This window comes from Nicotiana sylvestris, chromosome 10 (genome assembly GCF_000393655.2).
Source record: "Nicotiana sylvestris chromosome 10, ASM39365v2, whole genome shotgun sequence".
Lineage (NCBI taxonomy): Eukaryota > Viridiplantae > Streptophyta > Magnoliopsida > Solanales > Solanaceae > Nicotiana > Nicotiana sylvestris.
In genome coordinates, this window is record NC_091066.1 from 158,678,481 (window position 1) to 158,822,659 (window position 144,179).

A 144,179-nucleotide genomic window follows, 5' to 3' on the forward strand; every position below is an offset into this window, starting at 1 on the left:
AAAAAGTACTAATAAACTACAGAAAAGCTAAAGGTCCAATATCTTCCCAACAACACTCCTTAACTTCTCAACTTCAGCATTCAACAGATCAATGCGCACCAAAGGATCATAACTCAGGTTAGGCTGTCGATCCATATTCTGAGAAAAAAGGTCGTTTAGACTATTGCTCCGTATTCTGAGGATAAGGTCGTTTAGACTGTTGCACCATATTCTGAGGAAAAGGTGGAGATACAACGACAAAATCATCAGTGTGAAAGGCAGACTCCACATGCACCTCCCCTGATGCAACATCATCCACATTAACTTCAAAAAGCGTGTCGATATTCAGAGTTGACATCTCTTCACGAGTAGGGGAAATGTTCCTGTAGTTCAACTACAAGAAGAAAAACTGGATTACAATAGTAGAAAAAGGAAATTGTGACATATTAATAAATATACATACAGAAATACTGAAATCATATATAAAGAAGTATTATGGTACAAAATGTTTACCTTGTCGATACTACACATGATCACCCCGCCAGTCAAATCCGCATATGTTGGAGTTTCAGTCACTTTCCAATTAAGAATGTGTGGCACATTTGTGCCAATGCGAATAGCTAGATGCTTGTCAATCATAGAGCAACACTCAAAAAACCATATTTGTAATGCAAGTGGCAAACCTCCAAGCCTATACATTGTCAAATAGTCACACTATATGTCCCTCATTGTCTTTAAAATATCTTCAAATGACTTTTTTCCCCAAGCATACGTCTGATATTGACTACTTTCAATGATATCAAAATCATCTTTGTTGATACCATGATTATTGGCATCTGAGAATATGAAATGATGGACAAACACCATCAAGGCCATCTTGAACGCATCTTCGTCCGACTTCCAGTCCTTTTTCTGGAAGCGATCAAGAAGCTGCCCCCTCGTTATAGCCTTTTTTCCATCTTCTGGAAAGTACTCTTTTAGCAACCTATTAACATCTGGTTTGTCACAGAAAGTGTGGTGTCGTCTTCTACACACTTCAAACCAGTGATAACAACAAACTATCCAATGCCAAAACGCAGCAAACAACCACTAATTTTCACCCACAAATCCCTTTTCCCGTCCTGGGACGACTTCCCTAAATAATATACAATGAATAAGTTGATTTTGAATTTGAAATTGAGAGAGGTTCAAGAAGTACCCAAAACAACTAGCACAGAACATTTAAAGCTGCGCGCCAGTCAAACATTACTTCAAAATGCTCACAACATCAGTTTAAGTATGGGAACTAATCTTGTTGTGGAAATGATCAACTAGTTGTATATAGAAGTCCCCAACCTTGCATATGGAAAATAACAAGAAATAGATCATAAACAAAAACTATACTAAAACATTTTATAAAAATGTATAAATCAGTGTAGCAGTACTTGTATAAAGATGTATAAACAGCTGTATAACTTTGTATAAAATTGTATAAGCATGTATAAATTAATAGCAACACAGGGAATACCTTCAACGTAGCTTTTCTCTCATTCAATTTGCAGCGAATAACAAACCTTTGTTCTTTCGATATGCAATTAAGACCACTCTCACCATCGTCATTGATCTTTCTCCTTTTCGGTTTAACATTGGGGCCTACATCATCTTTATTAACCAAATCAACTTTCAGCTTTGTTTTGATTTTTCAGGTCTCCCACATTTCTTACTCATTATTCTAACAATATTAATCGAAGTAGGAGTATTACATGTTTGCGAACGAGTCATTCGACTGCTCTCTTGTTGCAACTTTTTTGTAGGAACAGGAGACTCAAAATCATCATTATCGGGAGCCTGGACATGCTTATTCACTTCAGAAGCAGGGGTTGAGGGCAAGTCCCTCGATGATTTAACTGGAGTGGGAGAATTCCTCGTCAGTGAACGCGTTATTCGACTGCTCTCTTGTTGTGAGTTTTTAGGAGGAGAAGGAGACTCAAAATCATCATCATCTGGCGCCTGGACATTTACATTAGCTTCGAATGAGGGCTTGAGGGCAAGTCCCTCTTTCGCATAATCGAACTTAACGCCTTTTCCAACAACCATCATTTTGCTTTTAGAAGTCGGTACTTTTGAACGCATTTTCTACAATAAACCAAACAAACAAAGCTTTAACAAAAGTGAAGACAACTGAAGAAAAACACAAAAATCAAACTGTAACAAAACTCAAATGTGAACCAAAAATAAAGGTCATGAACACAAAGTAAAGGCCAATTTTCCCAAATTGTAACAAAACTTAAAAAATAAAAAATTCTACCCTAAAAGGCAAAATAACAAAGCATGCAAACTGAAACATCAAGTTTAAGCCTAGAACGAAGATAGAAGGAACACAAAATCAAACGAAAAATACAACAACATTGTAAGAAAATAGGCATAATCAGAAAAAGCAAAATAAATAAATAAAACAAAATTCAAAACAAAAACTATGGTTAAAGCATAAAATGAAACGAAAATTACCTGAAAATAAGATTGAAAGCTCGAAAAAGTACTTGAACCCAACAATGGAGGTCGGTTATCGTCGTCTCTGAGAAAAGCGTGAGGAAGATAGAGAAATTGAAATTTAAAATATTAAAACCGTTGGTTTAAGTTGTGGGCTACCGGGTGAAAAGTAAATTTCATAACATATACAACATGGGCTAAGCTAGGTAAAAGCTTTAAATATGGGCTATTTTCGAATGGGTTGTATGGCCCAAGTGATATATGATGTAATTTTTTCAATATTTAACCATACGATACAATTAATTTTAAAATAAATAGTCAACACAAACATTGGTCGAATCAGCACACACGTAGAATAAGAAAGAAAGGAAGCTAGCAAATATGAGCTCTACGGGTAGAACGCGTTATTAGTAGAAATTCTACACTTCTCACCTCAACTTTTCTACTTATGTAAATTGTTTAGCAGAACCATGAAGCTTCAAATGTAGATGACAAATTTTCCTCTTGTTATATAAATAAGATTAATTAGTAATTTATCTAACGTCAAATTACAGTACTCCAACTCTTGAGCAGAACTGTTAGATCTAAGTTTCAATATATGCTTCGTCAGTTGACTGATCCTAATCATTTCACTTCAAATAATATTACCATGAATTACCCATCAACTCCAGAGATTGCTACTACAGTTGGAGAGCTATGCATTAGAATATATGAAGATGCATCCAATATTACTTTTCCAGCCAATAATATAGTGATTGTTTACTCACCAAGAGATTCCATATCAGAAAAACTGATGGAGATAACTCTCGGAATAACCGGTCAGGCAGCCATTTCCCTCTTGGCTTATGCTTCGACAAGCTCATCTTCTCGTCGAGGGCTGCACTTTGTGGTGGCGGCTAATGCTGTTGGATTTATTGGCACTTTTGCCGCTATGTGGTTTAAAAGTAAGAAACGGGTGGCTGCTGCATCTGTTGTGGGAAAAATAGGTGCCATTGCAGCAGCTTGTTCAATGATTATCGCTATGGGAATGTTCCTTCCTGCTAATATTGCTATCTGGATTGTTGGATTTGCTTGCCTTTTCCCTGGTCTTGCTGTGGCTTTTTCTTAGGCTATCCCTTTGATCTGTACTTTATGTATATCTACAAATAACCCGCCTATTTATTGAACTCAATCCTAATCCAACACATTTCAACTCAGTTAAATTTGGACTGGTTTTTAGCTCAAAATGATCCATGAATAACTTTGTCAAATATCATAGAAATAATTCTTTTTTGTTTGATATGTTATATATGACCATAATTAAAGAATAAAAGTCTTACATAGTAATTATGCAATTTATAAGAAAATAATACATATTAATTAAAGGGCAAAAGGTCAAATTTGTCCCTCCACTTTAATAAATTAGTCACGTTTATCCTTAGTTCTATTTTCGGTCCAAATGCATCCCTACCATTAAGATAATACATAAAGTTATCCCTAACTCTGACAGAAGTCCACCGGGACCCTTCCCTTAAACTGCCAACTAGGCAAATATCAACTCAAATTTTAAAGACCCGTGCTCATTTCCCTGTCTCAACTATCCAACCACCTTATGAGTTCTAGAAAAGTATATTTCCTTCACCGCAAATATTATGTCCAATAATTCCTTTATGCCATCACATATCTTAGAACGAATCTCAACACCAACTAAAATTAAAATTCATACAAATTCCATGAATTCTTATGAAATGTCTTTGGCATATCTGGATAAATGGATAAAATACTTTCGTTTTTCAATCAAGCTCTAACAAAATGGTACAAATGATTATTTGTTTCTGATCAAGTGCTGGTCTCTCCATCTTGAAATGATCATCTTGGATTTATAAAGGGATGCTATGAACCAAAGGTCCTAATAAATCTAAAACCACTAGTGAATCCGAATTTTCGACCAAATTATGATGAGTTTCCTCACTGACGGCAAGACAGCGAAAGGAAAAGATGCCGAAGCTTTTTCCGACCTAAATCCAATGAGTTTCTTCATTAATATTTCTTGATTATGATTGAACATCTTTTGCTTAAAGGGTTGAACAGGAAACCAAATTGGAGGAAATGAGTATAAGAACAAAGAATAATTAAGTTACATCAGATTGGAGTACACCAGAAGCTTTTGAGATTTGAGAATAATAAAAGAGAGAAGAAAAGAAAATATAAGGATGTCAAATTTGGCCCAAGCCCAAATAATTCACCTAAATTTTACATTCCTATGTCATATAGTAAATTATATTACCCTCCATGCTTAACTTTTAATATAATCACCTTCTATAAACCTAATTACTATTTATGTACTATTTTAGGATTTAAATGGTATTAATTAGTCTCCTAATTTTACTCAATCATATATTCACACTCCCCAAGTTTCTCTCTCCAAATCCCCACGATTTCCTCTTCAATCACTCACGATTTCCTCTTCTAAAACCAGCGAAAATCTGTAACCCTTCCACCATTGACAACCATTAAAAAGCTTTGAAGCTTTGAATTCGAATTTGGGTTGTCAAAAGACATTGTTTGTTTGGATTGAATGTTGTTGCAAAGAATTGAGAATTCTCTCTACGTCTCTCTCAATCTCTCAATCCCAAATTTCAGTAATATAAGATGAAAGGAAAATAGAGAAGCAATTCCACCATTGACAGCCATTAAAAAACTTTGAAGCTTTGAATTCGAATTTGGATTTTCAAAAATTATTATTTGTTTGGATTAGGTGTTGTTGCAAATAATTGGGAATATGATTTGGAGTTCATATCTCAATTTTGAGGGGTTTTTTGTGAAGATTAGACTTGGTTTTGGCTGAATTTCATATTGAAACTCGAAGAAGAAGAAGAAGAAGAAGAAGAAGAAGAAGAAGAAAACGACATGACATACATTATATTGCAGAAATTGTAGAAAAATTGTAGAAAAAATGTATTCTGTTGTTTATTTATTTTTGAGCTTTATGCTTTTGTATTAAAAGTTTTGATGGGAGCTTGTTATTCCACTTCGTCTGTTTTGGAGCTAACTTGTGCAGAGGAGAAGATGTTTTTTAAGTTATATTTTGCTATACCTTTAAATTCAAAAAAGTATGGTTGTATTGTATTTAATGAGGCGTGAATTTGTAGAATATGTTGAATGTGAGAAATGAGTCAAATAGACTCACAATGGCTTGTTTTCGGGGACACAGAATTGAGGAATTGAAATTAGGTTGTGCTTCATCTATTGATCAAGTTGCTATAGTCAAAAGCCAGACACATGACCATTTATTTAGTTGCTTGAGGATTGTAAAGTAAAGTGAGGCACATGACCAATTTTCTAGTTGCTTGTGGATTTGTAAAGTTACGTGAGTTGAGTGCGGATGAACAAAATGTCTTCTTGACTTTGGAGAACTGAGCATGAGGTACAGATGCACAATTTACTACCATAAAATTGTATTCTTTTATTCATATAACTATGGCGTATATCAGTATAGATTTTCACAATATCTATAAAAATTCTACATTTATTCTACAATAAAACTACATATCATTTGAAAAATTAATATGAAAATACAGAATTTCAATATTTCTACAAATTATCTACAAAATTTCGACAAACTGTTCATAACAGAATTTATCTCTATTTTCATGCATATTCGTCTGGAACACTAAAGTTACTTGATATGCCAACATCTCCCGTTATAGAGGAATACAACTTATCTACAATTTTTTACAACTTTCACACATTATTTTCACCCAGTTAAATACAACTAGAATAATATAAAACTTACATATAAATTTATACAATATGTATTTTGCATATTTTTATCTGATTTATACATAGTAAAAACAAATTTCATATAACTAGTTATATATTATACAACTTATCTACAATTTTCGTACATTATTTCTACTAAGTTGTATACAACTACAATATAATACCACTTAAATACAATTTCTATACAATGTTGTTCAACTTTCATACAATAGGTAAATAAATAAAAGAAAAAAAATAAACAACAGTTTACAATTTTTCTACAATTTCTGCAATATAATGTATGTCATGTCTTCTTCTTCTTTTTCTTCTTCTTCTTCTTCTTCTTCTTCTTCTTCTTCTTCTTCTTCTTCTTCTTCTTCTTCTTCTTCTTCGAGTTTCAATCTGAAATTCAGCCAAAACCAAGTCTAATCTTCACCAAAACCTCTCAAAATTGAGATATAAACTCCAAACCATATTCCTAATTATTTTCAACAACACCCAATCCAAACAAATAATGATTTTTGAAAACCCAAATTTGAATTCAAAGCTTCAAAGCTTTTTAATGGCTATCAATGGTGGAATTGCTGCTCTCTTTTTCCTTTGTTTTGTATTACTGAAATTTGGGATTGAGAGATAGAGAGAGACGTAGAGAGAATTCTCAATTCTTTGCAACAACATCCAATCCAAAAAAACAAATGTCTTTTAAAAATCCAAATTCGAATTCAAAGCTTCAAAGCTTTTTAAAGGTTGTCAATGGTGCAGATTTTCGCTAGTTTTAGAAGAGGAAATCGAGGATGTTTGAAGAGGAAATCGTGGGGTGCGGTTTGATACGTGAGTACGGTGGTTGTAAAATAGCTGGAAGAATATTTAATTCTCCAATATTAGTTCCCCTAAATAAGGAAGCATACAGCTACAATGATTCCTTATTTAATGAATTGTCTATATTTTGTAGAAATACTATTAGCATTGCTGGTAATATACAAACTATGAACATATTTGGTAATATAGTTTTCTATATGGTATAGGAATGAAAATTTCCCTTTATTGAACTCAGCCCCTTTTGACTCAACACATCTCAACTCATTTAAAGTTGGGCTGATTTTTAGTCCAAAATGATCCATCAATAACTTTGCCAAATATCTTAGAAATAATTCTTTTTTGTTTGATATGTTATATATGACCATAACAAACGAAAAAAGCCTTATTTAGTAATTATGCAATTCATAAGAAAATAATATATATTAATTAATGCTTACTAAGAGTTGAGCAAGTTGGGCTATGACCCAAATTTTAATCCATCTTGACCCAGCACATCTCAGCCCAATAATTTTAGACCGGCCCATTAATTGATTAAGTCAATTTAGGCCCGCTCAAAATTGGTCCAACCCTCCCATTTAAAACCTCTATATATATCCAACAATCAACCATCTTAAACAAATAGCTTGAGTCATGAAATCTCATAGCACAAGATGAATTTATTTTTCAAAATGGAGTAGGGCAAAAAATAACCTTAACTTTTGTGAATTGTCGTACATTATATGCCTCTCAAATTTCTCAAAGATTCTTTAATTTAGATGTAGGTATTTTTAGATAAACTTAACATTTTGAGAGGAATTACTCATAAAGCTAGAAATTGCTAGGAATTACTCATAAAGCTAGAAATTGCTGAAGAAGGTTGTATAAGGTAAGATATGCTATGCTAGATGGCCGCTTAAAAGAATGACACGTGGAATCGAGAGCAATTATTCTGTTTGGCATCATGGGTAATGAGACTCATAAAACGATAATAAATACTTCCGCCCGGTGACATTAATAAAGAATATTTCAAGGCATTAAGTGCACTGTCCATTATGAGGAATTTGTCATTTATGCTCACCATCACATCTTTATTAATGGCCCTCATAATTGATATTAAAGAAGAGCACGATCCTATGACCTAGTTCCCTAGACGTAGATACAAATAGTGAGCTCTGTTATTATTGTAAGGACACGAATTTTCTATAAACTAACACTGCAATCTATTCAAAGCTTCATATAATTTTGTCTTCTTATTTTCTGTTCTTATTACTGTTGCGTCGTGAGGCTTCACTGCCAGAATCTTTATTTTTGTCATTTAGTCTTCATATCAAGGGTAAATGTTATATACTTCTTCAATTATCTTATTATTTTAGGATAAAATTAATTCACTTGTCTAGAAACTACGTATAAATTCAACTGTATCGTTTTACGGGTAAACAGTTTGGCGCCCACCGTAGGGCGTAGATAGTCGTGTAATTTAGTTGATCCTTACCGTTTTCACTAGCGTGTTTTGATTATTTTGACTTAGAAAAAATCATAAGAAATGGAAGATAACGGTGTTAACAACACACACAATCCCGAGGTTCGAGGATAGTAGCCTCATTTTGAGGATTTAATCAGTGATACCCACAATAATGGGAACGATGCCACGCTAGTACACGACATGCGATATCCTCGACATGTTCGGTAGGTAACACTCGATGACGCTGAAGAGGGGAATGTTGTTGATGAGGTAAGGGTCCTATAAGAGCAACAAGCGATTATTCTGGGCCACCTCACGCGACAGGATAAGGTTATGATAGAGTTGAAGCATGCGTTATCTGGGGCTTCCAATAACACAAATAGGCGAGATACAGTTCTTCCTGATGCTCCCAAAAATCAAGCAATGCAGATAGTTGGATAACAACACCCTGAGGGGGGAGATCGGTTCTGATGGAGCTGGGTGAAGCAGATCCAGACCCAATAGCGGAAATGACTCCTTCAAAAATGAACTTTTACGGTTTATGAGAGGGATAAACACTCGCATGGACCAAATTTCGGGCGCACAACCAATGCTTAAAGGACCGAACTCAAAGAAATATACTCAGTTGCCATACAAATCGAGCGCTACACTAGAATTAATCTCGAAGCGGTTTAAAATGCTTGACGTACCAAAGTGTGATGGAACATCAGACCCTTAGGAACATATAACCACTATATGATGGCAGTAAAGGGAAATGATATAGCTGCTCATGAGATTGAATATATTTTGCTGGAGAAATTTGGAGAGACACTCACGGAGGAGTCTTGACGTGGTATTCAGTATTACTCGAGCATTCCATAGATTCATTTGATATGCTCGTAGATTTTTTTTATTAAGGCTCATGCTAGGGCCCGAAAGGTGTGGGCCCGAAAGGCTAGCATATTTAAAATTGCACGAGAAGAATCCGAGTTGCTATGAGAATTCGTTACCCGATTCATAAAGGAAAGGATGTTGCTACTGGTTGTTCCCAATGAATAGGCGACTGAATTATTCACCAAAGAACTGAATCCGAGAAGTTCAGATGCTTTCCTGAAACTGAAGCAAAGTTTGCTTGAGTTCCAAGCAACTACTTGGGTGGGCGTACACAACTGATATGTGTCAAAGATAAGGATCAAAGATTATCAGGTTGCTTTTCCATCATCGACGAAGGGATGGGAGAAGAATAATGAAAAATCAAAAGATGAGTTCGATGCGGATAGACAATCTTCGAGGGGCCGATTTTTTCCCTACGAATGGATAGACGTCCGCAATAGAGGTTTTCGATCAAGAGATATATTCACTATGGACAGAAGGTCTGATCGCGGTCGAAACAATAGATCGTTGCAAGACAAGTAAGCACCAAGTTAGCGGGATCCTTCCTACCCCAGGCTATTAGAATACAATTTCAATGTGAACGTAGTAGAATTGGTATTCGCTATGAGAAACATCAAAGAAGCACTATTTTCGAAGCCAATGAGATCCGATCCCGGCTAGAGGGATCCTAACCTGTAGTATGATTACCACGGGACGAATAGACACCAGACTAGGGACTGCTGACATCTCCGGGAAGAAGTGGCGACATTGTTAAAGAAGCGTCATCTTAGAGAATTCTTGAGTGACCGGGCTAAGAACAATTATAATCTTAAACGGGACAATGCGAAACCCTCGAAAGCATTGAAAAATCCCCCGTGTCTGACGGTCAACATGATCTTCGGGGGGAACAAGATCAACTCGGTCAACTTCTTGGTAGGAAAAAAGATGAAAGCATCAATAACCCATAGCAAGAGGCTCCAGGAAGTCACCGAAGACAATATCACTTTCACGGAGAAGGATACAGATGGATTGCTGCTGCCGTATAATGATGCACTGATAATTTCTTTAAATGTGCTAGATTTTAAAATTAAAACTGTTCTAGTGGATCGAGAAAGTTTGGCTAATATCATATAATGGAGAGTATTAGATCAAGCTAAACTCATCGGAAGCATTATTCTGGCCACAAAACTCCTCGCCGGATTCAACCTCACGAGCTTGACAATTGAGGAGAAATTTTGTTACCCATGAACGATGAAGGAGTGATGAAAATAACTCTTTTTGAAGTAGTAGATGGTGATATAGGACATAACATTATTCCTGAAAGACCCTGGTTGCACGAGATGAAAGTTTTACCATCATCAATTGTTGAAGTTTCCAACGACTAAAGGAGTTAAATAGATAAGAGTGAGCAATCGGTGGCAAGAGAAATGAATGCATTTTTGTTCTCTATCAGCAAAGGGAAGGAACATGCGGCAGAGCATCTACGGGAACCGGCGCCCTCTCCCGAATCGGATGAAGTTATCCAGGGGTAGAAGCATCATAATCTTATCAGGTGCCAAGGTATTTATCGGTTCCAGAAGAAACGGACACAACAAAATCCATAACGGAAGAGATCGAGCAAGTTGCATTGTTTGAAGAGTTCTTAGAAAGGAAATTCTACTTGGGAACATGACTACACCCCAAGCTTTGGTGTGGCTTTAATGAATTTCTTAAATCTAATAACAATTGTTTTGCATGGTCGCATGCGGATATGACAGGTATCCCGATAGAGGTGGCTGTACACAAGTTAAGTATGGATCCCAACATACCTCCAGTAAGACAAAGGAAATGCCGTATTGTTAAAGCCCGAAATAAATTCGTCAAAGAAGAGGTAACTCGCTTACTTAATATCGGTTCAATCTGAGAGGTAAAATATTCTGACTAGTTAGTTAATGTAGTCATAATTCCTAAGAAGAACAACAAATCTCGCATGTGTGTAGATTATAAGGATTTAAATAAGGCATGACCGAAAGACTCATTCCCACTGCCAAATATCAATGAAATTATCGATGCGATGGTCGTGCATGAGTTAATGAGCTTTCTCGATGCCTATTCCGAGTACAACCAAATTAAGATGAACCCAGATGATTATGAAAATACTTCATTCATAACAATTTTGGAACATATTGCTATAATGTATTCCCTTCAGATTGAAGAATGATCGCAGCGGACTCAAACTGAGGAAGAGTGGGCACTAATACTTTTACCCAATAGCGGTATCGGGGTCAATTTTCCACAGGGAACTTCAATTTGGAGTTGCGTGTTTGTATAGTCTAGGATTATGTTTTAGCTCCTAATTGATCTTCTAACATTTTTGGTTTTCTTTTGATTAATAGCTACAATTTATCAACTATAATTGTAAAACTAAGTTATGCTAAAATTATGACTCTAAGTTGTATGCAATATAGAGAAAGGCACTAGGGTCGTGGCATGTACCTAGGTGGTCAACTAACAGGTAGAGATTCCTAATGCAAGAATGATGACTATGGGACTTATGCTATAACCGTTGCATTTTTGCACTCACTCTCACACCTCTCGGTAGAGAGAGTGATTTTGCCCAATTGACTTTCTCGAGACCAATTGGGTAGGCCAATTTGCCTAAGAAACTTATGGTTCAAGTTGGGTAATTACTCTCTCGAGGTTTAACCCGTTAATTGGGACTACCATTCTCATGGGTCCATCCCAATTCCTTGTTGGAATTAATCTTGGGGTCATAGACTCTCTTTCTCAAGAAGAGTCAAGACTCACTAAGCTAGACTTAGTGTTTGCAACCACCAAATCTTAATGAAAACATAAGATTAATTCAAATAACAAATACCCAACATCATTCATGCACTAAACAATCACACCCATTAATTACCCACACTAGGGTTGAGCCACAACCCTAGCTAATGGGTTTAGCTAGCCATAATAGAAATAAAAATTGAAGAAATAATAGATGAAATTGACATAACAATTAACTACAATGTTAATCTACTCAAATCCATGTTAATACTAGAAGAAATTGCCCAAAATAGGCTAAAAATCATGAAATCCCGAGTTCAGCTACTCTATGCTCTCAAAACAGATCTGGAAAAACTACTGCTAAAAAGTAAAATGTTCTATTTATACTACACAGGAAAAACCGGATAAAAATACCCCTGAGGGTCTGGCGCTGATCCCGCACAAATGACGCGTGGCCGTATAGGGTTTTGGGCCTTCATATCTTGCTTCTAGCACTGGGGGGGGGGGGGGGGGACCGCACAAAAGTGACGTGTGGCTGCGTGAACTTCATCCACGCAGACTGCACTGATTAGGTGTGCTGTCGCGTGGGATTTTACCTTGAATGATTGAGTCTCTGATACTCTTAGGCGCGGACTCCGTAAAAAGGGGCGCGGACTGCGTGAAAATGGGTCGCAGACCGCGCGAAGATATCATGACCTCTGAACTTTCCTGCCCGGCCGCGTGGCAGAGCAGTGTGAACCGCGCAGGTTGAACTTGAAGATGTCCAGCTTCTAAACTCTCCTGTACGGCCGCGTGACAAAACAGTGCGGACCGCGCAGGTCCTTTTGATCCCCCCTTTCAGTTGTCTTTTGACACTTGGCAGATTTCACTCCTTTATGAGCCGATCTTTAGTATTTGTCATCTTGTCGCTCAAACCTGCAATCCGGCGCAACTTGTAAGCATTTTGGGACTAATTTCTGGCAGTTAATGCACAAAGCTTAGGTAAGAATGGGTATAAAACATGTAGGAATCACAGTTATCAACTCCCCCAAACTTAAACCTTTGTTTGTCCTCAAGAAAATAAAATGAGACCTACCCTTCAATGGACAACACTCGAGTAATTCCTGTTTATCCTAAAATAATCTCAACAAGCATCAACTGGGACTAACAATTGCCCTCAATGCGAATGCATCATTAACACATTAAACTTTGCAAACTTGTGGATCAAGTGCGACGCAAGAGCATCAAGAGTTGACACATTTTATCAAGGAACCTTTCTCAATTTCTTTGGTCATTGTGGAACTCAAACTCACACATCCTCGACTTTCCCTGAGTGAACCTCACCTTTTAGAGTATTTTCACACAAATCGAGGTGAATGGACTTCTCTCTCATCTCTCACAAAGAAAAGGCCCTAACTCCGTCTCTAAGTACCATATGCTTGCCCCTTATGTAAGTATCCACTAATGTAGGCTTCCCTCAACTCAAGATCATATATGGCTTTTGAGGAGTCATGAAGGCTTTGGGTAAAGGTAGGACGTGTTTTTGTTCAAATGGGTTCAATCTTCCCTCAAACACTTCTTTTGATTTATTTTGGCACACTTTCTTGACTCAATTTAGTAATTCACTTCTCTCAAGGGGTTAGAGGGACGCATTGTCACTCTTTCTTTTGCAATTCAAATCCTTTCTCCTTTTTATCCCTTTTCCACACCTTTTTCACCTTTTTGTTGTCCTTGGATTCCCTTTTCGGTTCTTATTCATTTTTGTCTTTCTTTTGTCTTTTTGTCTTTTTCATTGCCTTCCTTTTCTTTTGCTTTTGTGCCTTTTTACCACATTGATGCCTTTCTTGTCTCCCCCCCCCCAAACTTAGACATTTGCCATTTACTCAAGGGAAAATTTGGGTGCCAAGAGAGGGTTTAGTTAAGAACGGGTATATGCTTGTAGCTTGGTTCATGAACGAAAAAGGTTTAAGGCTCAAAAGGGTTGAACTAGGGATTATTTCATTGGTAGGTCATGGAAATTGTTCAAATTTTGCATTTTGGATCAAGGAGAGCCTATAATCACGTCTCAAGTCAAGTTCCACCTATGATTTCGCCTCAACAAACATTCAGGGCAAGTTCTAGACCATCGGCTCGGTACTTGGGCTCACGATTCAAATTCTCACTACACACACTCAAGGATTGCCTAAGACGGAATCGAGGTCCCACAATGACCTTAGATATGATTCAAGCGCACAATGGCCCAAAATGACCACATGATGATTGTTTGTCACACAAGAGTCTCAAGGCCAGAACTTTCACCATCCTAAACACAACATAATGTCTTTGACCATAGGATCAAAGGCAAATGTGCTAGGTCCAAGTGAGGCTTTGCCTGAGGTACCCTTTACTATAAAAACATGAAAATCAAAAAAAGAAAAATAAAAAACGGACTCAAACCCTTAAGAAGGTTGTCATGCCATCTATCATTGGGAAGAGCCACCCGGTTCGCACAACATCTACCCTTGGAAAGAACCGTGACATTAAGAAAACCAAGGGCTTATTGCAAACGCCAAAACAAGATAAAAAGGCTACGAGCCTCACTTTGCAACTAAGACGAAGAATTTTAACGAGAAATAGAAAAACATGCAACTAAAACGACATATTTTATCGAAAAATAGAAAAACCAAATGAAAACCGAATGAATATGTACAAAAGGGGAGTAGAATATACAACCAGAGGGGAATGAATATATACATAGAATCTGAAGAGCATCTGGAATGAACAGTTATATACTAACCATCTACCAATCACTAATGTCAACAAGCTAAATGTAAAGATAATATGTACAGTAATCTAGCAGTTAATCAAAATAGTAGGGCCACACCCCCACGAATAAAATCTAGCATTGTCCCCAATGCTAACTACCAAATAAAACATCAAAAATCAGCAAAGGATATAGAGTGGCCCCTCAAGCCTTATCAAACTGGTCCCCAGCCTGCTGCTGTTGTGCTGTTGGGACAGGTGTCTACTCCTGATCCGACTCATCAACTGGTAGAACTGAAGAGGGCTCAACATCTGCAGTACTAGAAGGGCCTACCTGAACTGGAGCCACCTTGATCACTATTCCCTCTGTGCTAGGGAGCTTTCTCTTCTTCCTTGGACTATCCTCCTCTGCCTGTGGCTGCATTGTTGCTGGCTCTCCAGCTGGATCTCCAAATTGTAAGTCAAGTGGCATCTGATCAGCTAGCAGCTTGTCCACATCCACTCTCAATTGTGCAACTGACTCCTTGGAAGCTTTCTGCTTCCTTAGCTTCTTGTGCTCCCGAGCCAACTTTTCCAATGCCTTTCCATGTGCCCCAACCGCCTTAGTCAAGGCATCCTGCGTCGCCATCATCTTTTCCTGGTTGGCCAGGATCTTCTTTAATGCATCCTCAATGGAGGAGGGAATCTCAACAGTAGCTGGTGCTCCCTGTGCCTGCACAACAGTGGTCAAAGTAGACAACTTGGATGTCGCAACTGACATCCAGTTGTTCAAACTAGCAAGGGAGTGAGTGAGCTGGTTGGCAGTGAACCGGTGAGTCTTTGATGAAGGAATCACCGGATCAACTGCGACAGATAGATCAGCTGTGGAGGAAGGGCCTGGGGGCAGTGCCTCATCAGTTGTAGGCTTAGGGGGCTGCTCAGTAGCAACTGGCTCTTCAGACTGGCCAGGTGCGGAGGAGGTAGAAGCTTGATTCTTTTTGCCTCTCTTTGGGTTCAGCGCGGACCGCATAAAAATGGCACGCGGACCGCGCTGAGAAGGTTCGTCATTGCACACAAGGGGCCACGCGGACCGTGCAAGAATGCTGCACGGCCGCGTAGGGCAAATATAACTGAGCCGGGATATTTTTCCATTAAGTCCCATTTTTGTTCACAATTTGAGTCCTAAGTGTCCCTACTCAATTAATTAACATGAATTTATTCCCCATGATTCAACCAAAACAATAAAAATCTAAACTAATAGTTAACTAAGAAGAAAAAGGACGAAAATAAGAAGTTATACTAGTAGGGAGTGATTAAAAGAAACAAAAATTAGGCTATGAATGAAATAAACAAGAGTTGTTACCAGGGATTAATGAGAAATCAACTAACTGAGCAACAGATGCGGATGTACAGTGAAATTTAAAGCTCCAGATGAAAATTTGCGAAAATGTTCAAATGAGGCCCAAGTCTTCTATTTATAGAAAAACCCTGGGGACTCACAACTTACCTACCAGCGCGGCCGCACGAAAATGGCCGCAGTCCGCGCTGGTTTTCATTCCTTAACATTTGACTGCTCAGCCCACGCGGACCACACTGTTTTGGTGCGCGGCCGCGTGGAAGTTATCAGAGACTTGGTGATTTCAGCTTTTCCCACGCGGACCGCACTGCTTTGGACCGCGGCCGCGTAGGAATTTTATCAAAGAGCATGCTATTTTAAGTTTTCACATGCGGACCGCACAGCAAAGGATGCGGACCGCGTTGAATCTTCTAAGAATAAACTCTCAGCTGCTCAAGCCCACACGGACCGCACTGCTTTGGTGCGCGGCCGCGTAGGCCATTATCAGGGACTGACCATTTTTTGCACTTTTGCCCTGAACTGGTTCAACATTATTCCCTGCAACACTTCAAAAATTATCAGCTCAAAAATCCTACTCTACAACAGAAAAACAAAGAAAAGGAAAAAAAAGGACATGGGTTGCCTCCCAAGAAGCGCTTGATTTAATGTCGCGGCACGACGCATGTTACCATCACAGTCATTTCAAATGAATGCGTGCCACCACGTGGCTGTCATCAATCTTTCCTAAACAGTGCTTGACACGATGCCCATTGACTCGAAAAACTTCACCATTTTTATTTTTAAGATCAATGGCACCAAAGGGAGTTACACCAACCACTTCAAAAGGGCAGCTCCACTTAGACTTCAGCTTGCCCGGAAATAACCTCAACCGGGAATTGAAAAGAAGAACCATGTCACCAACTTTGAATTCCTTCCCTCGGGCATACTTGTCATGAAGGTACTTCATCTTGTCCTTATACAAGGACGAGCTAGAGTAAGCATGAAACCTAAACTCATCAAGTTCATTCAATTGCTCAACCCGGAGATTTGCAGCTACATCCCATTCTAAGTTCAACTTTTTTAGAGCCCACATAGCCTTATGTTCCAATTCTACCGAAAGATGACAAGCCTTCCCAAACACAAAATGATACGGCGATATACCAATCGGAGTTTTGAAAGCTGCACGATAAGCCCAAAGAGCATCATCTAATTTCTTCGACCAGCCGGTCCTATTTGCATTGACAGTCTTGGACAAAATACTCTTGATCTCACGGTTGGACACCTCAACTTGGCCACTCTCTTGAGGATGATAAGGAGTGGTCACCTTGTGATTTACCCCATACTTGGCTAGCAAAGAGTCAAAAGCCCGGTTGCAAAAATGAGAACCCCCGTCATTGATGATAGCACGTGGAGTGCCAAACGTCGTGAAAATACTCTTTTTCAAGAATGCCACCACACTTCGAGCTTCATTATTTGGCAAAGTTGTGGCCTCAACCCATTTCGACACATAATCAACCGCTACCAAGATGTAAGTGTTGCCACAAGAACTTACGAATGGTCCCATAAAGTCTATCCCCCAAACATCAAAAATGTCAACCTCTAGAATCGTGTTAAGGGGCATCTCATCTTTCTTCGAAATCCCTCCGGCACATTGGCATTCATCACATCTTTTCACAAAGTCACCGGCATCCTTGAACAAAGAAGGCCAATAGAAACCACAACTCAACACTTTAGACGCCATCCTCGCCCCGCCATGATGGCCACCATAGGGCGAAGGGTGACAAGCTTCCACAATACTCAATTGCTCTTCTTCGGGAACACACCGGCGAATTACACCATCAGTGCAAATTTTGAAAAGATACAGCTCATCCCAATAGTAGTCCCAGCAATCCCGCTTGAGCTTCTTCCTTTGGTTAGAAGAGAGCTCATACAGAACAACACCGGTAACAAGATAATTGGCAATGTCGGCAAACCATGGCATGCTAGCATTGAAACCGAGAGGAGTTGTTCATCCAGAAAAGCATCATTTATCTCAAGGCTGTCCAAAGGCCTCCCTTGCTCCTCCAATCGAGACAAGTGGTCCGCCACTTGATTTTCACTACCCTTTCTATCAACAATCTCCAAATCAAATTCTTGAAGAAGAAGCACCCATCTCATTAACCTCGATTTAGAATCTTTCTTCATCATCAAATACCTAAGGACAGCGTGATCGGTATGAATAATCACTTTGGCCCCCATAAGGTATGGGCAAAACTTCTCCATGGCAAAAACAATGGAAATCAATTCCTTCTCGGTGACCGTGTAGTTCCTTTGAGCTTCATTCATTGTCTTACTTGCGTAGTACACCAGATAAAACATTTTGTTGATTCTTTGGCCCAAGACCGCCCCCACCGCAACATCACTAGCGTCGCACATGAGCTCAAAGGGCAAGCTCCAATTTGGTGCAGTAATGATGGGTGTAGTCGTCAACTTTTGCTTTAGAAGCTAGAAAGCCTCCATACATTTCTCATCAAACACATATTTGGCATCTTTCTCTAGCAATTTACACAACGGGTTAACTACCTTAGAGAAGTCTTTGATGAATCTTCGGTAGAAACCCGCGTGTCCAAGAAAACTCCTCACCCCTTTGACAGAAGTAGGGGGAGGGAGCCTTGAGATAACCTCAATTTTCGCCTTATCAACCTCAATCCCTCTTTTTGAAATTTTGTGACCCAACACAATTCCTTCTTCTACCATAAAATGGCATTTCTCCCAATTGAGAATCAAGTTTGTGTCTTCGCATCGGGCCAATACACGATCCATGTTTTGCAAGCAATCACCAAATGAGTCCCCAACCACACTAAAATCATCCATGAAGACCTCCAAAATGTCCTCCACCATGTCGGTGAATATTGCCATCATACATCGTTGGAAGGTCGTCGGTGCATTGCATAATCCAAATGGCATTCGAGAGAAGGAGAATGCGCCATAAGGACATGTGAAGGTTGTCTTTTCTTGGTCTTCCGGGGCAATGAGAATTTGGTTATAGCCTGAATACCCATCCAGAAAACAATAGAAAGCCCGGCCCACAGGACGATCAAGCATTTGGTACAAGAACGACAATGGGAAATGATCCTTTCTAGTCACCTTGTTCAACTTCTGGTAGTCTATGCATACCCTCAAACCCGTCACCGTACGAGTCGGACAAAGTTCATTGTTGTCATTGGTCACCACCGTCATTCCTCCCTTCTTTGGCACACATTGTACCAGAAAAGTCCATGAACTGTCAGAAATTGGATACACCACACCGGCGTCAAGTCACTTGATGACTTCCTTTTTAACCACCTCTTGCATGGCCTCATTGAGTCTCCTTTGATGTTCAAGAGACGGCCTAGCATCCTCCTCCAATATTTTCTTGTTCATGCAAAACGCGGGGCTAATACCCCGAATATCCGCCAAGGTCCATCCAATCGCCCGCTTGCACTTTTGAAGAACCGCCAAAATGGCATCAACCTGCAGCTAGTCAAGTAAGAAGAAAGAATAACCAGCAAAGTGAAATTAGGACCAAGAAATTCATACCTGAGGTGAGTAGGAAGTGGTTTTAACTCCAACACCGGTGGCTCCTCAATAGATGGCTTGGTGGGAGGAGTTTTGCGATTTTCAAGATCAAGAGATAACTTCCTCGGTTCATAAGAATACGAGCCCATTCCATGTAATGTGTTCACACACTCCACCCTTCTAGCATCATCATCAACATCCATGTTCAATAGCACGGCCTCAAGTAGGTCCTCAACATTTGCCATTGCGCTTGTGTCATCCACTATCACTGCCATGACAATGTCAACAAACGAGCACACCTCGGTGCTATTTGGTTGCCTCATTGATTTGCATACGTGGAACACCACCTTTTCATCACCAACACGGAAGGTCAATTCTCCCACTTCCACATCAACCAAGTCCTTCCCCGTAGCTATGAAGGGCCTCCCAAGAATAATAGGCACCTCGAAATCCACTTCGCAATCCAAAATTACAAAATCGGCCGGCAATATGAACTTATCAACATGAACAAAGACATCATCAATAATTCCCAAAGGCCTCTTCATTGACCGGTCCGTCATTTGATGCCTCATAGAAGTTGGACGGGGTTGTCCGATTCCCAAGGTCTTGAAGACTGAATATGGCATTATATTGATACTTGCCCCCAAGTCACAAAGGGCTTTTGCAAAGTCGGCACTTCCAATGGTACATGGGATAGTGAATGCACCGGGATCCTCAAGTTTTGGAGCCATAGAATGCACAATTGCGCTCACTTGGTGGGTCATATTGATTGTCTCACACTCCATATATCTCTTTTTTGTAACCAAATCTTTCATGAACTTTGCGTATCCCGGCATTTGCTCGAGTGCCTCCACCAAAGGCACGTTGATAGTCAAACTCTTCATCATTTCAATGAATTTCTTAAATTGGTTGTCACCCTTTTGCTTGGCCAACCGTTGAGGATAGGGCGGAGGAGGTCTAGGTAAGGGTGCCTTGGCTTTTGGCACCACCAGTTCAGGTATATCAATGACGTGTTCCCTAAACGGGTTCACGGCCTCTTGAGTCTCCTCCTCACCTTCATCAATTTCAATTCTCACATCATCATTTGCACTTGGTTCAACAACATCCTCAACTACCAACGGGATCTCATCATTTTGCAACTCATCTTCATCTATCGTAACTTGGTTTCCTCTTGAGGCATGCACATCACCGCCTCTTCCACTTCACGTTGTCACTGCCATCACATGATTTTTGTGCCCACCCTTAGGGTTTACTACCGTATCACTCGGTAGAGCACCCTTTGGGCGAGTATTTAAAGATTGAGAGATTTGGCCTAATTGCACTTCCAAGTTCCGGATAGATGTGTTATGAGAAGCTAATTGGGCCTCGGAATCTTGACTCTTTTTCATCATTTGCTCGAACATGCTCTCTATTCGACCCGTGTCATTGCCCGACGAACTCGACCCTTGAGATTGAAATGGAGGCGGGTTATTGGGTTGTTGATACATTTGGGGCCTTTGAAAGCCTTTCCCACTCTTACCTTGTCCACCATTGTTGTTCCAACCACCTTGACCACCATTGTTGTTGTTCCAATTGTTGTTCCCGTTCCAATTACCTTGATTCCCCGAATTATTGTTCCCCCAATTGCCTCCTTGATTGTTGTTGTAATTCCAATTGCCACCTTGTTGATTGCCCCAATTACCTTGGGGTCTCCATTATTGATTCCCTTGATTACCTATATTCCCTTGGTAGTTGTTGACATATTTGAATTTCTCACTTTGGTCATCAAAACCTTCATTCGAATATCCATTACCATCATTGTTGTTGTCATATTGTTCACAATTACCTTGAGGTTGTTGCCCCCTTTGCCTCCTTTTCAACATAGAAACACCTTCCATTGCGTTGACTTGGCGCGGGTTTTGGACTTGTTGCAATTGCGCCTTTGACAATTGATTCATAGTTGTTGTAAGTTCGGCTATAGCTTGGCCATGATCATTCAATTCCTTGTGCAAATGGATGATTGTGGGGTCACCTTGGGGCACGTTTGCTCGGCTTTGCCATGCTGAAGAGGTGTTAGCCATTTCATCAAGTACATCACATGCCTCTTGGTAAGAAAGTTTCATAAAATTCGCTCCGGCCAATTGGTTCACAATGCATTGATTTGTGGTATTGATGCGCCGATAAAAGGTTTGTTGAATCATAGCCTCGGTCATGTCGTTATTAGGGCACTCTTTCACCATTGTTCTATATCTTTCCCATATCTCATGCAAATGTTCCGTTGGCTCTTGCTTGAAAGCTAGAATTTCATCCCGAAGAGCTGCCATATGACTTGGAGAGAAGAACTTGGCAATAAATTTGTCCGCCAATTCATCCCATGTTGTAATAGAATGATTGGGGAGCCTTTCTAACCAATCCAATGCTTTACCCCGAAGAGAAAATGGGAAAAGCCTCAATCTCAACGCATCCTTGGACACGTTTGTCTGCTTGCTACCCCAACATGTATCCAGGAACCCCTTCAAGTGCTTGTAGGCGTTTTGATCGGAGGCACCCGTGAAATAACTTCTTTGCTCGAGCAAGGTCAGCATAACATTTGTGATTTGAAAGTTCCCCGCCTGGATTCGTGGAAAAACAATAGCACTGGCGTATCCTTGATTTGGTAGAACTCTGGGAGCCACTCTCGGCGGTTGCGAAGGAGGGTCTGGAATGTTGATGTTCTTATTTGCATTTATATTGACATTTCGGCCTCTCCGTGGAAGTTGAGGTAAGACCTCATCTTGTTCTAGATATTCTACCTCCTCCCCCGCTATCACATTGCCGAGAGGGTCATTTGCATTAAGAGCCATTGTACCTGATTGATCAACTCACACAAAGTTAGTAAATAAGGAGGAAAGAGAAGCAAAACACAATACTAGCTGCACAAATAGTCAACACCGTAAAGTTCCCCGGCAACGACGCCAAAAAAGTGATCGTAGCGGACTCAACCTGAGGAAGAGTGGGCGCTAATACTTTTACCCAATAGCGGTATCAGGGTCAATTTTCCACAGGGAACTTCAATTTGGAGTTGCGTGTTTGTATAGTCTAGGATTATGTTTTAGCTCCTAATTGATCTTCTAACATTTTTGGTTTTCTTTTGATTAATAGCTACAATTTATCAACTACAATTGTAAAACTAAGTTATGCTAAAATTATGATTCTAAGTTGTATGCAATATAGAGAAAGGCACTAGGGTCGTGGCATGTACCTAGGTGGTCAACTAACGGGTAGAGATTCCTAATGCAAGAATGATGACTATGGGACTTATGCTATAACCGTTGCACTTTTGCACTCACTCTCACACCTCTCGGTAAAGAGAGTGATTTTGCCCAATTGACTCTCTCGAGACCAATTGGGTAGGCCAATTTGCCCAAGAAACTTATGGTTCAAGTTGGGTAATTACTCTCTCGAGGTTTAACCCGTTAATTGGGACTACCATTCTCATGGGTCCATCCCAATTCCTTGTTGGAATTAATCTTGGGGTCATAGACTCTCTTTCTCAAGAAGAGTCAAGACTCACTAAGCTAGACTTAGTGTTTGCAACCACCAAATCTTAATGAAAACATAAGATTAATTCAAATAACAAATACCCAACATCATTCATGCACTAAACAATCACACCCATTAATTACCCACACTAGGGTTGAGCCACAACCCTAGCTAATGGGTTTAGCTAGCCATAATAGGAACAGAAATTGAAGAAATAATAGATGAAATTGACATAACAATTAACTACAATGTTAATCTACTCAAATCCACGTTAATACTAGAAGAAATTGCCCAAAATAGGCTAAAATCATGAAATCCCGAGTTCAGCTGCTCTATGCTCTCAAAACAGATCTGGAAAAACTACTGCTAAAAAGTAAAATGTTCTATTTATACTACACAGGAAAAACCGGACAAAAATACTCCTGAGGGTCTGGCGTGGACCGCGCACAAATGACGCGCGGCCGCGTAGGGCTTTGGGCCTTCATATCTTGCTTCTGGAACTGGGGGGCACGGACCGCACAAAAGTGATGTGCGGCCAAGTGAACTTCATCCATGCGGACCGCACTCATCGAGCTCAATCTCACATCACAATGGGTACCCGCACTCACTGGGGGTGTACAAGCTCCTGGAGGGGCCCCTTATGACCCAAACGCAATATCAAGCCACCTCGTGGCATCATTACTAGGCCGTCGGCCTCATATTAATCAAGCCACCTCATGACGTACATATCTTAGGCTCTCGGCCTCATAATCAGTATCCAATCCTCACAACATAGGCCCTCGGTCTTACTCAGTCAAAATCCTCACAAGCCACTCGGGAAATAGTAAAACATGTTTCTCAGCCCAAAATATCATTTAAAAGATCATGTAAATGCTAAAACAGAGTAAACATGGTTGAGTATGAAAACATTGAAATATAACATGACTGAGTTCAAGTAAAAAGTCAAAACATGAGGAAATATCAATAAAAAGCCCCGAAGGGTTCAAATAGTTGGCATTCAGCCCAAATAATGATGATAACAAATAGTTTTCAATCAAATACGCGGTAAAATCATCAACCGGGACGGACCTAGTCACAATCCCCATAAGTGAACGACCCCACGCTCATCATCAAACATGTGCCTCACCTCAATATAGCACTACTATGCGCAATTCGTGGTTTCAAACCCTCAAAACATCATTTACAATCATTACTCACCTCGAACTGGTCAAATCTCTAACTCGCGACGCCTTTGCCCCTCGAATCGGCCTACGCACATCGAATCTATCCAAAATTAGAATGAGGATGTCAAAATATGCTAAGGGAACGAAGCCGAAGTGAAAACAATCAAAATATGACACAAATCCTGAAATTACCAAAACCCAACATCCGGGCCCACATCTTGGAATTCAATAATTTTTACATCAATAGATTTCGTATCTCCCCACGAGTTCATACATATCAAAAATTCTGAAATCCGACATCAAATGGTCCTTCAAATCCCCCAAGCAAAGGTCTATGTTTCCAAGCCCTAGTTTTCCCAATTTTCACCCTTAATTTCCATGATTTCTAGCTCTAATCCATGAAGTAATAGCATAGGAACGAGTTTTAGGTCCAAATCCCTTACCTCAATGAAGTTCCCTTGAAATCCCTCTTTCAAATCGTCCAAAAAGCTCCAAAGCCGAAGTCAAAAATGGTGAAATAGCTCAAATTCGTGAAGGCCACAATTTATACCTTTTGCCCAGGACTTTTTGCACCTGTGACACAATACACGCTTCTGCAGTACTGTATATGCGGCCAAATTACCTCTTCTACGGTCAACTCTCCGCACATGCGCCTTCGCAGGTGCGGTCACACTACCGCATCTGCGTCTCCTGAGGATTCCTCCAAAATTTGCTTCTGCGGCTCCTCTTCTGCACGTGTGGCATCGCACCTATGGTCCCCAATCCGCAGGTGCGAAAATACCAGAAGCAGCTGAGATTCTGCAACTTTACAAGTCTCAAACCTTTCCGTCAACCATCCGAAATCACCCCGATGCCCTCGGGACCTCAACCAAAAGAACAAACATGTCCTAATACCTTGTTCAAACTTGTTCCAATCATCAAAACACCTCAAACAACATCAAATCACCCAAAACACATCGGATTCAAGCCAAACTTTCTAAAATCTTCCAAATTCCGCTTTTGATCAAAAGCCCAACCAAACCACGTCCGAATGACCTGAAATTTTGCACACAGATCCCAAATGATATTACGAAACTACTTTAACTCTCGGAATTCCATTTCGACCCCTATATCAAAATCTCGCCTACCAACCGGAAATCGCCAAAATATCAACTTCGCCAATTCAAGCCTAAATCTACTCCAAACCTCCAAAACTCATTCCGATCATGCTCCTAAGTCATAAATCACCTCCCGAAGCTAACCAAACCATCGAAACTCACATCCGATCCCTCTAATACATAAGTCAACATCCGGTTGACTTTTCCAACTTAAACTTCCTTAAAAGAGACTAAGTGTCTCAAATCTTACCAAAATTATTCTGGTTTCGATCCAACCAACCCGATACTACAAAACATAGATAACAAGGCATAAAGAAGCAGAAAAAGGGGAAACAGAGCAGTAACTCATGAGATGACTGGCCGGGTCATCACATCCTCCCCAACTCAAACAAATGTTCGTCTGCGAACGAATCAAGAAACATACCTAAAGCCTCAAATATGTGAGGATATCTGCTCTGCATCTCCCACTTGGTCTCCCAGGTAGCCTCCTCCACGGGCCGACCTCTCCACTGCACTTTCACTGAAGCTATATCCTTTGACCTCAACTTTCGAACCCAACGACCCAAAATAGCTACTGGCTCCACATCATAAGTCAAATCATCATCCAACTGAACCGTGCTGAAATCCAGAACATGAGATGGATCCCCAATATACTTCCGAAGCATAGAAATATGAAATACCGGATGCACACTCGACAAGCTGGGTGGCAAAGCAAGCTAATAAGCCACTTCCCCAATCCTCCGAAGCACCTCAAAAGGACCAATGAACCCGAACTCAATTTCCCTTTCTTTCCAAATCTCATAACAGCCTTCATGGGCGAAACCTTCAACAGAACCTTTTCACCAACCATGTAGGACACAACTCGAACCTTCCTATTAGCATAGCTCTTTTGTATTGACTGCGCTGTACAAAACCTCTCCTGAATCACCTTTACCTTTTTAAGGCATCCTGCACCAAGTCTGTCCCCAATAGCCTGGCCTCACCGAGCTCGAACCAACCAACTGGAGATCTACACCACCTCCCATACAAAGCCTCATATGGAGCCATCTGAATACTCGACTGGTAGCTATTGTTATAAGTAAACTCTGTGAGCAGTAGAAACTGATCCCATGACCCTTCGAAATCATTGACACAAGCACGCAAAATGTCCTCCAATATCTGAGTAGTGCGCTTGGACTGCCCGTCCGTCTGAGGGTGAAAAGTTGTGCTCAACTCAATCTGAGTACCCAACTCTCGCTGCACAGACCTCCAAAACTGCAATATAAACTGAGTGCCCCTATCTGAAATGATGGAAACTGGGACACCATGCAAAAGAACAATCTCCCAGATATAGATCTCTGTCAACCTCTCTGAAGAATAGGTAGTAAACACAGGAATGAAGTGCGCGGACTTGGTTAGTCGATCCACAATCACCCAAATAGCATCGAACTTTCTCAAGGTTCATGGAAGTCCAACAACAAAATCCATAGTGATCCTCTCCCACTTCCACTCTGAAATATCTATTTGCTGAAGCAAGCCACCCGGTCTCTGATGCTTATATTTCACCTGCTGACAATTGAGACACCGAGCTACAAATCCCACAATATCGTTTTTCATTTTTCTCCACCAATAGTGCTGCCTCAAATCCTGATACATCTTTGTGGCACCTGGATGAATGGAATACTGCGAGCTATGGGCCTCCTCCAGAATCAACTCCCGAAGCCCATCTATATTGGGCACACAAATCCGGCCATGCATCCACAACACCCCATCATCTCCAATGGTCACATCTCTAGCATCATCATGGTGAACTCTGTCCTTAAGGACAAGCAAGTGCGGATTATCATACTGGCGCTCTCTGATGCGATCATATAAGGAAGACCGAGAAACCACACAATCCAATACCCGACTGGGCTACCAAATATCTAACAATACAAACCGATTGGCCAAGGCCTGAACATCAACTGCAAGAGGTCTCTCCCCAACTGGAACATATGCCAAACTCCCCATACTCACTATGTTTCGGCTCAAAGCATCGGCCACCATATTGGCCTTTCTCGGATGGTACAATATAGTGATATCATAATCCTTAAGCAACTCCAACCACCTCCGCTGCCTCAAATTGAGATCCTTCTGTTTGAACAAGTGCTGGAGGCTGTGATGATTAGTAAACACCTCACAAGACACACCATACACGTAATGCCTCTAAATCTTCAACGTGTGAACTATGGCGGCCAACTTCAAATCATGAACGGGGTAGTTCTTCTCATGGGGCTTCAACTGACGAGAAGCATAAGCAATAACTCTACCCTTCTACATCAGTACACAACCAATGCCAACTCTCGAAGCATCACAATACAAGGTATATGAACCTGAAGCTGATGGCAAAAGCAACACTGGAGCTGTGGTCAAAGTTGTCTTGAGCTTCTGAAAGCTCTCCTCACACTCGTTCGACCATACAAATGAAACACCCTTCCGAGTCAACTTGGTCAAGGGCGATGCGATAGGTGAGAATACCTGAACAAACCGGTGATAATATCCTACCAAACCAAGAAAGTTGCGAATCTCTGTAGCTGAGGACGGCCTGGGCCAACTTTGAACCACATCTATCTTCTTCGGATCAACTTGAATACCCTTGCTGGACACCACGTGCCCCAAGAAAGCTACTGAACTGTGCCAAAACTCAGACTTGGAGAATTTTGCATAAAGCTTCTCCTCTCTCAATCTCTGCAACACAACTCTCAAATGCTCTGCGTGCTCTTCCTGACTACGTGAATACACCAAAATATCATCAATGAAGACTATGACAAACGAGTCAAGATAAGGCCGGAACACACTGTTCAGCAAATGCATGAACGTTACTGGGGCATTAGTCAGCCCAAAAGACATCACCAAGAACTCATAATGACCATATCGAGTCCTGAAAGCTGTCTTAAGAATATCTGAGTCCCTAATCTTCAACTGGTGATAACCTGAATGGAGATCAATTTTGGAGAACACTATCGCTCCTTGAAGCTGGTCGAATAAATCATCGATGCGAGGCAAAGGACACCTATTCTTAATTGTCACCTTGTTCAATTGCCTATAATCATTGCACAGTCTCATAGTGTTATCCTTCTTCTTCACAAATAAAACCTGCGCACCCCAAGATGACACACTAGGCCGAATGAACCCTTTATCAAGGAGTTCCTGAAGCTGCTCCTTTAATTCTTTCAACTCCGCTGATGCCATATGATACGGTGGAATAGAGATGGGTTGAGTACCTGGCACTAGGTCAATATCAAAATCAATATCCCTGTCTGGTGGCATGCCCGACAGGTCTGCTGGAAACACATCGGGAAAATTCCTCACAACTGGAACAGAATCAATACTGGGAGTCTCAACACCGACATCCCTCACGAAGGCTAGATACAAAAGACAACCCTTCCCAACCATACGCTGGGCTTTCAAGAATAAGATCACTCTACTAGGAACATAATAAGTCACACCTCGCCACTCGATCCATGGCACACCCGGTATAGCCAATGTGACTGTCTTAGCATGACAGTCTAGAATAGCATGATATGGAGATAGCCAATTCATGCCCGAAATGACATCAAAATACACCATACACAATAATAAAAGAACCACACAGGTCTCCACACTCCCAATAGTCACCACACACGATTGGTACACATGGTCTACAATAACAGTATCGCCCACTAGGGTAGATACATGAACAAGTAAAGAAAAAAACTCATGGGGCGTACCCAAATAGCGAGCAAAGTATGATGACACATAAGAAAAGGTGGAATCGGGATCAAATAATATAGAGGCATCTCTGTTGTAGACTAAAACAATACTTGTAATAACAGCATCTGAAGCAATAGCATTGGGTCTTCTTGGAAGTTCATAAAAAATGGATCTGACCACCACCTGATCGACCTCCCCCTCTAGGCGACCCCTAACATACTGACCTCCACCCCTAGCTGGCTGGGCAGGTAGAGGTGAAGTAACTGGCACTGAAGCTAATGACTGACCCCTCTGCTAAGATGAGCTCACAAGACGACAAGGGCACTGCCTCTACATATGACCCATCTCACCACACTCATAACAACTCCCAGGTGCTGGAGAATGGGACTGAAGGGAACCCCTCGCACTCGAGTGACTAGCAGATGCACTCGGCATAGAAGAGCCCTGGACTGATGGAGCACGAGACGAACTCTAAGCTAGAAGGGCACTAAGTGATGACTGGCCCTGATGAGAACCATGGCCCGATAACGCCCCATGATAACCTGGGCGAGCTGGCTGAGCATGCCTGAATGGACGACCTCTGCCATGCTAAAACTGACCCCTCGAAGGAGTACCACTGTAACTACCAAATCCTCGAGGCCTCTTGGCCTCCTTCTCCTCTCGCTCCTGGTGAAGAGCACACTTAATCTCGCGGGCAATATCCATAACCTCCTCGAACGTAGCACCAATCACCCTCTCCCTGGTCATGAGAATACGAAACTAATAAGTGAGGCCATCAACAAACCTCCTAATTCTCTCTCTATATGTCGGAACCATCCAAATAGCATGACGAGATAACTCGGACAACCTCATCTCGTACTGTGTCACAATCATCTCTCCCTAATGCAACCACTCAAACTCTCTACGCTGCTCTTCTCTGTAGGACTGCAGCACATACTTCTCCAGAAAGAGAACGGAAAACTGCTGCCAGGTAAGTGGTGCTGCACCAATAGGCCTATGCCTCTCAAAAGCCTCCCACCAAGTAAAGGCAGCTCCAGAAAACTGATAAGTAGTGAAGCGACCCCGCTGGTCTCCAGAATACCCGCTGTACGAAGCATCCTTTAATACTTATCTAAGAAACCCTGGGTATCCTCACCCTCTAAACCACTGAAGGTCGGAGGCTGCAATCTACCACACCTCTCCAACCTACGCTACTCATCCTTCGGCATAGCATGAACTACATAGTCCTGAGCAGCTGCAAACGGCTGGGCTAGATGTGCCCCCATCATTTGAAGTCCCTATACGACCTGCTTAGGTGTGCAAGCGGCGGGAGTCTGATTGCCTCCCCCCCTGAGAAGTAGTTGCGACTGTAGTAGTTGAAACCGCTTGAGCTAGGCTAGTGCAAACTAATAAGATCTGATACAAGGCCTCCTGAAGACCCAGAATCACAATGGGCATAGCTGGTGTATGAGCTAGTGCTGCAGGAGCGTCCATAACTTGGACCTGATCCTAACTGGGGCATCTGGTGGATCTGCAGGTGCTGATGTAGCTGCTCTGCCCCTACCACGACCACGACCGCATCATCGGCCTCTGGTATCCATGGCCGGTGGTACTGGTGGTCGTCCATCCTGACCGGTAGCGTGTGTCCTCACCATTTGTGAGAGAATAGAATAATAGAAGTTTAGAACTCGGATCAACAAGTTCGCACGACAAGAATTTCAAGAATATGAAACTTTTCCTAAAGGTTGTGCAGCTTCTCGAGGATAAATACGGACGTCTCTGTTCCAATCTGCGAGACTCTACTAAACTTGCTCTTGACTCGTGAGACCTATGTAACCTAGGATCTAATACCAATTTGTCAGGACCCTAAACCTAGACCCGATCGTGATGGCCCTCTTGTGAAGACAAGACCAACCAACTATCCCCAATTCAATGTTAAACAGTTAAACAACAGGAAAACAATCTAAAACATGATAAAATAATCCAACGTAGCAGATAATGTCATAAATACGCGGAAGAACGACCCAACATAGCCCGAAACTGGGGTGTCACTAGTCATAAGCATATATAAATCCTACTACAAATCCGATAAGTCTATAAACTATTGCAAATATCTGATAAGAGATAGAAAAGATAAAGAAGTAGAAACACGGGTCTGCGAACGTCAAGAAGCTACCTCGTGAACTTTGAATGTCCGCCAGGTGCTCTAAACTCGTACTGGCATGATCATCAATGCCTGAATCTGCACACAGGGGTGTAGGGAGTAAAGTGAGTACTCCAACTCAATTAGTAACAAATGTAAATAAGGACTGAAAGTAAGAAATCACGTAAGACACAAACCATTCCATAATGAAGCAGTAAAACCATTTAATATTAGTAAAATAGTGAAAGATAAGTAAAATCCTTTAACTCAAATGTAGTTACATAAAAATCTTTTTTCAATAATTAAGCAGGTAATTGACGGTCAACTATGAAAAAGTAAACATATAAAGTCTCGCCCTTCGGGCACTGTATCAATAAATCAGCCCCTCGGGCAACATCTCAGAATAGTACCAACCCTTCGGGCAATCACATAGAACAATACCAGCTCCTCGGGCTCAATCTCATATCACAATGGGTACCCGCGCTCACTGGGGTATAAAGACTCTGCGCTCCCCACGAGTCCATACATATCAAAAGTTCTGAAATCCGACCTCAAATGGTCCTTCAAATCCCCCAAGCAAAGGTCTAAGTTTCCAAGCCCTAGTTTCCCCAATTTTTACCCTTAATTTCCATGATTTCTAGCTCTAATCCATGAAGTAATAGAATAGGAACGAGTTTTAGGTCCAAATCCCTAACCTCAATGAAGTTCCCTTGAAATCCCTCTTTCAAATCGTCCAGAAAGCTCTAAAATAGCTCAAATTCGCGAATGCCACAATTTATACCTTTTGCCTAGGCCTTTTCACACCTGCGACACAATACCCACTTCTAAGGTACCGCATATGCGGCTAAATTACCGCTTCTACGATAAACTCTCCGCACCTGCGCCTTCGTAGGTGCGGTCACATTACCACATCTACGGTTCCTGACAATTCCTCCAAAATCCGCTTCTACGGCTCCTCTTCTGCACGTGCGGCGTGGCACCTGTGTCCCCAATCCGCAGGTGCAAAAATACTAGAAGCAACTGTGTGATGACCCGGCTGGTCATATTAATAATTAACGCCCCAATCCCTTATTAACTGCTTTCCCCAAGTTTATTTCTCCTAATGTGATTTGTTGGGATGCTCGATTTTGAGTTTTGGGGAGTTTTGGAACACTTAGTCCCTAAATGAGAGCTTAAGTGTTGGAAAGTTGATCGTAGTCAAATCAGGGTAAAGACTGACTCAGAATGGAAATCTGATGGTTTCGTTAGCTTTGTTGGGTGATTTTGGGGGTTAGCATGTTCGGACTGTGCTTTGGAGGTCCGTAGCTAATTTAGGCTTGAAATGCCGAAAATTGAATTTTGGAAGTTTCTAGTTCAATACTGAGATTTTTATCCGAGGGTCAGAATAAAATTCGAGAGTTGCAGTAGTTCCGTTATGTCATTTGGGATGTGTGTACAAAATTTCAGGTCATTTGGACGTGTTTTGGTTGGGTTTTTGATCAAAAACGGAATTCGAAATATTTTGGAAAGCTTAGGCTTGAATCAGATTTGTTTTGGTTGATTTGATGTCGTTTGAGGTGTTTTGAAGATTTGTACAAGTTTGAATAAGGTTTTCAGATATGTTGGTGCTTTTGGTTGAGGTTCCGGGGGCCTCGAGTATGTTTCGGATGCTTAACGGATCATTTTTAGTTATTAAAAAGTTGCAAAATTGCAGGTTCAGCTGTTGCAGATATTTACTCTTCGCGTTCGCGAGTGGACCCTTGTGTTCATGAAGAGTTAGTGGAGGTTAGTGAAATTTTAGCCTTCGCGTTCGCGAGGAAGGCTCCGCGTTCGCGTAGGGCTCGATACTTATGAACCGCGTTTGCGGTTGGTCTTCGCGTTCACATAGGTGGAAAATTGGCTCCGTAGAATTTACTCATCGCATTCGCGAGTCCTTGTCGCGTTCGCGTAAGAGGACTTTTGGTCAACGTCATTTTTATGCTTCGCAAACGCGAGGCCTTAACTGCATTCACGAAGAAGGAATTATATGCCTGGGCAGAATGTTTTAAAAGGGTTATTTCGTGAATTTTAGCCTAGTTTCCTCCATTGAAATTTTGAAGCTTTTAAGAGAGATTTTTGAGTTTAAGAGGCCTTTAAATGAGGGTTTGAGGGGTCATTTGGACTCCGATTTCAGTGTTCTTGTTATGTATAGACTCGTGAGAGTACGAGGTTTTTGAAAAGTTTCACCTGATTCCGAGACGTGGGACTAAGGCGCATTTTGCTCATTTTACATAATTTCGCGTATTAGCTTAGAGTTTAATTGTAGAATCAGTTACTTGAAGTGTTATTTAAATTATGCAATTGAATTGAATAAATTTGGGTCATTTGGAGTCGAGTACTCGTGGCAAGAGTGTGGTTTTGGATTGATTATTGAGCTGGTTCGAGGTAAGTGGCTTGTCTAACCTTGTGTGGGGGACTTTTCCTTAGGATTGGTATTGTGATAATTGAAATGCCTTGTACATGAGGTGACGAGTGCGTACTTGTGCTAATTGTCGAAAATTCGGTTTTCATTAAGTAACTTTAATTGTGTTTTCCCTTTCTATTTATGTTACTTGCACCTTTAAACCTGTTGTTAGTTAGAGAAGCATGTCTAATTGGCTTAATTTCTTTATTTTCTTTAATTGCCTTATTTGTATTACGTGAAGCATGCTAGGTTAGAATTGTATGTGTTACCTTGTTATGAAGTTGAGTTTATTTGAGTATTCTTTGCTCCATTGTTGTGTGTTTTACTTTGGGACTACGGGACGACATCCTGGGAGATCCCTTGTACGCATTTACAATTTGAGCTGAATGGTGGGATATAGAGAGATCCCTAGCACGTATATTCAGGATACCAAGAGATCCCTAGCATATATTGAGGATACCGAGAGATCCTCGGGATACCAAAAGTTCCCTAGCATATATTGAGGATACCAAGAGATCCTCGAGATACCAAGAGATTCCTAGCATATATTGAGGATACCAAGAGATCCCTAGCATACATTGAGGATACCAAGAGATCCCTAGCATATATTGAGGATACCGAGAGGTCCTCGCGATACCAAGAGATCCTATCATATTTTGAGGATACAAAGAGATTCTCAGGATACCAAGAGATCCCTAGCATACATTGAAGATGCTGAGAGATACTCGAGATACCAAGAGATCCCTGGCACATATTGAGGATACTAAGAGATCCTCGGGATACCAAGAGATCCCCGGTTGTCATCCTTGTTATGAGTGGTACTTCCTTGTGGTTTGCCTTCATCTCTGTTTCCGTTATTGTACTCTTATTATCCTGTATAGATTCTTGCTGTAGATTCTCAATTGCACTGCTTATCTTATCTTGTCATCTTTATATTTTATTTAACATCAGTAGGGCCCTGACCTTCCTCGTCACTACCCAACTAAGATTAGGCTTGGCACTTACTGAGTACTGATGTGATGTACTCATGCCCCTTCTGTGCATGTTTTCAAGTGGAGATCCAGGTACCACTACTCAGGACTATCATCCTTAAGGAGGCGATTGCTCTAGAGACTTCGAGGTACATCTGTCGCGTCCGCAGATCGAGAAGTCCCTTTCTATTCCTGCTTTAGGTATTTAGCCCTTCTGTATTTTTCTGTTCTTATTAGACATTCCAGATTTAGATTCATGTAGTATTGATCTTAGCTTGTGATTCATGGGTTTCCAGGTCTTGGATTTATGTTTGGTGTTGAGAGTTAAACAGGGTGTATGTCGAGCAACACATTTAAACATTGTTACTTCTTTATTTATGTTTTAAATTGTTTACTTCCGCAAATTTTGGTTTTTCTTCCGCATATTAGGCCTACATAGTCGTACAAACTAGGTGCCATCATGATGGTTCACGGAGGGCGAACCGGGGTCGTGATAAGTTGGTATTAGAGCTCTAGGTTCATAGGAGCCATGGATCACATGTCGGTTTATTAGAGTCTTGCTGATCGGTACGGATATGTTTGTACTTATCTACGAGAGGCTATGTAACCGTTAGGAAAATTCCACTTTATTTGATTTCCCTGTCGTGCGAGATTTTTGACATCACGAATTCTGTACTTCTATCTTCTATTCTCTCAGTGATGGTGAGGACACGCGCTACGTGAAATGATCAGGCACCCGCGCCCTTGCGAGAGTCACCAAAATTCGGGGTCAAGGTAAAGGCCGAAGATGCGCACGCGCACGCGATGAAGCAAGAGCACCTGCGCGAGCTGCCATCGAGGAGCCACTAGCAGTTCCAGCCAGAGCCCAGGCACTGGATGCGCCTACTGCTATTACTGCTCTAGCCTTTCAGGAGACATTTGCACAGTTCTGAGCATGTTTGGTATGTTAGTTCAGGAAGGGTTAATTCAGGTTGTACCAACTACTTCACAGATCGGGGAAGGGACCCCGATTCCACCACCCCCACACTAGAGCATCAAGTTCCCATTGTTCAAGTTCTAGGTGTCATGGCGACACAACTTGTGGTCCTAGTTCAGTGGGTCGTGAGGACCTCTCGCTGAGTAGAGGACAGGTGGATCTAGGAGAGAAAGGACAGATGAGGTTAGGAGAAAGAGTATAGGGAAGTAAGGAGACCTTATAGACTGGAGAGACCTATTGGTCCTTATTTTGGAGAAAGAGTATAGCATGGTAGAGTTTTTGTGGGTCAGCCGACTCAGTTTGTATCTCAAATTTCACACAGTGTTTCAGGTGTTCAGAGGTGTTGGGGTACCCGTACCGCATAGTTACCACTACCACGTCCTCCTAGAGCTTGTATTGAGTGTGGTGACACACGCCATGTGGTGAGGGATTGCCCCAGACTTGGTAGTGTCGCACCTCCTTTTTACCGCGCCCGCGGGGCGCGTGGGGGAGTTTTCTCCAATTGAAGGACAGTCGAAACGGGATTTATTTAATTATTTTAGAGTCGCCACCTGGGAATTTTAAGGCGTCCCAAGTCACCAATTTTAATCCCTGAATCGAGGAGAATATGACTCTGTTTATTATTCTGCGAACCAGAAATCCTGAGTAAGGAATTCTGTTAATCCGGAAGAAGGTGTTAGGCATTTCCGAATTCCGTGGTTCTAGCACGGTCGCTTAACTGTTTTTATTATTGGCTTAATTATCTTGATTTTACTAAATACGTTTTTATTGCATGATTTTACTACCGCTTTTTTACTTATTGTTTACAATTATATGGACGAATTACGCGTACGTATATTCGTATTATATACTTTTTATAATTATCGGGGATCATGCCACGCGTACGTGTACACAATAAAATTGTCCATGTTATAGTTTTTATAAAAAATATATGTTCGAAATTTAAAATAAAATCAGGAACATCATCACCCTTTTTATTTAAATAATGAACTGCACACCTCGGGTTATATGAAATTATTTTAACATCCTTGGAAAAATCCTTTTCTTAAATATTCGCTCGAAATTACGCGTACGCATAATCCGAATTTGCTTTTTAAAAAATAATCAGGGCACGCGAACGTATCCCTAATTGCGTAAAATTTTTGTAATAATATTATGGATTTTCCACAAAATTGTTTATTATATCTACACATTTTTTATATGAAATTCCTGTAAAATTCATATTTTAGGGGATGCCTTTAAATTCTTAAAAGAATTCACAATTTATTAAGTATTGCCCGTTGACTATAATTTCCGAGTATTAATTATGTTCATCCCAAGACTATTCAAATTCAAAGTAAAATAAGAACATGATTAATACTATTCTTCACAAATACAACATATACATATACCAAAGGATGAATGCCATATGAAACTCACAAAAATAATTTATGAAGGGAAGAAGTATTTTTGAACAATTTTTATTTATTTTAATTAGTGCAAATTCTACTTTTATTTACCATTGATATAAAGTGTTGCGATTTGTTCTTATACATATCACCTCATTCTCACATGCTTGTTTTTTATCCAGAATTATAATTGCTCAGTTTATTTATAACGATAAATAATCAAATTGATGAGAAAAGAGTTATTATTCAAATTGATTCAATTCGAATTGTATTACATACAACATAGTTGTACGCCTAAACATTCATAATATTCTTAACATCATGACGAGCTATACCAACTCACTTTACTCATATGATTATACCTGTCATCATACCATATAATAACTTATACCAATCTAAACAAAATCATATTTGTTACAAGATATACTACTAATGTAACTTCTTAATATTTCCATTCTACTTTACATTTAGCTAATGGTATTATGGGATGTAATCAATGGCCCATTTTTATGCCTTACTCCCTGTTTTGACAATTCACATATACCTATACCAATGAGATTTCGGAATGGCTAACATTATTACAAAGCTTTATATGAATTTCAAAATAAGACAATTAACTCATAGCTATCAAATTGAATTCACTACTAGTTAACTAACATGAAACAAAAAAAATGAAATTTAAACTAATGAACTTGGACAATTGGAAACAGAATTGCAATTCAGGCTTCATGGATTTGTCATGTTGAATCTCTTTTCAACATAAAATTCAAAAGATAAGTACCTGGAAATGAAGGTAGAAGAAGTAAATTTCAGCAGTAGCAGCAGTAACAAAATACTGGCAGAATATCAGTATTTCCACAGATTTGAGCAATAACAAGACCCGAGAAACCCAGATTCACAAGAGTAAAGCTTCTTAAAGAACTTCAGATTTTAAAACCAAATAGTATCAGTACACAGACCCGGACAGATTCCAAAAAGAACAACAAAGTCAGATTCCTAAATCAGATTTCTTCTTCTTTCAAAATCAGATTTTTCTTCTTAAAATCTTTCTGTTTTAAAATCTGCCTTTATCAGATTTTTCTCTTTCAAAATGTGCCCTCAAATCTGATTTTTTTTTCTTTCAAAAAAAAAAATCTCTCTTATCAGATTTTTCTCTTTCAAAAATCTGACTGAAAACTCTCTTTTTTCCTTGTTTTTCTTTCTTCCAAAGAGCTCCCTTAAATCAGTCCCAATCCTCCTCTATTTATACAAGGTTGTCCTATACCCTTCTAGTGCTGCCAGGGCCCTTTTCTCCTTTAAAAAAAATCAGAAAAGTTCCATTAAAACTACTTTTGAATACTTTAAATCCTATTGAGTGCTATTATCCTGTTTTCAGCAGCCCATTATCCCTTGTTCCCCATTAGTATCTTAAATTATAGCCATTAACATCCCACTTTCAGTCCACTATTCTATCACATTACCCTTACTGTTCTGTCCCAAAAATGTCCCAGAATTCCTACTGTAATTACTGTTATTACTGCCTTAAATTCAGAATCTAACAATACAGATTTTAAAATCTGTTTAAGTAGTTATAACCAATCCTATGATTTGAGACAGTACATCACATTTATGCACAAGAGTTGAATTTAAATAGATGATTCTCAATTGAGTACTGAACCTGAATAACACACACTAACATTACACAGAACATGCAGGATTATTTCAACTGAGATTCAAAACTGAACCAAAAAGCAAACAAATACAAGAGCATTGTCAATATACTGACAATGCTCAGAAATCAACATATACACCGCATTCATTTGAATTTACTGGTTTATTAAACAAGAACCAACTGATTAACAATAACTAATTAAATGGTTATAGCAAAATAATCTACTCAAAACAGGTTGTCTCAGTCAACATTTTCAGAAGCAAGATTCACAATACAACTAATCGACGAACTTAATCGAGTCGATTACACACATTGTACATAATCACAATCAACAGAAACAATTCACATTTAGAATCAAGTAGACGGGTAGGGGACAGTATAACAAAATTTGACTAGAAAATTATGAAAAATTAAACAAACTAATGAAACGAACATAGAATACACGTAGAATGCACATAAGAAACAGAAATTACCTCTGAACCTTCAAATTCAACCGGACTCAACTCAATTTGGATTTGGACTTTGTTTGAAATCAAACAGACCTTAGTCGAAGTATTTTCTATTGAAAATACTTTGACTAAGGTCGATTAAACCTCAATCTTTCGTCTGAAGTGCACAGAATCCAAAAGTCTGGTATTTCTAGGGTTTTAGAAGGTTCGATTTGGGACTTAACCATTTCTGGTCAGATTCGAGGGGGACCAAATACAACACAAAGGTGAGGGTAGACTAGGGGTCATTTGGTGTCAGTTTAGAACGGATCTGAGTTTGTTCTTGTTTGGTCCGAATCTTCAAAAGAAGATTCGAGAAGCTCGGAACTGATTCGAGCCAAACAAACATAATATCCATAACAAGGCATGTTAGGGGGTACCATGGCGTGAACTAGGGGTTGTTTGGTTTAGATCTAAACTCGGCTCGAATCTTCAAATGAAGATTCAAGAACCTTCAAGAAGATTCGAGCCAAGTGGCTAGCATATCTGGATAGAGGATGTTCAGGGGGTTCTAGGGTGTTATTTTGGTGACCGGCGGCGTTGTTGCCACCGGGTTTCAGGCGGTGGGATCCTAGGGCGGCTAGGGTTAGGGGTGAGTTTCGGTAGGGACGATGAATTGGGAAGGAGGGGGGGTTTGGCTAGGGGGGCCGGGGTAAGGTTTTGGTCCTTATATGGGGGTGGGGTGGATTAATCTTGACCGTTGGATCAATGAGAATAGATGGCCAGGATTAGTTCACTTAGCCAAACGGTGTCGTTTGGATTACTGCTGGGGTCGGGCTGAATCGGGGCACTGTGTCGGGTAATGGATATGGGTTAAGGTTCGTGGGATCTCAGCCGTTGGTTGGCTTTGATCCAACGATCCCTGATAAACTACAATCAAATGATGTCGTTTTGACTCGTTTGATTTGGATCGGTGCCTGGGTTGCCTGATTGGGCTGAAGGGGGAGTAATTTGGTTTTGGGCCTGGATTTTAATCCAGGTCCAATTTTTATTTTACAACTTATTTTATTTTATTCCATTTTATTATTAATTAATAAAATCCTAATCAAAAATTATAAAAACAAAATTATCATTACAATAATACTAATTATCTTTAAATAACCATTAACACGTAGATAAATCATTAATCACATAACGACACATTTAAAAATAGAACGAATGCATATTTTTTGTGATTTTATTTAAATTATCTTTCAAATGCATAATTAAATCCTATATGCATGCAACATGTATTTTATTTTAATTTTCATTTCATTATGACGAAGTAAGCATTTATGAACATAACACAAATATTTAACACCACGCAAATTCAAAAATTACACAGTAAAAGAAATTTATTTTATTTTTTGATTTATTTTGGAGTAGTTTTCGTAAGGCAAAAATCACGTGCTCACAGCTGCCCCTCTTTGTGCGGAAACTCGAAGAGTTTTCGTGCAAAGATAAAGTGAGCGGATACGAGCGATTTTTGCCCGTTCAAATACTCCGTGGGAAGCATTTTTTGAAAGATTTGACCGAACCTCTGCTTCAAAGGTTTCCTACATATCCTTGGCTATAAAGGAATCAGGTCAATGTAGTTCGGGAAGTTTTGGGTAGCTGGGACTACCGTGGGACTGTGATGTTACTGCTGCTTCGTGCTGTTTTTACTGCTTGCTGACCTCCTTATTACACCTTACTTCAAAGGTAATACAAAAACTAAACTAGATTATGGTACAGGAATTATAAAAAATCTTATCTAGATCATGCCCTTGCGTTTCTTGTTGTCTTGATATCTTGGTGACTCTTGGGCATTTGGCTTATTCCGTATTCTTTTTCATTATGTCCCGTATTTTCTTTTGGGACTCTTGTTGTTTCTTGCTGGGGATTTTGTTGGACTCCTCTGCTTTATTGATTCTAAATGTGCTCCTTTATCATATGAGCGGGCTTTTGATTTCAACACTTCAATTGTTTTCCCTCGTTCTCCAGGTGGGTGCCTTGACTGCTTCTTTTCTTTCTTCATCCTCGTTCTCCAGGTGGACGCCTGACTTCTTTTTAACTTCTTCATCCTCATTCTCCAGGTGGACGCCTGACTTCTTTTTAACTTCTTCATCCTCATTCTCCAGGTGGACGCCTGACTTCTTTAATTCTTATCCTCATTCTCCAGGTGGACGCCTGATTTCTTCAGTTCTTTGTCCTCATTCTCCAGGTGGACACCTAAATTCTTCAATTCTTATCCTCGTTCTCCAGGTGGACGCCTGACTTCTTTAATTCTTATCCTCGTTCTCCAGGAGGACGCCTGACTTCTTTAATTCTTATCCTCGTTCTCCAGGTGGACGCCTGACTTCTTCAATTCTCATCCTCATTCTCCAGGTGGACGCCTGATTTCTTTTTAATTTCTTATCCTCATTCTCCAGGTGGACGCCTGATTTCTTCAATTCTTTGTCCTCATTCTCCAGGTGGACGCCTGAATTCATTAATTCTAATCCTCATTCTCCAGGTGGACGCCTGACTTCTTCTTTTCTCATCCTCATTCTCCAGGTGGACGCCTGACTTCTTCAATTCTCATCCTCATTCTCCAGGTGGCCGCCTGACTTTTTTTAATTCTCATCCTCATTCTCCAGGTGGACGCCTGACTTCTTTAATTCTTCATCCTCATTCTCCAGGTGGACGCCTGACTTCTTTAATTCTCATCCTCATTCTCCAGGTGGACGCCTGACTTCTTTAATTCTCATCCTCATTCTCCAGGTGGACGCCTGACTTCTTTAATTCTCATCCTCATTCTCCAGGTGGACGCCTGACTTCTTCTTTTCTCATCCTCATTCTCCAGGTGGACGCCTGACTTCTTTAATTCTCATCCTCATTCTCCAGGTGGACGCCTGACTTCTTCTTTTCTCATCCTCATTCTCCAGGTGGACGCCTGACTTCTTTAATTCTCATCCTCATTCTCCAGGTGGACGCCTGACTTCTTCTTTTCTCATCCTCATTCTCCAGGTGGACGCCTGACTTCTTTAATTCTCATCCTCATTCTCCAGGTGGACGCCTGACTTCTTCTTTTCTCATCCTCATTCTCCAGGTGGACGCCTGACTTCTTTAATTCTCATCCTCATTCTCCAGGTGGACGCCTGACTTCTTCTTTTCTCATCCTCATTCTCCAGGTGGACGCCTGACTTCTTTAATTCTCATCCTCATTCTCCAGGTGGACGCCTGACTTCTTCTTTTCTCATCCTCATTCTCCAGGTGGACGCCTGACTTCTTTAATTCTCATCCTCATTCTCCAGGTGGACGCCTGACTTCTTTAATTCTCATCCTCATTCTCCAGGTGGACGTCTGACTTCTTTAATTCTTCATCCTCATTCTCCAGGTGGAGGCCTGACTTCTTTAATTCTCGTCCTCATTCTCCAGGTGGACGCCTGATTTCTTTAATTCTAACAGGTATTTCCTGACACAAATATTGTCTTTGCCCCTGTTTTAAATCAAAGAAAACTTCGTTAGTTTAAAGCAGGGTGGTTAACTGGGGTATTCTTGCCGATGGTGAGGCTTCTCTTCGTCTCTTTTTTATTGCCTTGGAATGGTTGAAAAAGACCGTTTTGTCCTTGTAATTGATCCTTGACTATAGGATTTCCCTCTGTATGTTTTCCTTCAAATCCTTTTAACTGTAATCATATGTCCCTTCTGACTTTGCTGATCCACTTTTGATTTCACTTTTCTTACACCAATATCTTTTTATCTCCCGCCTTTCATGGCCGTATTTTGCATCATGTAACCTTGAATCTTGGTAGTATACCTTGACATTCCTTCTTATTTGTTTGGAATAAAACTTATCTCAAAGCTTTAGAAAAGTAAGATTATTAGTGACGAAACGCGCTGATTTCGACAATTATAGAATGAAAAGAAAAATCCAAATTTGGATGACTGTCGGAGAAGGAATAAAACTTATCTGATTGGAGTTACTGACGCCAATGATCAAGGTATGCATTTCGGATTAATCAACCCAGTCTTTTAATCAATCTCCTCTCAATTTTATTATTTTCGTTTTCCCCAAAATTTCCATAATTCAACTTCATTTTTCATTTCACAGACCTGTTGGACTTGCAATATCTCAAAGAGTTTTCACCGATAAACCTTCCTCATTTGTTCATTTCTCACTTCCTTTTTGCCTTATGGTGCCTACGAAGGTTTTCACCAATAAGACTCTCTCATTTTTACTTTTCTCTCAACTTCCGTCACCTTATGGTGCCCGTGTGGGTTTTCACCTATAAGAATCTCTCATTTTTACTTTCTTTTCTTGTTTGTACCAGAGTGTTATGAACCATCTTCATTTGCTTGTCTCAGCATTTTTCTAAGATTGATCGAAAGGTCTTTTTGGTATGGGGTTAGAAATGGAAAAGGTATTAAAAGCTAAACAGTTCTTGGTATGGGTTAAAAATTACAACTCTTGGAATCTTTTTCTTATTTGCAATACAGTTTCTTTGCCCCAGTTTTTGATTGGGGTCGCTTGACATAACTTTTTGTGCACATTATGTATATTGTGCACCCTATGACCGAGCCGTGAGGCGCCTACGTATCCTTCTTTGAGGAATCAGGTCAAACGTAGTTCACTAAATAATAGTGATTTTCTCTTCTTTTTTTTTTAAGATTTTATTATTATTATTATTATTATTGTTACTTCAATTTGATTTTCATCGATTCCAAGAGAGGGTAGGAACGAAACAAATATGGCTCAAAAGGGGAAGCAAAGGGTATAGTGTTTGGATAGCAGAATAAATTGCCTTTGTCATTCCAATCTTCGAAATAATGCTAAATACAAACATTCAAAAGTTATGCGTAATATCTCTTTACCGCGTCAGAATTGATCGCCATGTCCATGCATTTGCCTTCAATATCTGTTAAGCATAGTGCACCATTCGACAATACTCTGGTCACAATGAATGGTCCTTGCCAATTCGGGGCAAATTTGCCTTTCGCCTCAACCTGATGTGGAAGAATACGTTTCAGCACATGCTGACCCACTTCAAACTTCCGTGGACGCACCTTTTTGTTATATGCTCTTTCTATTCTTCTTTGATATAATTGACCATGACATACTGCGGCCAATCGTTTTTCATCAATCAAGTTTAACTGTTCCAGACGGGTTTTGACCCATTCATCTTCATCAATCTTTGCTTCGGCGATGATCCGAAGGGAAGGAATCTCAACTTCTACAGGAATTACTGCTTCAGTGCCATATACCAACAAATAAGGAGTTGCTCCTACTGAAGTGCGAACAGTAGTGCGATATCCCAATAATGCAAATGGTAATTTTTCATGCCATTGTTTTGAACCTTCTACCATTTTCCGAAGTATCTTCTTTATGTTTTTGTTGGCTGCCTCTACTGCTCCATTCGCCTTGGGCCGATATGGGGTAGAGTTGCGATGTGTAATCTTAAACTGTTGACATACTTCCTTCATTAAGTTGCTGTTAAGATTAGCACCGTTATCTGTGATGATCACCTTCGGGATTCCGAATCGACATATGATATTTGAGTGGACAAAATCGACCACAACTTTCTTGGTCACTGATTTAAATGTTTTGGCCTCAACCCATTTGGTAAAATAATCAGTGGCTACCAGAATGAACCTATGCCCATTGGATGCTGCCGGCTCAATTGGTCCAATCACATCCATGCCCCAGGCAACGAAGGGCCATGGTGCCGACATTGTGTGCAACTCGGATGGTGGAGAATGAATCAAATCTCCGTGTATCTGGCATTGATGACACTTGCGCACAAAACTGATACAATCTCGCTCCATGGTAAGCCAATAGTAACCAGCTCGGAGGATTTTCTTTGCCAACACATATCCACTCATGTGGGGTCCGCAAACTCCCGAATGTACTTCAGACATGACAGCTGTAGCTTGTCTGGCATCTATGCATCTTAATAATCCAAGATCTGGTGTTCTTTTATACAAAACTCCTCCGCTTAAGAAGAATCCATTTGCCAATCGCCTAATGGTCCTCTTTTGATCTCCTGTGGCTTGTGCGGGATATATCCCCATCCTGATATACTCCTTGATGTCGTGGAACCATGGTTCACCATCAAATTCTTCTTCAACCATATTGCAATAAGCGTGCTGATCGTGGACTTGAATATGTATCGGATCTACATAAGCTTTGTCCGGATGATGCAACATTGATGCCAGGGTAGCCAATGCATCGGCAACCTCATTATGGATTCTTGGAATATGTTGGAACTCCACTGATTGAAACCGCTGACAAAGATCATGTAGACATTGTCGGTATGGTATGAGCTTCAAGTCTCGAGTTTCCCATTCTCCTTGAATTTGATGTACCAAAAGATCCGAATCTCCCATGACTAAGATTTCTCGGATACCCATGTCTGCGGCTAGCCTTAACCCCAAAATGCAAGCTTCATATTCAGCCATATTATTGGTGCAATAAAATCGCAATTGAGCCGTAACAGGATAGTGATGCCCTGTTTCAGAAATGATTACGGCTCCTATCCCGACTCCTTTCATGTTAGCGGCTCCATCAAAGAAAAGTTTCCAGCCAGGTTTTTCAATTCGCTCCACCTCGTCGATATGCATTGTTTCTTCATCAGGAAAATAGGTTTTCAACGGCTCGTATTCCTCATCGACCGGGTTTTCGGCTAAATGATCGGCCAGTGCTTGAGCCTTCATTGCAGTTCGAGTCACATAGATGATGTCAAATTCTGTGAGCAATATCTGCCACTTTGCAAGTCTTCCCGTTGGCATAGGCTTTTGAAAAATGTATTTCAATGGATCCAACCGAGAAATGAGGTAAGTAGTGTAGGATGACAAATAGTGTTTCAATTTTTGAGCTACCCATGTTAGGGCGCAACATGTCTTTTCCAGATGAGTATACTTAACCTCATAAGCTGTGAACTTCTTGCTAAGGTAGTAGATGGCCTGTTCTTTTCTGCCAGTGAGGTCATGCTGCCCCAATACACAACCAAATGAATTTTCCAAAACCGTCAAGTAAAGAATCAAAGGTCTTCCTGGCTCTGGCGGGACCAACACGGGTGGGTTCGACAAATACCCTTTTATTTTATCGAACGCTTCTTGACACTCATCGGTCCATTTGACCGCAGCATCCTTTTTCAACAATTTGAAAATTGGCTCACAGGTTGTTGTGAGCTGAGCAATAAAGCTGCTGATGTAATTTAACCTTCCCAGCAAACTCATTACTTCAGTTTTGTTCCTGGGAGGTGGCAATTCTTGGATGGCTTTGATTTTTGATGGGTCTAGCTCGATGCCTCGTCGACTGACTATGAATCCTAGCAACTTTCCAGATGGAACTCCAAATGCACATTTGGCAGGGTTAAGCTTGAGGTTGTACCTGCGAAGTCTTAAGAAGAACTTCCTCAAATCCCCAACGTGGTCGGCCTGATGCTTTGATTTTATGATCACATCGTCCACGTATACCTCAATCTCCTTGTGTATCATATCATGAAACACTGTGGTCATTGCTCTCATATAGGTTGCTCCGGCGTTCTTTAAACCGAATGGCATTACCCGGTAGCAATAAGTTCCCCATGGTGTGATGAATGCCGTCTTTTCTGCATCTTCTTCATCCATTAGAATTTGATGATACCCGGCATAACAATCCACGAAAGACCCTATATCATGCTTGGCACAATTGTCGATCAAAATATGGATATTAGGTAATGGGAAATTATCCTTTGGACTTGCTTTGTTGAGATTGCGGTAGTCGACGCATACTCTAATTTTGCCGTCTTTCTTTGGTACAGGAACGATATTAGCCAACCAAACAGGATATCGAGTGACTCGAATGACCTTTGCTTCCAATTGTTTGGTGATTTCTTCCTTAATTCTCACACTCATGTCAGGCTTGAATTTTCTCAGCCTTTGCTTGACAGGAGGCACCGTTGGATCGGTGGGCAATTTGTGAACTACTAAATCAGTGCTCAGGCCCGGCATGTCGTCATATGACCATGCAAAAACATCTTTGAATTCTATGAGTGCTTTAATTAACTCTTCTCGGATCTTTGGTTCGAGATGGACACTTATTTTGGTTTCCCGGACATTACTCGTGTCCCCTATATTGATGTCTTCGGTATCACTCAAGTTAGGTTTGATTTTTTCCTCAAAGTGAATTAACTCTTTACTAATCTCTTCAAAAACCTCATCTTCATCATATTCTGATTCATAATCACAATATATTTCTTGAATTATTACTTCGGAACCAGATTGATTTTTAAGACTGGGCTGAGGATTCCTCATGCATGCCATATCACTAGAGCCAGCGTAAAAAGAACTGTACAGAAAAAAGAAAAAGAAAAGAAAACTATCAGGAATGACAATAAAAAGGAAACTGCTTTTTATTGGATGATGAAAGATAACAAGGTTTGCACACTTCAAACAAACTGTAAGATAAGCTTTGGGATTACAACCCTGAAGTAACCCAAACAAACTTGAAAGAAAATCAAAATAAACTACCAAGACTCCTTTCGAATGGGGAGAGGAGTGGCTTTCCAATTATTAAGATTTGTTTCTGGCCCAACGAATTGAACTTCCGCGTTGCTAAACCCTTCTCCGCTTTCCAACATATTCACATCATCAAACAACTTCTCAAATCTTTCAATCAACTCCTCCTCAGGATTGACCCGGGATTTAGGAATTGCTGTTATCGGGCGATTTCTAGCACCGGTCTTGACAAAAGATTTTGACAGACGTGGGACTGGTTTTGGAAGAACCCATGCTTGGTGTTTCAACTTCCTGGCTTTTATTACGTCATTTATAGTAGGTGTGAACCCCAAACCGAATGTTCCCCAGTTCTCGGGGAGAGATACTGGTTGTATAATTCCTTGCAAAGATAAGCCCAGACCTTTGCCGGGTATAAAATCATTCTTTAACATTTCATAAGCTATCATGACTGATGCAGAGGATATCTTTGGATTCGGAAGGTATTTCCCCTCTGGAATTTTCTCTACCGACACTGTGTCGGATACTTGGTATACCCATGGTCCCTGGTCATTTTCTGTTCCCTCGACCGGTACAATGGTACTGCTGCGAGCATTTAAACTTTCTTCCCCATGCACAACTATTTCTTGATGATCCCATTCAAACTTGACAACCTGATGTAGTGTTGACGGGACTGCTTTAGCAGCATGGATCCATGGTCGGCCCAACAACAAGTTGTAAGAGACAGTTATGTCCAACACTTGAAATTCCATTGTGAATTCAACTGGCCCTATTGTTAGTTCCAACACTATGTCGCCAAATGAATCTCTGCTTCCACCGTCAAACCCCCGTACGCAGATACTATTCTTCTGGATCCTCTCCTCTTTAATTTTTAATTTGCTTAAAGTGGAGAGAGGGCAGATATTTGCACTTGACCCATTGTCAACCAATACCCGGGTTACTACGGAGTTTTCACATTTCACGGTGAGGTAAAGAGCTCTGTTGTGCTCAGTACCTTCCACAGGTAATTCATCATCAGCAAATGTAATTCTGTTTGTCTCAAAGATTCTGTTGGCTATTCTTCCTAAATGATTTACGGAGATCTTTTCAGGAACATGAGCCTCATTCAGGATTTTCATCAAAGCCAGACGGTGCTCCTCTGAATGAATCAGTAATGACAACAATGAAATTTGAGCGGGCGTCTTCTTTAATTGATCCACAACAGAATAATCATGGAGTTTCATTTTTCTTAAAAACTCTTCCGCCTCTTCTTCCGTCACAGCTCTCTTTATTGGTGTTGGATTGTTTTTAGTTTTTCTTAACTCTTCGGGCGTAAAACATCTTCCCGAACGAGTCAAGCCTTGCACCTCACACACTTCTTCCTTGACTTCTTTTCCTTTGTACATTACAGTCACCCGTTCGTAGTTCCATGGGATGGCTTTGTTGTTGATGACCGGCAGCTGGATTACAGGTGCGATAATAACCCGATCTGTACGGGCTCCTTCCACGAATACAATGGGTTTGTTAGCAACCCCTGGTACTATCACTTTCGGCCTTTCTTGTTTTGCGGCAACTTTGCTCGATGATCCCTCATCGACTATCATAGACGGTTCATCACCATTTTTGTTCTGCTTAGACACCGGCTTCTCCTCCATTAACTGCTTATCTGGCTTGGTTTCATGAGACTTGATCATCATGACAGTTTGTGACGGCTTCTTTGTCTCCCCATCAGCTTGTATGATTTCTATCATATTAGCCTCTTGATGGGCTGGCATTGGATTTCTATTGATATTTGGGGCTTCGGGGGTTTGAACCTCGATTTTATTAGTATCAATCAGCTCTTGTATTGCATTTTTCAAATGCCAGCATTTCTCCGTATCATGGCCTGGTGCACCGGAGCAATATTCACAGCTAATGGTGTAATCCAGATTCTTTGGAGGAGGATTGGGTAGCTTGGATTGTATTGGTCTCAGCATGTCTAGCTGTCTCAGCCTGTGGAACAGACTAGTGTAAGACTCTCCCAATGGAGTGTAAGTTTTCTTTTTCTGTTCTCTTTCCCCCCTGAACGCTGGCCTCGGCCTGAAACCTGGTCCGGGATAGGCTCGTGGGTAAGTACTTGGTGTGGCAGGAGCACGCCAATTGGTGTGAACAGGTGGCTGATTGTATGCTTGAGCATGGTTAATGGAGAAATGAGGCTCCGAAGGGTGATAGTAGTGTTGGGATGAATCATGGTGGTAAGCTGATTGGCGAGGTCGTTGTTGATTATAGTAAAGCGGTGAACCTCTGGGTCCCGACCAAATTCCTGAATCAACTACCGCTGCTTCCTCCCTCTTCTTTCTTCCGATTCCTCCTACCCCGCCTTGAATAGCTTGAGTAGTTGCCTTAATTGCTGAATAGCTCATAATTTTATTTGTTTTGAGACCTTCTTCCACCATACCTCCCATCTTCACCACTTCGTTGAATGATTTTCCAACCGCTGAAACCAGATGGGCATAGTAAGTTGGCTCCAAGGCTTGGAGGAAGTAGTCTACCATTTCGCTCTCCTTCATAGGAGGATCCACTCTTGCTGCCTGTTCTCTCCACCGAAAACCATACTCTCTGAAACTTTCATTGTGTTTCTTCTCAAATTTTGTCAAAGATAATCGATCTGGGATGATTTCCAGATTGTATTGGAAATGGTATGCGAATGCCTGTGCCAGGTCATCCCAGGTGTACCATCTCCCATGGTCCTGGCGTGTATACCACTCCAAAGCTGATCCGCTTAAACTTTGACTGAAGTAAGCCATCAATAATTCATCCTTTCCCCCAGCTCCTCGCATCTTGCTACAGAAACCCCTTAAGTGGGCTACTGGGTCGCCGTGCCCGTTGTTTAGGTCAAATTTGGGCATCTTGAAGCCAACTGGTAATTGTACATTGGGGAATAAGCACAAATATTTGTATACTACACTGACTTGCCCACCTAATCCTCGCATGTCTCTGAACGATTGTTCTATACTCTTGACCTTCCTGAACATCTCTTCTTGTTCAGCATTTTTGGCTGGCTTGTCAATTTCGGTTGGGAGATCAAAACGAGGAGCAGTTGAATTAATTTCGGAGGCTTTGAGGATGGGTTCCGGGGGTAATATTGGTTGTCCTGGGCCTGGAATGTAGGCTCACTAGGAGATTTGTGAAATGTAGCAGGGGGAGGTGCTACGAAAACAGGAGTCATAGGTGGAGGAAAGTATGGAACTGGTTTCGGAGGTGGAGACTGTGGTGTCTGAGAGGTGGTGCCTCGGTAGTGCTGGTAAATGGGGAAGTTTGGGGATAATTCAGTGGTAATATTATCCTGAGTTTGGGTCATTGATGGAGCAGGGTTATTTGGGTAAGATGGGGGTAACTGTCCTGTAGACCAGGCTTGGTACATCTCAGCCATTTGCTGCTTGAGTTTAAACATCTCTTCTTTCATTTTCCCGACATCCATCTCCTCTAGCTCCATACCTGTGTCAACATCTGGGATAGACATACTTTCGGGTATTGGTCCTTTTGATCTTGTGTGATAGTGATAATATGCCAGTATACTCTTTAGAGAAACTAACTGCTTGAATTCTGGAAATGAACAAACTTGTTAGTTTTGAGAGTTTAACACATATATAATCACACGTTGAGATGCAATGCTCCTAGACAAATAATCCCTTTCTATTATGCATTTGCTCGGCTGCTTGTGTCGTCCCAGCTTTCTTGAAATTTTTATTGTTATTCACTTTTATTTATTATATATATCTTTTATCGTGGTGGTCGAATCTTAGAGATATTGCCTACGTATCATGCCCTTACATGAATCAGACCTTGCGTAGTTTGGACTAAAGGCAATCACTTTTATTAATTATACAAAGATGGAATTACATTTGAAAACTTTAAGAAAATGTCTTGAAACACACACACTTAAATCAAAATAAAAGATACAATTCTTAACATCTCACAACGTGCCCCACTTTCCACTTGTGTTGTATATTATTAGACTATTTGCTCAATGTGGAGCTTGACCTGGATGACCTCCCAGCGTACGATACATCCTTTCCAACTCCATTGCTAGATGACGAGCAAAAGTGGGTGCATGCTCTGTAAACCTTTCATAATCCATTCCTTGGCAGTTTACATAACTTTGAGATGTGAAGACTGCCAGGTCGTGGATTTGTGCCCTGAAACCTTGGAGACGTTGGTCTTGGTCTTGCAATTGCTGCTGACGAGTGGTGGCTATATCTCTGACACGGTTTTCACGATCTAGAGCTGATTCTAACAGAGCTCGGAGTCTGGCCTGCTCTAATCTTGCTTGCGCTCTTTCTCTGTCGAGGTCTGCTTGTTGATGTTCTCTGTTGCATCTTCTTGCCTCTTCTAGTTGTGCACGAAGCTGGTTTTCTGATCGTATCCAATGGTCCTTTTCCTTCTTGAATTGTGCCCTGTCTTTTTCGGATTGCCTATCTTGGCGTTCCTTATTAGACATGGCTTCTTCGTTTATTCGTTGGATCCTTTCTTTTGCTTTGCTCAACGTCCTTTCGTTTTTTGCAAGAATAGAATCATAATCTTGCATTCTTTCAAAAAGATTGGCGATGGTTTTTTGATCCTTCCAGCTCCTCTTTGGTGTTTCAGAAACTCTTTTCATTTTTTGGAATCGAGCATGAAGATTTTCATTCTCACAAGCTAGACTCTTCTTCTCGCCTTCGGCTTCTTGTGCTTGCAAATCTTTCTCCAAACTGAGGCTTCTCAGATTTTCTTTTAGGGCATGGATAGTTGCTTTGTACCCTTTTTCCTTTTCTCCCCAGATCAACCGCTCTTGGATTTTATCATTGAAGTTTTGAACATGGGGTCTTTTTGTTGGCCTTCTTAGCTCAGGCTCTGGTACATCATCCACGCGAGACCGTTTTTCAAACCACCTTGCATATCCAGGATTTATCTCACCCTTTGTAGTGTCTGGGACTTGAGTATCACTTTTTAAGTATCGACATCCATTCCACATCTGCTGAAGTAGAGCCTCGGGAATAGTGGCTTCTGGGTGTAATTCGATTACTTGCATACTCAAATCTTCATCATCAGGAACTACTTGATATCTCCCTAGTTGCCTTAAGACTCTTAGTGGCGCATACGGCTGAATGCTTCTCAATCCCAATAGTAGTAGATAACTATTTGAGGTTGACATGTGTATTACTTCCCTCATCGGGAGCCATCCCAAAGTCCATTCAATCTGATTTGCCGTTAAAGCCTTTAGATGAGATACCCATGCTTCTATTCCTTCTGGAGCCTGATAATTTTTTGTTCTTTCCTCATAGCTCTCGATGCAATTATCATTGTTTGACCCATACTGTATGATCTTGGGCTGTTGTTGGAGATGTTCCATCACCCACATTTGCAACAAAATTTTGCATCCTTCGAAGACCTTTGCTCCTGATTTACATAAAGTCAAAGCCCGATAAATGTCTGATAGAATGATGGGGACAAGGGTGTGATTTTCTTTGGTGGTGAGGATTTGCACAATTTTTGCGGTGCGAATATCAATTGTTCGCTCTTTGTTTGGGAAGATCACGATTCCTAGAAAAGCCACCATGAAGGCAAAGCGACGGTGAATCTGCCAGATGTCTTTGTTTTGCTTGTTAGTAAGGCCTTTCTCATGAATTTCGAACCCATCTGACTTTCCGAACCTTGAATACAAAAAGTTGAAGGAACAACATCCATTGATGACATTGCTTTTCCTGATTTGACTGCTGATGTTCAGAAGACCGAAGAATCGATGTACCGAAGGAGCCTTTGTGAATATCAAGCTTTGATTTCTTAAACTTCCGTCAAAACCAACATAGCCAGCTATCTCCTCTAATGTAGGAGTAAGCTCGAAGTCAGAGAAACGAAAAACATTGTGAACAGGATCCCAGAAAGTTACTAATGCCGTAATCAGATCATCCCGAGGCTCAACTTTCATAATGTCCGTGAGATTTCCCAAATGCTTGACGACCCATTTTTGACCGTCTTCGCCTAAATCATACCACCATATTTGAAGCTGAAAGAAAAATTCTTCTGTACTCGTGGATGAGGGGCTTTGTGTGGTGCTCATTTTGTATCTGAAGTTTAATTTAATAAAGTTAAGACTCATTTTGAAAATAAAAAAAAACTATTTTCAAAATTTTATATTTTTGAAAATTTACACTAAAAAAAATCATTTTATTTATTAAATATCTTTATTTCAAGATTTAAAAAAAAACAACCCATTTTATTCCTCTCTTCTCACCATGATTTCGTTTAAGCTGGTCAACAAGCATGTTCGAGGCAAATGAATGCACAAGTAGCAAGTAGGATGCATCAGGATGGTCTTTTTGTTTCGGGTTCACCTGTCCTAGACAGACCCAACCCCTGTGTTGAGTCTCCAAGGCCAAATGTATATGATGCAAATATTCGTTCCTACTAGGGATCCGGTACATGGCTGAGTTATTCTAAGTGTAAAACCTGAGGTTGATTGTTCTAAACCTGGCTTACCCAAACGGACAGTTTGAGCCGAAGCGGGGGCAACGTACCGGGAGCACGAAAGTCTGCCCGGCCTAGTTACTTGTCCCAACTCCGTCTTATTTGGTATGACTTTAACAGAAAGGTGGGTCACGCGCACGTGTACACCATAAATTCAGAAGACTCAGAAAGAAGGGGGTTTCGTAGCAGTTGTATATATTCACAATTCAAATAATATTAAAGCGGTAAAAAGCAACATTTAGCATATTAGCATATAAACAGTTGAAAATCATATAGTAAATAAAGCCAATTAACACAGATATTTTAAGCTCGAATTCTTTAAACCCTGAACCAATGGTTCTGGGTTACAGTTTACACTGTAAAGTCCCCAGCAGAGTCGCCAGAGCTGTCGCACCTCCTTTTTACCGCGCCCGCGGGGCGCGTGGGGGAGTTTTCTCCAATTGAAGGACAGTCGAAACGGGATTTATTTAATTATTTCAGAGTCGCCACCTGGGAATTTTAAGGCGTCCCAAGTCACCAATTTTAATCCCTGAATCGAGGAGAATATGACTCTGTTTATTATTCTGCGAACCAGAAATCCTGAGTAAGGAATTCTGTTAATCCGGAAGAAGGTGTTAGGCATTTCCGAATTCCGTGGTTCTAGCACGGTCGCTTAACTGTTTTTATTATTGGCTTAATTATCTTGATTTTACTAAATACGTTTTTATTGCATGATTTTACTACCGCTTTTTTACTTATTGTTTACAATTATATGGACGAATTACGCGTACGTATATTCGTATTATATACTTTTTATAATTATCGGGGATCATGCCACGCGTACGTGTACACAATAAAATTGTCCATGTTATAGTTTTTATAAAAAAATATATGTTCGAAATTTAAAATAAAATCAGGAACATCATCACCCTTTTTATTTAAATAATGAACTGCACACCTCGGGTTATATGAAATTATTTTAACATCCTTGGAAAAATCCTTTTCTTAAATATTCGCTCGAAATTGCGCGTACGCATAATCCGAATTTGCTTTTTAAAAAATAATCAAGGTACGCGAACGTATCCCTAATTGCGTAAAATTTTTGTAATAATATTATGGATTTTCCACAAAATTGTTTATTATATCTACACATTTTTTATATGAAATTCTTGTAAAATTCATATTTTAGGGGATGCCTTTAAATTCTTAAAAGAATTCACAATTTATTAAGTATTTCCCGTTGACTATAATTTCTGAGTATTAATTATGTTCATCCCAAGACTATTCAAATTCAAAGTAAAATAAGAACATGATTAATACTATTCTTCACAAATACAACATATACATATACCAAAGGATGAATGCCATATGAAACTCACAAAAATAATTTATGAAGGGAAGAAGTATTTTTGAACAATTTTTATTTATTTTAATTAGTGCAAATTCTACTTTTATTTACCATTGATATAAAGTGTTGCGATTTGTTCTTATACATATCACCTCATTCTCACATGCTTGTTTTTTATCCAGAATTATAATTGCTCAGTTTATTTATAACGATAAATAATCAAATTGATGAGAAAAGAGTTATTATTCAAATTGATTCAATTAGAATTGTATTACATACAACATAGTTGTACACCTAAACATTCATAATATTCTTAACATCATGACGAGCTATACCAACTCACTTTACTCATATGATTATACCTGTCATCATACCATATAATAACTTATACCAACCTAAACAAAATCATATTTGTTACAAGATATACTACTAATGTAACTTCTTAATATTTCCATTCTACTTTACATTTAGCTAATGGTATTATGGGATGTAATCAATGGCCCATTTTTATGCCTTACTCCCTGTTTTGACAATTCACATATACCTATACCAATGAGATTTCGGAATGGCTAACATTATTACAAAGCTTTATATGAATTTCAAAATAAGACAATTAACTCATAGCTATCAAATTGAATTCACTACTAGTTAACTAACATGAAACAAAAAAAAATGAAATTTAAACTAATGAACTTGGATAATTGGAAACAGAATTGCAATTCAGGCTTCATGGATTTGTCATGTTGAATCTCTTTTCAACATAAAATTCAAAAGATAAGTACCTGGAAATGAAGGTAGAAGAAGTAAATTTCAGCAGTAGCAGCAGTAACAAAATACTGGCAGAATATCAGTATTTCCACAGATTTGAGCAATAACAAGACCCGAGAAACCCAGATTCACAAGAGTAAAGCTTCTTAAAGAACTTCAGATTTTAAAACCAAATAGTATCAGTACACAGACCCAGACAGATTCCAAAAAGAACAACAAAGTCAGATTCCTAAATCAGATTTCTTCTTCTTTCAAAATCAGATTTTTCTTCTTAAAATCTTTCTGTTTTAAAATCTGCCTCTATCAGATTTTTCTCTTTCAAAATGTGCCCTCAAATCTGATTTTTTTTTTCTTTCAAAAAAAATCTCTCTAATTAGATTTTTCTCTTTCAAAAATCTGCCTGAAAGCTCTCTTTTTTCCTTGTTTTTCTTTCTTCCAAAGAGCTCCCTTAAATCAGTCCCAATCCCCCTCTATTTATACAAGGTTGTCCTATACCCTTCTAGTGCTGCCAGGGCCCTTTTCTCCTTTAAAAAAATCAGAAAAGTTCCATTAAAACTACTTTTGAATACTTTAAATCCTATTGAGTGCTATTATCCTGTTTTTCAGCAGCCCATTATCCCTTGTTCCCCATTAGTATCTTAAATTATAGCCATTAACATCCCACTTTCAGTCCACTATTCTATCACATTACCCTTACTGTTCTGTCACAAAAATGTCCCAGAATTCTTATTGTAATTACTGTAAGTAGTTATAACCAATCCTATGATTTGAGACAGTACATCACATTTATGCACAAGAGTTGAATTTAAATAGATGATTCTCAATTGAATACTGAACCTGAATAACACACACTAACATTACACAGAACATGCAGGATTATTTCAACTGAGATTCAAAACTGAACCAAAAAGCAAACAAATACAGGAGCATTGTCAATATACTGACAATGCCCTGAAACTCAATGCTCAGAAATCAACACATACACCGCATTCATTTGAATTTACTGGTTTATTAAACAAGAACCAACTGATTAATAATAACTAACTAAATGGTTATAGCAAAATAATCTAATCAAAACAGGTTGTCTCAGTCAACATTTTCAGAAGCAAGATTCACAATACAACTAATTGACGAACTTAATCGAGTCGATTACACACATTGTACATAATCACAATCAACATAAACAATTCACATTTAGAATCAAGTAGACGGGTAGGGGACAGTATAACAAAATTAGACTAGAAAATTATGAAAAATTAAACAAACTAATGAAACGAACATAGAATACACGTAGAATGCACATAAGAAACAGAAATTACCTCTGAACCTTCAAATTCAACCGGACTCAACTTAATTTGGATTTGGACTTTGTTTGAAATCAAACAGACCTTAGTCGAAGTATTTTCTATTGAAAATACTTTGACTAAGGTCGATTAAACATCAATCTTTCGTCTGAAGTGAACAGAATCCAAAAGTCTGGTATTTCTAGGGTTTTTGAAGGTTCGAATTGGGACTTAACCATTTCTGGTCAGATTCGAGGGGGACCAAATACGACATAAGGGTGAGGGTAGCCTAGGGGTCATTTGGTGTCAGTTTAGAACGGATCTGAGTTTGTTCTTGTTTGGTCCGAATCTTCAAAAGAAGATTCGAGAAGCTCGGAACTGATTCGAGCCAAACAAACTTCAGATCCATAACGAGGCATGCTAGGGGGTACTATGGTGTTATTTTGGAAGCCATTTGGTTTAGATCTAAACTCGGCTCGAATCTTCAAATGAAGATTCGAGAACCTTCAAGAAGATTCGAGCCAAGTAGCTAGCATATCTGGATAGAGGATGTTCAGGGGGTTCTAGGGTGTTATTTTGGTGACCGGCGGCGTTGTTGCCGCCGGGTTTCAGGCGGTGGGATCCTAGGGCGGCTAGGGTTAGGGGTGAGTTTCGGTAGGGACGATGAATAGGGAAGGAGGGGGGTTTGGCTAGGGGGGTCGGGGTAAGGTTTTGGTCCTTATATAGGGGTGGGGTGGATTAATCTTGACCGTTGGATCAATGAGAATAGATGGCCAGGATTAGTTCACTTAGCCAAACAGTGTCGTTTGGTTTACTGCTGGGGTCGGGCTGAATCGGGGCACTGGGTCGGGTAATGGATATGGGTTAAGGTTCGTGGGATCTCAGCCGTTGGTTGGCTTTGATCCAACGATCCCTGATAAACTACAATCAAACGATGTCGTTTTGACTCGTTTGATTTGGACCGGTGCCTGGGTTGCCTGAATTGGGCTGAAGGGGGAGTAATTTGGTTTTGGGCCTGGATTTTAATCCAGGTCCAATTTTTATTTTACAACTTATTTTATTTTATTCCATTTTATTATTAATTAATAAAATCCTAATCAAAAATTATAAAAACAAAATTATCATTACAATAATACTAATTATCTTTAAATAACCATTAACACGTAGATAAATCATTAATCACATAACGACACGTTTAAAAATAGAACGAATGCATATTTTTTGTGATTTTATTTAAATTATCTTTCAAATGCATAATTAAATCCTATATGCATGCAACATGTATTTTATCTTAATTTTCATTTCATTATGACAAAGTAACATTTACGGACATAACACAAATATTTAACACCACGCAAAAATTCAAAAATTACATAGTAAAAGAAATTTATTTTATTTTTTTATTTATTTTGGAGTAGTTTTCGTAAGGCAAAATCACGTGCTCACAGGTAGGAGTGCACCTCTATAGATTTTTCAGTCGCAGCGCGCTCTGCTGAGTTCTCAGGCTATGATCACAGCTCCAGTTGCTACCCCACATGCTCAGCCAGCTAGAGGTGGAGGTCAGGGAGGTAGAGGTCGCCCTAGAGAGGGAGGCCAGGCCAGATACTATGCCCTTCCTACCCGTACCGAGGATGTTGCCTCCGATTCTGTCATCATAGGTATTATACTGGTTTGCCATAGAGATTCATTGGTTCTATTCGATCCAGGCTTTACTTATTCTTATTTTGCTCCACATTTTGGTGTATCTCAGGATTCCTTGAGTTCCCTTGTTTATGTTTCTACTCATGTGGGAGATTCTCTCGTTGTGGACCGCGTTTATCGGTCGTGTTTGGTTTCTCTTAGTGGTTTTGAGACCAAAGCCTATTTATTGTTACTCAGTATGGTTGACTTCGATATTATCTTGGGCATGGACTGGTTTTCACCCCATTATGCTATTCTTGATTGTCACACCAAAACCATGATGCTGGCTATGCTAGGTGTACCACGTCTTGAGTGGAGAGGTACTTTAGATAACACCCCAGTAGAGTTATTTCTTTTCTTAAAGCTCAGCGTATGGTTGAGAAGGGATGTGACATATATTTAGCTTATGTGAGAGATGTTAGTATTGATACCCCTTCAGTTGATTCAGTTCCAGTAGTACGGGATTTTCCCGATGTGTTTCCAGCTGATCTTCCAGGCATGCCGCCTGATAGAGATATTGATATTGGCATTGATCCGTTGTCGGGCACTCAGCCCATTTCTATTCCTCCGTATCGTATGGCTCCTCGTAAGTTGAAGGAGTTAAAGGATCAGTTACAGGAATTGCTTGATAAGGGTTTTATTCGGCCCAGTGTATCACCTTGGGGTGCTCCTATCTTGTTTGTGAAGAAAAAGGATGGTCCTATGTGTATGTGTATTGATTATCACCAGTTGAACAAAGTTACAGTTAAGAACTCTTATCTTTTGCCTCGTATTGACGATCTGTTTGACCAGCTTCAGGGCGCACGGGTGTTTTCTAAGATTGATTTGCGCTCAGGTTACCATCATTTGAAGACTCGGGAGCCAGATCTCGTATGTGTATTTCGAGAGTTGATTCTAGGGTAGGCCCATAGCTCGCGGTATTCCATTCATCCGGGTGCCGCAAAGATGTATTAGGATTTGAGGCAGCAGTACTGGTGGAGGCGGATGAAGAAGGATATAGTTGGATTTGTAGCTCGGTGCCTCAACTATCAGTAGGTGAAGTATAAGCACCAGAGATCGGGTGGGTTGCTTCAGCAAATAGAGATTCCGAAATGGAAGTGGGAGCAGATTACCATGGACTTTGTAGTTGGGCTCCCACGAACGTTGAGGAAATTTGATACTATTTGGGTGATTGTGGATCGGCTGACCAAGTCCCCTCACTTTATTCCTGTGTGTACTACTTATTCCTCGGAGCGGCTGGTAGAGATCTATATCTAGGAGATTGTTCGTCTGCATGATATTCCGGTTTTCATCATTTTAGATAGAGGTACCAAGTTCACATCACGGTTCTGGAGAGCCGTTCAGCATGAGTTAGGTACTCGGGTAGAGTTGAGTACAACATTTCACCCTCAGACGGACGGATAGTCCGAGCGTACTATTCAGATTCTTGAGGATATGCTCCGTACATATGTTATTGAGTTTGGAGGGTCTTGGGATCAGTTCTTTCCATTGGCGGCGTTTTCTTATAACAACAGCTATGAGTTCAGCATTCATATGGCACCATATGAGGCCTTATATAAGAGATAGTGTAGATCCAGGGTAGGTTGGTTTGAGCCGGGTGAGGCCATATTATTAGGCACAGACTTAGTTCAGTATGCTTTGGTGAAGGTTAAGGTGATTCAATATAGACTCCACACGGCCCAGTCCATATAGAAGTGTTACGTGGATCGGAAGGTTCGTGATGTTTCCTATATGGTTAGAGAGGGGGTTCTGCTTTGGTTTTCGCCTATGAAGAGTGTCATGAGATTCGAGAATAAAGGGAAGTTGAGTCCGAGATTTATTGGCCCTTTTGAGATATTGAGGCGTGTTGGAGAGGTTGCTTATAAGCTTACCTTACCTCCTAGCTTGGCCGGAGTTCATCCGGTATTTCATGTTTCGATGATTTGGAGGTATCACGGTGACCCGGCGCACATGTTGGATTTCAGTTCAGTCCAGTTGGACAAGGATCTATCTTATATTAAGGAGCAAGTGGCAATGTTGGATAGCTAGGCTAGAAAGGTGAGGTCAAAGAACATTGCATCAATGAAGGTCCAATGGCAGGGTCAGCCGGTCGAGGAGGCAACCTGGGAGACCGAGCAGGATATGCGCAACTGTTACCCTCATCTTTTCACTACTTCAAGTATGTCTCTATGCTCGTTCGAGGATGAACAAATGTTTAAGCGTAGGAGGATGTGACGACCCGGCCGGTCATCTTAAGAATTAATGCCCCGATCCCCTATTAACTGCTTTCCCCAAGTTTATTTCTATTGATGTGATTTGCCGGGATGTTCGGTTTTGAGTTTCAGGGAGTTTTGGGACACTTAGTCCCTAAATGAGAGCTTAAGTGTTAGAAAGTTGACCGTAGTCAGAACAGTGTAAATATGGCCTCGGAATGGAAATACGATGGTTCCATTCGCTCCGTTGGGTGATTTTAGGGTTAGGAGCGTGCTCGGATTGTGTTTTGGAGGTCTGTAGCTAATCTAGGCTTGAAATGCCGAAAGTTGAATTTTGGAAGTTTCTAGTTCGATAGTGATATTTTGATCCGAGGGTCGGATTGGAATTCCAAGTGTTGCATTAGTTCCGTTATGTCATTTGGGATGTGTGTGCAAAATTTCAGGTCATTCGGACGTGTTTTGGCTGGGATTTTGATCAAAAGCGGAATTCGAAAGATTTTGGAAAGCTTAGGCTTGAATCCGATGTGTTTTGGTTGATTTGATGTCGTTTAAGGTGATTTGAAGATTTGTACATGTTTGACTATGGTTTTAGGATATGTTGGTGCCTTTGGTTGAGGTCCTGGGGGCCTCGGGTGTGTTTCAGATGCTCAACGGATCATTTTTAGTTGTTAAAAAGTTGCAGAATTGCAGGTTCGGTTGTTGCAGATATTTACTCTTCGCGTTCGGGAGTGGAACTTCACGTTCGGGAGTGAACTTCGCGTTCGCAAAGAGTCAGTGGAGGTTAGTGAAATTTTAGCCTTTACGTTAGCGAGGAAGGATCCGTGTTCGTGAAGGGCTGAATACTTGTGAACCACGTTCGCGGTTGGTCTTCACGTTCACATAGGAGGAAAATTGGCCCCGTAGAATTTACTCATTGTGTTCGCGATGAGAGGAACGCGTTCGCGAAGGCTTGTCTGGGTAAATCATCGCGTTAGCGAGGGCCTTGTCGTGTTCGTGTAAGAGGACTTTTGGTCAACGTCACTTTTGTGCTTCGTGAACGCGAGGCCTTGTCGCGTTCGTGTAAGAGGACTTTGGTCAACATCATTTTTATGCTTCGTGGACACGAGGCCTTGACTGCGTTCGCGAAAAAGGAAGTATTTGCCTAGGCAAAATGTTTTAAAAGCTTTATTTCGCGAATATTAGCCTAGTTTCCTCCATTGTTAGGCGATTTTGAAGCTTTTAAGAGATATTTTTGAGGAAAACAAAGGGGAATCACTTTGAGGTAACATCCTTGACTTCATAACTCGTTTTTATGTGATTAAAGACCTAATTAGTGGTGAGAAATTTGGGAAAATGGGTAATTAGGACTTGAGTTTAAGAGGCCTTTAAATGAGGATTTGAGGGAACATTTGGACTCTGATTTTAGTGTTCTTTTTATACATAGACTCGTGAGAGCATGAGGTTTCTGAAAATATAAATTTCACCCGATTCCGAGACGTGGGCTCAAGGGATGTTTTGGTCATTTTGCATAATTTCGCGTACTAGCTTAGAGTTTAATTGTAGAATCAGTTACTTGAAGTGTTATTTACATTATGCAATTGAATTGAATATATTTGGGCTATTTGGAGTCTAGTACTCATGGAAAGAGCATGGTTTCGGATTGATTATTGAGTCGGTTCGAGGTAAGTGGCTTGTCTAACCTTGTGTGGGGGACTTTCCCTTAGGATTGGTATTGTGATAATTGAAATGCCTTGTACATGAGGTGACGAGTGCGTACTTGTGCTAATTGTCGAAAATTCGATTTTCATTAAGTAACTTTAATTGTGTTTTCCCTTTCAATTTATGTCACCTTTAAACATGTTGTTAGTTAGAGAAGCATGTCTAGTTGGCTTAATTTCTTTATTTGCTTTAATTGCCTTATTTGTATTACGTGAAGCATGCTAGGTTAGAATTGTCTGTGTTACCTTGTTATGAAGTTGAGTTTATTTGAGCATTCCTTGTGCCATTGTTGTGTGTTTTACTTTGGGACTATGGGAAGGCATCCTGGGAGATCCCCTGTACATATTTACGATTTGAGCTGAAGTGTGGGATACCGAGAGATCCCCAACACGTATATTAAGGATACTAAGAGATCCAGAGGATACCAAGAGATCCCTAGCATATATTGAGGATACCGAGAGATCCTCGGGATACTAAGAGATCTCTAGCATATATTGAGGATACCAAGAGATCCTCGGGATACCAAGAGATCCCTAGTATATATTGAGGATACCAAGAGATCCCTAGCATACATCGATGATACCAAGAGATCCTCGGGATACCAAGAGATCTCTAGCATATATTGAGGATACCGAGAGATCCTCGGGATACCAAGCGATCCCTATCATATATTGAGGATTCCAAGAGATCCTCGGGATACCAAGAGATCCCTAGCATACATTGAGGATACCGAGAGATCCTTGGGATACCAAGAGATCCCTGGTATATATTGTGGGTACTAAGAGATCTTCGGGATACCAAGAGATCACTGATTATCATCCTAGTTATGAGTGGTACTTCCTTGTGGTTTGCCTTCATCTCTGTTTCCGTTATTGTACTCTTATTATCCTGTATAGATTCTTACTGTAGATTCTCAATTCCACTGCTTATCCTATCCTGTCATCTGTATATTTTATTTAACCTTAGTAGGGCCCTGATCTTCCACGTCACTACCCTACCGAGGTTAGGCTTGACACTTACTGAGTACCACTATGATGTACGCATGCCCCTTATGCACATGTTTTTCATGTGCAGATCCAGGTACCACTACTCAGGCCTATCATCCTTGAGGAGGCGACTACTCTAGAGACTTCGAAGTACATCTGTCGCGTCTGCAGACCGAGAAGTCCCTTTCTATTCCTGGTTTTAGTATTTCTCCCTTCTGTATTTTTCTGTTCTTATTAGACATTCCGGAGTTAGAGCCATGTAGTATTGATCTTAGCTTGTGATTCATGGGTTTCCGGGTCTTGGATTTATGTTTGGTGTTGAGAGTTAAACAGGGTGTATGCCGAGCGGCACATTTAAACTTTGTTACTGCTTTATTTCTGTTTTAAATTGTTTACTTCTGCAAATTTTGGTTTTTCTTCCGCAAATTAGGCTTACCTAGTCATAGAGACTAGGTGCCATCATGATGGTTCATGGAGGGCGAACCGGGGTCGTGGCAAGCTGAGATTCTGCAACTTTACAAGTCTTAAACCTTTCCGTCAATCATCCGAAATCACCCCGAGGCCCCCGGGACCTCAACTAAAAGCATAAACATGTCCTAATACCTTGTTCCAATCATCAAAACACCTCAAATAACATCAAATCACCCAAAACACATCAGATTCAAGTCAAACTTTCTAAAATCTTCTGAATTCCGCTTTTGATCAAAAACGCAACCAAACCACGTCCGAATGACCTAGAGATTTGCACACACATCCCAAATGACATTACGAAACTACTGCAACTCTCGAAATTCCATTCCGACCCCTATATCAAAATTTTGCCTACCAACCAGAAATTGCCAAAATATCAACTTCGTCAATTCAAGCCTAAATCTACTCCAAATCTCCAAAACTCATTCCGATCACGCTCCTAAGTCATAAATCACCTCCCGAAGCTAACCGAACCATCAGAACTCACATCCAATCCATCTAACACATAAGTCAACATCCGGTTGCCTTTTCCAACTTAAACTTTCTTAAAAGAGACTAAATGTCTCAAACCTTACCAAAATCATTCTGATTTCGATCCGACCAACCCGATACCACAAAACATGGATAACAAGGCATAAAGAAGCAGAAATAGGGAAAACGGAGCGGTAACTCATGAGACGACTGGTCGGATCGTCACACCAAGTCATACAACCTATACCCCTTTTGTGTTTCTGAATAGCCCATAAATATTGTTCTCTTTGCTCTTGCAGCAAATTTGTCTTCTTTTGGTAAGACACTGGCATAACACAAACATCCAAACACCCTCAAATGTTCTAGTTTTGGTGCTCTACCATGAAGCATTTCATAAGGTGACTTTCCTTTGAATTAGGTAAACTGCAGTCCTAATACACTCACTCCAAAAGCTAATTGGGACTAAACTCTGAATTCTTAAAGCTCTCGCAACTTCCAAAATATGTCTATGTTTTCTTTCCACATTCTATTTTGTTGTGTAGCGTATGGGAAACTACTTTGATGAACTATTCCAAGAGCAGAAAATAAAGCACTACATTTAGAATTGAATAATTCTGTACCATTGTCAGAACTCAGTACTTTAATATTCATGCCAAACTGATTTTTTTGTCATTGAAAAGAAATTTATCAACATAACTATCACTTCACATTTGGACGATATCAAACATATCGCTGAAGTATATCTACTATTGTCATCAACGATTGTGACAAAGTAATATTACCTATTATATGTAGGATGTTTATAAGGACCCCTAAAGTCTTTCGTCCCATAAGTCTTTCATTTTAGTAAAGTATGTGGACACAGAATCAGTACTTTGAGTTAGGGTTCAATCTGAGTCCAAAGGTGATGGAATCTAGTCAAATTAAATTTTCCAAACCTCTCCTTGAATTCAGCCCAGACCTTTGCTGCATTTGACGCATAGACGATGCTTGGCAACAATTCTTACGACGTACATCTCCCAATCCATGAGAGAACTACAATATTATATTGTTCCCACAAATTTGCTAATTCTCTTTTATATAAACTCTTCACACATATTTCTTCTACGAAACCTAGCTTGTTCTTTTCCAATAGAGCCAAACGCATTGATCTACTATACAATCCGTAATTTTCTGGGCATGTGAGCTTGATATCTATCATAATCGCTCCAAATGTATCGCATGGTTGAAGATAGAGTAGATGATAATGGTCAATTTGTGGTGTCGATGTGTCTCCCATGGAGGACAACTCTAGATTTGATAATGGCAAATCAACTGGGTAAAGAAGAAGAAGAAGTAGAAGAAGAAGAAGTAGATTCAGAGCCCTAATTGCTAATGTGATACCATGTTAGAAGAATCTAGAAGCTAAGATGAAGAAATGAGGAAGATAGAATGAAAATCTGATTCTGTATATTATCTTCAAAGCATGAGCACTGTACATATACACACGGCACACATGTGCAATTCCTCTAACTAACTAATTAACCGACTTATTACAAATAGAGGCACGTGACTTTAATACACTATTACATGATAATTACACGAAACTAAGAATTAAATGATAGTTCTTTACAGCTTGTTTGGATGAGTATTACCTATTGTATTAAATCGTATTGTTACTTTGAATAGAAATGTTTGCTTTGATAGTTACATAAATTTTATTGTATCGTATCGTTAAAATTGTCATTACGTAACGACGAAAAGTTCACTTTATATCCCGACTGATTTGATGTGGTGCCGTCGTTATCTTATTTTTTCCTCTCATTTTGTCCTTCTTTATTATTAAGTAATATATTTCTATCATTTACCCTACTTTTTTATATAATAATTCTACTTCGTGTCCTATTTTTTCTTAGTAAAGTTGCAAGTTTATTCTTCATATTTTTGGTGCATGACATCATGAAACGACAGCAAACATACAATCTATCCAAACATTGTATTCGCCAAACATTATACTCAACAATATTCATAAGAAACAAAAGATCCAAAATAGAAAAGGAACATAATTTTCTGGTGATGACAAACAAGTAATGAAATATTGTTCCCATTTATTTCGTCAAACAAACATTATATTATCAAATATTGTGATACTCCTTAAAACATAATCTTCAATAGCCACCTAAGGTATTTAATTAGATTCATATGAGCAAACTCCACTAGCTTTAATACTTTCCACCAAGGCCACCACCTTTTTGATCATTTGAATTAGCACTGCAAATGCATATCCTGTTTAGACAAATTAATATCCCATCTGCGCATTTTAAATGGCAATCTTTTACCATCGTACACTCTGAGGATTAAAAATATCTGCTATCACCATCAGTGGCAGAGGCAGGATCTCTACCAAGGGAGTTCAAAAAAATATTTTGTAGCTAGTGGGAATTGAACCCATAGAGATTTTGAACCTCCTTAACCACTAAACTATACTTTTGGATTGTGTTAAGGGGGTTCAAAGCTTAATATATAGAGGTAAAAAACAGATTTTGTCTTATATATACAGTAATTTTTCAGCGAAGGGGGTTCGAACAAACCCCCTTGTGCCCCCCTAAATCCGCCCCTGATCACCACATCTGAGGATTAAAAATTTGTAGTTAGCACCTCGCAAAAACATAATTGAAAATAGTGGACGCAAATCAGAAGCGGATTTAGAATCTGATCTTTATGGGTTCGGGTTACCATTGAACCAACTTAGAGTTATTGAGTTCGAATATTAATAGTATTTGTACATTTTTAGTAAAATTTCTTACATATATATTGTGTTTGGGCCAAAATTACTGGGTTGAGCTGACAATGAAGTTAATTGTAAAATCTGCCCCGGGAGCAACCACATCTATTATTAATGGCTACCATGTTTTATTAGTTATATTTTATCAATCAAAAGTAATAAGTTAAACATTGTGTGTTCTGTGTGTGACTAAGAGGAGGGGAGAGAGAGAGAGAGACTGACCACATGAAAAGATCAATAAGGTGACTAGGAAAAATGTAATCACCGAAGCCTTGTCCATATCCTGTCAAAGAAAATCTTTTTGTAGTTTAGAGTGCTTCATATAGTAGCAAAATATATACTCCTTCTGTTCAAATTTACGTGAGTTTTTTTTTTTGGTCCGTTTCAAAAATAATGATTCCTTTTTAAATTTGGCAACAATTTAAGTTAAACTTACAATTCTATCCTCAATGAGAAGCTTCTATAACCACACAAATACTCTGAGCCCCTTTTTGACTTGTTTAGGACCACAAATTCTAAAAGTCTTTTTTTTTATAACTACGTACCCAATCAAACAGGTTCACATAAATTAGAACGGATGAAGTAACACTTAATTCATCAAAAACTTGTTAATTCTTAAATAGAAATTAAAGTAGTTATTTCCATTTGTAACTTTGATCTTGATCTTGAATTTTGGATAGCGGGTCGAAAAAAATCTTTTACTATGGAAGGTTTGTCAATGAAAATTGTCTAGTATATATAATATACCATATATAGAGATTTACAGCATCTTCTTATGAATCTCCAAATAGATACTCCCTCCTAGGGTTACAAAGGAAACCGACAAACCGCACCAACCCGACAATTCGAGTCAAGCCGAAAAAGAAACCCGACTATGGTTTGGTTTGATTTGGTTTGGTGTTGGGGAAAAAAACCCGACCATAATTGGTTTGGTTTGGTTTTAACTAAAGAAAGTCAAACCGAAACCAAACCAACCCGACATTACATATATAAAAATTTACATATATTTAATATATAAATATACTTATTGTGATGTAATTTATAAATATTTCTTAAAAAAATTTATAATATTTTATCTTTTAAGGTATTATTTCAAGGTTGGACTTAGAACTTTTGAATGCTCCAATAAGTTTTATAGCCATTAATATTAGTAAATTAAATAATGCTAACAATCAATACTAATGCTAGCAATAGACATTCAATATATTACGAACGGGAATATATTGAATATCTATTTTTTGTTTTGCAATAATTTAGATAAAAATGCATAACCTATATTTATTTTTCTTTAGTGTTTAGTCATGTAATTAATACTCCCTTACTAGTCTATTTATTTTAGCATGACTTAGTACTTTTAGATTATGTTTATTTTTATTATGTCTTTTTAATTAGCAATATTTATATTACATAATTTTGTTGTTTTTATTTTTGAATATTTTAGTATAATGCCATGACACATCTCCTATTTTGTATTATATTCTTGAAAAATTCTTTATATAGTTGTATCTTACTAGGATTAAAGAAATATTTCGAGCATACGTTATATGTTTTGTTCTACGAAAATTTTACCGGAAAAACCCCCGAAAAAACCCGAATAACCCGAAAACCCGAGAAAATCCGATATTGAAAAACCCGAGTTTTATTGGTTTAGTTTGGTCTTTAGATTTAATAACCCGACACAATTAGTTTGGTTTGGTAATTGTGAAATCCGAACCAACCCGGCTTATGTACACCCCTACTCACTTCGTTATAAATTAGATGAGATACTTTTCTTTTTAGTTTGTTCCAAAATAAATGACACATTTTTAAATTTAGAAATAATTCAACTTTAAAATTTTTATTTTATTCATTTTACCCTTAATGAGAAGTTTTTATAATCACACAAATATCATGGTCCCACAAAGTTTCAAAAGTCTTGTTCTCTTTTCTTAAACTCCGTGCCGAATTAAACTAGCTCATCTAAATTGAACAGGGGCAGAGCTAGAATACGATTTACATGCTCGGCCGGATCCAGTAACTTTTATTCAAAATATCTATTTGTCTTAAGAAATTTATTACTATGTATAATTTATTAATTTAGATTACAGTAATTTAAATAGATTAAATTCCTAAACTCATAAACATCAAATTTTTGGCTCCAGCTCTACGATAGAACGTTTATTTAGATTGGTTTCTCGCGGTTATGGAACTAATTCTAGTTGCATTAAGTGCGATCACTCTTATTTAGCAAACACTACCAAAAAATGCAATTTACCAACAAAACAAATTGGGTGAATTATTGATATCGATCGGTTAGTAAATCTGGGTTACCAATCGTTATTCAGTTGCTATGTTGCTGTTAAATTTACTAACGGATATAAAATTAGTTATTAGTTGTGTTACAAACTCAAAGTTGAATGATCTTTATGTGACAAAAAAAAAAGTGACATTACAAACACAAAACTGAATAACCACCGGTGAAATTTACTCCAATTCAATTACAATATAGTTTACTCTTTATGTTATTTCTCACTGAGTTGTGTGACTTATATCACTCTTTTTATATTTCGTTGCAGGTTCAAGTGTATTTGTTTAAAGAAATTTATTAAAATCTAAAAATTATTAATTTAAAACCTAGTAACTTGATTGCTTGAAAGGAGCGGTCATTTCTTCTTGTACAACCCGTTATATCGACACGCCTATATATTTCATGAAGATAATAGCAGAAAATTTTATTTGGCTCTGCACTGTAACGACCCGGCCGATCGTTTCATGAGTTACCGCTCCATTTCTCCTATTTATATTTCTTATTGCCTTGTTCAACTGTATTATGTGTTATCGGGTTGGTTGACTCGGGTTCGGATAGGTTTTGGTAAGATTTGAGACACTTAGTCTCTTTTGAGGAAAGCTTAAGTTGGAAAAGTCAACTAGATGTTGACTTATGTGTTAGAGGGCTCGGATGTGAGTTCCGATGATTCGGATAGCTTCGGGAGGTGATTTGGGACATAGGAGTGTGATTGGAACGTGTTTTGCAGGTCCGGAGTAGATTTAGGTTGGAATTGGCAAAATTGAAATTTTGGCGTTTTCCAGTTGATATGTGAGATTTTGATATATGGGTCGGAATGGAATTCCGGAAGTTGCAGTAGGTCCGTCGTGTCATTTGGAATGTGTGTGCAAAATTTCAGGTCATTCGGACGTGGTTTGGTAGACTTTTTGATCAAAAGCGTAATTTGGAAGATGTTGGAACCGTAGGCTTGAATTAGATGTGTTTTGGTTAATTCGATGTTTTTTAGGTGCTTTGAAGATTGTTATAAGTTTGGATGGTGGTATGTGACTTGTTTGTACTTTTGGTTGAGGTCACGGGGGCCTCAGGGTGATTTCGGATGGTTGCCGGAAAGACAGAAATTTGGAAATGGCAGCTGAAGTTTTAGGACTGCTGTCATAACCGCATCTGCAGTTGAAAGGCTGCAGGTGCGACCCCCCGCAGATTCGGAAGACCAGTCGTAGAAGCAGAAGGAGCCAAGGAAGGCAGGAACCGCAGAAGCGGTTAAGGAACCGCACCTGCGATAGCGCAAGTGTGGGTTGTGTATTGCAGATGCGAAAATTGAAGGCTTAAGTGATGACCGCAGAAGCGGTTGTGCAGGGGCGAGTACTGGACCGCAGGTGCGAAAAGTCTAGGCCAGGAGGTATAAAAGAATTCCTTCACGATTTTTGAGTTGTTCTTCACCATTTCAAGTTGGTTTTGGAGGTTTTTGGAAGATTTTGAAGAGGGATTCAAGGAATAATGTCTGGAGGTAAGATTTTTGAACCTAATAATCGATCATATGGCATTATTTCACTGATTTGGCTGGAAATTAATGGAGATTAAAGGTTAAAAATTGGGAAACTAGGACTTGGTATTAGAGACCTTGGCGTGAGGATTTGAGGGGCCATTTATGGTCGGATTTTGGGACTTTTAATATGTATGAACTCGTGGGAAGATAAGGAATACATTAATGTAAATTTTATCAAATTCCAAGACGTGGGCCTCGGGGTCAGGTTTTGGTTAATTTCGTAATTTATGTTGTAAATTGATTATTTTCGTATGGGCTTCGTTCCCTTAGCATATTTTAATATTGTGATTCTGATTTTGGATAGATTTGACGCGAGTGGAGCCCGATTCGAGGGACAAAGGCATCGCGGGCTAGAGTTTGGACCAGATTGAGGTGAGTAATGATTGTAAATGTTGTCCTGATGGTATGAAATCCCAGATTTCACATCGTTGTGCTATATTGAGGTAAAGCACACGCTATATGACTAGTGTGGGGTCGTGCACCATTGAGGATTGTGACTTAGTTCATCCCGAAAGACTATTTTACTGCGTATTTGATTGAAAACTATTTACTATTATCATGTTTTGGCTGAATGCCATATTTGGGTCTCGTGCCAACTATTTGGACCCTTAGGGGATTCTTACTGCTATTTTCTCACTGTTTTGACTTTATATTTGTACTTAGTCATGCTATATTATACTGTTTTCATAGCTCATTCATGTTTACTCTGTTTTAACACTTTAAATGATATTTTGGGCTCATCATCATATTTTACTGTGCCCGAATGGCTTTTAGAGATTTTTGACTGAATAGGGCCGAGTGCCTGTGTTGCGAGGACTATTATGCGATTGGGCTACACGCCGAAGCAGTGTTGTACTGATTATGATTATGAGGCCGAGGGCCTGAGTTGTACACCCCAATGTTGCTTGATATGAGGCCGAGAGCTTATTGATTATGCCACGAGATGGCTTGATATTGCTCTTGGGCCGTAAGGGGCCCCTTCCGGAGTCTGTACATCCCCAGTGAGCGTGGGTACCCATTGTGATATAAGATATAGCCCGAGGGGCTGGTGTTGTTCCATGTTATTGACCGAGGGGCTGATTCTGTTGACATTGTGCCCGAGGGGAGGATTTTATGTGTTTATCTTTTTTAGTTACTTTTTATTTACTTGTTTAACTGTAACAAGGTGTTTTAAATAAGCTTATTCTGAATCAAGGTGTTTTATAAGATTTCACTATTTTATTGTGTTTATTTGGTTTTACTCTACTTCTTTATAGCATATTGTTGTGTTCTTTACATGATTTCTTATCGCTCAGTCTTCATTTATTATTATTACTTACTGAGTTGGAGTACTCACTTTACTCTTTGCACCTTATGTGTAGATTCAGGAGCTTCAGGTCCCTATGCCGGGTGTGCATGGATTGAGTGGCGAGGTTCGACCAATTATGTTCCTAGTAGGGTAATTTTATTCTTGAAGGCCCAGCGTATGATTGAGAGGGGTTGTCTTTCGCATCTAGACTTTGTGAGGGATGTCGGTATAGAGACTCCCAGTATTGATTTTGTCCCAATTGTGAGGGATTTTCCCGATGTGTTTCATGCAGGCCTGTCGGGCATGCCGCCGAACTGGGATATTGATTTTGGTATTGATCTGGTGCTGGGCACTCAGCCCATTTCTATTACGTCGTATCGTATGGCACCACAGAGTTGAAGGAGTTAAAGGAGCAGCTTCAGGAACTCCTTGATAAGGGGTTCATTCAGCCTAGTGTATCACCTTGGGGTGCGCCGGTTCTATTTGTAAAGAAGAAGGATGGCACTGTGAGGATGTGCATTGATTATAGGCAGTTGAACAAAGTAACAACTAAGAACAAGTATCCTCTGCCTCGCATTGATGATTTGTTTGACCAGCTTCAGGGAGAGAGAGTGTTCTCCAAGATTGATCTCCGTTATGGTTATCACCAGTTGAAGATCAGGGACTCGGATATTCTTAAGATGGCTTTCAGGACCCAATATGGTCATTATGAGTTCTTGGTGATGTCTTTTGGGCTGACCAATGCCCCAGCAGCATTCATGTATTTGATGAACAGCATGTTCCGGCCTTATTTCGACTCGTTTGTCATAGTTTTCATTGATGATATTCTGGTATAATCGCGTAGTCAGGAGGAGCATGCGGAGCATTTGAGAGTGGTGTTACAGAGATTGAGGGAGGAGAAGCTTTATGCAAAGTTCTCCAATTGTGAGTTTTGGCTCAGTTCCGTGTCTTTCTTGAGGCATGTGGTGTCCAGTGAGGGTATTCAGGTTGATCCGAAGGAGATAGAGGCGGTTTAGAGTTGGCCCAGACCATCCTCAGCCATAGAGATTCGTAGCTTTCTTTGTTTAGTGGGTTATTACCACCAGTTTTTTCAGGGATTTTCATCTATTGTAATGCTTCGAGAGTTGGTATTAGGTGTGTATTGATGCAGGAGGGTAGAGTCATTTCTTATGCTTCTCGTCAGTTGAAGCCCCATGAGAAGAACTACCCTCTTCATGATTCGGAGTTGGCTGCCATAGTTCACACGTTGATGATTTGGAGACATTACTTGTATGGTATGTCTTGTGAGGTGTTTACTAATCATCGTAGCCTCCAGCCCTTGTTCACGCAGAATGATCTTAATTTAAGGCAGTAGAGATGGTTGGAGCTGCTAAAGGATTATGATATTTCTATATTGTACCATCCGAGGAAGGCCAATATGGTGGTCGATGCTTTGAGCCAGAAGGCGGTGAGTATGGGGAGTTTGGCATATATTCCAGTTGGGGAAAGACCTCTTGAAGTTGATGTTCAAGCCTTGGCCAATCGGTTTGTGAGGTTAGATATTTCGGAGCCCAGTCGGGTATTGGCCTGTGTGATTTCTTGGTCTTCCTTATATGATCGCATCAGAGAGTCCTTAAGGATAGATTTCAACATGATGATGCTAGAGATGTGACTATTGGTGATGATGAGGTGTTGAGGATGCAGGGCTGGATATGTGTGCCCAATGTAGATGGGCTTCGGGAGTTGATTCTGGAGGAGGCCTATAGCTCGCAGTATTCCATTCATCCGGGTGTCGCAAAGATGTATCAAGATCTGAGACAACATTATTGGTGGAGGAGAATGAAGGAGGACATTGTGGGATTTGTAGCTCGGTGTCTCAATTGTCAGTAGGTTAAATATGAGCATCAAAGACCGGGTGGCTTGCTTCAGCAGATGGATATTCTATAGTATATGTGGGAGCGGATCACCATGGACTTTGTAGTTGGGCTCCCACGAACTTTTGAAGAAGTTCAATGCTATTTGGGTGATTATGGATTGACTGACCAAGTCCGCACACTTCATTCCTGTGTATACTACATATTCTTCAGAGCGGTTGGCAGAGATCTATATCTGGGAGATTGTTCGTTTGTATGGTATCCCAGTTTCCATCATTTCAGACAGGGGCACTCAGTTTACTTCGCAGTTTTGGAGGTCTATGCAGCAAGAGTTGGGTACTCAGGTTTAGTTGAGCATAACTTTTCACCCTTAGACGGACAGGCAGTCCGACCGCACTATTCAGATATTGGAGGACATGTTACGTTCTTGTGTCATTGATTTTGGAGGGTCATGGGATTAGTTTCTACTGCTCGCAGAGTTTGCCTATAACAATAGCTACCAGTCGAGCACTCAGATAGCTCCATATGAGGCTTTGTATAGGAGGTGGTGTAGATCTCCAGTTGGTTGGTTTGATCCGGGTGAGGCTATGCTATTGGGGTCATACTTGGTGCAGGATGCTTTGGAAAAGGTGAAGGTAATTCAGGAGAGGCTTCGTACAGCGCAGTCGAGACAAAAGAGTTATGCTGACAGGAAGGTTCGGGATGTGTCCTACATGGTTGGTGAGAAGGTTCTGTTGAAGGTTTCACCCATGAAGGTTGTTATGAGATTTAGGAAGAAGGGTAAATTGAGTCCTAGGTTCATTGGGCCTTTTGAGGTGCTTCGGAGGATTGGGGAGGTGGCTTATGAGCTTGCTTTGCCACCCAGCTTGTCGAGTGTGCATCCGGTATTTCATGTTTCTATGCTCCAGAAGTATATTGGGGGCCCGTCTCATGTTTTGGATTTCAGCACGGTTCAGTTAGATGGTGATTTGACCTATGATGTGGATCCAACAGCTTTTTCGGAGTGTTAGGTTCGAAAGTTGAGATCAAAGGATATAGCTTCAGTGAAAGTTCAGTGGAGAGGTCGGCCCGTGGAAGAGGCTACCTGGGAGACTGAGCGGGAGATGCGGAGCAGATGTCCACACCTGGTTTAGGCTTCAGGTATGTTTTTTAGACTCATTCGAGGACGAACGCTTGTTTAAGAGGGTGAGGATGTAATGACCCGACCGTTCGTTTCATGAGTTACTGCTCTGTTTCCCTCATTTCTGCTTTTTATTGCCTTGTTCACCTGTATTATGTGTTATCGGGTTGGTTGGCTCAGGTTCAGAGAGGTTTTGATAATATTTGAGACACTTAGTCTCTTTTGAGGAAAGCTTAAGTTGGAAAAGTCAACCGAATTTTGACTTATATGTTAGAGGGATCGGATGTGAGTTCCGATGGTTCAGATAGCTTCTAGAGGTAATTTGGGACTTAGAAGTGTGATCGGAACATGTTTTGGAGGTCCAGAGTAGATTTAGGCTTGAATTGGCGAAATTGGAATTTTGGCATTTTCCAGGTTATAGGTGTGATTTTGATATAGGGTCGGAATGGAATTTTGAGAGTTGCAGTAGGTCCGTCGTTCATTTAGGATGTGTTTGTAAAATCTCAGGTCATTCGGACGCGGTTTGGTAGACTTTTTGATCAAAAACGTAATTTGGAAGATGTTGGAACCTTAGGCTTGAATTTGATGTGTTTTGGTTGATTCGATGTTGTTCGAGGTGTTTTGAAGATTGGTATAAGTTTGGATGGTGATATGTGATTTGTTTGTGCTTTTGGTTGAGGTCCCAGGGGCCTCGGGGTAATTTTGGATGGTTGCCGAAATGATAGGAATTTGGAAATGGCAGCTGAAGTTTTAGGACTGCTGTTATAACCGCATCTGAGGTTGAAAGGCTGCAGGTGCGACCCCCCGCAGATGCGAAAGACCAGTCGCAGAAGCAGAAGGAGCCAAGGGAGGCAAGAACCGTAGAAGCAGTTGAGGAACCGCACCTGTGATGGCGCATGTCCGGGTTTTGTATCGCAGATGCGAAAATTGAAGGCTTAAGTGATGACCGCAAAAGCGGCGCTTAGGACCGTAGAAGCGGTTGCGCAGGTGCAAGTACTGGACCGCAGGTGCGAAAAGCCTGGGTCAGAAGGTATAAAATAATTCCTTCGTGATTTTTGAGTTGTTCTTCACCATTTCAAGTCGGCTTTGGAGCTTTTTGGGAGATGTTGAAGAGGGATTTAAGGGATAACATTTGGAGGTAAGATTTTTGAACCTAATAATCGATCCAATGGCATTATTTCTCTGATTTGGTTGGAAATTAATGGAGATTAAGGGTTAAAATTGGAAAACTGGGGCTTGGTGTTGCAGACCTTGACTTGAAGATTTTAGGGGCCATTTGTGGTCAGATTTTAGGACTTTTGATTGTATTAAATCATGGGGAGATAAGGAATACATTGATGTAAATTTTATTGAATTCCGAGACGTGGGCCCGGGGGTCGAGTTTTGGTTAATTTCGGGATTTATGTTGTAATTTAATTATTTTCGCATTGGCTTTGTTCCTATAGCATATTTTGACTTCGTGATTCTGATTTTGGATAGATTCGACGCGAGTGGAGGCCGCTTCGAGAAACGAAGGCATTGCAGGCTATAGTTTGGACCGGATTGAGGTGAGTAATGATTGTAAATGTTCTCCTGAGGGTATGAATTCCCGGATTTCACATCGTTGTACTATATTGAGGTGACGCACAGGCTAGATGACGAGCATGGGGTCGTGCACTGTTGGGGATTGTGACTTAGTCCTTCCCGAATGACTGTTTTACTGCGTATTTGATTGAAAACTATTTGCTATCATCATGTTTTGGGCTGAATGCCATATTTGGGCCTCGTGCCAACTATTTGGACCCCTAGGGGATTTTTACTGCTATTTCATCAATGTTTTGACTTTATATCTGTACTCAGTTATGCTATATTATATTATTTTCATAGCTCAGCCATGTTTATTCTATATTTACACTTTAAATTATATTTTGGGCTGAGCATCATATTTTACTATGCCCGAGTGGCTTTTAGAGATTTTTGACTAAGTAGGACCGAGGGCTTGTGTTGTGAGGACTATTATGGGATCGGGCTGCACGCCGCAATAGTGTTGTACTGATTATGATTATGAGGGCCTGAGTTGTACGCCACAAGGTGGCTTGATATGAGGCCGAGAGCCTATTGATTATGCCACGAGATGGCTTGATATTGCGCTTGGGCCGTAAGGGGTCCCTCCCCGAGTCTGTACACCCCCAAGTGAGCGCGGGTACACATTGTGATATGAGATATAGCCCGAGGGCTGGTGTTGTTCCATGTTATTGCCCGAAGGACTGATTCTGTTGACATTGTGCCCGAGGGGCAGATTTTATGTGTTTATCTTTTCTAGTTTCTTTTCTTTTACTTGTTTAACTGTAAAAAGGTGTTTTAGAGAAGCTTATTCTGAATCAAGGTGTTTTATAAGATTTCACTGTTTTATTGCGTTTATTTGGTTTTAGTCTACTTCTTTATAGCATATTGTTGTGTTCTTTACGTGATTTCTTATCGCTCACTCTTCATTTATTATTATTACTCACTGAGTTGGAGTACTCACTTTACTCCCTGCACCCTGTGTGCAGATTCAGTAGCTTCAGGTCCCGCAAGTGAGGGTTGATTACTCAGCAGGCTATTCGGAGTCTACTAGGTAGCTGCTCGGCGTTCGTAGCCCAGTGTTTCTCCCTCCTATTTTATTTCCCTTGTCCTAGATATATAATAAAATGTGTAAACTCTTTCAGACTTGTAGATTTTTGATAGATGCTCATGACTGGTAACACCCCAATGTCGGGCTATGTCTATTCCGCAAATTGTACTGTTTCACTATTTATTTGGGATTTAATCATGTTAAAGATTTAAATTGTGTTATTTTAATTGCTTAAAATTAATTGGATGTTGTGTCGGCTGATCTTGTTTTCACGAGAAGCGACATCACAACCGTGTCTGGGTTTAGGATCGTAACATACACACATATTTTTCTTTAATGTTATAGCATTTGAAGGTTGAAGGGATCTGATTACTAGTACTCTGGGTAGATGATAAGAATCCATTGTTGAGCAACTAGCTATAAGCATTTATATTGTCACGATCCAACTCATGACACGTAATGTCCGTTTTGGCCCTAGACTCGTGTTGATTTGTCTTTCGAGCAACGCTACATCGAGGCCGAAAAGCACACGTATTATGTAAACTTTTGTCATGCCTTATAAAATTTCACTTTCCTCTCTCATTCCGATATGGGATTCGCCTATTTTCTTCAAAAGCTTGTCAACCTAGAAGTTTGTCAATACTGCTCGACCCGCCCTCATTAGTCTTCCTTTGTGTTCACTCAAAAACTCAGTGGCAGACGCACGTGGTGGCAAGCGGGTTTAACTAAACCCGCTTCATCAAAAAATAATCCTATGTATATGTATAAATTACGAGTAAAGTTGCGTAAATTTTGTATAAATATTTTATTTGAAGCCACTTGACAACTACTATTTTATGACTAAAGTTATATACTTTTAAGATTGAATCCGCTTGCACAAAACCCTGGGTCCGCCACTGCAAAAACTTCCCATCAAATTGGAAGAACGGAGTAATAACATACATATGAAACTAAATATCCAAAGTAGAAAAGGAACAAAATTATTTTTTTTGAACCAACCAACAAGTAATGCAATTTTATTCATCATTTGTTTCAACAAGCACTAGTAAACATATGATACTCCTTAATTAAAACACAGTATTTTTATCAGCTAGCCAATAATTAAGGCAATAGAATTCACGCGAACAAACTCCGATAGCTTTAATACAACTACGAAGATTCTGCCAAGATCAATAATCTGCGACAGAGGCCACTGCCTTCTTGATTAGTAGAGTATGTCTTGAAATTAGTACAAATACAGGTTCCATTAAGACAAATAAGAACGACCCCAACTTCGCATGTGATATGGCAATCTGTTGGTCTTACACTTCTCCCCAATCACCACATCTGAGGATTAAAAACTTGTTAGCACCATACAAATGCATAAATTTGTAAAAGACCTAGTTTTGTGTGAGTGTGTGTGAAGAGTGAATTAGTAAGAGAGGAGGGAGAGACAGAGAACCCGTGCACGAAGCATCTCGCATTTACGTAGGCTCAACCCTTTCAAATTTACCAAGTTTGGCTTTTTGGTATTTGACCTCGGATTGAATTTTTGATGGTTCCGTTAGCTCCATTGGATGACTTTGAACTTAGGAGCGCATTCGGGAGTGAAATTTTGTAATATCGTGGTCGGATTCCGATCCCGAAAATTGAAATAGGTCTGTAATGTCAAATGTTACTTGTGTAAAAAATTTGAGGTCAATCGGACGTGATTTGATATATTTCAATATCGATTGTAGAAGTTTGAAGTTTTAAAATTCATTGATTACGAATTGACGTGTGATTCGTCGTTTTGATGTTGTTATGTGTGTTTTGAGGCCTCGAGTAGGTCCGTGTAATGTTATGGGGCTTGTTTGTATGTTTGGACGTAGTCCAAGGAGCGCCGACGTGTTTCAGATTGATTTTGGACTATTTTCCTTCATTTTTCACTATTTTGTTCGGCTGATTTCTAGTATCTCAGTCCTTCATCGCGTACGCGTGACAAGTGTCGCGAACACGTAGCGTATTTTGATGGCAGTAGCATTTCTTCATCATGTTTGAGAATATTGGTCTGCGTTCGCGTAGAGTTGGGCAAGTCTCCTTCGCGTTTGCGTATGAGGGATCGCATTCGTGTAGGGTTGAGCTGGGAGCTGGAGCTCGAGTCCTTTATTCATCGCGTTCGCGCAGTTGGAGCCGTGTTCACGAAGGTCTGAGCTAGCTGTGAGTCGCGTTTGCGAGGTGTTTACTGCAAACGCGAAGAGTATCATGGTGGCAGATTATTTTGTTCATCACGAACGCGATGGTATTGCCGAGTTCAAGAAAGAGGATGTCTGGGCAGAAGCATAAAGTACTCTATTTCGAGGGTTTCGGCCATTTTTACATTTTGGGAGCTATGGAGCTCGGATTGAGGCGATTCTTGAAGTAATTTTCACCATAAGAATTGGGGTAAGTATTCTCTACTCGATTTTGGATATATTTCATGAATCTTTCTTTGTTTTTGGTAATTAAATTGTGAATTTAAAGAGGAAATTGGGGGTTTGGCCTAAAGTTTCACAATGTGAATTTTTGAGTTTTGTACATCGATTCGCAGTCAGATTTGAGTGAAACTAGTATGGTTGGACTCGTAATTGAATGGGTTGTTTTATTTTGTGTGTTTTGTCGGGTTTCGAGGCACGGACCCGAGTGTATTTTTGGCCGATTTTGGATTTTGATTAAGGATTTGATCTTTATCATTTGGAATTATTTCCTTAGGCTTTATTTGATGTATTTGAGTTGCTTTTGGCTAGTTTTGAGCCGTTCAGAGGTCGCTACACGCGTGATGGTATTTTTGGAGCATCGCTTGGCTTGCTCAGTATTGGAATTGGCTTGCTTGAATTAACTCTTCTAAACTTAGTGATGAGGGTATGAACCCCGAATTAAGTGCTATGTGATTGGCGTTGAGGTGACGCACATGCTAGGTGACGGGCGTGTGGGTGTGCACCGTATGAATTTTGACTCCATCATTTCTTTGGTACTGTGTAATTACTTGATCTTACCTATAACCATGAAACTTCTACGCACTTGAGATATTGAGCTCTGATCTATATTAGACATCATGTCTATGCTACATACTTACCCTATTGGGACCCATTGAGGTCATTTCTGCTGTTGAATTATTTGCTTCCATTTCTTTATTTACTCAGTCATACACATTCATATGCATATCATATCTCAGTCTTCGTTGTTATTTATTGATACATCATATCATCATTTTTGGGCTGGTTTTATGAAATTGTGAGCGGGAGAGAGAGAGAGAGAGAGACTGGAGAGATTGATGACTTAGGGAGGCTGAGGGCCTGATTGTAAGGATATTGATACTATAGCACGTGAGTTGCCCGTGCGGATTATGATATTGATACTATGGCACACGAGTTGTCCATGCAAATTATGGCGATTGGGTTGTAGGAGACCCTTCGGAGTCTGTACATACTCCTAGTAAGCGAGGTTGATTATGTTGAGGGATGGATCTTCCCTGGATATGGATATTATCCGAAACATTATATACTTGGAGATGGATCTTCTCAATGGGCTGGATTGGCCCTCCTCAGTACTGAGTGACTGCTGGTCAGTTGATATATATATTCCGGGATAGATCTTCCCTAGGCCGAATTGGCCATATACGATACTGAGTGATTGAGCATGATGAGCAGAAAGTGTGAGACAGTGAGATTGAGTACTCTGAGAGTGTGAGTATATGATTCATCTCTGAGATACATGGCATTGACATGCACACATGACATACATGCATATAGATGCATTTTTCCTCATATTGTACGGTATCACGTCATTCATGACTTTTTACACATATTGATATGTGGGCATAGAGAAGTATTTCACGCCTGCTATATAAAAAGGAAATGAAACATCTTATTTATTGTGGAAAGGATTTGTAGAAAAATTATTGTTTCAAACTATCTCATATTTTTCGACGATTTCGGTAAAGGATTTAGATTTTTACTGATATACTTGAAAGGCTGAACTATTTTCGAGAATTATGAAAAAGGCTGAGCAGTTTAAATTTTGAGTTACTTTTTTGTCATTTGCTTTACATTGTTATGAATTGTTGTTTGTTATTGGTGTTAGACCGATCTATGTTCCAGCTCGTTACTACTTTCAACCTAAGGTTAGGTTTGTTACTTATTGAGTACATGGGGTTGGTTGTACTCATACTATACTTCTCGACCTTGCGTGTAGATTTTGACTGATGATGTTGCTGTAATCGATGGGAGATGGGATTGAAGATGTACTTGCGTTCCGGTTGTAGCTGCCTCTTATTCATGGTAGCCTTAGATTTGTAAAACTCTGTTTATGTACTTTTCAAACAGATGATGTATTTACTTAATACCAACTTTGTAAACATTATTCTTAGAAACTCATGATTTGTACTACCGGTCCTTGGGGAATGTATTAGATTCGGATATGTCTTTACTTAATTGTTTCATTAATATTATTAAAATTGGATAATTATTAGTTGACTTACCTAGTGGGTTGGATTAGGTGTCATTACGACTAGTAGATTTTGGGTCGTGACAGACTCGAACCTATGACCTGTAGGTCACGTGGAAATAACTTTACCGTTACTCCAAGGCCCGCGTGTGTGTGAGTGAATTAGTAAGAGAGAGGAGGGAGAGACAGAGAGCTCGGTGCACAAATCATCTCGCATTTACGTAGGGTCCCAGAAAGAGTCGCACTACAAGGGAAAACGATGTAGACAGCCTATCATAATGCAAGTATCAATGACTGATTTCACAACTCGAAACAACTTTGCTGTTGTCCCAAGGCTCATATGTGTGAGTGAATTAGTAAAAGAGAGGAGGGCGAGACACAGGGAGAGACTAACCACATGAAAAGATCAATGAGGTGACTAAGAAAAACCCGATCATTGAAGTCTTGTCCAATAACAATAACAATAATTACCTAGTAAAATCTCATAAACTGAGATCTGAAGTTTAAAAATTGGCATATGAAGTTGTCAGAATACCGAAATATAAATTTGGAAATCGTTAGGCTTGTACCTTGTACAGTAATATCAATATTGGTCCTGGAAGCTACTGGTGGTTTTGTAACAATTATCTTTGTCTCACTGTTAAAATTTTTGTCATTAACCATATCTTTTCTTGGCATTCTAACATTTTCCACTACATGTAATAATCTCAGCAGATAATATGAATTCGTTTAATTCTACATATGAATTGGTTCAACTTAATTAAATGGGAAAGTATATCAAAGGAAACAAGATTAGAGATCTAAAACACAAAGACGACAATTTCAACAAAGTGGCAAAGGTCAATCACTGCTACACGGAGGTTAACAAAGGGTGTGTTTGGTATAACGGATTTCTTGGAAAATAAGTAGTAATTTTATTCATTTTTCAATGTTTGCTATGCAAATTAAGAAAAATAACTTCTCAAGAGTATTCATAAATAATTTAGATATAATAAACATGAAGTCATAAACTTCCGAACCAACAACCTTCGGAACCGACAAATTCATAAATTTCTGAACCGCTAAACTTTCGAACCAGTAAACTCTATATTTCTAAATCCGTAAAACTCCAAACGCATAAACCTCCGGACTCATAACTTTGAGACACGTAAAATTTCGAACCTGTAAACTGAAAAATAAGAAAACCAAAACTGAAAATATAAAAATAAAGAAACAATTGTGGGGGAGGGGGGGGGGGATGCTGCAGAAAAACAAAAAAATAGAAAACAGTAAATTGAAAATACAAAAAAAAGTTTAAAAAATATATTTTTTTTTCGGGGGTGGGGTGGGGGGTGGGGGGTTTTTGAAAAATGAAAAAATAGAAAACAGAAAAATAAAAATTAAAAAAATAAAAAAATAATATTTTTTTGCGAGGGGAAGGGGGAGGGGTGGGTGGGTGACGGGGTTGGGAGGGTTAGCAGGGTGGGTGGTGACAGAAAAGAAAAAAAAATGAAATCAAAAAAAAAAAAAAGCCTTTTGTAGTGAGGGGGTGGGAGAAGTGGGGTAGGGGAGATAAGGGGGAGGGATTGTGGTTAGATGTGAGGGTATGTGAAGTTTTTGGAAAATGTTTTCCTAACTTTTTTTAGGGAAGTCATTTTCCTCTAAATTCAGAAAAATGTGATATTTAAGAAAAAATTTCGAAACTATTTTGTGCAACTAAACATTAAAAAATGGAAAAAAAAAATTCCAAAAAAAAAAATACCACCCAAAATGACAGACAATTCATCTAACTATGGTTTAAATTGTAGCGCCATCATCTGGTATACAACCTTTCAAAATCTTCCAAGATAGGTCCGAGGGGATATATGGATAAGCTTAACTTCCTTTCATTTAAGATGAAACAAAAGAAGAACAACTTTACAATGAATCGACAACTATTTAGAATATATTATTTTTGTTATGATAAATATCACATTATGGTGGATGTCTACTCTTCTTTCATGATCTTCATCTCAAATGCTTAATGACATATTGAATGACATATTTTGTATGTTCAATGACATATTCCATGACATGTTTTCTTCACTTTTTATGCCTATATAAAGACTTTGTAATAGATAGGAAAATACAAACAATTGAAGAAGAAATAAGAATCTCTCTAACTCTCTTTCTATCTATATCTCTTAGTTTGTTTTGCTTGTTCTATATTGTTATTTTGTGTTATATTTTATAACACGTTATCAGCACGAGGCTCTACCATCTCAAGAAGATCTTTGAGAAAACTAAGGTATAATTTTTCTCAAATTTGTATTTTTTTTTAAATGTCTGATATTATGAAAAGAAAGTTCGTTGCCCTTGAAATTTCGGGCAAGAACTATATGACATGAGTATTGGATGCTGAAATCCATTTAGATGCAACGGGTCTTGGAGACGTCATTAAAGATAAAGATAAAGCATCTACACAAGACTGTGCTAAGGCCTTGATTTTCTTGCGCCATCAGCTTGATGAAGGGTTGAAAATTGAATATCTCACAGTGAAAGATCCATTTGTTTTGTGGAATGGTTTAAAGGAAAGATATGACAACTTAAAGTTGGTCACTCTTCCACAAGCACGATATGATTGGGCTTATCTTAGGCTCCAAGACTTTAAGTCTGTTTCTAAATATAATTCTGCTATGTTTAGAATTACTTCCAAATTGAAACTCAGTGGAGATAATATCAGTGACTATGATATGCTTGAAAAAACGTTTACAACGTTTCATGCTTCCAATATGGTCTTACAACAGCAGTACCGAGAGAAAGGCTTCACAAAGTACTCTCAGTTGATTTCTCTTCTACTTGTGGCTGAACGAAACAATGAATTGCTTATGAGAAATCATGAAAATCGACCCACTGGGTCTACACCATTGCTTAAAGAGGATGAGGTGTATTCCCATTATACTAATCGTGGAAAAGGTCGTGGCCATATTCGTGGTCGTGGTCGCGGTCGTGGCCATGTCCAAGGAAGAAATTTTCCTAGTGTTAATCATCCTCCACCGAAAAATAACTTACAAAAATGGAAAGGTAAAGATGAGAAGCGAAATGCAGAGAGTTCAGAAACTAAATGCTATCGTTGCGGTGGAAAAGGGCATTGGACAAAAATTTGTCGCATACCAAAACATTTGGTTGAGCTTTATCAAGCATCTCTGAAGAATAAAGGCTCTGAAGCCAATCTTGTCTATGATAATGAATTTGACATCACCCACTTGGATGTGGCAGATTTTTTTGAGCACCCTGATGAAAAAATAAACCACTTGATCGGTGATGGATCTGTGGTTAGAGATGATTGAGCAATTTAATTTTTATGCTTTTCTATTCGTAGTATGTAATGAATAAACATCTCGTAATTTTTATTGCACTCTATAATTCTTCTTATGTAGTTCTTAAGAATATTTTTATTTCCGAAATTTTATAAATTTCACAAACAATTAGTAATATCCTATTAATTAGTATTCTAGTCTCAGTGATCTTTTAACGATTTTAACTTTCCTATACATTGCTTTAATTCTCTTTAAGAAAAGGTTTACAAGCACCCTGGAACAACTTTTGTTACTCCACCCTCAATTTTTTTTATGAGTATGTTCTTTTCTTACACGAATCAATTATGTTTCATACAATGTGTAGGAAAATGCAAATAATTTATACTTGTAAATAAATTTGTTGTAGTTGTATTAGTCATATGTGTACTTGTATTATTTTTTGCGTAATTATTTGTATAATAATTAGAATTTGCTAGAAAATCCATTAAAGGCTACTATTGAATTATTGGTTTAACTTTATTTGTTTTCCATTTTTCTCTAAAAACACTAATATTTATTCATATATTTCTTTTGTATGTCAAACTATGGGAAGCAAATATGGATATCTTTCAAAGCAAACTTGGATCAAAGTTCAATTACAAAAATATTTGCTTAATTGATTCATGTACGACACATACAATATTCAAAGAGAAGAAATATTTCTCTCATTTAAGTATGTGTAAGGCAGATATTATTATAATTTCTGGTAGTAGTAATCTAATTGAAGGCTCTGGAAGAGATACTATAACTCTGCGTATGGGAACAATATTATCATTGAGAATGCAATGTTCTCCTCCAAGTCCAAGAGGAACTTGTTGAGTTTTAAAGATATCCGCAAAAATGGTTTTCATATTGAGACAATAGATGAGAATAATATGGAATATCTCATCATTACCAAGAATGTCTCTGGCCAGAAAAGAATTATTGAGAAGTTTCCATCTTTATCTTGTGGCCTGTATTGGACAAATATTAGTGCAATTGAGGCACATTCTACCTTAAACCAAAAGGTTACTGCTTACAATACTTTTGTACTTTGGCATAATCGATTGGGCCATCCTGGATCAATTATGATGAGATGAATCATAGAAAACGCAAATGGGCATCCATTAAAGAATTTGAAAATTCTTTTAAATAATGAATTTTCTTGCACTTCTTGTTATCAGGACAAGTTAATTATAAGACCATCACCAACAAAGGTTGGGATTGAGTCCCCTGCTTTTTTAGAACGTATACAAGGGGACATTTGTGGACCTATTCACCCACCTAGTGGGTCGTTTAGATATTTTATGGTCTTAATATATGCATCCTCTAGATGGTCTCATGTATGTCTATTGTCGTCTCGCAACCTCGTGTTTGCAAAATTAATGGCACAAATAATCCAATTACGGGCACAATTTTCCGATAATCCAATTAAGTCTATTAGACTTGATAATGCTGCTGAGCTTTCATCCCAAACATTTAATGGTTATTTCTTATCAATTGGGATAAAAGTGGAACATCTTGTAGCTCATGTTCACACTCAAAATGGCCCTGCAGAGTTTTTAATTAAACGTGTGCAATTGATAGCAAGACCGTTACTCATGAAAACGAAGTTGCCCACTTCTGTTTGGGGTCACGCCATTTTACATGCAACAATTCTAATTCGTCTCAGACCGACAAATTATCACAAATATTCCCCGTTGCAATTAGTTTTGGGTCATGAACCTAATATATCTCATATAAGAATTTTTGGATGCGCTGTATATGTGCCTGTAGCACCCCCATATCGCACCAAGATGGGTCTCCAAAGAAGGTTAGAAATATATGTTGGGTTTGAATCACCCTCCATTATTCGTTACCTTGAAACATTAACGGGAGATTTGTTCACTGCTCATTTTGCAGATTGTCGATTCGATGAGGCATTTTTCCCAAAATTAGGGGGAGAAATTAGTGAAACAAAACGTGAAATTTTGTGGAAAAATACATCATTGTCTCATCTTGATCCACGTGCATCTATTTGTGACACAGAGGTGCAAAAGATTATCCATTTGCAGAAAATAGCAAATCAAATGCCAGATGCATTTACGGATTTGAAAAGGATAACAAAATCACATATCCCTGCAGAGAATGTTCCAATCCGTATTGATGTCCCTATTGGACAATCTTCTAGTGTCATAGCTAATGAGTCAAAAGCATGCCTAAAACGTGGCAGACTATTAGGTTCTAAGGATCAAAATCCTAGAAAAAGAAAAACAAATGATCAAGATGACACTACGAAAGAGTCTCATAAAGAAATTCACGATTTAACCAATCCTGAGATTCATGAAGAAATCAATGAGCCTGAGACTCAAGAAAATAAGGAACTATCAATAAATCCAATCGATATTGAGACAAATTTGAATCGAATGGATATAGTGGCAGATTACATCTTTGCATATAATGTTGCATCTAGCATTATGCAAGAAAGTGAGGATCTTGAACCTCAATCTGTTGGAGAATGTCGACAAAGACTTGATTGGCCAAAATGGCAAGAAGCAATCCAATTAGAGTTAAGTTCACTTGCAAAACGTGAAGTTTTTGGGCCTGTAGTCCAAACACCTAATGGTGTTAAGCCTGTTGGCTACAAATGGGTCTTTGTACGCAAAAGGAATGAGAAAAATGAGGTACAAAGATATAAGGCACGCCTTGTTGCACAAGGATTTTCACAAAGGCCTGGTGTCGATTATGAAGAGACATATTCTCCTGTTATGTATGTTATAACATTCCGTTATCTCAATAGTTTTGTTGTCCATGAAAAGTTTGACATGAATTTAATGGATGTAGTTACAGCCTACCTTTACGGCTCACTTGATAATGAGATATACATGAAATTTCCCGAGGGATTTAAAATGCCTAACGCACAGAATTCAAATTCCCGGAAAACATTTTCAATCAAATTGCAAAGATCTTTGTATGGTCTAAAGCAATCAGGAAGAATGTGGTATAACCGTCTTAGTGAGTATTTATTAAAGGATGGTTATATAAATGATGCCATTTGTCCATGTGTTTTTATAAAGAAAACAACATCGGAGTTTGTTGTACTTGCCGTATATGTTGATGACATAAACCTTATTGGAACTCCTACAGAACTCCAAAAGGCAACTTATTATTTAAAGAAGGAATTCGAGATGAAAGATCTCGGAAAGACAAAATTATGTATGGGTTTGCAAATTGAACATTTGACAAATGAGATTTTTTTTCATCAATCTGCCTACATTAAAAAGGTATTGAAACGGTTTTACATTGATGAAGCACATCCATTAAGTACTCTGATGATTGTTCGATCACTTGATGTGAATAAGGACCTGTTTCGACCTCAAGAAAAGAATGAAGAGCTTCTTGGTCCTGAAGTACCATATCTTAGTGCAATTGGTGAACTAATGTATCTTGCTAACACTACAAGGCCTGACATAACTTTTTCGGTTAATGTCTTAGCAAGATATAGCTCTACTCCTATAAGGAGACACTGGAATGGGATCAAACACATATTGCAATATCTAAAAGGGACTACCGATATGGGCTTATTTTATGGCAATGATTGCAATCTCGATCTTGTTGGTTATGCCGATGCTGGGTATTTATCTGACCCGCATAAGGCTCGATCTCAAACAGGTTATGTGTTTACATGTGGCGGCACTGCCATATCTTGGCGATCGACTAAGCAATCAATCGTGGCTACTTCTTCTAATCATGCTGAGATAATTGCTATTCATGAAGCAAGTCGAGAATGTATTTGGTTGAGGTCTATAATACATCTTATCCGAGACAAATGTGGTTTGAAGTGTGAAAAACTACCCACAATTTTGTATGAAGACAATGCAGCATGCATAGCCCAATTGAAGGGAGGATTCATAAAAGGAGATAGGACAAAGCACATTTCCCCAAAGTTATTTTTTACACATGATCTTCAAAAGAATGGTGATATCAATGTGCAACAAATTCGTTCAAGTGATAATATGGTTGATTTGTTCACCAAATCTCTACCAACATCAACTTTCAAGAAACTGGTGTACAAAATTGGGATGCGAAGACTCAAGGATGTGAGTTGATGCTCTCATCAGGGGGAGTTAATACGCGTTGTACTCTTTTTCCCTTACAAGGTTTTGTCCCACTAGGTTTTCCTTGCAAGGTTTTTAACGAGGCAACCAAAAGGCGTATTTCTAAATATGTGTACTCTTTTTCCTTCACTAGGATTTTTTTTTTCATAGAGTTTTTTTTCCTAATAAGGTTTTAACGAGCCACATTATCTTTGGACATCCAAGGGGGAGTGTTATGATAAATATCACATTATGGTGGATGTCTAATCTTCTTCCATGATCTTCATCTCAAATGCTTAATGACATATTCAATGACATATTTTGTATGTTCAATGACATATTCCATGACATATTTTCTTCACTTTTTATGCCTATATAAAGGCCTTGTAATAGATAGTAAAATACAAACAATTGAAGAAGAAATAAGATTCTCTCTTCCTCTCTTTCTATCTATATCTCTTAGTTTTTTTTGCTTGTTCTATATTGTTATTTAGGGTTATATTTTATAACAATTTTGATGTATTTTGATTTTTCTTTTTGTAGTATATATAGGGAAGATTTATCACTCCCTACCCTCCTTTTTAAACATATCTGATGACCCACCTATGTATTGGTTGGAACATGTTCCACTTCTGTAGGAACAGGGAGTTTGGGATGCCTTTCAGAATGGAATAAAAACAGGTCCGTTGATTTTAAAATTTTAAAAAGAAAAAAACAATTTCAACAGACACTTTTATTAAGGCTCATGCCTGGGTCAGAAAGATGTATGTCTGAAAGGCCGACATATTCAGGATTCCAAAAGGAGAGGATATTGATCCCGCTGTTCTGGATGAGTGGGAGGCTGAAGCATTCACCAAAGGTTGGAATCTGAGAGGTTTAGACGCTTCCCAAAAATTGAAGAAATGTTTGCTTGAGTTCCAAGCAATGACTTGGGTGGATGTCCGTAATCGATACGAGTCAAAAATAAGGATCGAGGATGATCAGGTTGGTTTTCTGTCATCGGCAAAGGGACGGGAAAAAAATAAAGAAAAATTAAAAGACGACTTCAACACGAATAGACGGTCTTCAAGGGGCCAATTTTTGCGCTACGAACGGACCGAAGGCCGTGGCAGAGGTTTCCCGTCAGGAGATAGATTCGCCACCAACATAAGGTCTGATAGTGGACGAAACAACAAATCATTATAGGACAAGGAAGCGTTAGGTATGCGGGATCCTTCGTACCCCAAGCTTTCAGAATACAATTTCATTGTTAGCATAGTAGAGTTGGTATCAGCCATGAGAAATATCAAGGATGCACAGAATCTGAGGCCAATGAGATCCGATCCCAGCTAGAGGGACCCCAACTTGTTGTGTGAATACCACAGGACGAATGGATACCGGACTGGGGACTGTTGACATCTCCAGGAAGAAATGGCGACACTATTGAATAATGATCATCTCAGAGAATTCTTAGGTGACCGATCTAAAAACAACTATGATCACAACCGAGACAATGCGGAACCCTCGAAAGCAAGGGAAGATTCCCCGCGCCAGACGATCAACATGATGAGGGGGGGGGGTGGACGAAATAAATGTGGTCACCTTCTCGGCAGCAAAAAGGATGAAAGTATCAATAACTCATAGCAAGAGACTCTAGGAGGTTGCCGAAGATGACATCACTTTCATGGAGGAGGACGCAGACGGATTGTTGCTACCGCACAATGACGTACTGGTAATTTCTTTAGATGTTCTAGATTTTAATATTAAACATGTTCTAGTGGATCTAGGAAGTTCGGCCAATATCATACAATGGAGAGTATAGGAGCAAGATAAACTCATTGGAAGCATCATTCCGACCACAAAAATTCTCGATGGATTCAATCTCGCAAGCATGACAATCTTAGGAGAGATTGTGTTGCCCATGAATACTGGAGGAGTGATGAAAACAACTCTTTTTGAAGTGGTAGATAGTGATACAATATAATATTTTTCTGGGATGACCATGGTTACATGAGATGAGAGTTGTACCATCAACGTATCATCAGTTGCTGAAATTCCGAATGCCCGAAGGAATTAGGTAGATAATGTGCGACCAATTGGCGGTTAGGAGATGAATGCGATTTCAGTCTCCAATAGAAAAGCTAAGGAATACGTGGCATAGCAACTATAGGAACCAGCACCCGCCCCAGAATTAAATAAAGGTAGCAAGGTAGCCCGGGGGCATAAGTATCAGAATCCTATCAGGTGCGAAGGTAATTCCAGGTACCAGAAGAAACGAAAGCAATAAAGTCCACGACAGAAGAACTCGAGCATGTTGCATTATGTGAAGAATTCTTAGAAAGGAAATTCCACTTGGGGATAGAACTGCACCCTCAGCTCAGGTTTGGCCTTATTAAATTTTTTAAATATAATGTCGATGGTTTTGTGTAGTTGCATGCGGATATGACAGGTATCCCGATGGAGGTATCCGTACACAAATTAAGACTATATCCCAACATACCTCCGATAAGATAAAAGAAACACCTTATTGCGGAGGCCAGAAATAAATTCGTCAAAGAGGATGTAACTCGCTTACTTGATATCGGTTCGATCCGAGTGGTAAAGTATACAGATTGGCTAGCTAATGTAGTCGTAGTTTATAAGAAGAACAATAAATTTTGCATGTGCGTAGATTATAAGGACTTGAATAAGGCGTGCCTAGAAGACTTATTCCCACTGCCAAACATCGATCAAATTATCACATCGATCAAATGATCGATGAACAATGGCCGAGCACGAGTTAATGAGTTTCCTCGATGCTTATTACGGGTACAATCAAATAAAGATGAACCAAGAGGATTAGGAAAAGACTTCGTTCATAATGAATTTTGGCACATATTACTATAATGTGATGACCTTCGGGTTAAAGAACACCGGAGCCACTTTTCAGCGGCTCGTAAAAAAAATGTTTGAGAAACAAATAGGAAAAACTATGGAAGTTTATATAGAAAATATGCTCGTTAAGTCTTTGAATGCAGGTGATCACCTTAAGCATTTGCAAGAGACTTTTGACATCCTAAGGAAACATAACATGAAGCATAACCCCGAGAAATGCGTGTTCGGGGTTAGCACGGGCAAGTTCCTAGGATTTTTGGTATCACAAAAGGGGATTGAGGTAAACCCTGATAAGATCAAGGCCATCGAAGACATCCCGGACCAGCAAGCATGAAAGAAGTCTAAAGGCTCACGGGGAGATTGGTAGCTTTGAGTAGTTTCATTTCCTAGTCATCGGAAAAATGTCACCGTTTCTTCGCACTGCTCAAAAATAAAAATAACTTTGAATAGACTCTAGAGTGTCAGAAGGCTTTGAGTGATTTGAAAAGTTAACTGTTAAGCCCTCCGTTACTTTCAAAATGAAAGGAAGGTAAAACACTGTTGGTCTACCTCGTAGTCTCGGAAGTAGCAGTATGTGCAGTTTTAGTCTGTGAGGACGAAGGTACGCAATCTCCCATTTATTATGTTAGTAAAATTTTAATGGGAGCAGAAACTCGCTAACCGCATTTGGAGAAACTGTCCTTGGCTCTCGTAGTATCTTCTCGGAAGCTGAGCCCCTACTTTCTTTGTTACCCGATAGCTGTAGTAACCATATTTTCCCTGCGGAACATCCTTCACAAACCCGAACTCTCGGGTAGGTTGGCCAAATGGGCCATTGTAATGAGTGAGTTTGACATAGAATATAAACCAAGGACTGCAATTAACTCACAAGTCTTGGATGATTTTGTGGCAAATTTCAGTCCGATATAACTTCAAAAGAGGTCAACTGTACAAAAAATCTTTCCAATGCCCGTTGGCCTATGCTTGGGGGAATCCGAATGTTATACGAGAACTCCACGAAGGGATATGCAAAAACCATTCAGGCGCACATTACTTAGTACTAAAACTGGTAAGGGCAGGACATTATTGGCCCGCATGGAACAAGACGCCAAAGCCTTTGTACAAAAATGCAATAAGTGCCAATGTTACGCACTGCTATTACATCAAATGGAAAAACCTCTATATTCTGTTCTATCTGTGTGGCCGTTCATAAAATGATGGATGGACATCATCGGACTAGTGCTACCGACTCCCGTTAAGGTAAGATTTCTTTTGATTTTGACTAACTATTTGTCTAAGTGGGTGGAAGTAGGTCCTTGTCAAAAGATCGACGAATGTGAGGTAGTGGATTTGTTGTGGAAAAACATAATTTGCAGGTTCAGAATACCCAAAGAGATAGCATGCGATAATGGGTGGCAATTTATCGGCGCAAAAAATCACAAAATTCCTCGAAGATTTGAAAATAAAGAGGATAACATCTTCACCCTACCATCCGAGCGCAAATGGAAAGTCGGGGTCACCGAACAAAGTAATTATACAAAACCTCAAGAAAAGGTTTAAAACTGCTAAAGGTAAATGGCCCGAGGAACCACTTGGAGTTTTATGGGCATACTGAAGTACGACCAAATCAAGCATAGGAGAAAATCCTTTTTCCCTTGTGTACGAAGCAGAAGTCTTAATTCCAATGGAAGTAGGGGAACCCACTTTGAGATATTGCTAAGAAAATGAATAGTCAAATAACGAGGCAATACTTGAAGCTACTCGATGAGCGCTGGGACTTGACATATATATGAATGGCAGCCCAAAAGTAGAGAATGGAACGATATTATAATCGAATAGCCAACCTCTATTCTTTTAAAGTAGGACACTTGGTCCTAAGGAACGTAACTCAAAATACTCGTGAGCTCAATGCAGGGAATCTAGGTCAAACATGGGAAGGCCCTACTGGGTTTCTGCTGTCACCGGGAAAGGTTTGTATCAATTGGAGAATCAAAATGGAGAAAAGTTGCCCAGCAAATTGAACGTGGCACACCTCAAAAGATATTATTGTTAATGAACATTACATGTACTGAAAGTATATGCTGCACTCTTTTTCCCTTTGTTCAGTTTTTGTCCCAATTGGTTTTTTTTGGCATCATTTTTAACGAGGCAGAAACAGAAAGCATACTATGAAGAAATCTTCAATAGTAGCAATAAGACCTTTAATAACAAGGCACAGAAGCAAAGAACTACTCCGGGACATTTAGATAATCTTTGGCTCTATAGCAAAATTCCCACCGTGAAATAAAGTTTGCTATCGAGCAAAAGTTACCCGACCATTCACAAGTGCAGACCACTAGACGGTGTTTAGATAGTCCTTCGCTCGATAGCATTAATTCCTAAGGGGAAACAAAGTATGTTACCGACTTAAGGATTGTATAGCAATTCAATAGTGGGATCCTCAAATGTGGAAGACTTCCAGTATTCCAATTCACATTCTTCGCATTCGAACATTAGGAGAATGATATGAGAATGCGGCAATAATGACTTCCACTTCGGCTGGGAAATGAAAATCGGAAATATAGTTGTATCATTAGGACCAGGGACTGTGCGGCCAGCCCTGTAGAAACAAGTTGTACAAGTTAGCCACAAGTAATGGTAATTTCTTTTTTAGCATAACAAATGTTTATGTATTTTTTTGAAAATAGAAGTAATAAAATGAATTCCTTTTATTTCTATCTTGTTTCTTGTCTAAACGATGAATTAAGTTTGTCATTTGAAAGTTAAACAAGTACTTTAAATGCTAGTGCCATAATGAACAGGAGACGCCCTCTTCAAGAGTACCGTAAACATAAGAGGGTCGTCTCTTATAAAAACCCTCACGTTAAAGGATTGATTTCAGAAGAATTTATGCCCGAAATAAAAATGCCTTCGGCGAAAAATATACCCGAAGCCTTTCACAAAAAGACAGAAGAGCAAACTTGCACAAATACTGACAAAAATCCTCACGTTAAATGGTATATTCCAGACAAATTTGTATCTGAAATACAAATTCTTTTGGGGGAAAATACACCCAAGGGTTTGCATAATTAGAAGCAAACAGTAAACCTTGCTAAACACTTAAGCAGAAATGAATGCAGAGGTTAAAACTTGCATAAGTGTTCAAACGAAAAAACGTAGAAAGACTCATGCAAAAAAAGATGTGTTATTTACAATAAACATACCATAAATAGCACAAGTACAAAAGTTGGGAAAATAAAAGAAAAGCTAAACTACTGACTCTCCGGAACCCAGAGGAATAGAAGTGTCCACGCCCTAGGGGGAGTATGTAGATCCCCCGATGGATCAACATTTTGGCCTTCATCATTTTGGCCCTCAGCATAATCATCTTCTAATTCTTCTTTAGTTCTCAAGAACTCGGATCGGGAACCAGAAGAACTAGGAGCATTAGGCCCTGCCAGGAGATTGCTTTTAGCAGCTAACTCAAGCTCATAGGCCTTAGATATTTCGACATCAAAGTCAATGATACCATATTTAGCCTCTTCCAAGGTTTTTTCCCTCAAACTGTACATAGCATAAGTTCTCTCAACAATGAGGGAAGCCGCTCGGCGCTTAAGTTCTTCATTGAGTTGGGTTACATCGACAGAAAGGTTTTCCCAAGCGGATCTAATGGACTTGAGGCTAACATCAAGATCACTGACAATAGAACTGAAAATAAGCTCAATGGTCCTCTTAAGCTTCTCTTCCAACTGGGCATACTTCATCCCCGCAACAACAAGCTCTTTAGTCTTGGAATTCAAGGCTGCCCATAAGTTGGTCAATCTTTCAATGGAGGCAACCTCACGATCGAATGTAGAAAGAATGACATTATGAACTTCAACCCATTTGGCCCTAGAATTTTCAAATTTGACACTCAACTAGGTAATCTCTTAACTAAGGGTCTCCAGTTCCTGCTTACTTTGCTGCAAACGAGTTTCCAACACAACAACCTCAGTATCTTTGGTTTCCAATTCTGAGAGGCTACTAACAACTTGATCCCTTTTAACCAAAAGTTGATCCTGGTCGGAGATAAGTTCCTCATTTTTCTGAATCAACCTCTGAAGGCCCTCGGAAGCAAGAAAGTTTGCCTACAAAGTAAGAAAGGCAAATTCAGGATATGTTCAGGCAAAAATAGAAGAAATAACAAAGGAAGTAAAGAATATATCACTGCAGCATTGTGGATGGCGTTCTTCAACAAGTACTCTCCTAAGAGAGCCTATATCTTTTCCTAATCTTTCTCTAAAGCCAAAGGCTTTAGTATAGAAAGCTCCACCGGTCTGGATAGGAAGTTGTATCCGGTGAAGACCAAAAGAGTAGCGTTCCTCCTCCTTTGTGGATCTTCAGAAAGGGTAGCATAATTTTTCCCAAAATTTTCATGAACTGGGGACTGGGAAAGAGGAAAATTTTCTTCTTGGTCGGGTGTAGCAGGTGTAAGCACGTGATTTTTGCCCTATATGAGAATTACTCCCAAAAATTCAAAAATAAAATAATTTTTCTTGGTGTGCAATTTTGTGGTATTTTGTGATATTTTGAATAATTATTTGTTTTTGTCTATGCATGTTTATTTGCTAAATTAATAAAAAATACAAAAATATGTCGCATTTTGCATGTAGGATTTAATTCTACAATTTGTTAGTAATTAAGTTTGTTTACAAAAAATAAAAATTTACAAAAATAGGCATCGTTTGCATTTTTAGCATTTAATGTCCAAATATACAATTTTATGCTTAATTATTACTTAATTGTGCGTTAATTGTTATTTGGAGTTAATTTGCGCTTTTATAACTTAATTTAGTTCTTAATAATAGTTTAAGTATTTTTATAATTTAGTTTTAGAGAAATAAAAGAAGAAAAGAGAGCGAAAATATAAAGAAAGTCGGAATTGGGCCTCTTCTTCGATTTCAAGCCACAGGCCCAAAAAATGGCCCAATCTTCCCAAACGACCCACGGGGGGCCACGTTGACTACTTTTACTAAAGTAAAAGTGTGGGTAATAATAAAAGTTAAAGGGGAAAGAGGTAAAAGGGGGTCTTGCTTTGTATATAAGGAGAAGGAGGGGAATTTTGGGAGAGATTTTGGGAGGAATTTTAAGAGATTTTAGGAGGAGAAGTTTTAGAAAGAGGTTTTTTTGGGAGAATTTTGGGAGAGAGGAATACATTCTGAAAATCCCAAGAGAGTGTGGTAGAGTTTAAAAAGAGAACAAAAACAAAGTGAGAAGTTTCGGGTTTAATACACGCGTGGGTTGTTGTTGTTTAGTTTGTTTACATAATCATGTAATTAATTAGGACTGTCTACCGTTTTCAATTGATAGAGACGAACACGACAAGAAACGTAGTTGCTATAGGATATCCTTTTAAAATAAGAACGAGATGAGCCTCGATGAAAATAAACAAAACACGCAGATGCGGGGCCCTTGTTAAATGTAAATCATTGAAGCATTTAGTTTCCCGGACGGGTTGTTTAGCAAATCTCACAACCTTCCTAAAATGACAACACGTTAGTCTCTTTAGGATACGCTTTAATAAACTTTACCTTCTTAAACTCGGGTGCACATTTATGTGACCCAAATCCAAATCTCGACGGATTCGAAATGCCTCTCTAATCACGGGTACATTGACTGTGACGTGGTTCGAGATGCATGTCCATGACGTTGCAAATTCATTAGAAATAAAGAACGAGGTGAGCCTCGCCAAATAAAAATACAAATTGCGGGGCCCTCAATAAATATTGCTTTAAAAATTGTTTAGGCTTCGGGATGGACCGTTTAGTAAAATTCCACGGTCCTACCCAAAATAAATACGCTAGTCGCTTTAGGCGCGCCTTTAATAATTTAATTTCCTTAAACTCGGGTGCACATTGATGTGACCCAAATCCAAATCTCAACGGAGTCAAAGTGTGTCGACGACCACGGGTACATTGATTGTAACGCGGTTCGAGATACATTTTCACAACGTTGCAATTCCTTGTAAAAAATAATAATAATTATTATGAAAGCGGTAAAAAGTTAAAATTTACACATAAGTTCATATTTGTATAAAAAATCAGATAATCAAGCCGAATATAACAGTTGAGCGACCGTGCTAGAACCACGGAACTCGGGAATGCCTAACACCTTCTCCCGGGTTAACAGAATTCCTTATCCAGATTTCTGGTGAGCAGACTGTAATATGGAGTCATTCTTTTCCTCGATTCGGGATTAAAATTGGTGACTTAGGACACCCTAAATCTCCCAAGTGGCGACTCTGAAATAAATAAACAAATCCCGTTTCGATTGTCCTTTAATTGGAAAAACTCCCTTGTCCCCTGCGGGTGTATAAAAAGGAGGTGTGACAGCTCTGGCGACTCCACTGGGGACAAACCCAGAACCACTGGTTCAGGGTTAGAAATTCGAGCTTAGATAAATTGTTATATTTGGCTTTATCTGATTTTTACATGTTTGAGCCTAATGTGCTAGATGCTGCTTTTACCGCTTTGATACTATTGGACTGCATATATAAACTATGTCGAACCCTTCTCTCTTCACCTCCAGGGATGTGCTTACTGGTTGAGACTCCCTATTCTGTTAGTGTCATACCCTGAAATAAAAAAGAGGCTCGGATAAGTTACGAAGCCAGATGGCCTTTTGGTTCCTGGTAAGTTGCCCCCTCCTCGACTTGAGTTGTCCGCTCGGGTACATAGTCTAGAACACCGACTCAGGTTTTGAACATATAATAACATGACTTCATGACGGATCCCTAGTAGGAACGATTATTTGCATCATGTTGCATTTGACTTAGGGGACTCAACACAGGGGTTGGGTCCGTCTAGGACTAGCAACCTGAAATGAAAAGACCATCCTGCTGCATCCTATTTGTGTTGTGCATTTATTCTGAACCCGCATGTTGACCGGTTTTTGAATCTCGGGAACGTTGGAAAATTGAAAAAAAAAAGAGAAAAAGAGAGAAATAACAGTTAGGGAGTTAATTGATTACTTTAGAAAAACCCAGTGTCCAAGTACTGTTGGAACTCAGCCGAAATATATTTTACTTTTAAAATTATTTGTTTACCCAAAAAAAAAAGCGGGAAGTGTGTAGGAAAAAGTCCTTTATTTTAGTTTGCTTTGTTTTCAAAAAAAAAAAGGAAAAATATGTTTGTTTTCAAAATCAGTTAGTTTACTTGCCCGGACTACGCGAGTTTGATTCTCACCGGATGTGAGATACGTAGGCAACCCTCATCGGGTCCAACCCCACATTTTGCTAAAATAGCCAAAAACAAATAAAAAAAAACATGTCAAAATTTTAATTTTGTCATGAAGAAGTCGGGTGACGCTGTTTTGTCAAAACATAGCCGAATGTTCCCGAAAGGGACGCTGGAAGGCTGACTTTGCATAAATAGCCACCTTTTGGGTCATGTTTAGGATTTGGTCCAGTTGACCCACACAACCTTAAAAATCTTCGTCCCCGAGGCGTTGAAAGGCCGTGTTTGCAATATTGAGTTTTCTATTTTTGAAAAATGATAAAAAGAGTCATAAACAAGTCGGGTGATGTTGTTTTTGTCAAAACATAGCCGAATGTTCCCGAAAGGGACGCCGGAAGGCTGACTTTGCATAAATAGCCACCTTTTGGGTCATGTTTAGGATTTGGTTCAGTTGACCCACACAGCCTTAAAAATCTTCGTCCCCGAGGCGTTGAAAGGCCGTATTTGCAATATTGAGTTTTCTATTTTAGAAAAATGATAAAAAGAGTCATAAACAAGTCGGGTGATGTTGTTTTTGTCAAATATAGCCGAATGTTCCCGAAAGGGACGCCGGAAGGCTGACTTTGTATAAACAACCACCTTGGGTCGTTTTTTTAGGATTTTTTGTCCAATTGACCCACACAGCCTTAAAAATTTTCGTCCCCGAGGCGCTGAAGGGCTGTGTTTGCCTCACCTGGTTTTTATTGTAATTTGAAAAGAAAGAAAAAAAAAAAGAGTCATCGGTCAGGCGAATACCGTTTGAATTTTTAGTCAAAATAAGTTGAGCCAGCTTTGGCCGCGTTTTAAACCGTTCTTGCCGAAATAGCCTTAGAGTACCTTTCAGTTGTTGAAAGGTTATTTTCGTAAAAGAACGGACAATTTTGTAAAGTTTCATAAAATAATCCTCCCCGGCCTCAAAATTCATGTGGAATTTGGAAGGGACCACGTTTGCAAAAATAACCGTTCGGTTGCATTTGTCAAACGGAGAAAGGAAGCTGGCCATTTGTTTTTGGAGTTTGTAAATCTTCTAATTATGATATGTGGGTTGTTTGATTTTCCAGTTTGTAGGTAATCTTCAAACCTTTGAAACTCAGTTTCTAATAATATGAAAAAAAATGTTTAGTATTGTTTATCTTTTATTGGGTCCGAACTACGCAAGGTCTGATTCATGTGGGGTCATGATACGTAGGCAATCTTCATAAGATTCGACCACAACAAAAATGAAAACAAAAAATGAAAAAAAGAAGGAAAAGAAAAGAAAAACAAATGAATGAAAAAATCGAAAAAAAAGAAAAAGAAAAAAAATGAAAAAAAATGTTGTTAATAATGGGGACCGACTGAGTCCATTTTAACCTGTTGTTTCGAATCACAAAGAAAGAAGGTGGTTGGTTTGTGGTAAGCCGGACAATGACACCCAGAATATCGCGCAGAATCCTTTACTTGCACCTCATGATACACACTCTGCGGGAATCGGGTCTGATAACAGAAGCACTCGAATCCTATTGGGGACTTGTTGACGGAGGTTGATGATATTAAAGATGATAATGGTCTTGGCAGTATTGATGCGAACGCTCAATGGCTAAGATGCCAATTTTGATAAAGTGGGAGGACGCTCCGTTCCTTGGTTAGAAAGAGAGAAGCTTGTGGTGGCTTATTTTGTTGTCATTTCTGTTGTCCGGATTATTCTTAGGGTTGTAATCCGAATATTGTCTTGTGTCAAACCTTCTTATCTTTCCAGTTTGTCATATCAGTTTGTTTAAGTTTTGTCGAGGTTGTGTTAGGATTTTATTCTGGTTGTTTTGTTTGTTTTATTATTCAAACCATTTCACCGGTAGTCTAATACAAAAGCCGGTCTTTTATTGTTTCTAGTCATCTTTTTGTTTAGTCCTTTTATCATTTTGTTCAGCGCCGATTCTCGTGACATGACATGCGCACACAGTTTGGGCCTAGTCTTTAAAGTTAATCATAAAACCCTGGAGAGGTGATCAGAACATTTAAAGGAAATAAGGACGGTTTGAAATTATTCGGAGCTCGAGTCATGTGGAACTGGGGCAAGTAAAACATAAAGAAAATCGTTAAAGGCAAGATTCGCCAAATTGACATGAGGGTCATTCATGATAATGAGAGTGTCGCCCAACGGTGCTTTAGAAATGACAAAGGGAAAAGCAAATGTTTAACATAATTGTCAAGTCCAGCACCATCGGAAGAGACTATAAATCTGTTGTTTAATTATGTTGTTTGCACTTGGCATGTCTTGAATACTGGAATGACGAAGACATTTTGTTCTGCTACCCAAACACTTTATCCTTCGTTACCCCTTTTGAGCCTTATTTATTTTCTTTCATACCCCTCATTCGGAATCGGTAACAACAGGTTAGAAATACAAAACATGGAAGATAAAAAGAAAAAAAAAAGAGAAAAGAAAACAACAAAACGAAAAAAGAGGAAAATAAAAGAAAAGAAAAATGATAACAGAAAAAAAAAGAGGAGAGTCAAATGAAAAAGAGGAATTGGGAACTACGTTTGACCTGATTCCTCAAAGAGGATACGTAGGCGCTTCACGGCTCGGTCATAGGGTGCATAATGGCCACAATGGTCACAGTGTGCATGGTGTAATAAAAATTAAAATAAATAAACAAATAATAAATAATCCCCAAGCAAAAAAAAAATTGGGGCAAGGGTTGCGCTTGTTGTAAACAAAATTGGTTCCTAAGGTTGTAATTTTAAACCCCAAATTTATTTTGTTTTTGAGCCTTTAATACCCTTTCTTTCTAGCCTGTCCAAAAACCCACATTAGGGTCCAAAGAAAGACCTTCTGACTAGTCTGCAAAAGATGTCAAGTCAGACAAATGAGAGTCTTACCGGCGAACATAACATTCTGTTCCACAGCTGTCACACCTCCTTTTTACGCACCCGCGAGGGCGCAAGGGAGTTTTTTTTCAATTAAAGGACAATCGAAACGGGATTGGTTTAATTATTTCAGAGTCGCCACTTGGGAGATTTAGGGTGTCCCAAGTCACCAATTTTAATCCCGAATCAAGGAAAAGAATGACTCCATATTACAGTCTGCATACCAGAAATCCGGATAAGGAATTCTGTTAACTCGGGAGAAGGTGTTAGGCATTCCCGAGTTCCGTGGTTCTAGCACGGTCGCTCAACTGTTATATTCGGCTTGATTATCTGATTTTATACAAGTGTGAACTTATGTGCAAAATTTAACTTTTAAACCGCTTTTGTCATTTACTGTTATTTTATCAAGAATTGCAACGTCGTGAAAACATATCTCGAACCACGTTACATCAATGCACCCATGGTTGTTGACATATTTCGACTCGGTTGAGATTTGGATTTGGGTCACATAAATGTGCACCCGAATTAAGGAGAATAAATTATTAAGACGTGCCTAAAGCAACTAGCGTATTGTTGTTTTGGGTAAGGCCGAAAAATTCGCTAAATGGCCCGTCCCGAATTCTAAGTGTTTTAATGTATATACAGTTAGAGGGCCCCGCAGCTGTGTATATTTTTATTTGACGAGGCTCGTCTCGTTCTACTTTTAAAAGGAATTCGCGACGTCATGGATATGCCTCTCGGATCACGTCACAATCAATGTACCCGTGATTAGAAATACATTTCGAATCCGTCGAGATTTGGATTTGGGTCACATAAATGTGCACCCGAGTTTAAGAAGGTAAGGTTTATTAAAGCGTATCCTAAAGAGACTAACGTGTTGTTATTTTAGGAGGGTTGTGAGATTTGCTAAGCAACCCGTCCTGGAAACTAAATGCTTCAATAATATACATTTAACAAGGGCCCCGCATCTGCGCGTTTTGTTTGTTTTCATCGAGGCTCATCTCGTTCTTATTTAAAAGGATATCCTATAGCAACTATGTTTCTTGTCGTGTTTGTCTCTATCAATCGAAAGCAGTAGATAGTCCTAATTAATTAATGCTTGCAAGTTATTTATAACAGAATTCGGAAATGCTTAAAATCAGGGACGAGGCTGCGTGCACAGTCAGTCGAATAAATAATCATGGGCCCAAATCCAACCCATGCGTGATGGGCCAAACCTGGGCCACTGCTTGCTCGAAGCAGGCCTGCTTGGCCTGTTTTGACCTGAACTCGACCTTCACGGGGTTTATATTACAAATTTTATGTTCTTTGTCTTAACAGGTAGTTTATTAGTTATATGAGACCATTAATCAGAAAAGGAAGAACTTAAACCCCTTGTGTACAGTTTTCATGTTTGGCATACGTTACAGCATATATGGCAAAGTAAACTAAATCTGAGATGCAAACTACTTCATTTAGACCACTTTTATCTAACAGCATACATATACAATTATCATTCGATACCCTACATTGACATCAACTAGGCTTGCAAGCTAACTTCAGTATCCCAAAATATGAGCTATTAGACATTACATGACATTCAACACAACAGTACATATATATAAACAACATCTGCAGATCTTCTCTTTTATACTCATTGCTCAAACTTTCGAGTTACATTGGTAGTGTAATTGTGTACCTGGTATAGAGGACAAAGAAGAAAGGAATGATCAGCTGGGCAGTATGCAGTAAACACAGCAACAACAGATACACAGCAACAGCACAGCAACAAACCAACAACTAAATGTTTTCCACAATCCACGAACAACCAACAATAATTCCCAGAACAAAAGAAACCAGCAAATAGTCGAGTGCCAAACCAGTAATTCCAGACGAAGAGTAATGAAACACCAGAAGTAAAAGAGTGTTCAATGCAGCAAATACCAACAGTTCAGCAACCAACAAACAGCTCAGTCAATGCAGACGACAGAACTTGGCCAAGGCAGCTTGACCAATATGAATTCTTATTCAACTTTCAGATGGTGTTTGGTTACAATCTATTTGGAAACTAACTTATGTTTTTCAGCTTTCTTTAAACTCAGTAAACCTTTCTTCAGACTAAAAGTTTCAGCTTTAAGACTAAAAATTCCAGCCTTTTATTTTCTCTTTTTCTGAAGACTAAAAAGTCCAGCCCCTTTTAAGTTCTCAAATGGCCTATTTATAAGCCAAATGAACCAGTGCAGCTGAGCTGCCCTCGTGCTGCAACTTGCAGCCTACCCATACTCTTTAAAGCCCATCCTTGAGCATCTTTTGATGCCAGCCATTGGTTCCCCACGCCTGGTTTTGTTTAATCAAGAGTGATGGGCTCATTTTATTATTCATTTTAAGCCTCATACCCTTGTGTCTTGTTCCCCATTAGTATTAGTTTAATCTTAATTAGTACCCTACTTGTCAGCTTCATTTAAACTAACCTTTTCTGCCCTTTTCAAACCCCAGACTACCCCTGTCAACCTTGATTATTACTGCCCCGCCTATTGCAGCATCAGGGCACTTTGGGCTTTGAACATTCGATTTCAGAACTGCCCCAGCCTGGCTTTTTAATTGTTTACAATGTAGTTACAAACTAACATTCATAGGTAATGCCCAACATTCAAATCACAATACAGGCCCATTCAGAATATTCGAACATTCAGTCGTAGGAGACTAATCGACGACATTTATCGAGTCGACTATACTAATTATAACAGGTAATAACCAGTCGCTCATATAAACAATACGTTCAGGGACCTAAAGGGTATCAGACAACTTTTGTTAAATTACTGGGCCTATATGAATTAATTCATTTGACGACTAATCTAACTGACGATCATGTTTATCACAGAGTGTATTCAGAACACAAACAGAAGACAATCGACCAAATAAAATGCCTTTAACAGAGATGGAAGAAATCCGAATGAAAAATAACAACATAACAAATAAACACAACGAAACATGCTGACAACTTAATTAGAACTAAAACAAAAGAAAGGAAAACTTACCAAAAAAGGTTTGAAATAAAAAATGACCCAAATTCTGATTCAACTTCGAACTCTTGAGGCCGAACAAACTTTAATCAGGGTGTTCTCACATGAGAACACCTTGATTAAGGTCTATTAGACCTCAAACCCTTGTCAAGACCGGCCGGATTCCCCAGGTGCATGTGTTCTAAGGTCTGGATTTCTAGATCTGATTTTTTAGGGAGTTGTGGGTAGATTCGGACCAAACCAAGCTTGGTTTGGTCACGAGGAAGGTCAGGGGAGTGTCTGATACAAAGATGGTGAGGTTTGGTGTAGATCGAGTTTTGTCTCGAATCTTCAAATCCAGATTCGAGACGATAGGAGATGATTCGAGGTTCGTGGTTAGTGGATTCGTGTTCAGGGGAGTGAGGGGGTCTTAGGGTGTTCGGGAGGTGGCCACCGGCGTTCATGCCGCCGGGTTTTGGTGGAAGGGAAACTAGGGCGGCTTGCTAGGGTTTGGGGGTTTCAGCTTGGGGAAGGAGATGACTGAAGGGGGGTTCGGATAGGGGGCGTGGGGTGTACGGGAAGGTTTATATATGGATTGAGGGTTTAGATCCTGGCCGTTGGATCAATTGAGATCAAGGGCCAGGATCTACTCATTGAGGAGAGACGACGTCGTTCGGGAGCTGATAGTGGGTTAAGACCGGGTAGGGGATTGGATCGGGTCATGTTGACGGGTTTAGATGAGGGCCTGGATCCGTTGGATCAATGGGGTTGGTCGGCTTAGATCATCTTGCCTGAAACGACGTCGTTGAGGCGAGTTGAACAGCCTGATCTGGACTGTTCGTTTGAATCAGATCAACGGCTTTGGTAGGGACGCCGATACGGCGTCGTTTGAGTCCGTGTTTGGGCAGGCTCGTCTTGGACTGGATCAATATTTTGGTTTTGGGCCTTTTTTCGGGGCCCAAATCAGATTTTCCTTTTCCCCTCTCCTTTTTTTTTCAAATTAAACAAAAATTCCTAAAACAATGTAAAAATTAAAATAAACCTACACACATATTGAGTGACACCCACAACGATAAACACAAAAATAAAATAAAATAAAATAAAAATGGTTAGATCACAGCTTAGAACGAACGATGCACACATACATATATTTTTTGAATTTTCTTTTAACGACAAGCATTTTTGTATTTTTGTTTGATAATGACTAGATGCAAAATGGACAGTCCTACAAACGACTAATAACACATGTCACGAAAACTTGAACAATTGAAACCATTTGTCACTTATTTTTATTTTCTTTTGGAGTGATTGTCGGTGAAGCAAAAATCACGTGCTTACAGCTGCCCCTCTTTGCACGAAGACACGAAGGGTTTTCGCGCAAAGATAAAGCGAGCAATTTTTGCCCGTCCGAATACTCCGTGTGAAACATTTTTTGAAAAAGATTTGACCGAACCTTTGCTTCAGAGGTTTCCTACATATCCTGGGCTGAACAGGAATCAGGTCGATGTAGTTCGGGAAATTTGGTAGCTGGGACTACCGTGTGACTGTAGTGCTTGTTGTTGTTGTGCGCTGTTGTATGCTGCTGTAGGATGTTACTGCTCAACCGATCTCCCTGTTACATTGCTCTAAAAGGAAAAACAAGAAGCTAAGCTAGACTGAGGATCATGAAATCTTGTCCATCTTCAACTTGTTCTTGCTGCCTTGCTTTCTTGTCGGCTAACGCTTTCCTCTGATGCCTTTATCTTGTGACTTTGGGAGATGACGCCGGTCCTTCGCTGACGTTTGAATGCCAGTTTTCATCACTTTGCTTGATTTACTGGGAACATGGCTTTCTTCTTGAAATCTTCCACTGGTTTCTTCAGTGGTATGACTCTTCATCAGTATTGTCATACTGGGCATGCTACAATGTTTTCGAACTGCTTCTTCTGAGACGCGTTCTTTCTTCCTTTTGAATGTGCGCTTGCTTTGGCAGACTTCTGCTTCTTGGCGCTGGGGATTTTATTGTTTTTCCTGCTTGGGGCTCTCTGTTGTAACCTTCCGTCTTCAGGTGGGGCTACTGATTCCAAACTCTAGAGCTAAAGTATTCCCGCATTATACTGGTGGGCGACCTAGAACTTAAAAGTATTCCCGCATTATACTGGTGGGCGACCTAGAACTTAAAAAGTATTCCCGCATTATACTGGTGGGCGACCTAGAACTTAAATGTATTCCCGCATTATACTGGTGGGCGACCTAGAACTTAAATGTATTCCCGCATTATACTGGTGGGCGACCTAGAACTTAAATGTATTCCCGCATTATACTGGTGGGCGACCTAGAACTTAAAATGTATTCCCGCATTATACTGGTGGGCGACCTAGAACTTAAATGTATTCCCGCATTATACTGGTGGGCGACCTAGAACTTAAAGTATTCCCGCATTATACTGGTGGGCGACCTAGAACTTAAATGTATTCTCGCATTATACTGGTGGGCGACCTAGAACTTAAAAGTATTCCCGCATTATACTGGTGGGCGACCTAGAACTTAAAAGTATTCCCGCATTATACTGGTGGGCGACCTAGAACTTAAATGTATTCCCGCATTATACTGGTGGGCGACCTAGAACTTAAAAGTATTCCCGCATTATACTGGTGGGCGACCTAGAACTTAAAAGTATTCCCGCATTATACTGGTGGGCGACCTAGAACTTAAAAGTATTCCCGCATTATACTGGTGGGCGACCTAGAACTTAAAGTATTCCCGCATTATACTGGTGGGTGACCTAGAACTTAAAAGTATTCCCGCATTATACTAGTGGGCGACCTAGAACTTAAAAGTATTCCCGCATTATACTGGTGGGCGACCTAGAACTTAAATGTATTCCCGCATTATACTGGTGGGCGACCTAGAACTTAAAAGTATTCCCGCATTATACTGGTTGGCGACCTAGAACTTAAAAGTATTCCCGCATTATACTGGTGGGCGACCTAGAACTTAAAGTATTCCCGCATAATACTGGTGGGCGACCTAGAACTTAAAAGTATTCCCGCATTATACTGGTGGGCGACCTAGAACTTAAAAGTATTCCCGCATTATACTGGTGGGCGACCTAGAACTTAAAGTATTGAAATTGCTTCCCCGTTTTTCGAGAAAATTTTCGACAATCGGCAGAAAATTTTCTGCCCCGGTTTTTGGTGACTTCCATGGCGTTGCATCTTGCTGCCATCATCAATTCTTTGCTCTCCTGCAACAGACAAAAGGATTTAGTCAGTTTTAATCGTGGTGGTAGAGGGTGCCTTTCTGGCGAGCCATTTTTCTCTCTTCCCCTTTTCTTTCTCTTTGTCCCCATAATTGGTTGGCGGGCAAAGTTGATTGTTGGGGGTCTCTAGCCTGCTGGGGATTGGTTTTCAATTTATCCCCTTTTCTGCTTTCTCTTTGAACACATGATGGGGAGTCTGCTTCTAACTCCCGAAACCACTCCCTTTTGGAGCTTACTTCTTCAAAATTTCCGGGCACAATCACTGCATTGCCTGGGACCGGCCTTTAAGACTGTTTGTGTTATCCTGCATTGGGATGAATTCCCCTTCGGTTTCTGGTAGTAAGCTTTGAAAAATCCTTTCAAGACACATTTTAGGAAAAGAAATAAAGATATGGAAAAGAGAAAAACTTTCTGAACCAATATTTTGTGGGAGGAGACAATCCAAAGAACTTATCTGGAGGACACAACTGGTCCCCGTGATCATGGCGTGCACCATAGATTCCGACCCAGTCTATTTGTATCAATTGATCTGCTCGATGGTTTGACTTGCTGGGGATGATAAAGGAGTGTTCATTTCGTTTCGAATGTGGTAGCTTTGCTGATCTGTCTTGTCGCCTCATAGTGCCCTTCGAGGGGTTTTCACTAATGAGACTCTCTCTTTTCTCTCATCTCCCGGCGCCTTATGGTGCCTGTGAAGGTTTTCACCAATAAGACTCTCTCATTTCATATCCCTCATCTTACATCGCCTCTCGGTGCCTGTGAAGGTTTTCACCGATAAGACTCTCTCATTTTATTTCTTTCGAGGATCCGGGGTGTTGTAGATACGACCCTCTCTTCCGGGGATTCTTTTGACTATCAACTCATTCCCAGTCTTACGATCCTCTTCTTTGCTGGGGATCAGTGTATTATTCTCGGCCTTATTTGCCGGATTTGGCATCTCTCGAACATTGATCGGGAGGTCTTTTGGATGTTGATGTTGGTTTTGGTGTGGGATTGAAGAAAGGCTACAAAAATGAAAACAATTTGAAGGGTGATGTGCTACAACTTTTGGAATCAAACCTTTGTTGGAACTTAAAACATAACCTCTGCCCCAGTTTTCTTGCTTGGGGAATTTATTTTTTATGCTTATGTTGAGCTATGTGCGTTACGCACATTGTGCCTATTATGCACACTATGTACATTATGCATCCTATATTTGCTATGATGCATACTATGACCGAGCCGTGAGGCGCCTACGTATCCTCTTTGAGGAATCAGGTCAAACGTAGTTCCCACGGTTTTGTATTTCTTTATGATTTCATCTCTTTTTTTCTTTTCATTTTCTTTTTCTTTTCTTTTCTTTTCTTTTTTTTCATGTCTTTTCCATTAGTGATTCCAAAAGAGGGGTATGAAAGAATAACTTAAGGCTCAAAAGGGGGAAGCAAGGGTTAAACAGTGTTTGGGTAGAAGAAAGAATTGCCTCCATCATCTCATTATTCAACAAATGTCAAATACAAACAAATAAACCAAAAATCGCCATAATTAAAGCAGTTACGCATAATATCTCTTGACTGCATCTGAATTGATAGCCATGTCGACACATCTACCTTCGACATCTGTCAAGCACAAAGCACCGTTGGACAATACTCTGGTCACGATATAAGGCCCTTGCCAATTTGGGGCGAATTTGCCTTTTGCCTCGACCTAATGTGGGAGGATCTTCTTCAATACTTGCTGCCCTACTTCAAACTTCCTGGGGTGCACCTTCTTATTATACGCTCTTGTCATTCTCTTCTGGTACAGCTGACCATGGCACACTGCTGCCAATCTTTTCTCATCTATCAGGCTCAACTGTTCCAATCGAGCTTTAACCCATTCATCGTCATCAATCCCGGCTTCAGCGACAATTCGGAGGGACGGAATTTCGACCTCTGCTGGTATCACGGCCTCATTTCCGTACACCAACAAATAAGGAGTTGTGCCTATGGAAGTCCAAACGGTAGTGCGGTAACCCAACAAGGCAAAGGGTAATTTCTCGTGCCATTGTCTGGACCCTTCCACCATTTTTCGCAGTATCTTCTTGATATTCTTATTGGCTGCTTCGACTGCTCCATTCGCCTTGGGACGATATGGGGTGGAGTTGCGGTGTATAATCTTGAATTGTTGGCATACCTCTCTCATCAGGCTGCTATTAAGATTCGCACCGTTATCCGTGATGATTACTTTTGGGATCCCAAATCTGCAGATGATATGGGAGTGAACAAAGTCCACCACTGCCTTCTTGGTTACTGATTTGAAGGTTTTAGCCTCAACCCATTTGGTGAAGTAATCAATGGTCACTAGAATGAACCTATGACCGTTGGACGCTGCTGGCTCGATGGGCCCAATGACATCCATGCCCCATGCTACAAACGGCCAGGGTGCTGACATCGTATGTAACTCTGTTGGCGGAGAATGAATCAAATCTCCATGTATCTGGCACTTATGGCATTTCCTTACGAAAGTGATACAGTCGTGTTCCATGGTTAGCCAATAACACCCTGTTCGAAGGATCTTTCTTGCCAATACATATCCGCTCATGTGTGGCCCACAAACTCCGGCATGTACTTCCGCCATAACCGTCGTTGCCTGCCCGGCATCTATGCATCTCAACAATCCCAAATCCGGGGTTCTTTTGTACAATACTCCTCCACTGAGGAAGAAACCATTCGACAAACGCCGAAGGGCTCTTTTTTGGTCTCCAGAGGCATGTTCTGGATATATCCCCATTCTGAGGTATTCCTTGATATCATGAAACCAGGGTTCGCCATCTGCTTCTTCTTCTATGGCATTGCAGTAGGCGTGCTGATCACGGACCTGGATGTGTAGAGGATCAACATACATTTTGTCAGGGTGGTGCAGCATTGATGCTAAGGTGGCTAAGGCATCCGCAACCTCATTGTGAACTCTCGGGATGTGTTTGAACTTTACCGATCGAAATTGCTTGCTCAGATCATGCAAGCATTGTCGGTATGGTATGAGCTTTAGATCTCGTGTTTCCCATTCACCCTGAATTTGATGTACCAAGAGGTCCGAGTCTCCCAAGACCAAGACGTCTTGGACATCCATGTCAGCAGCCAGGCGCAGACCCAGAATGCAAGCCTCATACTCGGCCATATTGTTGGTGCAATAGAAGCGTAGTTGAGCCGTAACAGGATAATGCCGTCCTGTTTCAGAAATGAGTACTGCTCCTATTCCAACCCCTTTTGCGTTTGCAGCTCCATCGAAGAAAAGCTTCCAACCCGGTTCCTCAGGTAATTCCAACTCATTCGTATGCATCACCTCTTCGTCAGGAAAATACGTTCTTAAAGGCTCGTATTTTTCATCAACGGGATTCTCTGCCAAATGGTCTGCCAATGCCTGGGCTTTCATGGCCGTCCTCGTTACGTAGATGATATCAAATTCTGTGAGCAGAATTTGCCACTTCGCCAACCTTCCCGTGGGCATGGGTTTCTGAAAGATATACTTTAATGGGTCCAAACGGGATATGAGATAAGTAGTATATGAAGACAGGTAGTGCTTCAACTTCTGAGCTACCCAAGTTAGGGCGCAGCATGTTTTCTCGAGTTGAGTGTACTTGACCTCATGTACTGTGAATTTCTTGCTAAGATAGTAGATGGCCTGCTCCTTCCTTCCTGTGTCATCATGTTGCCCCAGTACACAACCAAATGAATTTTCCAAGACCGTCAGGTAAAGGATTAGGGGTTTCCCGGGCTTAGGCGGGACCAATACGGGTGGATTAGACAGATACCCTTTGATTTGGTCGAAGGCCTCCTGACACTCTGCTGTCCAACCTACCGCAGCATCCTTTCTCAGCAGCCGAAATATGGGCTCACAAGTTGCTGTGAGTTGAGCGATGAACCTGCTGATATAATTGAGTCTACCCAGCAAACTCATTACCTCTGTTTTGTTCCTTGGTGGTGGCAAATCTCGGATGGATTCAATTTTGGATGGGTCTAACTCAATCCCCCGTCGACTGACGATGAATCCTAGCAACTTTCCTGATGGAACCCCGAATGCGCATTTGGCCGGGTTAAGCTTGATATCATACCTCCGGAGTCTTTGGAAAAATCTCCTTAGGTCTGCTACATGGTCCTCCTGACGCCAAGATTTGATGATCACATCATCGACGTACACCTCAATTTCCTTGTGTATCATGTCATGAAACACCGCAGTCATTGCTCGCATGTATGTTGCCCCAACGTTCTTTAACCCGAACGGCATTACCCGATAGCAGTAGGTTCCCCATGGCGTAATAAACGCTGTCTTCTCAGCATCCTCCTCGTCCATTAGGATCTGATGATAACCCGCATAGCAATCCACAAAGGATCCAATCTCGCGCCCTGCGCAATTGTCGATCAAGATATGAATGTTGGGCAGCGGAAAATTGTCCTTGGGACTTGCTTTGTTGAGGTTGCGGTAGTCAACGCACACCCTGATTTTTCCATCCTTCTTTGGGACTGGTACCACATTGGCCAACCATTCGGGATATCGAGTGACCCGAATGACCTTCGATTGTAACTGCTTAATTACTTCTTCCTTGATCTTTACACTCATTTCTGTTTTAAATTTCCTTAGTTTTTGCTTGACCGGAGGGTATGCCGGGTCAGTGGGTAATTTGTGAACCACTAAATTGGTGCTTAATCCAGGCATATCATCATATGACCAGGCAAAAACATCTTTGAATTCCCTGAGAGTTTTGATCAATTCTGTTCTGACATTCGGCTCAATGTGGATGCTAATTTTGGTCTCTTGGACGTTATCAGCGTCTCCTAGATTCACCGCCTCGGTGTCATTTAGGTTAGGCTTGGGTTTCTCTTCAAATTGGCACAGTTCTCTGTTTATTTCTTCGAAGGCTTCACCTTCGTCACATTCAGATTCATCGTCACAAACGACCTTTTGCATCATTGAGTCGGTTTCAGATTGATTTATTAGACTAGGTCGAAGATCCGCTGTGCATGCCATGTCATTAGAACCAGTAAAAAGAGAACTGTTCAGAAAGAAAAAGAACAAGACAAAAATTAAAATGAGACAAAAGAAAAGAACTTTATTAAATTTGCGGGATAAAAAGGGTTCACACTTTTACAAAAACGAAAGTAAAATTTGGATTACACCCTTGAATAATCCGATCAAACAAACAAACAAACAAAACATTAATCAAAGCCTACTACCAAGACTCCCCTCGGACAGGAAGAGGAGTAACCGTCCAATTGTTGGTCTTGGCCTCAGGCCCCACAAATTGTATCTCTGCTCTGCTGGAACCTTCTCCAGCTTCCACCATACTGACATCCGCGAATAGCCTCTCAAAACTCTGATTCAGGTCTTCATTTATACCGATCAAAGGTCCTCGAATCTTTGGGATCGCTGACCCCTTGGCACTTGCTTTAACAAAAGACCTTGAGAGGCGTGGCACTGGTTTAGGCAGAAACCAGACCCTCTTCTTCATTCTTCGCGCCTCCTTCCTGTCTGCTGCGGTTGGTTTGAACCCCAACCCGAAGGTTTCCAGATTCTTAGGAAGGGAAACAGGTTGGACTATCCCTTGAAGTTCAACTCCCAGGCCTTTTCCCGGCACAAATCCATTACCCAGCATTTCTGATACCATCATGACTGTTGCGGCAGCTACCCTAGGGTGCGGGATGATTTCTCCTTCAGAAATTTTGTTGGCCGACCCTGTATCGAGAATCTGGTAGACCCAAGGACCTTTGTCATCAGTGGTCTCTATGAAAGGCACAATGGTTCCGCCTATGGTGCATGCTGTATCCTCGCCGTGTAACACGACCTCTTGTCTTTCCCACTCGAACTTCACCGTCTGATGTAGGGTGGAAGGCACCGCTTTAGCTGCATGAATCCAGGGTCGTCCTAACAGCAAGTTGTAAGATACCGTGGCGTCCAATACCTGGAATTCCATGGTAAACAGGACCGGACCAATGGTCAGTTCAAGTACAACATCCCCCACAGTGGCTGTTCCGTTTCCGTCAAACCCCCGGACACAGATGCTATTCTCCCGGATTCTTCCACGGTCAATCTTTAACTGGTCCAGGGTGGATAATGGACAAATATTGGCGCTTGAGCCGTTATCCACCAATACTCGGGTTACCACCGAGTCTTCACATTTGACAGCTAGGTATAGAGCTTTATTGTGCTCCGTTCCTTCCACCGGCAGGTCATCATCTGAGAATGTCACTCTGTTCACCTCGAAAATCTTGCTGGCAATGGTTTCCAGGTGGTTTACAGAAATCTCACTGGGTACATGGGCCTCGTTCAATATCTTTAACAGGGCCCGACGATGTTCCTCGGAATGGAGGAGTAATGACAATAGTGAGATCTGGGCAGGTGTTTTTCTCAGCTGCTCAACCACAGAATAGTCTTGTACTTTCATCTTCCTCAGGAATTCTTCAGCCTCTTCTTCTGACACTGGCTTCTTGGTTGCCACTGGGTTGGTTTTTCTTAACTCCACCGGAGCAAAACATCGACCTGATCGAGTCAGCCCTTGCGCTTCACAACTGACTTCTTCCACCTGTTTTCCTTGGTACGTCACCACTGCCTTTTCATATTTCCAGGGCACAGCCCTGCTGTCAATCATCGGCAGTTGGACCACCGGCTTTATGGTCACCCGTTCTCTACATACCCCTTTCAACATGACTGCCGGTGTGGGCAGGATCCCTGGTATTACCAACTTGCTTGGCTCGGGTTTGCTTGCTATGACGGACGGGCTCTTCCCCCATATTACTACCGGCTTGACGCCTTCTCCCTGCGACTGTACATTTGTTCCTCCACTGGTTAAGACTTCTTTTGGGGCAGCTTGGATCATCATCACTGTTTGTGAGGGTTTTCTTAATTCTCCTCCCTCACACACCAACTCAATCATGTGAGTTTCGTGGTGCGCTGGCAGTGGGTTTTGGTTGATGTTAGGAGCCTCCGGTGTCTGGACCTCGATCTTATTGGTGTCAATAAGATCCTGTATGGCATGCCTTAACTTCCAGCACTTCTCGGTATCGTGCCCGAGCATCCCTGAACAGTATTCACAACTGATTGAACGATCCAAATTCTGAGGTGGGGGATTTGGTTCCCGAGTATGGACGGGACTAACCAAACCCAATTGCCGCAGCTTGTGGAACAAAGCGGTGTAGGTTTCTCCCAGCTCTGTGAAGGTTCTTTGCTTCCGCAACCTGTCATTCCTAGCATCTGGATTTCCCCGGAAGCCTGCCCCTGAAGGGTTTCTATATGCCCTGGGTGGAGGGTAGGTGTTTTGTGGTGGTGCATATATGTTCTGGGGAACCGGTGCGCGCCATTGTGGGCGAACCGGAGGCTGAGTGTATACCTGGGCTTGGTGTACGGAACAATGTGGTTCTCGAGGTGGATAGAAATTCTGTGGTGAGTTGTATGGGTATTCTGACCTGGGAGGTCTAGGTTGGTTGTAGCGTGGCCTGCCAGCCCTGGACCAACTGCCTGCCTCGATCGTGGCAACCTCTTCTTTCTTTCTTCTCAGCGCACCTCCCGTGCCACTTTGAATAGCCTGGGTTGTGGCCTTGAGTGCCGAATAGTTCAAGATTTTGTCCGACCTCAAACCTTCTTCTATCATGACCCCTATTTTGACCACTTCGTTGAAAGATTTTCCAACCGTTGTCACCAAGTGACCAAAGTAGGTTGGATCCAATGTCTGCAAAAAATAGTCCACCATCTCTCCCTCTCTCATGGGAGGATCGACTCTAGCTGCTTGTTCTCTCCAGCGGAACCCGAACTCGCGAAAACTTTCCCCGGGTTTCTTCCCAGTTCTCAATAACGTGAGACGGTCAGGGACTATCTCCAGATTGTACTGGAAATGACCTGCAAAAGCCTGCGCCAGGTCATCCCACGTGTACCACCTGCTGAAATCCTGCCTGGTATACCATTCCAGTGCAGATCCGCTCAGACTTTGGCCGAAATAAGCTATCAAAAGCTCATCCTTGCCTCCTGCCCCTCTCATTTTGCTACAGAATCCCCGCAAATGTGCCATGGGATCACCGTGCCCTTCATATAAATCAAACTTGGGCATCTTGAACCCAGCCGGGAGTTGGACATCTGGGAAAGGGCACAGATCTTTGTATGCCACGCTGACTTGATTGCCCAGCCCGTGCAAGTTCCTGAAGGATTGCTCCAGGCTTTTGAACTTTCTCAACACTTCATCCTGTTCAGGGGCCTTAACCGGCTTCTCAACCTCTGCCGGTACTTCCAAATGGGGATTGTAAGCCTGTGGTTCGGGTGCATGGAATGTAGGCTCAGGGGGATAGTATTGGGTATCGTGAGCCTGAAACAATGGCTCACTGGTCGTTCTCTGCAAAGGGGCTGATGTAGGTCCCACAAAAATGGGAATATTGGGTGTTGGGAGAGGTTGATGGGGTGGTGGAGCTTGGGAATCATGAGGGCTTCTTTCTTGATGATAGAGGGGATTTGGGCGGCTTGTGGAAGGGCCAGAGTGAGGGTACTCCGGCATGTGTCCCAGTGTTTCAGGACTCTTTTGTGTTTTGGCTAGGGCTAGTTGCATTGCATTCATTTCTAGTCCCATCCTTTCAATCTTTTCCATCGCTTCTTTTAACAACTGGCTCATCGGCCTTTCTTCTTCATTGCTATTCTCCGAAGTAGTCATGCTTGATGCTATCGGTCCTTTGGATCTGGTTTGGTATGAATGTGTTGCCAGAATTCTTTAACAACTAACTGTCTGGTATCAGACAACAACAAACTTTGTTAGTGTTAGAGCTTAACAGATTTGATCATAACACATAGAGGATGCAATGCACCTAGGCAGTTAACCGTTTCTACATGCTTTGCTTCAAACAACATGCGTCATCCCGGTTTGCTCATTCGTCTCTTTAAAGTATTTTGCGAAACCCTGCGTTTTATTTTATTTACATTTTCTTTTCTTTATTTATTAAAAGCGGTCGAATCTTATGGGGATTGCCTACGTATCACGTCCCCGCGTGAATCAGACCAGGCGTAGTTCTGCCTTAAAGTAAAGAAACACACAATTCTTGTGAAATCATTAAATTCATTCTCAAAATTTTGCTATTACAAATTACTTCAAGCAAGGAATAGCAATAGTACAGACTCCACAGTTCTTAACCCGTTTTGACTAAAAGAAAGGAAAACAACATATGGAAAAGCGACAAAGCCAAATAAACAGGACTCAACCAAAGATTAATTTTCCAACTTAGGGACCCGCGAGGCATCATTCGGCCTTTCCGCGGCCCTTGGTGTGAGGTCCCTCTGCAGGTTTTTCAACTCATTCATGATTCGGTGGACGCAACCCATGATGGAAACAAGGAGGGTCTTTCGAGGCTTTTGCTCGCATGCCAGGCATCTCATGTAGATGTAATGCCCAATCTCGTCGATCTTTCCCCGAATGTTGTCCCTTTCCGCGAACAACTGCCTTATCTGTCGGTTCTTCAATCCTAGTGTTTGTGCATTGCTGGCAAGCTGGTCCTGGAACATCTCCATTTGCCTTTCCATTCTGGTCATTGCCTCGTAACATCGCCTTCTGTCGGCTTGGGCATCTCGTGTTTGCTTGAAGATCCTCTCTTGAAGAGAGGCATTCGTTTCCCTTAATGTCCCGATGCTCAGTTCATAATCCCTTATGACTCGTTGCAGGCGCTGCCTCCGAGCTATCGCACCCTTTGCCCACTTGGTCCGCAATCTTGCTGTGCTGGCCTTGGCTCTTTCCAAATCTTCCTGGCATTCCGCAACCTGATCCTTTAACCCTGCTATCAATCTTTTATCTGCCCGACTTCTCAGCTGGCTATTAGCCTCCTTTTTCATCCTCCGGATCTGAGCTTTGAGGATCTCGCCTTCTCTGATTAATCTGTTCTTTTCTCCCTTGTGGGCAGCAGACTGTAATTGGCATTCAAACCTCATATCCTGAACTTGTTGCTTCAGTTTGCCTGTTTCGGCAAGATATTCCCGCTCTTTGGCCAACCAGCCCCACTGCTCTTGTGAAGATTTGGCAAATTCTTGCAGGTGAGGTCTTTTGGTCGGTCTTCCAGATGATGTCTCCCCTTTGTACCAGGCCTGATACCCGGGCGAAACTTCCCCCTTTGCCCGATTCATTACACAAGTATTTGCTTCTAAGTATTGACATTGGCTCCAAATTTGACGCACCCTTGCTTCGGGAAACTGGCCGTCGGGACTGATCTCGATCACCTGGGTGCTTAGATCCTCATCTTTCGGCACTATCTGATACCTTCCCAGTTGCCTTAAAACCCGATGCGGCGCGTATGGTTGAATGCTCTTGAGTCCCATTAAGAGAAAATGGGGTCTGGCTGCTGGCATGTATATGACTTCGTCGATCGGTAACCATCCTAGCGCCCACTGTATTTGACCGGCGTTGAGGGTATGGAGATATGAGGTCCATGCTGTGACTCCTTCTGGCAGGTAGGTTTCATTAACTCTGGTATAGAACTCCTCTATGCAGGTCTTTCCAGCGGATCCATGGCTCAGAAACTGGGCTCGGTGACATAGGTGTTCGGTCATCCACATTTGCAACAACAAATTGCAACCCTCGAAAAAGCTTCCTCCGGCTTTGCAAGAAGTGAGTGCCCGGAATATATCAGATACTATCATGGGCGCCAACGTACTATCACTCTGTGTGAGCAACGTACTGACGACCCCTGCTATCTTTATGTCAATATTCCCGTCTTTTCTTGGGAATACTAGTAGTCCTAAGAAAGTTATCATGAAAGCAATCCGTCTATGTTCTTCCCACTTTTGGCGATTACCTTTGCTGCACAACTGGTTTTCTGGCTTGTCGAATCCTCCTATGTGACCATATCTTTGATATATGAAACTCATGCTGCAAAAACCTTTTGCCAAGTCAGGGTTATGAATTGTTCTGACTATCTTTAAGGAGTCCAGAAACCGGTGTATTGCTACAGCTCTTGGAGCAATCAGATATTTGTGCCTCAAAGGAGTCTCAGCGCTGCCGATATACCCTGCTATTTCTTCTAAAGTTGGGGTAAGTTCAAAATCTGAGAAACGGAAGACATTGTGCGCAGGATCCCAGTGGGGAACTAGTGCCCTTATGATATCTCCTCGTGGCCTGATATCCAACAAACTCGTGAGGCCTTTCAGATACTTCTTGATTTCGTCATGCCCTTCTTTGCCTAAATCATTCCACCAGAGCCGCAATTGGAGGGGGATTTTACTCATGATTGAAAAGGGTTCATTCGGAGTCGTGCTCATTCTGCACATTTATTAATAAGATTTTAACAAACGACACTTATTCTGATAAAAACAAAAATATATGCGATTTTTTGAATTTTGAATTTTCGTATATATATAAAAAAAACTTTCTAAAGAAGTCAATAACGGAAAATATTTTTGATTTTTGTTTCGAAAACTGGGAGCCTAAAAGAACTCTCTAGACCTTTGGCAAGACAAATACTTTTGCAACAAATAAAGATATATATACATTTTTTGAAGTAAAGAAAGACTTTTTGAATTTTTCATATACATATATATACACATATTTGCAACAAATAATAGAAGTAAAGGCAAAATAAGACTCCCCTTTTTTTTTATTATTATTTTCGAATTTTCATAAAAACCATTTTAAAAATAAGATTATTTTTTTTATGGCAAGACAAACTATATATTTCTATTTATATTTTATTTTTGAAAAAAAAAACAAAACAGAACAATGACTTTTCAAAATTTCGGCAGGGTTTTGACAGTATTTGTTTTTTTTTCAAAAATAATCAATCAATTCCCTAACCGTTATTTCTTTTTTTTCACAATTTTCCAAATATTCAAACACCGGTCAGCATGCGGGCATGAGACAAATAAATGCACGGAAAACAATAGGATGCATCAGAATGGTCTTTTCATATCAGGTCGCTAGTCCTAGACGGACCCAACCCCTGTGTTGAGTCCCCTAATTCATATGCAACATGATGCAAATAAGCGTTCCTACTAGGGATCCGGCATGAAGTCACGTTATTCTATGTTCAAAACCTGGGTCGGTGTTCTAGACAGTGTACCCGAGCGGACAACTCGAGTTGAGGAAGGAGCTCCTTTCCGGGAACCAAAAGGCCAGCCGGCTTAGAAACTTTCCGAGCCTCTTTTATTTAGGGTATGACACTAACAGAATAGGGAGTCTCAACCAGTGAGCACATCCCCGGAGGTAAGAAGAGAAAGGTTTCGGCACAGTTTATATACAGTTCAAATAATATCAAAGCGGTAAAAGCAGCATTTAGCACATTAGGCTCAGAACATGTAATAATCAGATAATAAATAAAGCCAAATAATAACAATTATTCTAAGCTCGAATTCTTAACCCTGAACCAGTGGTTCTGGGTCAAAAAAATCCCCAGCAGAGTCGCCAGAGCTGTCACGCCTCCTTTTTCCGCACCCGATGGGGTGCAAGGGAGTTTTTTCCAATTAAAGGACAATCGAAACGGGATTGGTTTAATTATTTCAGAGTCGCCACTTGGGAGATTTAGGGTGTCCCAAGTCACCAATTTTAATCCCGAATCGAGGAAAAGAATGACTCCATATTACAGTCTGCGTACCAGAAATCCGGATAAGGAATTCTGTTAACCCGGGAGAAGGTGTTAGGCATTCCCGAGTTCCGTGGTTCTAGCACGGTCGCTCAACTGTTATATTCGGCTTGATTATCTGATTTTATACAAGTGTGAACTTATGTGCAAAATTTAACTTTTAAACCGCTTTTGTCATTTACTGTTATTTTATCAAGAATTGCAACGTCGTGAAAACATATCTCGAACCACGTTACATCAATGCACCCATGGTTGTTGACATATTTCGACTCGGTTGAGATTTGGATTTGGGTCACATAAATGTGCACCCGAATTAAGGAGAATAAATTATTAAGACGTGCCTAAAGCAACTAGCGTATTGTTGTTTTGGGTAAGGCCGAAAAATTCGCTAAATGGCCCGTCCCGAATTCTAAGTGTTTTAATGTATATACAGTTAGAGGGCCCCGCAGCTGTGTATATTTTTATTTGACGAGGCTCGTCTCGTTCTACTTTTAAAAGGAATTCGCGACGTCATGGATATGCCTCTCGGATCACGTCACAATCAATGTACCCGTGATTAGAAATACATTTCGAATCCGTCGAGATTTGGATTTGGGTCACATAAATGTGCACCCGAGTTTAAGAAGGTAAGGTTTATTAAAGCGTATCCTAAAGAGACTAACGTGTTGTTATTTTAGGAGGGTTGTGAGATTTGCTAAGCAACCCGTCCTGGAAACTAAATGCTTCAATAATATACATTTAACAAGGGCCCCGCATCTGCGCGTTTTGTTTGTTTTCATCGAGGCTCATCTCGTTCTTATTTTTTAAAAAGGATATCCTATAGCAACTATGTTTCTTGTCGTGTTTGTCTCTATCAATCGAAAGCAGTAGATAGTCCTAATTAATTAATGCTTGCAAGTTATTTATAACAGAATTCGGAAATGCTTAAAATCAGGGACGAGGCTGCGTGCACAGTCAGTCGAATAAATAATCATGGTCCCAAATCCAACCCATGCGTGATGGGCCAAACCTGGGCCACTGCTTGCTCGAAGCAGGCCTGCTTGGCCTGTTTTGACCTGAACTCGACCTTCACGGGGTTTATATTACAAATTTTATGTTCTTTGTCTTAACAGGTAGTTTATTAGTTATATGAGACCATTAATCAGAAAAGGAACAACTTAAACCCCTTGTGTACAGTTTTCATGTTTGGCATACGTTACAGCATATATGGCAAAGTAAACTAAATCTGAGATGCAAACTACTTCATTGAGACCACTTTTATCTAACAGCATACATATACAATTATCATTCGATACCCTACATTGACATCAACTAGGCTTGCAAGCTAACTTCAGTATCCCAAAATATGAGCTATTAGACATTACATGACATTCAACACAACAGTACATATATATAAACGACATCTGCAGATCTTCTCTTTTATACTTATTGCTCAAACTTTCGAGTTACATTGGTAGTGTAATTGTGTACCTGGTATAGAGGACAAAGAAGAAAAGAATGAAAAGCTGGGCAGTATGCAGTAAACACAGCAACAACAGGTACACAGCAACAGCACAACAACAAACCAACAACCAAATGTTTTCCACAATCCACGAACAACCAACAATAATTCCCAGAACAAAAGAAACCAGCAAATAGTCGAGTGCCAAACCAGTAATTCCAGACGAAGAGTAATGAAACACCAGAAGTAAAAGAGTGTTCAATGCAGCAAATACCAACAGTTCAGCAACCAACAAACAGCTCAGTCAATGCAGACGACAGAACTTGGCCAAGGCAGCTTGACCAATATGAATTCTTATTCAACTTTCAGATGGTGTTTGGTTACAATCTATTTGGAAACTAACTTATGTTTTTCAGCTTTCTTTAAACTCAGTAAACCTTTCTTCAGACTAAAAGTTTCAGCTTTAAGACTAAAAATTCCAGCCTTTTTTTCTCTTTTTCTGAAGACTAAAAAGTCCAGCCCCTTTTAAGTTCTCAAATGGCCTATTTATAAGCCAAATGAACCAGTGCAGCTGAGCTGCCCTCGTGCTGCAACTTGCAGCCTGCCCATACTCTTTAAAGCCCATCCTTGAGCATCTTTTTATGCCAGCCATTGGTTCCCCACGTGTGGTTTTGTTTAATCAAGAGTGATGGGCTCATTTTATTATTCATTTTAAGCCCCATACCCTTGTGTCTTGTTCCCCATTAGTATTAGTTTAATCTTAATTAGTACCCTACTTGTCAGCTTCATTTAAACTAACCTTTTCTGCCCTTTTCAAACCCCAGACTACCCCTGTCAACCTTGATTATTACTGCCCCGCCTATTGCAGCATCAGGGCACTTTGGGCTTTGAACATTCGATTTCAGAACTGCCCCAGCCTGGCTTTTTAATTGTTTACAATGTAGTTACAAACTAACATTCATAGGTAATGCCCAACATTCAAATCACAATACAGGCCCATTCAGAATATTCGAACATTCAGTCGTAGGAGACTAATCGACGACATTTATCGAGTCGACTATACTAATTATAACAGGTAATAACCAGTCGCTCATATAAACAATACGTTCAGGGACCTAAAGGGTATCAGACAACTTTTGTTAAATTACTGGGCCTATATGAATTAATTCATTTGACGACTAATCTAACTGACGATCATGTTTATCACAGAGTGTATTCAGAACACAAACAGAAGACAATCGACCAAATAAAAGGCCTTTAACAGAGATGGAAGAAATCCGAATGAAAAATAACAACATAACAAACAAACACAACGAAACATGCTGACAACTTAATTAGAACTAAAACAAAAGAAAGGAAAACTTACCAAAAGAGTTTGAAATCAAAATGACCCAAATCTGACTCAACTTCGAACTCTTGAGGCCGAACAAACTTTAATCAGGGTGTTCTCACATGAGAACACCTTGATTAAGGTCTATTAGACCTCAAACCCTTGTCAAGACCGGCCGGATTCCCCAGGTGCATGTGTTCTAAGGTCTGGATTTCCAGATCTGATTTTTAGGGAGTTGTGGGTAGATTCGGACCAAACCAAGCTTGGTTTGGTCACGAGGAAGGTCAGGGGAGTGTCTGATACAAAGATGGTGAGGTTTGGTGTAGATCGAGTTTTGTCTCGAATCTTCAAATCCAGATTCGAGACGATAGGAGATGATTCGAGGTTCGTGGTTAGTGGATTCGTGTTCAGGGGAGTGAGGGGGTCTTAGGGTGTTCGGGAGGTGGCCACCGGCGTTCATGCCGCCGGGTTTTGGTGGAAGGGAAACTAGGGCGGCTTGCTAGGGTTTGGGGGTTTCAGCTTGGGGAAGGAGATGACTGAAGGGGGGTTCGGATAGGGGGCGTGGGGTGTACAGGAAGGTTTATATATGGATTGAGGGTTTAGATCCTGGCCGTTGGATCAATTGAGATCAAGGGCCAGGATCTACTCATTGAGGAGAGACGACGTCGTTCGGGAGCTGATTGTGGGTTAAGACCGGGTAGGGGATTGGATCGGGTCATGTTGACGGGTTTAGATGAGGGCCTGGATCCGTTGGATCAATGGGGTTGGACGGCTTAGATCATCTTGCCTGAAACGACGTCGTTGAGGCGAGTTGAACAGCCTGATCTGGACTGTTCGTTTGAATCAGATCAACGGCTTTGGTAGGGATGCCGATACGGCGTCGTTTGAGTCCGTGTTTGGGCAGGCTCGTCTTGGACTGGATCAGTATTTTGGTTTTGGGCCTTGTTTCGGGGCCCAATTCAGATTTTCCTTTTCCCCTCTCCTTTTTTTTCAAATTAAACAAAAATTCCTAAAACAATGTAAAAATTAAAATAAACCTACACACATATTGAGTGACACCCACAACGATAAACACAAAAATAAAATAAAATAAAATAAAAATGGTTAGATCACAGCTTAGAACGAACGATGCACACATACATATATTTTTTGAATTTTCTTTTAACGACAGGCATTTTTGTATTTTTGTTTGATAATGACTAGATGCAAAATGGACAGTCCTACAAACGACTAATAACACATGTCACGAAAACTTGAACAATTGAAACCATTTGTCACTTATTTTTATTTTCTTTTGGAGTGATTGTCGGTGAAGCAAAAATCACGTGCTTACAACAGCAGAAATAACTCTAATCTCCAGCAGAGAGAGTCATACCGGCAACACTCCAAATCCCCAGCTGGAAAGTGATACAAATGAGAGAGTCTTATCGGTGAAAATCTTCACGGACACCATAAGGCGATGAAAGCTGAGAGAAAAACCAAAATGAGAGAGACTTGATGGTGAAAACCTTTTGGGCACTACAAGTCGAATAAGATTGAGAATCAGATGGGGAATTGCCAATTGAAGGTCTTGAAAGACGATTGACGGCGAAGGATAGGCCACATGTGCATGTCATGACCATTAGAGTCGGTGTATGCGTTTGATAGGTTTTTATTTATAGTATCTTTTGTCAAAGAGTCATCTTTTTTCTTTGTCTTTTATTCTGTTCCCTTTTATCTTTTCCTTTCATAGAAAAATTCCCCAGTAGAGTCTGTCTGGTCAGAACAAGTGGGAAATGACTTCAAAATAGGCCATCAGCTTTCCAATTATGCAAGACGAGATCTGACTAGTACATCCAAGTGGTATAGTCAGCAAGGAACAAGCTCGAGGCCAGTGTCAAGAAAGATATCCCCAACAAAAGGGAATTGACAAAAGGATCGACGAGTGTCAAGAGGGATATCCTTGCCGAAATCAAAGGTTATTAAACCTCAAGGCCAAGGCCCGTGGACAAATCAGAGAAAGCAATGAGCATGATTTGGGAAATTCATGCGAGACTAAAAGGTCAGGGAAATGCCAGTTTTCGAGATGTGCCACAAAAGAAGAGGGATATCCCCAGCAGAAAGGGATCATTCCCAGCAAATAATATCATCCCCAACAAGTTGTGGAACGCAGAGCAAGTAAGGAGAAAGGGAAAGTCATCCCTAGTAGGAGTATCACAACCAACCACCGTGTTTTAAACTAACAAATTTTGTTTAATTTGAAACAGGTAAAGGAAATGTCATTGATGACAGAAATGCATGCCATAAGGGAGGCTGTCAAACTGGGGCAGAAAATTTTCCTTTCATTTGGAAAATTTTCTGGAAATCAGGTACCCATTCGAAGAAGAATAAAGATAACACCAGTCTCAAGGGAAGTGGTCTTTGAACCAGTGTTGCCCTAATATAATAAGTTTCAATGGAGGAAGTTGTTCCCCAGCAGACAGAACAAAGGGATGACACTTGTGCTCAGAAAAGCAAAAGGCCAGTATCATTCCCAACAGCCTTTCGAAGAGTGAAGCACTAGTTCTGAAAGAATCAGAATCCCCCAGCAGTGTTATCCTAGACAGCGTTATCCACAGCTGATAACATTTTATCCCCCAACAGGTAAGTTAACAATTCCCCAACAGTGTTATCCCTAGCAGTTTCGAGGAGTCCAACACAAGTTTGGTGAAAATCGGTATCCTCAGCGGTTCCTTTCGGGGAAAGGCAAAACGAGTCTTAAGGGAGGTAGTCTTCGATGGAAGAAGCTATGCAAAAAAAAAAAAAAAAAAAAGGGAAGCAGTTTGCAGAGGAATGAAACATCCTACTTAAAAGGAAGTAATTTTGGAAGGAGTAAGATAACATATTTACTCAGCAGAGTTATCCTCAGCAGTGTTATCCCCAACGGATCATCGAGATGTAGAAGAATCCTCGACAGAGTTTCGAGCAACCCAGAGTGGGTAAAGAAGAAAGGGGAAAAGTCATCCCCATCAAAATAATCCCCAGCAGTTTCGAGGGAAGACACCACAGGTAAGTAATTAATTCAGGAAGAAGGAAATGGTTCACGCATAGGAGACGCACTTCCTAAGTAAAGATTTCATTAATATGAGACGCACTTCCAAGTTTGAAATCATTAAAGTTTTACCCATAGGAGATGCATTTCCTCCTAAGTTTGTTTAGTTTCTCCCATAGGAGATGCATTTCCTCCTAAGTTTACTTTTACCCATAGGAGACGCATTTCCTCCTAAGTTTAGTTTTACCCATAGGAGATGCATTTCCTCCTAAGTTTGTTTTAGTTTCACCCATAGGAGATGCATTTCCTCCTAAGTTTGTTTTTACCCATAGGAGAGGCATTTCCTCCTAAGTTTATTTTCTCCCATAGGAGATGCATTTCCTCCTAAAGATTATTTTTACCCATAGTAGAGGCATTTCCTCCTAAGTTTAGTTTCACCCATAGGAGAGACATTTCCTCCTAAAGTTTAGTTTTACCCATAGGAAATGCATTTCCTCCTAAAGTTTATTTTTACCCATAGGAGAGGCATTTCCTCCTAAGTTTAGTTTCACCCATAGGAGAGGCATTTCCTCCTAACGTTTAGTTTTACCAATAGGAAAGGCATTTCCTCCTAAGGTTTGTTTTACCCATAGGAGATGCATTTCCTCCTAAGTTTGTTTTACCCATAGGAGATGCATTTCCTCCTAAGTTTGTTTTTACCCATAAGAGATATATTTCCTCCTAAGTTTGTATTTCCTCCTAAGTTTATTTTTATCCATAGGAGATGCATTTCCTCCTAAGTTTGTTTTACCCATAGGAGATGCATTTCCTCCTAAGTTTGTTTTACCCATAGGAGATGCATGTCTTCCTAAGTTTGTTTTTACCCATAAGAGATATATTTCCTCCTAAGTTTGTTTTTACTGATAGGAGACGCATTTCCTCCTAAGTTTGTTTTTTTTAACCATAGGAGACGCATTTCCTCCTAAGTTTATTTTCTCCCATAGGAGACGCATTTCCTCCTAAGTTTAGTTTTACCCATAGGAGAGGCATTTCCTCCTAAGTTGTTGTTTCACCCATAGGAGAGGCATTTCCTCCTAAGTTTGTTTTTTTACCCATAGGAGAGGTATTTCCTCCTAAGTTTGTTTTTTACCCATAGGAGAGGCATTTCCTCCTAAGCTTGTTTTTACCGATAGTAGACACATTTCCTCCTAAGTTTTTTTTTTAACCATAGGAGACGCATTTCCTCCTACGTTTATTTTCTCCCATAGGAGATGCATTTTCTCCTAAAGTTTATTTTTACCCATAGGAGAGGCATTTCCTCCTAAAGTTTATTTTTATCCATAGGAGAGACATTTCCTCCTAAGTTTAGTCTTACCCATAGAAGAGGCATTTCCTCCTAAGTTTATTTTACCCATAGGAGAGGCATTTCTTCCTAAGTTGTTGTTGAAATCAGGAGTCCGCCTGGAGAATAGAGACATTCAATTTTAAATTTAGCAATCAGAGTCTGCCTGGAGAACAGAGACATACTTTTCAAGTTTGACAGCAGGAGTCCGCCTGGAGAATAGAGATATTCAATTTTAAATTTAGCAATCAGGAGTCTGCCTGGAGAACAGAGACATACTTTTCAAGTTTGACAGCAGGAGTCCGCCTGGAGAATAGAGACATTCAATTTTAAATTTAGCAATCAGGAGTCCGCCTGGAGAATAGAGACATACTTTTCAAGTTTGACGTCAGGAGTCTGCCTGAAGAACGGAGACATACAGTTTATATTTCAAAAGTCAGGAGTCCGCCTGGAGAATAGAGACATTCAATTTTAAATTTAGCAATCAGGAGTCCGCCTGAAGAACGGAGACACACAGTTCAAGTATTGGTTGAAGTCAGGAGCCCCCCTGAATAACAGAATGGCGATTTATTGGTTGAAGTCAGGAGCCCGCCTGAAGAGAGGAATGACGTTTATTTTTAAAGTTGTTGTTGGAGTTGGGAGCCCACCCATAGAACAGAGGCATACATTTCAGTCTTTTCATTCCAAGTGTTGAAGTTTGGAGCCCGCCTATAGAACAGAGGCATACATTTCAGTCTTTTCATTTCAAGTGTTGAAGTTGGGAGTCCGCCCATAGAACAGAGGCATACATTTCAGTCTTTACATTTCAAGCGTTGAAGTTGGGAGGCCGCCCAGATAACAGAGGCATACATTTCAGTTTTTCATTTCAAAGTTGGGAGCCCGCCCATACAACAGAGGCATACATTTCAAGATCAAGTCAGAGGACAATAAAACAGAGGGTTACAACAGGAATCCCCAACAGGAAACAATAAAAATCCCCAGCACCGGGAAGCAGAAGGTTGCAACAAGAGGTCCCAGCACAAACTCAAGTGCATGTGTCAAAAGGAAGAAAAGCATCAGAAGAAAAGCACCGGAAGAAATGCAAGCAAACAAGAAAGCAAGGCAACAAGAACAAATTGCAGTCTAGTCTAGCGTCTTGTTTTCTTTTAAGCACGGTGTAACAAGGAGATCGGTAAGCAATGGTAATAGCATGCAACAACAGTAACATTGCAGTCCTACGGTAGTCCCAGCTACCAAAAACTTCCCGAACTACATTGACCTGATTCCTTTTTAGCCCAGGATATGTAGGAAACCTCTAAAGCAAAGATTCGGTCAAATCTTTTTCAAAAAAAAAAAATGCTTTGTACGGAGTACTCGGATGGGCAAAAATCGCTCGCTTCATCTTTGCATGAAAACCATTCGTGTCTTCGGGCAAAGAGGGGCAGCTGTAAGCACGTGATTTTTGCCCTATATGAGAATTACTCCCAAAAATTCAAAAATAAAATAATTTTTCTTGGTGTGCAATTTTGTGGTATTTTGTGATATTTTGAATAATTATTTTTTTTGTCTGTGCATGTTTATTTGCTAAATTAATAAAAAATACAAAAATATGTCGCATTTTGCATGTAGGATTTAATTCTACAATTTGTTAGTAATTAAGTTTGTTTACAAAAAATAAAAATTTACAAAAATAGGCATCGTTTGCATTTTTAGCATTTAATGTCCAAATATACAATTTTATGCTTAATTATTACTTAATTGTGCGATAATTGTTATTTGGACAGATTTTTGAAATTATAACAGATTTTGAATCAGGGCAGTAGTTTTAGGGGTAATACGGGAATTAATAAATTGCATATTATTTAATTATGGTGGGGACAAGACATAATGATAAAAGCAAAAAGGAAAAGGTGGGGAATAATGTCTTCTTTTCAAAAAGAGGGAACACGGGGGCCCACTTTGACTACTTTTCAAAAGAGGGAACACGGGGGGAACAAGGGGGGGCCACGTTGACTACTTTTACTAAAGTAAAAGTGTGGGTAATAATAAAAGTTAAAGGAGAAAGAGGTAAAAGGGGGTCTTGCTTTGTATATAAGGAGAATGAGGGGAATTTTGGGAGAGATTTTGGGATGAATTTTAAGAGATTTTAGGAGGAGAATTTTTAGAAAGAGGTTTTTTTTGGGAGAATTTTGGGAGAGAGGAATACATTCTGAAAATCCGAAGAGAGTGTGGTAGAGTTTAAAAAGAGAACAAAAACAAAGTGAGAATTTTCGGGTTTAATACATGCGTGGGTTGTTGTTGTTTAGTTTGTTTACATACTTTTGGTTTTGTTCTATTGAGTTGTTCGGTTTTCTTCAAAATTTTCTGGGCCTTGAACCTGGGTCGAATTGCTTCTAGGGTTGCTGTTGTTGCTGTGTATTTACACTACTGCTGCTTCTACTGATCTTCATCTTCTTTCCTTGCTTTCCAAATACCAGGTACACAAACAGATACACTGGTTCATCTTGTAAGCCACACGAAGCATGAATGCAAAAATGTGAAAGATTTGAAGTTGTAGTTTAATATAGTCTTTTCTTTCTTTTACTGTCTGTATGTAGAATATTCTATGCCCTGCCCATGTAAACTCTTTAAACGACTCACTTTCGAAACTTAACTATAATAACTCGAAGTATGTAAATAAAGTAGGATCTTTTCTTCATTTATTTTAGAGAAAAACGAAAAATAAAAAATGTAGTCGTTCTAAGATTATCCTTTTTTAAAAAAATAATGAGACGAGCCTCGTCAAATAAAAATACAAAATTGCGGGGCCCTCAATAAATATTTGCCTTAAAAATTGTTTAGACTTCGGGATGGACCGTTTAGTAAAATTCCACGGTCCTACCCAAAATAAATACGCTAGTCGCTTTAGGCGCGCCTTTAATAATTTAATTTCCTTAAACTCGGGTGCACATTGATGTGACCCAAATCCAAATCTCAACGGAGTCAAAGTGTGTCGACGACCACGGGTACATTGATTGTAATGCGGTTCGAGATACATTTTCGCAACGTTGCAATTCCTTGTAAAAAATAATAATAATTATTATGAAAGCGGTAAAAAGTTAAAATTTGCACATAAGTTCATATTTGTATAAAAATCAGATAATCAAGCCGAATATAACAGTTGAGCGACCGTGCTAGAACCACGGAACTCGGGAATGCCTAACACCTTCTCCCGGGTTAACAGAATTCCTTATTCGGATTTCTGGTAACGCAGACTATAATATGGAGTCATTCTTTTCCTCGATTCGGGATTAAAATTGGTGACTTGGGACACCCTAAATCTCCCAAGTGGCGACTCTGAAATAAATAAACAAATCCCGTTTCAATTGTCCTTTAATTGGAAAAACTCCCTTGTCCCCTGCGGGTGTGTAAAAAGGAGGTGTGACAGCCGGTAGATATGATGTAGCATATACTGATGGAAGAGCTGGTAAAGAAGGAGATGAGGATGATGGAGGTGAAGAGTGAGAAACAGTTGCAGGGAACACAATGCCGATTGTTGGTTGCTCATCAACTGAAGATAGCAGGGGCCCGGTACTCACCCTCATGATACTAGGTGCAGTGACTGGGATCGGGCAACTATAGTTAGCATTTTCTACCATTTCAAACTCTTCCAAAAGCACCGAGACATCATCCTCGGTTGGTGTAACTAACTCAACAGGTTGAGTATCCTGTTGAGATGATAAGGATCGTTGTCTTATATGTAGAGAAGCTCCCTCATCACTAGCTTCTCCATCATCATCAATCATCACGGTGTCTATGACCGGACTAGGAGGTAGAGGTATTAATCGGGCCGGGTTGACCCACTTATAACCCGGTTCAACCCGAGCCAGCCCGGGCTAGCCCGTTACTGTGCATATGTGTGCGGGTTGGGACGGGTTGGACGGGGGGCGGGCTAGTAATGTTAAATTTTTGCCAAACGGGTACCCCAACCCGCCACAACCCGTTAAGCCCTTAACGGGTTCTTAACGGGCCTCAGCCCACGATAGCCCGCAAAACCGCCTAAACTATCAATAACATTGAAAAATAAAAATATAAGATAGTTAAAAATAATTAAAAAAAAAACGAAGCCCGACCCGCCCGAACCCGTACGGGCCCTATAGAACCTGAAAAATCCCAGCCCGCCACCAGCCCGTTAACTCCAGCCCGCTAACAACCCGCCCGTAAACCTAACGGGCTGACCATTTTTGTGTCCAGCCCGTCCCAGCCCGCCCGATAAACACCTTTACTAGGAGGAGGGCTAGTCGCCATAACTTTCGAAGACGACTCGATGGAAACAGTTTTCGCCCTCTTATTCTTTCCCTCGGCCACGGAGGAACACCTTCTTTTTGGTTGCTTGTTCTCCGACCAGGGACTCTGTAATTAAACACTTGTACCTGAAGCAGGCCCAGAGACACCTATTTGAGTAAGCGCCTCCTGAAGCAGCCTTAGCGCATCAACAGGGTCAGCCAAAACATCCTCCTCGGGGATGATAACCGAGCCCGCAGGTAGACCTAATTTCAGAAAAAGGTAGAAGGGATCAATTAATCTTTTCACGTAAAAAGTTGAAACAAGGTGAGTCTAAGTTACCATGATTTTTGGCCTTCTGCCTATATTTGAGGGCCAGTTCTATCCACGTACGGGTTTCGGGCGTAGTGACGTCCAAGATTTTGGGACCCACCGATCCAAGACTTCTACCCTAGGTGGAACCCATCGAGTTGCTGAAATAGGCGTAGAATAGAGGATCAATACAAGTATGAAAAAATCTCTAATGAAAGGAATATTGGACAAGGAACTTACGAGTGCGGTTTTATGATCCCGAAAAGGATGATGTCATTGCCGAAATAATGTCATTGGTGGCAACTGCAACAAACTGTTCCATCCATCCACAATCGTTGTCATCATTCATGCTAGATAATAGAGCATGGTGGTCGCATTTGCTGAAGTTTATCATTCCCCCACGAAAGATTTTGGGGGAATAGAGATTTATTACATGAGCTAAAGATAGGTTCTCACCTGTTTCTTGACACAAGCACCGAACACAGGCAATCGTTCTCCACACAAAAGGACTTACTTGTGCCATACACACTTGGTAGAGGAGGCAGAACTCCGCAATAACGGAGTCAAGCTCTCTGCTCAATATGAACGCACCCAAAGTAAAGGGATACGTGTAAAAATATGTAAAACCATACCTAGGTAGGGTTACTCGCTCTGTTCGATCAGGAGCAACAATTTCCAAATCAGGACAACGGCTAAATTCAAGGCCATGATTATCTTGATAACCGGCAAAAGCTATGCTGAATCATGAGATGATGCATGTTCGTGGCATTAAATATGGAGAGACATGCGTCTAATCAACCGTCAAAGCCTTCAAAAAAATCATAGTATTTCCCGCCAAAGGAGTATTTCTAACAACTTCCCAGTAACACAAAGCTATTTGTATAGGGTAAAATATGCTATGCTAGGTGGCTGTTTAAAATAATGACACATGGAACCGAAGGCAATTATCTCATTTGATACCGGAAGGAATGACATTCATAAAGAGGTAATAGATACCCTCCGCCTAGTGGCATTAATGAAGAATATTCCACAGCATTAAATGCACTGCACGTTACAAGGAATTTGGCATTTATGCTCACTGTTACATCTTTATCAATGGCTCTCATAATTGACATTAAATAAGGGCACGATCCTAGGACCTTGTTCTCTAGACATAACTATAAATAGTGAGCTTTGTTATCATTGTAAAGAACGTGAATTATCTGGAAAAACTGATACTATAATCTATACTAAGTTCTATACAACTTTGTCTTCTTGTCTTACCGATTTTTGGTGCTTTCACACAAGATTCTGAGTACTGGTGTTTATGGTTTTACCGATTTCCAGGATTGAGTTTATTTTCGTAAGTTAACTACCTTACTTTCTTGTGTTTCCTTCCTGTTATTATTATTATTATTATACTGCGGACAGGTTATTGTAAGTGACCCACCTTAGCCTCGTGACTACTTCGTCGAGGTGAGGCTAGGCACTTAGAGAATACATGGGGTCGGTTGTACATATACTACACTCTGCAATTCTTGTGCAGATTTTAGAGTCAGTCCTAGCGGCAGTCATTAGATTGCTCGGATTGATTGCCTGACGCAGACTTGAGGTACAATTGCTCGGCGCTTGCATCCCTAAAGTCCTCTTCCACCTTATTGTAGTTGTTATTTCATTTCAGACAACAACAACAATAATAAACCTAGTAATTTCCCACAAGTGAGGTCTGGGGAGGGTAAGATGTACACAACCTTATCCCTACCCCTGAAGGGCAGAGAGGCTGTTTCCGATAGACCCTCGGCTAGAGAACGACTAAAAAAAAGGTAATCACAACAAGTAGGAATTATAACAAGATGAAATAAGATCAAATCCAAAAATGCAGTCAAACACTAGGTAGTCATAGCCATATATGAATAAAAGATATTATACTAACACTAATGCTAGAGAACTTAGTAAGACCAAGAGAAACGCTCGACCACCTACAAACTGTCTACCCTAATATTCGACCTTCACACCCTCCTATCTAGGGGTATGTCCTCAGTCAGCTTCAGCTGCGCCATGTCTCGCTTAATAGCCTCTCCCTAAAACTTCTTAGGTCTACCTCTACCCCTCCTACTGCCTACCGAGGCTAACCACTCGTACCTTCTGACTAGGGCTTCTATACTTCTCCTCTTAACATGCCCGAACCATCTCAACCTCTCCTCCCGCATCTTATCCTCCACAGGGGCCACTCCCATCTTTTTCTGAATAACTTCATTCACAATCTTATCCAACCGGGTATGCACATACATCCACCTCAACATCCTCACCTCAGCTGCTTTTAGCTTCTGGGTATGAGAGTTCTTGACCGGCCAACACTCTGCTCCATACAACATAGCCGGTTTAACTACAACCTCGTAGAGCTTACTTTTAAGTCGCACACAAGACATCGGAAGCGAGCCTCCACTTCATCCATCCTGCTTCGGTACGATGCGTGACATCTTCATAAATCTTCCTGTTACCTTATATCATTGATCCAAGATACTTGAAACTACCTCTCTTGGAGATGACTTGCGTATCAAGCCTCACCGCCATATCCCCTTCCTGGGTACTGTTGTTGAACTTGTACTCCATGTATTCCGCCATTTCAGACAGTTGTACATATATTCATACTATTATTTATATTATTCTAGTCGCTCGTGCACTTGTGACACCAATTCGGGGATTATATTAGATATCATGGTTGTATGATTTTCTCACTCTATTTCAGTTTATTTAGTTCTTGATTATTATATAATTTGAATTGTTAAAAAATGGCTAGAAATTGTTAATCTCTAAGACAAAAGGGCATAGGCCCTCAGCTATACAAAAGACATCGGGTTTATTTTGGTTCAACCTTGACCGTTAGTCGTGTTAACTAACCATTAAATTCATATATATCCGATTTTGGGACACCATTAAAGTCTTATCTATATTGTACAAATATTTACAACTTTACCCACTTTAGAACTCAATTAGAACAAATGCCTCTGAAGTTTTAAAAATTGGCGTTTAAAGTTGTCGAAATATATGAATACTACAACATATCATGAATAACATTACCGAAATCTAACTTTGGAAATCGTTAGGCTTGCTGTACCTTGTACAGTATGATATCAATATTGGTCCTGGAAGCTAGTGGTGGTTTCGTAATAAATATCTTTGTCTAATTGTTAACATTTTTGTCATTTTTTTTTAAAAACTGTTTTTGTCATTAACCATATCTTTTCTTGGCATTGTAGCATTTTCCACTACATGTCATATTCTCAGCAGATAATACGAATTTGTTTAATTCTACATATGAATTGGTTCAACTTAATTAAATGGGAAAGTGTATCAAAGGAGACAAGACTAGAGATTTAAAACACAAGACAACAATTTCAACAAAGTGGCAAAGGTGAATCACTACAACAGGGAAGGTAATAAGTGGCAGACAATTTATCTTATTGTGGTTTGAATTGTAGCGCCATCATCTAATATGCAACTTTCTGTGATGATTCAAAAGGTCATCTTTCGTTTTAGAATCCGATTCTGTATTTTGAGGCCTTAAAAATCTCATTTTCTTTCTCTTCGATTTATGCGCGCAGTTCGAACAAACTTCCGGAAAGCCTTGTATGAAAATTTGAGAAAAATATTGAGTTTTGCCTTTAAAATTAATTTAAGTTAACTTCGGTCAATATTTTGAGTAAACGGATCCGGACCCGTGATTGGACAGTCCCGAAGTGTCCATAGTAAAATATGGGACTTGGGCGTATGTCCGGAATCGAAATACGAGGTCCCTAGCTCGAGAAATGAATTTTTGAAGAAAATTGTTAACTGAAAAATATAATGGTTTTTGGAAATTTAATAAGATTTGATCTTGTTGGTATCGGGTTAGTATTTTGGTTCCGGAGTCCGGTACAGGCCCATTATAGTATTTAAACTTTATCTGTAAATTTGGTGAAAAAAGAAAGATATTTGATGTAATTCGGACCCTTGGTCGAGAAAATAGAAATTTTGAACTATCTTGAGAATTTCATGAGTTTTGTGTTGAATTCATTGTTCTAGATGTTATTTTCGCGATTTGATCGCGCAAGCAAGTTCATATGATACTTTAAGACTTGTGTGCAAGTTTGGTTTGGAGCCCCGAGGGCTCGGTGAGTTTTGGATAGGCTACGGAGTGACTTTTGAACTTAGGGAATTGCTGGTATGCTCTAGACTTCCCAATTCCTACGTAATCTTTCGCATTTGCGAGCTTTACAGACTTGACAATTGCGAGGTCTTTATCGCAATTGCGAAGGAAACCTGGGCCGGCGTGATTCGCAATTGTGAACATATTCTTCGCATTTGCGAAGAAGTCAAGGCAGGGGGAACTTCACTTTTGCGACCAAATGGCTTGCATTTGCGACAACAGCAGAAACGTAGAAGGTTCGCATGAGTAAAAGGGTTTTAGACGGGATTTTCACCTATTTTTCAAATCTCTCGAACCCCAAACCTCCATAGGCGATTTTCTAAATACCCAAACTTCTCCAAATTATAGGTAAGTGATTTTTAACTCATTTCTTTCAATCTATTTCATCTTTTTGCAAGATTTCATCACAAAATCTATGGTTTTTCATGGGAAATTGGGTGTTTTTTAGTAGAATTTAGGAATTTTGAAATTTTGGGAATTTAGACCTCAATTTGAGGTCGGATTTCAAAATCAATTGCATATTTGGGCTTGTGGGTAATCGGGTTTTGGCCCGAAATTCTAGTTTTGACAAAGCGGACCCGTGGTCGGTTTTTGACTTTTTGGGAAAAATATTGGGAAACCTATATTTAAGCATTAGAATTGAGTTCTTTAGTATTTATTGATGTTATTAAGTTAATTATGACTAGATACAAGCGGATTGAAAGTAGAATCGAGAGGTAAAGCGGTATTTGAGGTTTGATTTTGGCCGTGGAATTGAGGTACGTGTTTGGTCTAACCTTAGCTTGAGGGAATATGTGTTGTTGTCCTATTTGCTATGTGTTAGTATTGAGTACAACGCATAGGTGTGGTGACGAGTATCTATACATTGACGTTGAGCATGCAAGTGAGTCTTATATAGTGATCGTTGTGTCTCTTATTACGTACTGTTCATGCTTAAATTGATGATTCTCCATGTTGAACAAGTTTTATGATATTTTCTTGGTATTGGATCATTTTTGAGTATTGACTCAAGTTGAGACTTACTTTGTGAAGTTAACTGTTGAAATGAGATTTGTTATTGTTGATTCTCTTGCCGGAATGTTGTTATTTCTACTGTTTGGGTGAGGAAGAGTGTAAAGCAAGAAGGGTGATGCCGTGCACGATATTGTGTGTGAGTGTTAATGCACGAAGGGTGATGTCGTGCCATACTCTATGAGTTAATGCACGAAGGGTGATGTCGTTCCATGATTATGAGAGTTAATGCACGAAGGGTAGTGCCATACCATTTATGTTCTTTCTTATGGTGAAGACGAGTGTAAAAGCACGAAGGGTGATGCCATGCATGTGTTACTATATTAATATTTCTGTTGGTTCAAATATGGTGTTTACTTTGCTTCTCCATTGAATTACTGTCAGAATCTCATATTTCCCGCAGCCTGTTTTCCCTTCCCGCCTTTATCTATTAAATTTATGTTATTATTATTTTCTTGTATATGATTTAACTGCACAAGTTTATATTGTTATCATGTCCTAGCTTCGTCACTACTTCGCCGAGGTTAGGCTCGACACTTACCTGTACATGGAGTCGGTTGTATTGATACTACACTCTGCACTTTCTATGCAGATTTCGGTGTTGGACCTCGTGAGTAAAGTTTGGGTTGGTGCCTTCAATCCACGGGAGACCCAAGGTAGATCTGCTGGCGTTCACAGACCTTGGAGCTCCCTTCTTCCTCATTTTGGATTTCCTGTCTCTTTCTATTTTGAGAACAAATGTACTTCTTTTAAACCTATATTTATAGAATTTCTTAGATGTTCGTGGATTGTGACACCAGATCATTGGGGTAGTAATGTATTAGAGTTGTTGAACTGTTATAACACTTCCGTACTTTATCTCTGCTTGGCTTTAGCTATTATTTATTTCTGTTATGGTTAATAGTTAATGTGGTAAAATTGTGTCTGTCGGCTTGCCTAGCTTTCAAGAGTAGGCACCATCAAGATTCCAATGGTGGGAAATCCGATCATGAAAAGTTGGTATCAGAGCACTAGATTGCCTAGGTCTCATAATTCACGGACAAGCTAGGTAGAGTTTGAGGGATCGGAACAGAGACGTCTGTGCTTATCCCATAGAGGCTACAAAGTTTAGGAAAACTTCACATTGTCACACCTCCTTTTATAACCCGAAGAGGTATTAGGGAGTTTTTTCCAATTTAAGTGAGAGTCGAAACGGGATTATTCATTTAAGAAATTTAGAGTCTCCACTTGGGATGATTTATGGTGAACCAAGTCACCGATTTCAAATCCCGAATCGAGGAAGATTTGACTCTATTTATATCTGCGAACACAGAAATCCGGGTAAGAAATTCTGTTAACCCGGGAGAAGGTGTTAGGCATTCCCGAGTTCCTGTCTCTAGCATAGTCGCTCAACTATTATTATTGGCCTAATTATCTGATTTTAAAACACTTTTAAACCTATTTGAATTTTTAACCTTTTAGCCGCTTTAAATTATTTTAAAACACTTTTAGGGAGATTCACCGTTATTTAAAACATGCCTTGAACCACGCCACATGAATTGCACCAGCGGTTCAAGACACGTTCTATTTAGCATTGTTAAGAATTGAATTTAGGTCACATGAAATGTGCACCCGAGATTAATAATTAAAAGAAAGTCAGTTTAAAGAATGCGCCTAAAGCAACTACGAAGGTTCAAATTAATAATAAAGTTGCGAGGGCCATGAAAAATTCAATTGATGGCACACCCCAATTTTTAGAGAGTTAGTACTAATTACATGAGGTCCATGAGTTATAAATTTGTTTAGCATGGCACGCCTCAATTTATTTCTATTGAAAGGGGTTTCTTAATTTAGTCCTTGAGGGCCATACTTTGTATGTTTGACTAATACAGCACACCTCAAACTAATTAAAGGAGTCATGTATAATTAAAGAGACTAAAAACGATTTGAATTTTAGCCCAATTACATCCTATACGCGCCAGTATGGACTGCTTATGTAAAGTACTGCTATAGCCTAACATTTAATGGGAAGAATCAATTCCTGGCTTACAATAACAAAAACAATATTTAAAAAGGGAGTTGGGCTCAAGATGAGACCCAAATTACACGGGATCAGCCAAATGTCTAACTGGGCCAACATTAAGGCCCAGATGCACTATTGGCTTTGGTTTGTTGATTTTAAAATCAACTCCCATTCGAACCCCACATCCCAAAGGATGCCCTTGCCAAACAAATTCATTGAACATTTTATCCACTCCATAAATCAAATTAATTATTAACAAAAGAACAGTTTTAATACTGAATATTTTACCACAACAAGAACTATAAGACACCCAGCTAGCCTTAGTCCTAGAATGCATGCCTCGTACTTAGCCATGTTGTTCGTACAATAGAAACGAAGCTGAGCCGTAACAGGGTAGTGATGCCCTGTTTCAAAAATGAGTACGGCTCTTATCCCGACGCCTTTCATGTTAGCGGCTCCATCCAAAAAGAGCTTCCAACCGGGCTTTTCCTCCTTTTCGAACTCGTCAATGTGCATTACCTTTTCATCAGGAAAATAAGTCTTCAACGATTCATATTCTTTGTCCACCAGTTTCTCAGCCAAGTGATCGGCCAGATCTTGGGCTTTCATCGCTGTCCGAGTCACATATACTATGTCAAACTCCATGAGCAAGATCTGCCTTTTTGCGAGCCTTCCTGTGGGCATGAGCTTCTGAAAGATATACTTCAAAGGATCCAGGCAAGAGATGAGGTAAGTAGTGTAGGATGACAAGTAATGCTTCAACTTCTGTGCTACCCAAGTCAGGGCGCAACACGTCCTCTCAAGGGGGGTATACTTAACCTCATACGACGTGAACTTCTTTCTAAGATAATAGATGACTTGCTCTTTCCTACCGGTGATGTCATGCTGACCCAATACACATCCGAATGAATTATCCAGGACTGTCAAATAAAGAATCAAAGGTCTCCCGGGCTCTAGCGGGACCAGCACAGATGGGTTTGACAAGTACCCCTTTATCTTATCGAATGCTTCCTGGCACTCATCAGTCCATTTGACCGCAGCATCCTTCTTTAGAAGCTTAAAGATATGCTCGCAAGTTGTTGTGAGCTGAGCAATAAATGTGCTGATGTAGTTCAACCTCCCTAACAGACTCATCACCTCGGTCTTGGTCCTTGGCGGTGGTAATTCCTGGATAGCCTTGATCTTTGACGGATCCAATTCAATACCCCGCCGACTGACTATGAATCCCAACAGTTTCCACGATAGAACACCGAATGTGCACTTTGCAGGATTGAGCTTAAGATTGTACTTGTAGAGCCTCTGGAAAACCTTTCTCAAATCTTTGACGTGGTCAGACTGCTTCCTGGACTCTATGATCACATCGTCCACGTAAACCTCGATCTCCTTGTGTTTCATGTCTTGGAATATGGTTGTCATTGCCCTCATGTAAGTTGCCCAAGCATTATTTAAACCAAAAGTCATGACCCGGTAGCAATATATTCCCCATGGCATGATGAATTCCGTCTTTTCCGTATCTTCCTCATCCATTAAGATCTGATGATAGCCTGAATGGCAATCCATGAAAGACCCAATCTCATGTTTGGCACAATTATCAATAAAAATATGGATATTTTGTAGCGGGAAGTTGTCCTTTGGGCTTGCCTTGTTGATATCACGGTAATCAACACACATTCTGGTCTTACCATCCTTCTTTGGCACAGGCACAATGTTGGCTAACCACGTGGGATACCGCGTGACTCGAATGACCTTTGTAACAAGCTGCTTTGTGACCTCTTCTTTAATCTTCACACTCATGTCAGTTTTGAATTTTCTCAACTTCTGTTTGACGGGAGGGAATGCTGGATCAATTGACAATTTATGGACCACCAAATTGGTATTCAAGCCTGGCATGTCATCATACGACCATGCAAAAATATCCTTATGCTCAAACAATACTCTAATTATCTCTTCCCTGATTTGCGGTTCAAGATGGACACTTATCTTAGTTTCTCTGACATTATCTGGGTCCCCTAAATTGATTGCTTCTGTATCATTCAGGTTAGGCTTATGTTTTTCCTCAAAATGACTTAGTTCCTTACTAATCTCTTTAAAGTCCTCATCCTCATCATATTCTGATTCATCATCACACTCTATTTCTTGGATAATTATTTCAGAACTAGATTAACTTTTAAGACTGGGCTGAAAATTCCTCATGCATGTCATGTCATTGAAAATAAAGGATAATACGGTTTGTACATCAACAAGCAAAAAATAGAAGTTTGGGTCACAGCCCTGGAATGACCCACCTAGAAAGGAAAACAATAAAAACTACCAAGACTCCTTCCGGGTAGGGAGAGGAGTAGATATCCAATTGTTAAGCTTTATATTCGGCCCGACGAACTGCATGCCCGCTTTGCTAGAACCTTCTCAAACCTCTACCATGTTCACATCATCAAACAACCTCTGGAACCTTTCGATTAACTCCTCATCAACGTCAACCACAAAACTTCGAATTGTCATCACTGGGCGTTTCCTAGCACCGGGCTTGACAAAAGACCAGGAGAGACGTGGAACAGACTTTGGAAGTGCCCATGCCTTTTGTTTCAACCTTTTAGCCCTTTTCACATTTGATGTTGCAGGTTTGAATCCAAGGCCAAACGTACCCAAATTTTCGGGGAGGGACACTGGCTATATGTACCCTGCAGAGATGCACCCAGACCTTTACCAGGCACAAAGCCATTTTTCAGCATTTCAAAAGCCACCATGACTGATGCAGAGGTTATCTTTGGAGTTGGAACACATTTCCCCTCTAGTACCTTCTCGACCGGCATTGTTTCAAAAACTTGATAGACCCAAGGCCCTTTGTCATCTTCAACCTCAATGAACAGGACAAAGGCATCACTATGAGCACACAACTTATCCTTTCTGTGCACGACGATCTCCTGTCTATCCCAGTCGAACTTCACCATCTGATGCAGAGTGGACGGGACTACTTTGGCGGCATGAATCCAAGGTCAACCTAGCAGCAAATTATAAGAGATGGCTACGTCCAGCATTGGAACACCATGGTGAATTCCACCGGTCCTATTGTTAACTCGAGCACTATATCACCAACTGAGTCTTTCCCTCCACCATCAAATCCTCAAACGTAGATGTTGTTCTTGTGAATCCTCTCATCATAAACTTTCAACTTGTTCAGTGAAGATAGAGGACAAATGTTTGCACTAGAACCATTGTCGACTAACACCCTGGTAATCATAGAATCTTCACATTTTACCGAAAGATAGAGAGCTCTGTTGTGTTCAGTACCTTCCACTGGCAACTCATCATCAGAGAAGGTGACCCTGTTCACCTCAAATATTTTTTTGGTGATCTTTTCCAGATGGTTTACAGAAATTTTGTCCGGAACATGAGCCTCGTTCAGAATTTTCATCAAGGCCCGACGATGCTCGTCTAAGTGGATTAACAATGACAGTAAGGAAATCTGAGTAGGCGTCTTTTTCAACTGCTCCACGATGGAATAATCTTGT

The 144,179-nt window shown here is 40.2% G+C and overlaps 1 protein-coding gene across 1 annotated transcript; it reads left to right on the forward strand.

Annotated features, from left to right (window-relative positions):
- The first annotated feature begins 29,991 nt into the window (after nucleotides 1–29,991).
- LOC138880172 (uncharacterized) lies at nucleotides 29,992–86,088 on the forward strand. Its single transcript, XM_070159844.1, has 2 exons — nucleotides 29,992–30,079; nucleotides 85,172–86,088. The coding sequence occupies exons 1-2, from the start codon at nucleotides 29,992–29,994 to the stop codon at nucleotides 86,086–86,088; spliced, it is 1,005 nt and encodes a 334-aa protein (XP_070015945.1).
- The last annotated feature ends 58,091 nt before the right edge of the window (nucleotides 86,089–144,179 follow it).

Excerpts from the sequence above, each read along its gene's own strand:
- LOC138880172 (XM_070159844.1), top strand. The coding sequence starts at position 29,992 with ATGCAACCACTCAAACTCTCTACGCTGCTCTTCTCTGTAGGACTGCAG. Across the intron at positions 30,080-85,171 it reads GAACGGAAAACTGCTGCCAG|ATGCAACGGGTCTTGGAGAC; the intron begins GTAAGTGGTGCT and ends AAATCCATTTAG.